A 133,739-nucleotide genomic window follows, 5' to 3' on the forward strand; every position below is an offset into this window, starting at 1 on the left:
CTGTCTTTTTCCAATGTGTCATTGATGGGCATTTAGGCTGATTCCATGTCTTTGCTATTGTGAATAATGCTGCAGTAAACATTCTCATGCCTGTGTCTTCATGGTACAATTATTTATGTTCCTCCGGGGATATACCCAGTAATGGGATTGCTGGGTCCAGTGGTAGTTCTGCTCTTAGCTCTTTGAGGAATCGCCATGCTGCTTTCCACAATGGCTGAACTAATTTACACCCCCACCGAGGGAGTACGTGTTCCCCTTTCTCCACAACCTCACCAGCATCTGTTATTTTTTGACTTTTTAGTAATAGCCATTCTGACTGGTGAGATAGTATCTCATTGTAGTTTTGATTTACATTTCTCTAATGCTCAGTGATACTGAGCTTTTCTTTTTTTATATGAATAAACCCATTCTTTTATTTTTTCCTATTGGAGAGTCATGCTTTAAAATAAGCCCATTTTTGATGCTATGCTTCTAGAACAGTGTCGTCTGTCTGTGGGAGTGGGAAGGACAGGCGATAAAGGAAGTTCTGTGCATGTGGTCTGGAGACTGGTATTTCAGCTGAATGCCAAGCCCCTTATATCAACCTCTACTTATCTCCCTGATGGAGAATGGACTTTAGCCAAATCCAGTAGCCCAACATCCTGCCAGTCAAAATCAGGGGTAGAGGTAGGGAGGGGAAAGAAGAGGGGCTTAGACCCCTCCAGACTGAAGCTTACTTGAGGCAGGCCAGGGTAGACAAGATGTCCCTCAAATCTTCAGCATGATCTAGCATTAGGCCTCAACGTCAACTCTTATATTTTCATTCCTTTGGCTGATTAAGGCCTTCCAGTCTTGAATAACCCCTGATTAAAAAGGAAATACTCTTGAGAGAAGAAATTCCCCAGAATGTTATCTATTCATACCCCTGGAAGGCTGATTGGCAGCTTGCTGAGAACAAGATTTTGTGAGAAGGAACACAGAAGGAAAGGATGTGTGGAACTATCAGTGGAAATGGTGGGAGTGGGGTGGGAGGGGGAGAAGAGAAGCTATTAAAATGGAGATAACGAAGCAGAGCCAGGGCTGTGCTCACTATTTTCTCTTCCTAGAAACCCAAGAGAACTAGGACTTTCCCAGTATCCTTGCAGTAAAGCTGGGCTCTGCAGCACGCTGCTGAATCCTGCCAATAAAAAGTGGCTGGAGATGAAGTAAACCCACTCCAGGCCTGGTCTTCGGATTATCCCCTGTGATCCTCCAGTTTTCACTTTCCCTGCAACAGTGACCTGGGAGTCCATGTGTCTGAGATGGCACAGCTACCAGATGGAGGGGGCTGTCTGACCTACTTTGCTGTATTAAACCTTGCAATTTTACTTGTTACTGCAGCAAAACCTGTATTACCTGCATGAGCACACATAGAAAAAAAAGGTACTAACAAGTTTCTGGATTTTCCCCAGACAGATAGAGCATAGAAGTCAGGATCTCAGACTCTAGAGTCATACAGTTCTAGGTTCAAATCCTAGTTCTCCTATTTCAGTTTCTTTATTTTAGTAGGCATCAGTTTCTTCTTCTGTAAAGTGGGGGGTGACTTAGACAATCCCTGTCACTCATTTGGTCCATTGCCTGCCAATGGTAAGTAATCAATGTTGGCTTTTATGCTGAATGATTAAAGAGGCAATTTAGTGTTAGGAATGGGCATGGGTTCCAGATCTCATTTCCATGTACTTTAAATTTCTTTTTCTATCAAATAGGATTAATAACAAACCATAGCAGACTCACCAGGGTTGGTGTGAGGATCCATGTGATTATGTTGGTGATTGTGCTGAGTAAACCATAATGCAACAGAGACAAGGTAGCTGTTTTTATCACAACTGATATTAACCCTACATCTAGCACACAGAAGCGGTAACTTAGTTCAGATATGGGGAGGACAACCTCAGGCTCACACACTTGCTGGCCGGCTCCAGAGGGGCTGAGGCACCTGCAGGAGGACCACCTCCATCTGGGTAAAGGGGAGGGGTTGGGGGGAAGGTCCCTTCAGGACACCGCTGTCTCCATCTCCCCATTAGAGAGCATCCCCATGACCCCAGCCTCCCAAGAACTGGATTCCCCAGGAATGCCTGGGGACTCCCAGGTGGAGAATGTAGTGCTGGCTTCACTGATGTCTCTGCTGGAGAAGCATAGCCTGGTCAGATCTCCAGGCACTGCCCAATTCCCAAGGCTGACCCTGGGGAGATATGCCCTACCATCCTGGGCATGAGGCTGTGGGTTAGGGCAGAGTGAGGGAAGTCGTGCTGAGCCTTATGTGGAGACAGTCTTCTTACCCCTTCTCCCCCTGGGGTGGGGGGTCATTGGGCAAGGCCTTTGCAAGTACCCACCGTTTGAGCCTCCTGAACTACTCCTGAAGCTGTCCCCTTCCCCACTTCCTGTGCCTTGTGTTGAGGGGCCGCCCTCCATCTACAGTTGAGCTGGTGCTGCTAAGACCTCATGATCATGCCTACTCTGACTGCCAGATGCAGATTTATCGTGAAGCTATCAAAACATTCTTTAGGCTCATTCACTAGCATGAGCCCCTTCTAACACCTAATTTTGTATTCTTTCTAAAGAGATGCCCCCAAATTGTATATGCTTAGGATTCACAAAACCTAGGTTTGCCCCAGAGCCCTGCCCTGGGGCAATTTCTGGGCCTCTCACTGTAAGAGAGGCCAGAAAAGGGGATAGAGGATGTCTGGGTCAATGGACCCAGCTTCCTGTTCTTGCCTCCTTCCCTGAAGGGCAGGACATGTGGGTTCCTTTTTGGCCATGAACTGTGGCACTGAACCAGTCATTTTCCCTTTCTGGCCTCAGTTGCCTCATCTGTAAGCAAGAGGGTTAGATAAGATGGTTTCTAAGGCCCCTTTAGCTTCTAACCTTAGAAAACGGGACACCTTATTAAGACCCTATGGGGACAGGCCTGGCCGACCCAGCTGAGTAGCTCACAAGGCACCAGGCCTCACTGGAGCCTTTTCACCGATGTTGTAAATGAGGACTGCTGAACTCCTGGAACAGGGTCCCAGCCTACGACAGGACCCCAGGCCTGGGAATCAAATCCCCAGAGTGAGGGGCCAGATGTGTGTGGGTGCGGGGTCCCGGAGAAGAACAAGAATGACCCCTTCCCTGGTTTGGAGAGAGAGCTGTGGCGTGTGATAAGGAAAAATTCACCGACAGCCCATGCCTTCGGTTTCCTTCTAAATCTGGGACCCACCCAAGTCAGAGACGGGGTCCCTCACCACTGTCTAACCAGTCTCCCTGAAATGCAGCCTTTGTTGCTGGGAAAGGCATGGGGCTTACTCTTTACTAACCGAGTCATGGTCAGGGCAGAGGCGGCTGAAGCAGCAGGGCTGAGGCCCCCGGGAGTTCATTCTTCTCTCATGGGGTGTAGGTGATGGAGTTAGTCAGACGGAGGTTCACATCCCAGCTCTCTCCCATCCTGACTGTCTGGCCTGGGGCAAATGACTCAGTCTCTCTGAGCCCTGGTTTATCTTCAAAACAAGGGAAACTAGTATGTACCTCACAGGATTACTCTAAGGATTAAATGAGATAACGTGTGTGAAAGTGCCTGGCACCTGGTAGGCCCTTGTGGCCATCTGTTCTACATCATCATCTCTACTCTTTGGGAAAGGGACGGCTCAGGTGCTCCTGCCCCAGAGGTCCTAGGAAGCAGATGGGGTCAGGCAAGGAGTGAAGGTGAGATTGGGGTCTCAGCAGGGGGCACTGCCTGTCCGCTGGAGCAGTGGGAGGCCCAGACACCCGGGTCCCAGCTGTGCTCATGGAGTGAGCAGCAGCAATGAGAGCCCCTCTTCCCTCCCATGCCCCCTTGCTCAGGCAGGGTCCCCTGTGGGGAGGCCTGGAGCCTTTGTGAGTGTGGGTCCCTGGACAGAGGCCTAGTGGCCTATGGAGAAGGCCCCCGAGTCAGTGGACTGCTTCTCCGCCGTGGTCTGGTCGCTGGGGTACACTGGGTTGGTCAAAGCGGCGATTTTCAGCGTAGTCTCATTCACCTGCAGGCAGAAGAACTGGTGTTGCTGAGTTCTGACTACGGGCAATGTCCTCCCATGTGACCCCATTTGCCAGACTCAGCAGTGGGTGCCCATGACCCGGTCATGAGGGGAGCCAGGATGTCTGTGTGATCCCAAGGCCCCTCCTATGTACCCCAAGGGCAAACAGAGCCCCCATTCATCCCATGGCCTCCCCTAGTCCTGCCCCAGAAATGGAGAGGGGAGGTGACAGGGTGGGGACCTTGACAGAGATGACCCACAGAACCCCTAAGATTCTCTGCAGAGCCCAGTCTTGGCCAAGTCTTCCCTTGTCTGGACCCCAAATATTCATCGAGGCCTGGTGAACTCCCCTTCAGAAGGCCTCAGAAGGGGAGCCACTGAGAGTCCCTGCCCCACCTGCCCTGCCCCCTCTCCCTTTCATCCAAGGGTGTCCCTCCCCCAACTCACCTCCTCAAACTTCTTGGCCTTGTATTGATCGGCCCCCTTGAGGAAGTTGAGCAGGATGATGTCACAGAGAACAGTCCCCTGGAGGAGGAGAGGCAGGGCGGGCTCCAAGGGATGCCCTGGGGTGGCTGGGATGAGGGTGGCAGGAAGTGGTGGGCTCGGGCAGCACCCCCAATCTGCCTAAACAGTGGGCAGGACATTTCACCCTTGCAGCACACTTTTGGGATAGTGCTATGGTTTGAACGTCCTCATCCAAACTCATGCTGAAACTTAATCCCCAATGTGGCAGTATTGACAGGTGGGGCCTTTAAGAGGCGATCGGACCCTGTGGGCTCTGCCCTCATGGATGGATTAATCCGTTCATGGATTCATGGATCAATGGGCTCTCATGGGAGGGGAGCTGGTGGCTTCATAAGAAGAGGAAGAGAGATCCGAGCTAGCACATCTGCAGAATGAAGGCCAGGGTGGGGACCAGTCCTCCAGGGAGGCCTGACTGATGTTCCCTCTTAGAAAAATGCCCAGGGACTTTGCAGGATGTTTCAGGGATGCCTTCCCAGCTCCTAGGGGGTGACCCAGACCACAGCTGCACAGAGAGAGGACTGCGTGGGGTGGAAGGGTGGAAGTCCCTGAAGGCAGGCTATGTGCCCACCCTGCCACGTGGGCTCTGTTCCTCATTAAGGCATCCCAGGTCTGCAGAAACCCAGAGCCTCCTCCCCCAGCTACACGGTGAGAAACAGGAACTCTGTAACAGGTGGAGCCTCCTGAAAACGGGAAGGCTGCTTCCGGAGGTAATGAGCTCTCCATGACTGGAGACGTTCCAGCCAGTGCCGACGCAGCAGGGTGGTGGCCAAGGAGACTGAAGCACCTGGCAAGTGCGGGGGGTGGGGACTTTACATTCCAGGCAGAGGCAGAGCTGCCCCCGTCACTCCCCTGCCTGCTGGTGCCAGTCTGGGCCCCACTCTGGCTGGCCCATCAGAGCCTGGAGGGGCTGAACTCACCACTCCCACAGAAGTAAAGGCCGCCACAGAGCTGATGATGGTGGGGATGATGTTGAACTTGCCAGCCTGTGTGCACAAAGACCAAGGCGAGTGGGCAGAGGGCCCACGGGAGGGGGGTAAGGGTGTCAAAGCTGGCCAGCAGCAGATCCCTGCCCCCCAGAGGAGCTTCTTCAGAACCCGAGAGGTGGTCTGGGCTGCCTCCCCTGTCCACCCCATCTGCCTGGCCCATGGACTCACATTCCCGTACACCAGCACGTCGAAGCGGATGCCGAAAGCCTTCAGGAGGGTGCGGTACTCACTGCCGTTCTCCATTTTGTAGTACTTGGCAAACCTGGAGGTCAGAGGCAGAGATGGGTCCCTCTGTGGGCTCCTTTCTCTCCCGCCTGAACCTTCTGGGTCCTCCAGAGCCCTGTGTCTTCGCTCACTGAGCAACCCTTACCTACGGTTTCTGAGACACCTGCCACGCCCCTCCCTGTGTGGTTAGCTGACCCCTCGCACAAGCATCATCTTGGGGGCTTCTTATAAAAGCAGATTCCTGAGCTCCACCCTGAACCCACAGAATCACCATCTCTGTGGGTGCAGCCCAAGAACTTGCCTTTTATTTATTTTTATATTTTTGAGACAGAGTCTCACTCTGTCGCCCAGGCTGCAGTGCGGTAGTGCGATCTCAGCTCACTGAAACCTCTGCCTTCTGGGTTTAAGCGATTCTCCTGCCTCAGCTTCCCGAGTAGCTGGGATTACAGGCACGTGCCACCATCCCTGGCTAATTATTGTATTTTTAGTAGAGATGGGGTTTCACCGTGTTGGCCAGTCTGGTCTTGAACTCCTGACCTCAAATGATCCACCTGCCTCGGCCTGTGCTGGGATTACAGGCTGAGCCACCATGCCCGGCCAGAACTTGCCTTTTAAATAATTTCCATCAGTGATTCTGATGTGTTAGAAAGTTTGAGCCACTGCTAGACTCCAAGCTTCTTCAGTTCCATTTGTCTGGGTCTCCCAGAGCCCAGCTCACTCTGCTTATTTGGGCTCAAAGCCTGGCTCTGCCGCTTACTGACTGTGCAACGTTGGGCCAGTTACTTAACATCTCTGACACTCAATTTCCTCATTTGCAGGTGGGAATAATACACAAAAGTCCTGCTTCATAAGGCTGCCATGAGAACTGAGTGAAACCACACACGTCAGGAGTGTAGACAGTGCGCGGAACACAGTAAGCGCTCAGGAAACACTCGCTGATGTTGGCCATTGTTATTGTTAACATTTATAGAGCAGTTTTAAAAGGCGCTTTCAGACTCCTTGTCTCATTTCACCCTTGCAACAAACCTTTGGGACAGTGCTATGGTTTGAATGTTCTCATCCAAAACTCACGTTGAAACTTAATCCCCAACGTGGCAGTATTGACAGGTGGGGCCTTTAAGAGGCGATTGGACCCTGTGGGCTTTGCCCTCGTGGATGGATTAATCCATTCATGGATTAATGGATTAATGCGCTATCACGGGAGGGGAACTGGTGGGTGTGTAAGAAGAGGAAGAGAGATCTGAGCTATCACATTAGTACACTCAGCTCTGCTCCACGTGACACCCTGCGCCCGAGACTGCAGTCCCCACCAGTAGGAAGACTCACCAGATGCGGCTGGCTCCACAGCCTTGGATTTCTCAGCCTCTATACATGAAGAAATAAATTCCTTTTCTTTATAAATTACCCAGATTCAGGTATTTCGTTAGAAGCAACGGAAAGCGGATGATTATAGATAGGCACGTGATTGCTCTGTTTTTCAAACGAGGCTCTGAGGGGGTGAGGTGACTTGTCTGGGGTCACCCAGAGCTGGTGCTGAGTTCACCAGCTGGTGAGCTCAGCACTAGATTTGCCCAAGTCCAAGACTTTGACCCCTGCACCTTCTCTGCCTTGGCTTCCGGGTGCCATGAACTGTGCTGCGGACTTCGGAAAATGATCCCATTTCATTCTCACCACAAACAGGGGTTAGTGTTCACCACACAGAGGTGAGTGTTCAGACCCCCATTTTGCAGATGCCTATGGTAGGGAGGAGATTTGCCTGTAGTTTCGCAGTTAGTGAAGTGCTGGATTTGGGATTCAAATCGCATCAGTCTTTGGCTTCTAAAGCCAGTGCACTTTCTGCTGTGTGGCTCTGCCCATCACGGGCCAAACTCTCACATTAGGAAAGTGTCATCTCTTTGGGCTACTGTCCCACAGCTGTAAAATGGGTTTCTGATGCCAGCAACCTTGGAAAGTGGTGAGGATTAAGTGAAATCAAGGGAACGAAAGGGCCCAGAAGCTCCTTAGCCTTGTGGGGTCGACATTGTTCCCTCTCAGTGTCTCCAGTCCCCACAGATTCCCAGGCCTCTCCCACCAGGGGTCTGAGAAACTGATTCCCTGAAAGTGTTCAGTGATTGACGTGATGCTCCTGACAGGGATGTTTGCATTTGAATCTGTACAACAGAGAAGGAAATGCTCAACCCAAGTGAATCAATCATGGCGGGATTACAAGCACGGGAGGAAGATAACTTGTGATGGGGAAGGAAAACGCCGGCCACTATCTACTCTGGCCGCCATCTGGCAGTGGGGCGCTCTGGAGTCAGGCAGAAATGAATCTAAATCCTGGCTCCACCACTTGTTAATGTGCCTCTGGGGTTCCTTAGCCTTCAGGGTGTCTGTTTCCATGTCTATAAGCACAGGTGTGCTCATGCCCCACTAGAAGGTCTGTTGGTGAGACAGGGTAAATGCGGACATCATTGAGATTCTTGTGTTGGAGACTCTGTCTGCTCCTCCACACTCATTCTCTGTCCCTTCTGTGCCCAGTTCCGGGCCCTGAGAGCCTGGTCTGCAAAGACTGCTTTGGCCTCCATTTTCAGGTGGGTTCAGCCAATGGAAGGCACTGACAGGAGATCAGAGGGCAGGGAAAAAGAAAGACCAGGGCACTGAGCTGGCTGGGCAGCCTGGGCATTTTTTCAGGTTCTGGGAATTGCTCCTCTCCTCGCTCCCGCCAGCTTAGGTGGTAGCAGCTTGGCCTCATTGCCAGCACAGAGGCCCTTCACTGGCCTGGTTAGTTCCCCTCCCTTTACCTCGAATGCACCTTTGTGTACAGTCTCTTTATTCAATCACCCCTGTGAGGCCGCCCACTGTTTCCCCTCAGGACACCTACCCTGACCACTCCCCTTTACAGAGGAGCAAGTTCAGTCCTAGAGAGCTTTATCTGGGTCAGGAGGGAGCACAGGAGAATGGGTGACACATTTTCTCTCTGCCTGTGCGTGGGCGTGAGCAGAGCTGGTGTGCCTGAGTGATGCACCTGTTGCTCCAGTAAGGCTGAGAACGACTCAGTGAAAAAATGGTTTCCAGGGGAGCCTGACCTGGGAAGGTGTTTCCTTTTGGGCTGTGCAGCTGAGGGAGAGGCAGGGGAGGCAAGAGGATCCCAAGAAAGAGTAAGACCCAGAGTAAGAATGAGAGTGACCCTGAGAAGGCAGCAGAAAGAAGTACAACCACTTAGCTGGAAGAGGGCTTAGAGGTCAGGGAAAGAGGGGAGGGGCTAAACCAGCTTTTAAATGATGCTAAGTTCAAGTCTAGGTGGTAGAGGAAGATAGCTTCACAACCAAGGCAAAACAGAACGAATTCAAGGTGCGGCAAAAGGAGAATAATAGGATGGACACAAGAGAGGACGTCATTTCCACAAAGACGACAGGGTCTAAGAACATAAATTCTTCAAGGAGGACTCTCAGGATATTTTAAAGAAGTTTGCAAAAGAATTATCTGGAATGGGCAGAAGGCTCCAGGAAGTCCTTACTGTGGCTTTCAGATTGTTCTGAAGGTAAGTACAGACCATCACTGTCTCCATGCCCACTGTTTTTAGAGCACCAGCAATATAGGTGGTTCCTTAATATAAGCATCTCCACTAATCTCATGAAGACTACACTGTTGTTGACCCATCGTACAGATGAGGAAACAGGTGAGAAGGTAACTTGCCAGAGCTGGGATTCTAATCCATACTGATGCCTCCAAAGTTCATGCTCATGTCCCTTGAGCCGTCCTGCCTCTGAGCTCTTGGAGGCTGTTAAGGATAACACAGCTCTTGTGCGAGATCTCAAAGCCTTCTAAATACTGTGTTCTGTCTCACATCACTGGAGAATTCAAGGCCCTTGTCTCAGAGATTTGGCTTCTCATGCCCATGGGAAGTGGGCAGGGGCGAGAGGGTAGGTCACAGATGTTTGGCTAGGGCAGAGGCTGGGCCTGCGATCCTGAAATCTTCACTGCTGGCCAAAAGCTGCAACCATGAAAACGGCTCTGACAGTGACATCAACTTGGAGAACAAAAAGTCGTATCCTGGGCACTGCCGTTCAAAGTGAGGGCTGGCTAAATTTATCCTGGGAAGGAATGTGAAGGGAACAGGGAGAAAAATCAAAGCGGACTTGGTTTTTCTCCAGCACCTGCCTTCCAAGAGGCAATAAGCATGGTAAGATCATTATCTCACCAACCACCCACCCTCTGAGGAGGGTTGGCAGGGACTGGTTCTCTTCCCGGGTGGAGGGAGGAGGAACAGAGCTCAGGGAGTGTGGGCCCAGGCTGCAGACAGGAGGGGTAACCCAGGAGTCCCAGCTTCTGCACTCTTCTGTGGCTGATGGGGATCACAGAATCTGCCCACCCCTGGGGCAGAGACGGCTCATTGGTCACCAGGATCTGGTTATCTCCTCTCTTTGCAGATGATTAGACCACATTTCCCAGTCCCCTGCATTTAGCTGCGGCCCCATGACTAGTTTTTGCCAGTGAAATGTGAATGGCAGTGAGGTCTGTTCCCTCTGGACTGAGGTGGTTTAGAGCAGTGTACCTTCTACATCTTCCCTTTCCTCACCGGACGGCCAGTTGCTCAGGAGTCAGGAGAGGACTCTGAGACTCTAGAGAGGCTGAGTCAAGATGGTAGGAACCTAGAGCCCTGAATGACTGCACGGAGCTCCCTACCCCCACTGGCCCACAGTGCACTGTGCCATAGGCAAGAAATCGACCTTCACATTAAGTCACTGAAATGAGGGGTTTGTTTGTTATAACAACTAGCAATACTAACCCTGACTGTTACAAACTCCCAGAATTTCATGGGCAAGAGATGTAATTTGCCAAGGGACAAAGAAAGAGCTGAAGTTGGGGAGTTACTCGGGATTAGACAGAGGGCACAGTCCCTTGATGCTACATCCCAGGAGTAAACCCTCTAAGGAGGCCCTAGGGGATCTGGGTGTGGTGCTATGGCTGTTGTGAATTAGCTTCTTGATCTTGGGAAAGTCAATCGACTTCTCTGAGTTTTTTACTTCAACTGAAAAATGGGAGGAAAAAGAGCTCTGAGGAGGATGAGTTGAGAGAGTGTCCATATATAGCCAGTGCTTAAAACGCATCCCTTTCTTATCCTAGCATTAAGATAAAATGAAACAATATCTACATTGACTTTGATCATTACACTCTCCTGGCTCCTGTAGATAATGATATTAGTAATAATGACAGCCAGCATCTACTGAGTGCTCCTCTGTGACCAGACACTGTGCTACGTGCTTTATGCTTATTAGCTCATTTAATGCTCATAACCACCCCACTGCATTTAAGTACTGTTGCTACTCCCATATCACAGCTGAGGAATCAGATCAGAGAGGTGAAGCAACTTGTCTTAAGGTCACAAAACCAACAGTGAGTGAAGCTGGGATTCGAACTCAGGCAGTCCAGTTGTTGGACCCACACTCTTAGCCAGCATTCTACACTGTTCTTTTGTTGCCTGATTTCTGTGAGGTCATAACTAATTTTGTTCTCCAGCTGGGGCATCTTTTTGCATTTGCTAGGTGGGTCTCCATGCCCAGAATCCCTGGCTGGGAGCAGAACAGGAAGCCTGGGGGGCCGTGCAGTGTCAGGACAGAAGGACCCTGCAGCCTCCTCATCCAAAAAGGGGAATGGCTCAGCTACATATACCATGCCCAAGGCTTGATTTCCCCCAAGTCCTCTGGTTCTTACCAGATCACTTTTTTTTTTTCTTGGTTAGGATTGGGGTTGGTGAGAATGACAGCACCATTTGATACCTTGGCCCTCCCGACCTGGCCCAGTCCACCTGCCTTATCTGCAGGCTCTTCTTCCTGCCACACACTCAAGTTCCAGCCACACCAGACTACCTGCCTTCCTGCATTTCCTGAACACATCCCACAGACACAGACGTCTATGCTTTTCCCCATGCTGTTCCTCTCGCCTCCCTTTTCCACCGTGCAGACTCCAATTCATCCATTAGGGTCCAGCTCAGATGGCCTCTCATTCTTTTAGCATTCAACAAATATTTGGAGCACACCTACTCTGTGCCAGATACTGTTTCAGGTACTGCTGATACCTTGCCAAGCTCTGCTGTCATGAGAAGGAGAGAAATACTAATTAACCACACAAACCCATAAGTAGCTAAAATCAGATATAAGGAAGGGCTGGGAAGGAGAGGAGTGCCATTCTATGAGCATGGTTAGATGTCTGACCTAGGCTGGGGGTTAGGCAAGGCTTCATGTGAAAAGGACCCTGAAACCAGAAATACCATTTAATCCAGCAATCCCATCACTGGGTATATAATGAAAGGAATATAAATCCTTCTATTATAAAGATACATGCATGCATGTTTATTGCAGAACTGTTCACAATAGCAAAGACATGGAATCAACCCAAATGCCCATCAATGATAGACTGGATAAAGAAAATGTGGTATGTATACACCATGGAATACTATGCAGCCATGAAAAGGAATGAGATCATGACCTTTGCAGGGAGATGGATGAAGCTGGAAGCCATCATCCTCAGCAAACTAACACAAGAACAGAAAACCGAATACCGTATGTTATCATTCATAAGTGGGGGCTGAACAATGAGAACACATGGACACAGGGAGGGGAACAACACACACTGGGGCCTGTTGGAAGTGTGAGGGGAGGGAGAGCATCAGGATAAATAGCTAATGCACGCGGGACTTAATACCTAGGTGACGGGTTGACAGATGCAACAAGCCACCATGGCACACGTTTACCTATGTAACAAACCTGCACATCCTGCACATGTATCTCAGAACCTAAAATTAAAAAAAAAAAAAAAAAAAAAAAAGAAAGTGACCCTCGAGCTGGGGCTTGAAGGATGGAGAGTTAAAAGGGCAAGAAGGCCAGAGGTAGGGGCCGCTTTCCTGGCTGAGGGAACTGCAGGCCCTCTCATGGGAAAGAACGTGGTGTTTCTGAAGCAGCTGGAAGAGGGTTGGTGGGCTGGGGGGTAGAGGCAGATGGAAGTGGCAGCGGCTGGGTCCACACGCCCCAGTTGGCAGCCAGTTGTGTGCATCTCTTCCCAATTCCACGTTTAGTGACTTCACCCTGGTAGCTTGAAATTGACCATCCTGGAGTATTTACCTCACAGAAATCCAGCAAATGCTACAAACCAGGGCCATGAGCTGAGACTGGGACATCCCCTGGGGCTGCCTTTTCTGTCTCTATTAGGATTCAGGCCTCTACTACAGTATCTGCCACACCAGACTATAGCTGATAATTTGGACTATGGACTGTGGACTATTAGCCATATCTCACTGTTTCTTTCTTTCTTTCTTTCTTTTTTTTTTTTTTGAGACAGAGTCTCGCTCTATCGCCAGGCTGGAGTGTGCAGTGGCACGATCTCGGCTCACTGCAACTGCCACCTGCCAGGTTCAAGTGTTTCTCCTGCCTCAGCCTCCTGAGTAACTGAGATTGCAGGTGTGCACCACCATGCCCAGCTAATTTTTTGTACTTTTTTAATTTTATTTTTTAGCAGAGACAGGGTTTCACCATGTTGGCCAGGATGATCTCCATCTCCTGACTTCATGATCCGCTCACCTTGGCCTCCCAAAGTGCTGGGATTACAGGCATGCGCCACCGCACCTGACCTCATATCTCACTGTTTCTGTCTGCCCAAAGGCCTCATGCCCACAGTAGGGGGTTGAGTAAATGCTTGCCAGAAGAATAAATGAACTTCTGGGATTCTTGACATCTCAAAGATTGAGTTTAGCTAGGTTGTCCTCAGGGCTCCCTCCTGCTGTCGCTGGTTTCTCCAAATGCTCCCAATTCTGCACGTGGAGCTAGTATAAGGTGGTAACAACAGGCTATTTCTCTCCCCAGCAGAAGACGGTTAGGTTCGGCAGCGAGCTAGGTGGGAAAGTGGGTGCCACTGGTGGGAGCCAGCCTCTCGATAGGGGCAATGGGGGAAAGAGTAGGAAAATACAGGCAGGACAGTTACTCCTGCTAGGCACTAGGCTAGAGGCTTCCATACCTGTTGTTTCATTCAGGACTCACAGCAACTGAACAAGGTAGCTGGCAGCTTAGGGACTTTGAAATGAGATGGTCCTGGGCCTGAATCCTGGCTATGCCACCTAGTTTATACGACCTTGGGCGAATTACCTCTCTGAGTCTGTTTTTCCATCTGTAAAATGGAGATGAGAGCAGTAGCTGTAGGGTTGCCTAGAGGATAAAATGATTCTGGAATGTGAAGGTTGAGCACAGTACCTAGCACACAGCTTTCTATTAATATTGTGTACTGGTCATCAGGCAACATTCCTGATTTTACAGGCTGGGGAAAGGCACAGACATGCTCCATAGGCTACTCTGCCCGCAAAGGGCACAGCTAGGATCTGAAATCTGGCTGCTTGACTCCAAAACCCTCGCCTACCCCTACGGCCTCCCTAAGAGAGGAGCCAAAAGGTGTTCATTGCAGCCTCAGCGGGCAGGGAGCTTGTTAAGCTGGTGTCTGTGAGAACACTCAGCTGTGGAGAAAGCACAGCACGGCTGTGACTGTGATGATGCCATAGGCATCAGAGGAAAGAACAGAGCCCGAACAGCTGCCAGCGCCGAGCTGGAAAAGGGGAAAGCAGCCCCAGAGGCACAGGCAGGGCCGGAGTTGTCAGGGCCGGGGGCTCCTCTGACAGGCGCGGCTGGAAGGGCCGCTGGAGCCCAGACACTTGAAGGGAAGCGGGAATGGTTGCCTGGTGGGCGGAAAACTCTGCGCTTGCCCCAGGAGCCAGTCTCTGGTCTGGGGAGCCCTGCAGGTGGACCTCTGCAGCCCACATTTCCTGGCTTCCTCCCCCTGGTTTCTGGGGAATTTGGTCAATGGGCGGCACTGGCAGGGGACCCAAGGGTGGGAAGAAGGGGATGGGGTATGTATCCGCTTGCTGCTTCCCCGCTCTGCCTTGATTTTGCCTGTGGCTATGTCACTTTGACCGTTGCTCCTGTCAGGTACCCCAGCTCAAAAACAGGCTCCCATTCCCGGCCGCAGGGGCGGCAGGTCTACAGTAGTGACGGCTTCCCTGAGTGCCTCGACTCCCATGCTGGTCCCTGTTGCGTAAATTTCTTCACAAACCCCAGCTGAATGTGCTTTCCCTCTGGGCCCTTCACTGAGACACCCCTAGCTGTGACCAAACAGGACACCTCTAACGCAGGACTCAATCGAATGATTTTGAGGCCTAATAGTGCTGGGATGTTGTGCGTGCATGTGTGTGTGCGTGTGCTCCCTTGTGGCATTACCAGCAATAGATAAAGAATGAGTAAGTACAAACGTCAATTACCATAATAAATCATTTGTCAGATGCGCTTCTGCAGGGCAGGGCTGGAGCTCCATTCCAATGTGATTGTGATAGGTCTATAAATAATAGTGCATGCTTCAGCAGCCCAAATTTCCACAGCCCTTCCTCACACACCCACACACGTTTGATTCAGACTTTCAGAGCTTGAAGGAGCCTAAAAGATCATCATCTTTAACCAGCCCATTTTACAGAGGCAGAAACTGAGGCCCACAGAGGCGATGAGATGTGCTTTACATCACATCCAGGATTCACAGCAAGGCCTGAACTGTAGCCCACAGCCTGGGCTCCTTCTGCTTTACCTCTGCTTCATCTTGACTATCCTCAGCTTGCCCCAGCACAAAATATATATATTTTTTATAAGCATTTTTGTTATTTGGATTCAAGTTTATCATCACTATATTAAAACTTGCTTGATTCTAGGAACTGGTCTGGTTCATCTCTGTGTTCACCACAAAGCCCAGCATGTGATATAATCTGGAAGTTGAAAGAGACCTTCAAAGTTCTCCCTACATTATCTACAAAGGGTTTCCCTGCCGATGCCTGAATACATTCAGTGCAAGGAAACTTACTACCTGTAGAAGCAGCCCAAATTTAGCTTTGGATAGCTCTAACTGTTAGAAGTACTTCCCCATGCTGAGCTGACATTTGCAGTAGTCAGCAGTCAATAAACGTTTGCTGAATGGAGAAGGGTTTTTTTATCACGATGTACAAATCCCTTGGAAGCTCTCAGACATCTGTTTAGAAATGATCCATCCTCTCATGGAGTGGTGGAAATTCCTTCTTAAAGCAGGGACACGTAACTGTTACAGCAGCAGGAAAAACAGCAACAAACTTGCGGGAGCCGGGTTTGACTTGCAAGGGAAAACTTGGGCCTGGAATTTGGGTTTCTAAGTGAAAGTGGTGGTGTTCTCAGCAAAGCTTTGCCTGGTGGGAAGTAATTTTGCCAGCTGAAATACACTTTTACAGTTGATTTCATACTGATAGGAAAATATCTCCTGGCAGACTCTTTGCTTCAGGGTGGGGCAACATCCTTAGAACACGCTGGAACTCTTCTCCTTAGAGAAGGGCCCAAAGCCATCCTTATTTATTCATATTCCAGGCACTAAATCCACCTCAAAGGCAGACATTAAAATGAATGCTTCTTGTTGATCTTTAAAAAATGCATTACTATTAATTTATCTTTAATTAATAAGGTAGGGAAAGATCAATGGACCTGGAGCCAGAAGATGTACCTGAGAGCCAGGTTACTCGATGTCTGCCCCTGAGAGGGATCTTTTGGGCCTCAGTTTCCTCATCTGTAGAATGGGAGTTACCACACTGGTCCTACTTGTGGTTGCAAGCACAGGCTCTGGAGCCAGGCTGCTAGGGTTTGAATTATGGCACCAGCAGTAGGAGCTGTGTGGCCTTGGGCAGGTAGATGAAACCCCTGAGCTCAGGTATCCAGTTCTAAAATGTTCTCTTGAGCTGTTACTTCTTTTTTGACTTTTTTATTTTTGACAGAGTCTCACTCTGTCGCCCAGGCTGGAGTGCAGTGGTGACATCTCAGCGCACTGCAACCTCTGTCTCTGGGTTCAAGAGATTCTCCTGCCTCAGCCTCCTGAGTAGCTGGGATTACAGGTGTGTGCCACCACGCCTGGCTAATTTTTTTTTTTTTTTTTTAAAGTATAGACGGAGTTTCACTATGTTGGCCAGGGTGGTCTCAAACTCCTGAACTCGTGATCCGCCCACCTTGGCCTGCCAAAGTGCTGGGATTATTACAAGTGTGAGCCACCACTCCTGGCTTTAAAATGTTCCTTCTTCAGGGTCAACAAGATAATCCACACAGAGCATCTGCTAATTCTCTGGCTCACTGGTAAGTGTTCAATGAGTGTTAGCTAGTATTTTCTATGAATAATACTGGTTGCTGTGAGAATAGGGTAGGCATGAACATGATAAAGGGCTGTCTAAATCCAGGATCACTCTAATTGCATCACTTCCACTGAAACCTAAAAAAGATGTAGAAGCAAATGGATTACGGAGAATTCAAGCAAGTACACTTCCCATGGAAGAGGGCCTTCAAGTGTTTCTGTGGAAATGATGGTGCTGGCTGCTTTTAACACATATTCTATGGCTTTTGGAAAGAGAAAAATCCAGATTGTAGAGAGAATGATCAAAGCCAAGGGTGCACTTTGATTCTGTCTCTGTCAATTGGCCTAAGATCTTGCTGATCCACACGTTTTTGCCTGGAAGCAGGACAGGCGCCAAATCTCCGAGCTTCATGAAAGCTGCTGTGGGTACATTTCCAACATGAAACGATCACTAGAAACACCTACCGCACCAGGAACATCTAGCAGCTGAACAAGTGTTTTTTTGTCCCAGACACCAAGAGAGGAAATCCAAAACTGCGTTGCCTTTTAGTAGCAAAGCTGTCTTAGGAACTCTCAGAGGAGAAACAAGAAATCAGGCATTTTGAAATGCACCGTTTCGATTCTCTCCCATCAATCACACCAGCCATCGCCACCGGGTATATCTCTTACGGCTATTTTTTTTTTTTCCTTTTTTGCAAGCCATGTGATGGCGCAAGGTATGCTGGAAGCAATGGATATAGATCAAATCCCTGGATTTGAGTCCTGATGTGCCTCTTAATTAGGCTGTATAATCTCAGGCAAGTTTCAAAATCTTTCTGAGCCTACCTTGTGGGGTGGGGAAAGATGGCGAGCTGTGAATCCTGTCAAAAATAGGTGTGACAGGGCTTTGCAAACTTAACTCTAGGGCTCTTAATCTGAGGTGCAGGGATAGGCTTTCATTTATTATTTATTTTTTAGAATTTTTAATCTTATTTTTATAGAGAAGGAGTCTTGCTATTGCTGCCGAGGCTGGTCTCGAACTCCTGGCTTCAAGGGATCCTCCCGCCTCAGCCGCCCAAAGTGCTGGGATTACAGGCGGGAGCCTCCACACCTGGCTATGGGATAGGCTTTTAGAGGGCCTCAAAGTCTTGGAATTTTATGCTGTATAAATATCAATGCATAGAATAAGAACTGGAAGGAAACTCATTAAACTGTCCCAGATGTTAACTCCCTGCAAAGGGTGCAGGCCTAGGGAATGAAGGGGACTTCCCATGTCATTACTCTGTATACAACAGAATTGCTCGGATTTATTTCTCCGAGAATGTATTTATATCTTATTTGTAGAAATGAAAAAACTTGGCTAGGTGTGGTAGCTCACGCCTATAATCCCAGCACTTTGGGAAGCCAAGGTGGGTGGATTACTTGAGGTCAGGAGACCAGCCTGGCCAACATGGTGAAATCCTGTCTCTACTAAAAATACAAAAATAGCTGGGCGTGGTGGCGGGTGCCTGTAATCCCAGCTACTGGGGAGGCTGAGGCAGGGGAATTGCATCAACCTGGGAGGTGGAAGTTGCAGTGAGCAGAGACTGAGCTACTGCACACGCCAGCCTGGGCAACAGAAGAAGACTCTGTCTCAAAAAAAAAAAAGAAAAAAGAAAAAGAAAGAAAGAAAGAAAAAAGAAAGAAAATATCCTTTAAGAAGATAACTTGCCTGCGAATTTTCTCATGTCTGTGAATATGTGCATCTTCCTTGGATGCATCTTCCCCACTTCTCATCGGGGGCATAAAGCAGTTAGACACCTCTGAAAGTTAAGGAAGGGCTGTGATTTCACAGATGAAAGTCGTCAGGACTTGTCCTGGACATCTCTGCAGTTGTCCCTCTGGTCCACGCTCCTCCCTTCCTCACCCTGCCCTCGGCTGCCTCAGTGGGCCGCTTTGCCTCAGCTCTGGCTTCCCGTGAGGCTCTCCCGAGTCACAGCCACATGTCCGGCTGTCCTCTGCTCACAGCTCTGTCCGTCTCCATGTTCCTGTCACTGCTTCCTCTCCTCGCCTCTTCAGACCTGGGTGGTAACCGGTGTCCTGTTTCTGGCCCTGGTACTGCACTATCCTGTGTGGTTTCCGTCCACCCTGCCCACACCTTTGAAACAGTCTCTTTATTAAACTCTCCTCAGATTACCCAGTTAGAATGTGCCATCTGTTTCCTGCGGGGACCCTGACGGATACAGTATTTTTAATCTGTCATTGCACCATCAATGCCTATACACTCACGCATACACACACACACAGACACACTCACTCTCAGCCTCTCACATTCACCCACTAACAAATACACCTACTCTCACGAACTCACATGTGCACACACACACACACACACACACACACACACACACACCATCACCTGCTCCCAGGACTTTGGGAAACATAGTACTCTGGTTAAAGTCCCGTTCCTGTGAATCGAGGGTCTACCCGGGCCTCAGAAATCTCGCCAACAGAGAAGAGAGCCTCCTGAAGAGCTGCAGGGCTCTGCTGAGAGCGCCTTTCGCTTGTGCACCACTGAACTGGCGACTCCCAACGGTTCTTATTTTTAGAAATTGCTGCACTTTGTCTGCTAGAAATCCAGATGACCCCACCGACTGCAATCTCAACATGCTTGGAAAGAGGCTTCATGAAAATACTAAGTTAAAGCAGCCCGCAGAGTCTTTTAGCCACGCAGAACAGACCAAGGAGTAAAAATAAAATCTCTTCACTAAATTTCAGGTAGGGGAAGAACAGAATCTTCAGGGGATCACGGAAATAAAGATTAATTTGCATGGACAGCACCAAGTACGCTGGGGAGGAGTTGAAGGGAGAACATTTTGGCTCAATTTGAGGTCACCTTTCCAATGACTGGAGCAGGCCCCTTTGCTTGCCACGGATATCAGAGATCCCCCAATGTCAGGGTGATTACATGGGCCCTCTATAAACTCTTTTAAATCACAGGGGTCAAATTAGGAGTTGAGATCCAATGACCTCTGAGGCTACTCTAAGATGCCCCCTTTGGAACTTCCGCTTTCTCATCTGTAAAGTGACCACCTGACTTTGGGTGACTGCAAGGGAACTTCAACAGCTATAAATTCTCAAAATCTCTGATTCTGCAGGCAAAAAGCTACAAAAAGTAGGGGCTGGGGGAGTGACATTTGGAAGGGAGCTGCGAATGTAATTAGTGATGGAAATGTGAATCTCTAGCTGCCTCTGGATGTCTTAGTTAGCAGATTCAAACAAGGCCGAATCTTGGCTGAATAATTCCACTCCTTCCAGAGCAAACGGCAACAGTAGGGGTGTTGAAAATTCTGCCTCTGTTGGAGGGAGCGGCAAATGAATTTGTTTGGGAGACAAAGGCCAGGCTATGAATTGCACCGCCAGCATCTGCTAGTCTTTAAATCTCCCTGGAACTTGGATTCTTTGTTTTTAAGCAGGGATGAAAGTGTCAACCACATAGGCAGGCTTTTCTTTCTGAGGATTAACAAGTACAAATGTCCCTAGTCTTCCTGGCTGGGGTGGAGATCATCCAAAGAAATATGTTTTGAATCCAGGCTCCCCCTCTTGCTTGCTTTGTGACTTTGAGAACCTTATCTAACAGTGAGGCTCCATCTTCTCCTCGGTAAAGTTGCAGGGGATATTGTAGCACCTACTTTGTAGGGCGGGCAAGGAACGCTGAGCTGAAGCACACAAAGCGTTTTGCATACAGGGTGACTAGTATGGTTTCTACCGGTAAGTAGCTTGGTGAGATTCTAAAAAACAGTGTAAATTTTACCATATCATAGAAAGTGCACTGTGAGCCACACTGAACCTGGCTTTGTGACCCTCTCTCCTATTCGAGGATTCAGAAAGACGGCTTTGCAGCCTCCCACACGTGGGCTCTTAGCTTAGCCTTGGGTGCCAGCAGTTTGAGGGTCACAGGAGGGTGGTGGGTGGGCACCCAGGTGAAGGGACTGGAAGGGGCTTGGGCAGAGCCCTCTGCTTGCCACGGATATCAGATTATCTCCCAATGTCAGGGCAATTACTTTGGCCCTCTGGAAACTTTTAAATCACAAGGGTCAAACTAAGCAGCTTTGCCTCCTTCTCTGGCCTGGAGGGCATTGTTGGAGGAGTCAATTATTTGAGGTCCTAAGAAGGGGTGGTTTCTCTTAGGCCTCTGGGTATTATGCAGGCAGGGTCTTTGGAGATACTCTGTCCTGCCTCCCCAAATACCCTCCAAGCTTATTTAGGACCAGGTCTAGCTCACATCCTTCTGTGCTCAGGTGGGGAGGGAGGGAAGGCAGCTGCAGTGCAAGAAATTGGAGATGAAGAACTCCAGACCAATTTTTCTTTAGATGAGAGATGCTGTTCTAAAACTGTATGATATCAGTAGTTGGGGGTCTTTATAATATTCACATTCTTCATAAGCTTTCCTGCCAAATGAGTTATTTGGAGGATTAAAGAATTCCCAAAGGCCAAAGGGAAGTTATGTAGATGAAAACTTGCACTTTAGATCAAGAGAATTTTATTAATATGTTACTATTTTAAGCCACCATACAAATATCCTTTGTATTGATCTCAGTGTGATATACCAACTGAATAAATATGCCAATTTCTGCCAGTGAGCCGAACAGTATTTTTAACCTACTTTAAAATATGTGTTGTTTCCTATGGTTTTTTTAAAGTTTGGAGTTGATTATGAAAGTACTTTCAATTTTTAAAGATTCTTCTTTCCAGAGAATATACATGTATATTTTAAACTATTAAATATAAAGCTTAATGGGGTGGGCGATTATTTTTTAAGTGATAAATTAACATTTTAAAAAGGTGAAATGATTATTTTTGGCTTATGTATGCCATTGTATCAGAGAATACCACCTCAACAAAGGAAATTTGAGTAACAATTATTTGAATATATTCAAATGTATATTCTTATGTTCAAATGTAACTGAAATATATTCTTATGTATTTTTCCCCCTGGTCACAGCCTATTTAGTCTATTTAAGCTGTTTAGTGTATAATGTTGTGTACTTAAACAGGGCTCCGCCAGAAACTTCAGGATCTTCAAAAATTGGGGGGAATCTACAATGTATACATGTATCAAAACATCACATTGTATCCCATATATCTACACAATTGTTATTTATCAATTAAAAAGAAAATAAAACTTTTAATAAGTAGTGTTGACCTTGTAGTCTACACTTTTGAGAACTGCTAACCTAAGATAACTGAGTACGGTCCTTAGCATGTTGTAGACAATTGGTACATGTTTAATGGATTAATCGATAAACGAATGATTCAGAAAAAAAGTAGGAGAGAAACAAAACAGAAAGCTGAAGCTTTTCACACATTGGTTAATTGAATCCTGAAGATCACAGCAGTACTATCACCATTTCAGAGATGGGGAAATTAGGATGGGAGAAGACCAATGGCTTGTTCAAGCGCTTTCAGTTGCTTCCAAACAGTTTATTCTCTGATTCCTCTCTCCCTTTCTTCAAAATGGAGAAACAAAACAAAACAAAACCTGAAAGGATCCCTGAAGTCTCAAAGCCATTGGGATGATATTTAAAGACTGGTCTGAGTTCTCGTTTGGAGAGGCATTGAAGAAGAGCCAATGACAATTATAATTTGCTATTGGTGACACATGTTTGTGGACAGACACACAAAAGTGCCATCTTGTAAAATGTAAAATGATACCAGTTATCACCCTTACTTTGTAGAACGAGAAACCTTAGAAAATTCAGGCCCAGGGCAGGGAATGCACCTATCTGGAAGTCACTTAAGCACGTTACAGTTTCAGGCCAGTGTTAGGAACAGGCAAAGAATCGCAAAACCCCAGTATTTCAAGAGACCTTGGCCTTCTCTTCTAACTACTGACCTGCAGCAGGAATCCCTGGTGTGGTCCCCTCCAGTGATAAGGAGACACTGTCTCCCAGGACACCCAGCTAGACCCTAATGGCTGTTCCAGAGTCCTTCCTGATTTGAAATGAAACCTGAGGTGGGACTTGGCGCCGGGGGTGAGTGGATGGTTGTGGGACCTTGTCTCCCCGATAAACATTGCTGCTTGAAATAAAGTTCTTTAGAACAGCCCGCAACTTCTTCTCCTGATGTCCCAGGAGATAGGGGATTACCTGAAGTTGTAGCCTGGGGACACGCTGCTCTTCTCAGAAACGCTGTCCAGCCGGGTGAAGGAGTACTTGGGGATGCACTGGTCCCAGGCCTTGTCCAAGTCGCACACCCAGCCAATCTTAATGCCCAGAACGCCACCCTGAAGAAAGGAGCCGGGTATGAGCTTTCCTCTCGCCCTCCGACTCCCTGCGCTGGGCCAGGGTGGGGGTGGGGTGGAGGTCGTGACAATTGATTTCCTCCCATCCTCCAGGTGGGAGACGGAGGCAGGGAGAAAGGAAAGTGATGTGTCACATGCTGCTCAGTAAAGAAATGCTGTGGTGGCCGGGCGCGGTAGCTCAGGCCTGTAATCCCAGCACTTTGGGAGGCCGAGGAGGGCGGATCACGAGGTTAGGAGATCGAGACCATCCTGACTAACACCGTGAAACCCCGTCCCTACTAAAAATACCAAAAACTAGCCGGGCGAGGTGGCGGGCGCCTGTAGTCCCAGCTACTCAGGAGGCTGAGGCAGGAGAATGGCGTGAACCCGGGAGGCGGAGCTTGCAGTGAGCTGAGATCCGGCCACTGCACTCCAGCCTGGGCGACAGAGCGAGACTCCGTCTCAAAAAAAAAAAAAAAAAAAAAAAAAGGCTGTGGCTCGGCTGCGGACACTGGAGCCTCTGAGTCCTATTTTTGGGATCTTCAGTCCTTTAGCTACAAAGTGGCCACAGGTCTACTTTCCCATCGTTTAGGGATTACCACAGATCTAAGGCCTTTCCCTGAGGTGAAGTGTGAACATAGGAGTGGGAAACTGAGGCTTGAGGAAGGTGGGCTCAGCGGGAGCGGGGGCGGGCAAGACAGCTCCGCGTGGGGAGAGGAGAAGGGATTCAGGCACAAAGCCAGTGGCAGGCCCGGGATGCTTCCACCAGGTGGCGCTGTCTCGCGGCGGCTCCTGGCCAGTGCTGGCCAAAGGGCCCTGAAATCTGGGAAAGGGCTGAAGTTGGGGAGTTTGGGGTCGCGGAAGAATGGCTAGGTCCTCACCGTGCGCGCCAGTTTGGCAAAATCCTGCCCCGCAAACTTGACCACGTCTCCTACCCGCAAGATGGGGCAGAAAGGGTCCTTGTCCGGGTGGAAGCGGCAGGTCTTCATGTCCCTGGCTGTCAGGTTGGGAAGGAGGTTTCCCCTGGGGAGGAGCGGAGAGAGAGGTCGGCCCAGGGTTCATGGGAAGATCGTCTTATGCAATCTCCCCGCCCCCGACCCCCGCCTTCCGGAGCCTCAGGGCCCTCCACGCCTAGCGGGGATCTGAGCCCTCCACGCCTAGGGGGGATCTGAACCCTCAGCCTTCATCTGGACCTCGCCATCTCTCTCCCCTCTTTCCTTTCCCTGCATCTTTCTGGTGCCCCATCACCCCCTTCCCTGTAGCAGGGTGATGTACATCGGTGACTAATCTCCAGTTGCCAGACTGGGAGTTCGGGAGGGCAGGAATCATTCCTGGTTACTTTGCGCAATTTTTTTTTTTTTTTTTTTTTTTTTTTGAGATGGAGTCTGTCTGTTGCCCAGGCTGGAGTGCAGTGGCGTAATCTAAGCTCACTGCAACCTCCGCCTCCCACGTTCAAGCGATTCTCTTGCCTCAGTCTCCCAAGTAGCTGGGATTACAGGTGTGCGCCACCGTGCCTGGCTAATTTTTTTTTTGTATTTTCAGTAGAGATGAGGTTTCACCATGTTGGCCAGGCTGGTCTCAAACTCCTGACCTCGTGATCCACCCATCTCGGCCTCCCAAAGTGCAGGGATTATAGGCGTTTACCACTGAGCCTGGCCTAGTGCACTTCTGTAGTGCCTGGCATTGCCCTCTGCACATGGCCAATGCCCACCGAGTAGCTGTGGAATTAACGAGTCAATGAAGGGGGACTGAACTGACTAAGAGAAAAGGGATTTCCACACATGGGCTAGATGTGGGGAAAAAGAAATGGGACGAGACCAAAGGGTTTCAACCGTTGAAGGCATCCTTGACCCAGGACTAGGCCTAAGTTGTCCCTCTCCTACCCCAAGCAAAACTCCCATTTGGATCTGAGCCCCAAGGCAGGGAGGCTGGCAGAGAAACTGACCCCAAAGTTCCCCTGATCCTCAGTGGCCAAGGCCCGCTGGGAGATTGGGAATGGAGGCCCTGGGAGATGGGTCAGTGGAAGTGGGAAGAACTGTGGCGAGGGGGCATCTCCACTTCCCTGAAAACAAGGTGGCAGGGCTGGGGGCGCCTGCATCTTGGCTTTAGAGAAGAAGTGGGCACTCACTTCTCAAAGTTGAAGAGGGGGAAACGGATGCTGTTCTTGATGAAAATAGTGAAGTTCTCAGCTTCCATCATGATGGGCCTGTGGGTGAGCACAGGAGGCCTTAGCTTTCCAGGAGGAAGAGGGGGAAATGAAGGCTTTCACCCCCGGGCGACCTTTCCTGGTGGACGCCTCCAAAGGCAGAGCTCTTATAGATAAAGGGCACCTTGAGAGCAGGCTATAGGAAGGGACTGTCTGTGCCTGAGGGTCAGAGCAGGAGGAGGAGGCAGGTGAGTGGGCTGGGGAAGATGATACCCTGGACCTGAGTCCACCCCCCCACACCAGGAAGGGACAATACTGGGGAGAGTCACAGACTCTCCTCAAGTTCAGAGATGCACAGCTCCCACATGGGCAGAGGGGAGCTGAGGTGGGGGCCTGTCTCCTTCCATCTGTCTTGGAGCCTTACATTTCCACCGTGTCCACCTCCGTGGGGCACCAGCCCTGGATCTCACAGGTCCGGAACACGGAGCTGTAGTTCACGCAGCGGCCAGTGAGGATCCCTAAAGTGGAAGCCACAGCTGCTGGATGGCTGCCTGCCCTTTGCTCCTCTCCCTTCCCTTCCTCCCCTGTCCCTTCCTTCCCCCCATCAGGGACCCTGGCAATGGGGGGAAAAGAATGGGCAGGGAAAAGGGAGCTGACTTCTTTCCTGCTTCTTCTCCTGAGCCCCAGACCCAGACAAAAGGAGGTGACAGCTTTCCTTTCATGTGCTTCCAGGCTCAGCAACCCTGAGGACCTCCCTTCTTCTTGCTCTTCCTTCCTTGCCTCTGAGTCTGTGCTGCAGCTCTTCCTTCTGTCTGGAATGCACTTTTTGAAGCCCCCTCTATCCTGCCAAATCCTATTCATCTTCAGGGACCTTCCCAAATGTCACCACCTCAAGGAAGCCTTTTGATACCACCCACCCAGAAGCACTCTCTCCCCCGCCCCCAGGCTCCACAGTCCTTTGTACCTCCTGGACAACACATGCCACTTCAAGCACCCCTGTCTGTCACCACCATCCTAGACTAGCAGCTCCTCTGGGCAAGGGCCATGCCAACCTTATAGCACCTGCTGGGTGTGGCACCCAGGGAACATCATGTAAATGCCAGCAGAATAACATGGAACAGGCTGGTTCCCACTCCCTCTCCGACGACAGGCTCTCCCCCATGGGTCCTGCTAACACTTGGGATTGTGGGGTCGGGAAGGGGCTGGACTCACCCCCGCCTGGGAAGCGCTCAGGCCCGCACTGGCTATCTGATACACAGCGGTATTTCTCCTCACTCTGTGGGCAGACAGGTCACAGGTTGGTGAAGGACCCTGTCCTGGCCTGGTGAGCCCCTCAGCTCCCATGGCCTCCCCACAGCCAGCAGCCGCAGGAGGGTGGAGGTCCCAGGTCCCAGCTGCAAGGCCAGACTTAGGGCCTCTGCTTATACCCCACCCCTCCCTGCCACCAGTCCTACTCCCACCAACATTTTCAGCCTTAACCTGCTTCACCCAACCTCTCTGTCTCCTCCCCTCACCTCTGGGCAGAATCCTTGCATCTGGTTTTCAGTAACAATCATCTTGGTGATGATGACAAAGACCGAGGTGCCCTTGGGAGGAGAAGAAGGGAGAGAAAAACATGCAACAGTCCCAGTCTGTGAGACAGGGACTAGAACTGATATCCCCTCTCTGCAGACGAGGAAAGCGAGGCTTGTGTTTAGTGACTTGGCCAAGGTCACAGGGCTAGTAAGGGGCAGAGCTGGCTCTTTGCAACCACCCACATGGCCGCCTTCCCCCGTGTGTGTTGTCCTTGATTGCACTACAAGTTGTGGCAGAGCCTGGAGAGGAACCCAGCTTTCCTGGTGCCTAGCACCGCAGGCCCAAGCTCCCGCACAGCTCTCAGCTGCTGGATGAGAGGTCCTCTGGATCAGTGACATCACGGATTCTGCTGTGGGAATCCCACTGGCGCTCTTTGCTCTGCTTTCTCCCCTCCAACCTGCCCAGCGCCTGGGCATCCGCATGCCTCTCTGGGTAGGGGACCATACCTGAGGTGGCGTCACATAATCAGACACATCCATGACTCTGTTGGCGTAGAGTCCGAAGCCCTTCACCTTGGTTACCACCGAGGACTCAATGGCTGTGTCCCGTACCTGGTATGCCTTCTCGTGCAAGAAAACCCACCTGGGGCAGGAGAGCAGAAATGAAGAGATAGAGAGGAGTCCACAGACCCAGCAGACAGAAACTGGGAGAGGTCACCTTCCTGCCAACACTTGGCCATGCCTGGCAGGGTGTGCGGATGGTTCCTTCTGGAGGCGTGAGACCTAGGGTGAGCCCTTGGTTGACTTAGAATAGCGTTTCTCCACCTTTGGTCCCATTACCGCCCCTCAGGTGCCTTTCTAGACATTTCCCCCACAGTGGTCCCCCCTCCATGAAACTTCCATATCACAGATATCTGTTTATGTACTGTATGCAAATTTGTGCTTTATGCATAAAAAGAGTGAGAACCAATTTTCACCTCCTTGGGGGCCATATGGCCCCATTGAGAATGCATGGCTCAAAGTCATTCCGTGCTGCTGATGGGGGCCACTTCTCTGGCAGGTACCCAGGAGACAGGAGGACAGAGGATCCCGGGCCTCTGCTCCCGTGAGTTCCAGCCTTGGCCCAAGGCTGTACCCTAAGTGCCCAACACAAAGTAGCTCAGTAAACAAATCAATGAAGGTCCTTGGGAGCTGGGTGCTTGGAAGAATCCATCTGCGCAGATGTCAGATGAGAACGGAGAAGGAAGCAGGGGCAGCGGCTGAGCTTTCACCTGGCAGATAAAGGAGTTGGGTAGAAGGTGGGAGGCTGGGGGAGGAGGGAGGGGAGACGCTTCTGATCTTATTCCTTGGATTGTGCTGCCACCCAGTGGTCATTTACCTGTACTGGCTCCTTCCTGCAGCTTTAAGTCATTATGGGACCATGTGGATGAGGCCTTCCCTTCTTCCTTCCCTACCTTCCTTCTCAGACTTTCCCCGCCTTCAGCAAGTAGGGCTTGCAGATACTTGCTGTCAACTCGTGCCTCTGCTTTCCTATAAAGTGCCTGCCTTTCCATTTGAAATCGCCAATCACAGCCCTCAAGGCTCAAGTCCCCGCTCAGCCTCACTTAATCCCACACTTCCAGCCTTTGGCAAGATTGTATTTGTTCCTGATGGCACACTGGGAGGTAGATGCTGCCACCGTCCCCATTTGACAGATGAGAAAACTTCATCAAATACGTTTAGAAAATGCTATGCAACCCTCCTCCCTCCCTGAGAAACACAATGTAGACAAACAAACACGTCTGTTACATTTTGTTAACCTCACTGTCTCCCAATCTTATTTGACCACAGAAGCCAGTCTTGGAGGAATATTGGTGACCTCTCGTGCAACTGAGGAGCACACTTTTGGAAATGCTGGGTCAGGGCATTTTCTGCATCTAACCAGGGTGGCACGAGGTTGGAAAACCACACCAGATGAAGGTGAGTGGAAGGAAGTTGAGACTGTGTAGCCCAGAGAAGACAAAGCTGTAGGAGTTAGAGGCTGGGAAGCTGCAGGGGCAGGAGCTGGGTTGACCTGAGGATTCTATAAGGAGGTGGGTGAAGACTTCAATCCCAGAACGGGCTGCTGCGGGAAGTCACCCCATGTGTGCCACACGTCTGGGAAGACTCCAGGACAGCGTGATGCTCACCTGGCAGGTGTGCTGAGAGGAGGCCCCTTCCTCAGGTGGAGGTTGGACTGAATGATCTCTGGGGTCACTTACTGTTGGAACATGCAAAGAGCAGTAACTCCCAGAGCGTACCGGGGGTCCCAGTCACTTGTAGTTTGGACACCACAATCCTATTTACTGCAAACACCAACGGGTATTTGCAAGTGGCTCTTTGTTCAGTTTTCAGTGAGAGGGTTTGGTATTATCTCCATCATGGGGCTTCCTTTGCTCACTTGAATCTTTTTTTTTCTTTTTATTCTAATTTAAGTTTAAATTTTTGATAAATAAATACTATTTATTATTATTATTTGAGTCAGAGTGTCACTCTATTACCCAGGTACTGGCGCGATCTTGGCTCACTGCAACCTCTGCCTCCCGGGCTCAAGCGATTCTCATGCCTCAGCCTCCTGAGTAGCTGGGACTACAGGCGTGCACCACCACGCCTGGCTAACTTTTTTGTGTTTAGTAGAGATGGGGTTTTTCCATGTTGGCCAGGCTGGTCTCAAACTCCTGGCCTCAAGTGATCTGCCTGCCTTAGCCTCCCAAAGTGCTGGGATTACATGCGTGATCCACCACGCCCAGCCCTATTTATTATTGATAATAATTGTATGTATTCATGGGGCACAGTGTGAGTGTTTTGATATGCCTGTACCTTGTGGAATGATTATGTCATGCTAGTGATCATATCTACTACCTCACATAGTTATCATTTTTTTGGTAGTATTACTGGCTTGAATTCTGAATGATTTCTTGAGCGGGAGAAAAAGGGTGTAGTCACAGCACCGGCAAATGGCTTCAAACGCGTTACCTGTTTTCCTATTGCTGCTTTATAGCAGGCGGGCGGCATCCTGATTAACGCACCACTTAGAGTGACTTGCGTGCTTGTAAAATGAGCTCATGAACACCGATGGGGCTTTGTGGTGCGGCTTTGTGGTGCTGCTTTATCTCCCAGCACTTTTCTTTTCGTCTTTTTTTGGAAGGGGAGGGGTTTCATTCAGATTTCACAAGGAAGTAAGCCTCACGTAGAAATCCCATCTGCCAAATTACGTACTAGCAGAAGAGAAGGGAGCCTCCCTGTCACAGGAAACCCAAATGTGCATTATTAGCTCACGGCCTGGGGCCCTGCAGAGTGAAGGGAGTGAGGTCTGGGGCCCAGGCTCTCTGCTTCCAGCTAAGATGGCTGCTGGCTGCAGCTGGATATTCGCAGAGTGCAAACTGTGATCTAAACACACCCTTCTGGAACCGAGCCTCAACGTGCCTAGCCACAGAATAGACACATTTCTCCGTGTCAACCTCAGGAAATGGTTTTCTGAGGCCCCTGCCCTGCATCCTTAAAGTCCAGGAACATTTGGAGATGCAGAGTTCAGATTACGATTATATAACCAGTGCGGCACTCGCACTGGATCTTTCACTATGTTCTTACTGAGACAGCTTTGTTATTAACTCCAATGTCATGAATGAGGAAACTGAGGCTCAGAGGGGGTGCTAAGTTGACCAGGATTACACAGCTGGTATGTCGGCTCTAACCAGACAACCTGCTCCAGACCACTCACAGCCCCTTCACTCAAAGGTCTCTAGCTGTGTCCCAGCTCAAGGCCAGGCCATGCTGGCCCCCTGAACTGGACCCTGTGCTTTTCCTACCAGCTCCTGCTCCATCACCAGTGAAAGCATCTCCTGGCTTAGGAAAGTCTCAGGAGGAAAGGGCTGAGGACTCCAAGGAACAATCAACCAATCTCCTACCTCCTCCTCCTCCTCCTCCAAGGCTCCTTCTTGTGCCCGGTGGGGCGGAGAGGCCACATTAGAATTCTCTCTTTGACTTAAATAACAAGTGGAAGAATTTCAATGGCCTCGTGGGGCCTGAGGATGTCGTCAAGGCGGCTAGAAAGAAGGGGATGCTTCATTTCCAGAACAGAGGGGCTGAGTCTGTCTCTGGAGGCCAGGGCTCAGGAGCTAGGGCAGGCCTGAGCCTTCAATTCTTGGCATTTACTCTGCTGCTCTGACTATTTTCTTCTCGCATTCATGGTTTATTATTTATAGAGTGGAAGGCGTGTGGCAGCTCCTTGGCAGGTGGGATGTGCAGGAGAGAGGCCAGAGCCGCGCCCCAGCACCCTCCCATCCGCCCCCAGGGAGTCAAGGAGGAGGCTGAGGAGTGGGTGTGAAGAGTGCACGCTTGTGTGTGTGGGAGGAGGAGAGGGGTCTCTTAGGAAGGTGTGAGCTGGGCAGAGGGAAAGGGGGAGGGGTGATGGGGGGGTCTTTGTGAAGTAGTCACAGTTGCCATCTATTACTGAGTCACCATCTCTGCAAGGCACTTGACATATGTTACCTCCCTTCCCTATAACTCCCAGGGAGGAGGTATTCCTAAATCCATTTTCCAGATATGGGGACTGAGACTTAGAGACGTAAAGTCACTCTTAGGAGGCCCTCTCCTAGTTGGTGTCAGAGCCAGGCTTCTAACCAAGTGCTCTATATTCCATATTGGGGGAGAGGGCAGGCAGGAATTAGAGTCACTCCTCTCTCTGGACCAGGATGACTGGTCCAGATGGGGCATCCGGCCAGGCATGATGGCTCATGCTGTAATCCCTGCACTTTGGGAGGCCGAGGCACGTAGATCACTTGAGGTCAGGAGTTAGAGATCAGCCTGGCCAACATGGTGAAACCCCATCTCTACTAAAAATACAAAAAAGTCGAGCATCATGGCACACGCCTGTAATCCCAGCTACTGGGGAGGCTGAGGCAGGAGAATCGCTTGAACCCAGGAGGTGGAGGTTGCAGTGAGCCGAGATCGCACCACTGCACTCCGGCCTGAGGGACAGAGCAAAGCTCTGTCTCAAAACAAAACAACAACAACAATAAAAAAAACAAGATGGGGCAGCCCAACAGCTCTTCCCACCATAACAGCTCTTCCCACCATATCTGTCACTTAATTGTGCTGACAAGGTACCTCACAGTGCTACCTTGGGCTGAGAGGATGGAGTGGAGAGCTGAGAAGGCGGGATTCCAGACCCTTCTCTTTAAACCAGAGCAGCTCCTTGCTTTATGTATTGAACTCCCACCTAAGATCTGAAGTTGAATAATGAGGCTGAATATTATGAACCACAGCATGCGGCCATACAGATGGTGAGTTTGTGAACTGGGCCTTGTATGGGGGAGGAACAGAGCAGGCAGGGCAGGGCTGTGACGAGGCCAGAGGCTCCAGCGGCCACCAATGACCCTTCAGCGCAATGGGGCATCAAAGGCCTGGGAAGTCCAAGGCCCTGGAAATCAACCTCAGGCCAAGCACAGGTTATTGCTTCCAGGGACTCAGATCCCAGGGATTTCTTTCAGCTTCTCAGGTCCCCACAAGATCCAGAATGGGGATGGGCTCTCAGGAAGTCCCACTCCACAGAGGTGAGTGGGGATTACCACCTGGGCCCAGGAAAGATGTGAGAAACCTCAGGTAAGTCCAGGCCTTTCTGTGTGCCCTGGGGTGGGTAAAGGAAAACAGTGATGAAATGGAGTCAACCACAGACAAGCAGCTGAGGCCAGAGGCGGGGGTGAGAGCGTATGTAAGATGACCAGGTGGTGTGTTTCTGAGAAGTTCTCAGAGAAATGATGGGCTCATGTGAGGCAGAGTCGAGGTTGCCGACCTGGCCGGGATGATGGGGAAGAGATTGAAGTATCAGTGATTAACACTATAGCCTTTAAAATCCCTTCAAATTCAGCTGGGTCCAAGCCACTGTCACACCTCTCCATAAACCGCCTCTTAGTAGGTTTTCCTGCACCCGCTCCAACTCCCTCCACTTCCAGGCGCATCAGCCCCGGTGCTCTTCCCAACTCAGATCTCATCGTGTCTGTCTCTCTCTCTCAAACTCACGTGCGCGCGCACACAAAAGTGCCCACAGACACATGGGTTAAAATGCTTCCATGGCTTCTGTTTATTCATCTCCTGTAAAAACAAAAGCTCTCTAAGGGTGTCTGAGGTCCGGCCTCTGTGTGCGTTCCCATCCACCGTACACGACGCTCACCCACCTCTGCTCCCTCGGCTCCAGCCACAACGACCTTCCTTTCTTTCCCGTTTGCCAGGCTCCTTCCCTTTGCAGAGGCGGGTTTCTCTGCCCTGAACTCTCTTCCCTCTTTCACCTGGGGTGCTCCTACTCATCCTTCGGGTCTTGGCTAAAACGTTACATCTCCAGAAAACCTTCCCTTACTCCCTGACCAGGCCAAACACCTTCACAGAAGCGGCTCTCCTATAACTGTTCACCTCCAAGCCACAGTTGACATTTCACATTTGTGGACATCATCAGATGAATGCCCATCTCTTGCCTTCCGCTGTAAGCCCCACGAGGGCAAGGACCCTGTCTGCTTTTGCCCACCATTCCGTCCTCAGTCCACAGTGCGTGGCATGCAGAGATGCTGGTACATTTTTGCTAAATTAATGATGGTGGACTCATGAAGTCACAACGTGCGTGGGTTCACGTACACGGAGATGGGACTCAGGTCAAGGGACTGGGCTGCAGGGGGCGCTGATGTAACTGGAAGGCAGTGTCTCGTGGGGAGCTGTCAGGCTGGGAGATGGATGGGGTTGGAAATTAAGATGCCAAAGAGCTTCGCATGCTCGCTCCAGCAGGCTGGGCTCCAGCCCTGAGACCTGGAGGATTCGATCTGATCATGATGAGAGAGAGACAAGGGCAGTGGGGGCTGAGAGGGCTGGTCGAGGAGCCCACTCTCTATCCCCCATCAATCTCTGCCTGGAGCCAATGGAGCCAGGCCAGATGGGGAATGTGCTGAGCCAGCTTTTGCACTCACCTGGGCCAACATACCATCTTGTGGCTATAAACAACCACAGCATTGAATATACACGTGAACACAGAACATTTAAGAACCAACTTTGAGCCAAGCTCTGGAGATGCAGACAGCGAACATTTGCAAACCTCGTATCTCACAAAACCTCAACATTGGAAGGGAACTTCATGGCCATTTAATGCTATTCCAAAGCTGGAATCCCTTTTCTAAAATCTCCCAAAGGAGCACTGGATGGTGCAGCCTTTTTACAATACCTGCCCACTGAAGCCTACCAGCACTTGCCCAGCACACAGAGCAAACAATCACCTAAAAAGTCACATCTAGCCACCTTTCCCTCCACACCCTCACATAAACTTCAACTTTTCAGGCAAGCAGGCTTGCATGCAGCTTCAGCCCACAGTCACACAGGATTCTCCTTTGACCCGCTTGAACTAACTCCTAACAGTCAGTGGCTTGCTGCCTCGAATGCACAGACCCATTGTCTCAAAGAACAGCATAAGATTGGAGACCCACACCCCAGGAAAGAAAACCTTCGAGGTTTCTGCCTGTATTTCCTGGTGCCCACCAGTGCGTGGAAATGACCACAAGAAGGATAGGACCTGCATTCTCCCCCAGCCATTGTCTGCTCCACAGCCCTTTGTGTGTGCGTGCGCGCGCGCCTGTGTGTGTGTGTGTGTGTGTGTGTGTAGGTGTGTGCTTCCAGGCGGTGGGGGCTGAGAGGGGATGCTTGCACCTTCCTGGCTCTTAAGCAACTGCTAGGATGGGTTACATGGCACCGGGTCAGGGAGAGGTGGGGAACTTAGGCTTTTTGACAAAGGGGAGCATTTCTGGATTCCTGGAGAGGAAGCTGCACTGTGTTCAGAAAAGCTCCTTTTCTCCTTGGCCACTCTTCCCTTGGGCCTGTGTTTGCTTCCTCATCAAGAGGCAGTTCCCTCCTCGTCCTCCCCTTCAAGAGCACAGCGCTTCTCCCTTGCCTTTCTCTCTCTCACCATCTCACCCATCCATGCCGGAAGGAAATTCCTCACTCTGAAATGGGCCCAGTTCTCTCTTTCCCTCCCGGCCACCAACTTGACCAACCTGCCACCACCCCCTTGTCTCAGTACCTTCCCTTCCCTATTTCTGTGCTGTCTTGTCTTTTTGAGGCCCCGAAGAGTTGACTGAGGGGAATTTGAAGATGTGGGAGGGGGTCTGCCTGTTCTCTGGTTGGAGAGATGAGAGCAGGGAGGGTGGAGATGGAGCTCCTGAGCCCTCCCTCGGTGGAGGGCAGTGCCAGGGCAGGGACCCTACTCCTCCGAGTGTGTGTCTTGAAACCACTCTCAACGCTGGAGGATGAACTGGGAAAAGAATTCATCCAGGTGAATTCAGGTCCTAGGTGGGGGTGGCAGAGGCCAGTCTTTAGGACTCGGCTCCACAGAAGAAAGTGTTTCCCCGGGAGGGGAGGAGCTCAGGAAGCTGGATGCAGGTTTCTGAGGCAGGAGGGTGAAGATGGGACGCCAGGCAGCCCACCCCGCCAGGGACCTGAAGGGCCACAGACTCACCCCACAAAGTAGGAGATGATCAGAAGCTGAACTACTCGGTTGATGATCCCGATGGTCCAGCTCTTCACAACCACCGATTTGGTGGTCTCATAGGTGAAGAAGTCGGATATGCAGTTCATACTGAGAGAGTGCTCAGGGGACACTCAGAAGGGGGCCCAGTGGTGGCCTCAGGAGAGGGAGGTCCCACAGGACAGGGAGACAGGATCACGACCTGGAGGGGGCAGCTTAGAGGGGTCGGAGGAATGGGGAGCCTGTCCCTTTAAGCCAGGCAACCCTAGTCAGGTTCTCTCTTCTCTTGATACTCTGGCTTCCAAGAGACCAGGGCGGGGGACCCCCTTTTTGTTCGTCTCCACCCCACTCCCCTGTGATGTCACAGCAGGGGTGGGGTCTCCAATCCTGGGCTCCTGATTGCCTGGGATGTAGCTGGCTGGAGCCCTCTGGGACTAATGTTTTATCTGCACTCTGTCTACTGTTTCTGTTCTGTTCTCTTCTGCAGCATCCTCATCCCAGCTCACCAGCTGCTCACGCTCTCCCTAAAGCCCTTTGCAATTTCCCGTCCCCTAGTCACCTAACAGCCTGCCTGAACTGAAGACCCCCTTCATTCCTGAGTGCCAGCCAAATTCCACCCAGTTCTGCAGCCATCCCCTCCTTTCCTGAATTGCCCCCAGTGGCATGGGTCAGGGGGAGAGGGTCTCTTGAAAGTTTTTCTGGGTCTTCTGGGGTGTGATGAGTAAAGACTCACATATTTCTAACTCCAGTTGGTAATGAGTTTCACTCTACCTGTAGCATAGCAGTTAGCACTTCTTTTTTTTTTTTCAGTTTATTTATCAAAATCATGTGTTAGATTATGTTTTCCCGAAAGGTTGGGGCTGGGTCTTTCTTTCTTTCTTCCTTCCTTCCTTCTCTTTCTTTTCTTCCTTCCTTCCATTTTTTTTTTCTTTTTCTTTTTCTTTTTTTGGCAGAGACTCGCTCTGTTGCCCAGACTGGAGTGCAGTGGCACGATCTCAGCTCACTGCAACCTCTGTCTCCTGGGTTCAAGCAATTCTTGTGCCTCAGCCTCCCAAGTAGCTGGGATTATAGGCACCCACCACCATGCCTGGCTAATTTTTGTATTTTTAATAGAGACGGGGCTTCCACGTTGGCCAGGCTGGTCTTGAACTCCTGACCTCAAGTGATCTGCCTACCTCGGCCTCCCCAAGTGCTGGGATTACAGGTGTGAGCCACTGCGCCCAGCCAGGGATGTTTACGTCTTGTTCAAGTTCCTCAAATCCGAGAAGTGTGCTAAATTAGTCATAGGCCCTCAATATCTATCTATTAAACCCAGTTGAATTTATATTGCTAGATAATGCTGGAATAGCCACTACTCAGAGGTTAAAGCTATGAATTCAGGGGAGAAGGGTGCATTCCTGTTGTCTCTTACCTCAGGATTGAGTTAGCAAGCTGGTGTACTGATTGTCAGGGAAATCTTGAGTTTACATATTCTGTACTAATGTCTTCATGTAGGACACATATCATCAATCATTCTGAACATACAGTCACTGTGATTCTGACAGAAGATAACTGGACTGGTGGTGGTAAGGAGGTCTGTGTCCTAGCCTTGTTGCCAACGCACTGAGACCCTGGGCAACTCACTCCCCTTTGGGTCTCAGTATTCCCATCAGTAAAAAGAGGTTGGGGTAGAAAAACTAAAATATATTTTCCAGGTCTGGTCTCTGATGTTGCAAAAATGCACTCTGGGACTATATGAGGGAGAGCTGGCTTCCGCAACCCCAGGATGATGTGGTTTCAAATCAGTTCTGGCTCCAAAGTGAATCTGATACCAGGACTTGAACTGGATACGGCCATTTGTCAGCCTCTTGGGGGACCTATACATTTCGGTTAGGGATGTGAAAATTTTGGGTGTAGACGGCGAACTTGACAGGTCAGCCAGAAAGCAGTGCACCCACGGTGACACCAACACCCGCATTCTCTCCGCAGCCAGTGCGAGAGGTCGTTTCTTCCCACAACTGTTCAAATACTTTTCTTCGTGTTCCATCGACTCCTTTCCATGACACAGAAACTATTTTGCAGAGAAACGGGCACGCATCATTTCAACACACACCCCCACCCCATTCCTGTACTAAGCTAAGTCTGATACAATAAAACTACACAATTTCTCTTCAGTATCTAGTCTCCACTGAAGAAGTGTCTGTAGTTTCTAAAGAGCCCTACACAAATTTTCTAGGCAGATTCCACCCGGCTGAGAGAGACTTCACGGCAACCACTCTTCCCTCAGGTCCTCCAGAGTCGCTGACGCTCTATGCGACTGTCTCGCAGGCGGGCCGGGCTCGCGTCTCTCTAGCCAGCTCGTCGTCTCTGTGGCCTGTGCACGGCTTCCGGTGGCGGGACGTGGGGCCGCGCACGCGGGAAAAGCTTCCCCGGTGTCCCCCCCATCCCCCGCCCCCCCGCGTCCCCCCAGCGCGCCCACCTCCTGCGCCGGGGCCCTCGCGAGGCTGCAGCCTGAGGAGGTAGGTGGTGGTCGTCCCCCGGTCCCAGGAAGGCAGGGGCGCCCCTCCCCCAAGGGACGCTCGACATGGACCATTCCGCGTTCGAAACCGCGGGGAGCGGGCGAATCCATCCTGTGGGGCGGGGGTGAACCGGAGGCCCGCGGGGTGGTGGGAGCGCTGCGAGGGAAACCCTGCACTCTGAGCTGGATTGGGGCGCGTGCGAGGTGCGGGCTCCGGGCTGACCCTGGGGTTCCGCTGCTCGTTGCCATGGCTCCCGCCAGAGCGGCTAGAGCGGGCATCGGGTTGGGTGTCAGCGGTATTCCAGGCCCGGTTCTCCACCTGGGCTTAGGCCTGGACCCTCGAGCGCTGCAGCGTCCGTCTGTAGGTTTCCAGGCAGAGGAAATCCTGAGACATCCCAGGCGCAGTTGGGAGTTGCTGCTGTGCTCCATCCGTGAGCACAGCGAGGTGCTGTCTTTCATGCTTATCTGTCTTCCTCTTGAATTTAGATTCCCAACCTGCTGAGCATCCGCCCACCCACTCAGGAGTTGGGGCCCAGCCCCCAGTTTACTCGGTTTCCCTTGTGCAGCCTGGGGCTCTGCCCAGGCCACCACAGGCAGGGGTCGACATGGCAGAGACACTGGAGTTCAACGACATCTATCAGGAGGTGAAAGGCTCCATGGTGAGAATGGCTTGGGCAGTTGATACAAGTAGAGAGAAGGAAGGAGGGTAGAGTTTTTGTCCATTAACGAGAGCTTGCTTTGGTAATGTTATTTTGGAAAAAGAGGACTCAGTATAACGTGTACCTAGTGTCTCCCCCAACACGAGGCAATACTGAGAGATAGTCTCAGAGTTATAGGGACCGTATATGCTCTTCAGTTCCCAATTCCTGTTTTACAAATGAGGAAACTGAGAATCTGTTAAGGATTCTAAATACCAGAGCCTGGTTTGGAATCTAGACTCCTTGCACCTCAGCTGTTGCTCCTGCATTGACAATCTGCCCAGCCCACTCGCAGCTGGAAAGTGTGTTGGGTAGAACTGTACCCAGGACATGCTGTGTACTGTCCCCATGCATCTGGGCCTGCTTTTCTTACAGAATGATGGTCGACTGAGGTTGAGCCGCCAGGGCATCATCTTCAAGAACAGCAAGACGGGGAAAGTGGACAACATCCAGGCTGGGGAGTTAACAGAAGGCATCTGGCGCCGTGTTGCTCTGGGCCATGGACTTAAACTGCTTACAAAGAATGGCCATGTCTACAAGTATGATGGCTTCCGAGAATCGGTGAGCTGTCCCATAGCTATAAACCCCCTTTTTACTGCATCATCTTGTTTTAATCTTCTAGAGACTCGAGGTTCCTTCCTCATGTAACCCTGTGATTGCTAGTTTGGGCTCCTTAGAGCAGGACTGTGAGGCCATGAGGCAATCAGTGTTCGGCTTTGAGTGTTGAAGTCTTGTGAATTTCTGTGTGCCTTGACTCCAGAAGATTTTCTTCTGTCTTGATTTAGATACTAGTTTCTACCTGTGACTTTTATCAAGGTTCAGGATCTTAGCTTGATGTCTTTTTGTGTTTTTTTTTTTTTTTTTTTGAGACAGGGCCTCGCTCTGTCACCCAGGCTGGAGTGCAGTGGCGCAATCTCCGCTCACTGCAGCCTCGGCCTCCTGGGTTCAAGTAATCCTTCCACCTCAGCCTCCTGAATATCTGGTACCACAGGCACATGCCACCATGCCCAGCTGATTTTTCATAATTTTTGGTAGAAACGGGGTTTCGCCACGTTACCCAGTCTGGTCTTGAGCTCTCAGACTCAAGGGATCGCCCACCTTGGCCTCCCAAAGCGTTGAGATTACAGGCATGAGCCATTGCGCCTGGCTAGCTTGATGTCTTAAAGTGTGGGTTTCCATTTTGAACTGCTTGAGTTAAAGGCTTTATTTGATTTTAATTTCCACTTTCATTAAAGTAATACCTATACAAAGTTTATAAAATCAGATGACCCATAATCCAGTGGCTAGAAGCAACCTCTCTAAACCATCTTTTAAACAATGTTAGAGCTGGGTTGCTAAGTCATCATGAGTTTCTTTTTTTTTTTTTTTTTTTTTTGAGACGGAGTCTTGCTCTGTCGCCCAGGCTCGAGTGCAGCGGCGCGATCTCGGCTCACTGCAAGCTCTGCCTCCTGGGTTCACGCCATTCTCCTGCCTCAGCCTCCCGAGTAGCTGGGACTACAGGCGCCCACAACCTCGCCCGGCTAATTTTTTGTATTTTTAATAGAGACGGGGTTTCACCGTGTTAACCAGGATGGTCTCAATCTCCTGACCTCGTGATCCAACCGCCTCGGCCTCCCAAAGTGCTGGGATTACAGGCGTGAGCCACCACGCCCGGCAGCAAGAGTTTCTTATAAAGCCTATTTGGGACAGTTTCTCAGAAATAGATAATCCCAGGACATTCAAGTCGGTGTTAAGGCCACCAGGGTTTACTGGGATTGCGTTTTCTTCCCTCCACCCACAGGAATTTGAGAAACTCTCTGATTTCTTCAAAACTCACTATCGCCTTGAGCTAATGGAGAAGGACCTTTGTGTGAAGGGCTGGAACTGGGGGACAGTGAAATTTGGTGGTGAGTCCTGGGGAAGACTGAGGTTTGGGGAGGAAGATAGGGTGAAGGGCTTCAGCCTTTTACTTGTTTTGCTCTTTTCCTTCTGCCACTGTCTGGTTTCCTATCTGTTTGCATGTTCATCGTGTGTTTATTGAGTACCTACAGTTTACTGGGCACTGTGCCTGGGGTTGGGGTTACAGTGTAAAGAGACTAACCCCAGTATCCTGTCTCTGTGGAACTCAAGTTTGGTGGGAATGTTGCTTATGCAGACTTAAGGGGAGGAGCTTGTGGCTTGACAAGCCCTTTCCTCACAGGGCAGCTGCTTTCCTTTGACATTGGTGACCAGCCAGTCTTTGAGATACCCCTCAGCAATGTGTCCCAGTGCACCACTGGCAAGAATGAGGTGACACTGGAATTCCACCAAAACGATGACGCAGAGGTGTCTCTCATGGAGGTCCGCTTTTATGTCCCTCCCACCCAGGAGGATGGTGTGGACCCTGTTGAGGTGAGGCGTCCCCTGGTTGCCTTGGCAGCAGATGGTGCTGAGCAGGCATTGGCTGGCCTGGGAGCAGGGCCTGCTGCTTGGTTACCAATGTGTGCTTTTTGCAGGCCTTTGCCCAGAATGTGTTGTCGAAGGCGGATGTAATCCAGGCCACGGGAGATGCCATCTGCATCTTCCGGGAGCTGCAGTGTCTGACTCCTCGAGGGCGTTATGACATTCGGATCTACCCCACCTTTCTGCACCTGCATGGCAAGACCTTTGACTACAAGATCCCCTATACCACAGTGCTGCGTCTGTTTTTGTTACCCCACAAGGACCAGCGACAGATGTTCTTTGTGGTAAGCCGAAACCCCTATGGCCGGATAATCGTGGTTTTTGCGTGTTAAGTAGACGGACCTCACTGGTGTGCAGAATTCTATGTTAGTGAATCGCAAGTTGTTGTAGAGTATCAATTGGTGCTCTTCCTTACTAGATCAGCCTGGACCCCCCAATCAAGCAAGGCCAAACTCGCTACCACTTCCTGATCCTCCTCTTCTCCAAGGACGAGGACATTTCGTTGACTCTGAACATGAACGAGTGAGTGTCTCCGTGGACTCGTTTCCTGCCACTGTCCAGGCCGGAGACAGGTGTGCCATTAGAAGGCAGTAGTGTTGTGACCTCACCTTGCTGTCTTTATAGGGAAGAAGTGGAGAAGCGCTTCGAGGGTCGTCTCACCAAGAACATGTCAGGATCCCTCTATGAGATGGTCAGCCGGGTCATGAAAGCGCTGGTGAACCGCAAGATCACAGTGCCAGGCAACTTCCAAGGGTGAGCATGTGGGCCTGGGATCCTGCCCTGCCTGGGTATGGGAAATGCTGTGTCTCCTTGGTAAACCCCTCCTGAGATGGGATTGCAGCCTGTTACAGGTCTGGATGGGACCTTGTGTCACAACAGGTGTCAGCGCCTCTGTCAGAACAGCTCAGTGAGGTTTACTTAGTCGAGGACATGAGCACACATGTCGCTGCTGCTAGATGTGCCCTTTGCTTCTGCTGAGGTTGGCACTAACCAGGCTCCCTGCACCCTCTGTCAGGCACTCAGGGGCCCAGTGCATTACCTGTTCCTACAAGGCGAGCTCAGGACTTCTCTACCCGCTGGAGCGGGGCTTCATCTACGTCCACAAGCCACCTGTACACATCCGCTTTGACGAGATCTCCTTTGTCAACTTTGCTCGTGGTACCACTACAACTCGTTCCTTTGACTTTGAAATTGAGACCAAGCAGGGCACTCAGTATACCTTCAGCAGCATTGAGAGGTGAGAACCTCCACCCGTCACTTTCTGGGCATCCTGGTCCTGAGCCAGCTTTGTCCAGGAAACCCGGCATGGCCTGCGGCACTCTCCAACCCTAGAGCAGAATTTTTCTTCTGCTACATCAGGATTTGGTCATTTTCCCTGGAGTGCTCAGACTTTAGAAATCTCTCCATTGCTTTCTTTCTAATCATTTAAAAAAAAAAACAAAAAACTTTTTCTGTATTCTGAAAGCTATGTCTTCACTACTGACCTTTTTTCTCCTCTACTCCCCACAATGGAAATGCTATTTCTTTCCTGGAATGAGTTTTGTGCCTGAGAACATAGCAGCTAATGCTTATTTAGTGCTCACTGTGAGCTAAATGTTTTATAAGCATTTTCACGTGTAATCCTCATATCAACCTTGTGAAGTATGAAGACATGACCACACCCCCTACCCCACACTTACTCCACCCTGAGCTTATTTGGTAAACAGATGCGCACCCCTCCCTGCCTTTTCTTTCCCAGAGCTCTTCACAGCCATGCAGGTTCCTCTTTCAGGACTAATGTCAGGCTCTGGCTCTGCCTTACTGCTGTCCTCTGGGGGTCTCTAAGCTGTTGGGTTGGGTAGCATGGTCAGGAACTCCAGGCTCCACAGTCTACCCCAGCTCATGGAATCAGAACGTTGTTTAGTCCGCCCCTGTGTCGGCACTACCTCTCTGGTAACATGGTGCATGTCCCCTCACAGGGAGGAGTATGGGAAACTGTTTGATTTTGTCAACGCGAAAAAACTCAACATCAAAAACCGAGGATTGAAAGAGGTACTTCTGTGTGGGGAGCATGAGACCCTCTCCTGGTCTTTCTGTAGGGGAGAAAGGGGTGGAGATTTTTTCCGGCTTCTTTTTCACTCTTTCTTCTCTTCTTACCCTTATAGAAAAAAGAGGTGCGTGTGACCCTTTCCCCCTCCTGGTGCAGGTTTCCTCTGCATGACCTTAGACCAGTCTATGCAGCCCCTCAGGAGCCCCCAGTGGGGCTGGGAGAGGGAGGGGCTTGGGGCTTGGACTAACCCAGTTGGCAGGAAGTACTTGGGCGTAGGCCCTGCACGTTGGCTGTGTGTGGACAATCCAGCCCCAGGTCCTCTGGGAGCTGCTGCTCTGACTTGACAGGCATGGGGGTGTGCTTTTGAGTGTGCAGGGATTCTGGCTCGAGGGTGAGTTGGCCCCACTGTGAACTCTTCCCTGGCTAGGGCATGAACCCAAGCTACGACGAATATGCCGACTCTGATGAGGACCAGCATGATGCCTACTTGGAGAGGATGAAGGAGGAAGGCAAGATCCGGGAGGAGAATGCCAATGACAGCAGCGATGACTCGGGAGAAGAAACCGGTGGGTTAGCCTCCGTGCTGAGCACGAGGATGGTCAGATGTTCCTTGCTGTGGCCCGGGCTGGACTCACCCTTAGGCCAGAGCTGGGTGCCTGGGTGAGGGGGTGGGGATTTCCATTGGGGCAGAAGCTGATGCGTCCTGTGCCCTTTTTCAGATGAGTCATTCAACCCAGGTGAAGAGGAGGAAGATGTGGCAGAGGAGTGAGTTTTGGTGGTACCTTGTGGGGATAAGATGGTGACCCATAAACTTAAAGGACCAGAAGATTTCTGGACATTTCTCATGTCCCAGCATTAGCTACTGACCCGGAATGGGAGAGTGACCTCCAATGAGGTGATACACAAAATGTTTTGGAAATTGTCAAGGGCTTCGTAAGTGCAAGGCACATTTTGAAGTCAGAAAAGTATAGTGGGGTCTATGGCCATACCACCCTGAATATGCCAGTTGGGGCTGGTTCGTAGTTGGATGAGGAGAGAATGGGAATGAGAGCTGGTGCTTGTCACTTATTTCCTGGAGGTCGTCGATTAAGTCATTGAATCTCAATTTCCTCATCGGTAGAAATGCAGTAGTACCGACTTTTTATTAGCAGTGTCAGAAATGTGACTCACTCTCACTTTAAAAGGAAATATATAAAAGGGAATTTCATAAGTTCATGTTACTGCAGAGTCTGGGGATTTAATTGACTTCAGACACTACTGGATTCAGGCACTCAAATCTATTTCATCTGATTTCCGTAATTCAAAATAGGTTTGCCCCATGGAGTGCCCAGTGACTCTCAGAAGCTCAGGGCAGGCTTAATCCTACTGGTTTAAAATAACACCAGAAGCGCCTCTTTTGGTGAACAGCATAGTGAACACAGTGGTTACCTGCCCCTTCCTAGCCTGAGTTGTTAGGATGGGCCAGGGTCTGATGGGCCAGAAATAGGCCAAGTGCCCACCCTTAGAGCCTGTGGTTGGGGTGAGCCCTTCCTGAGTGGGGGCAAGGTGGTTCCCAACAGAAAATTGGGACTCTGCTCTCTTAATCCAGAAGGATTGTAAAAGAATGTCAGGCAGCAAAAAAACAACCAACAGGAGTCCCCTAGTTCAGCCTGCCACACGTTTATGAAGGTGTATGAAAGCTTAATGAGCAAATACTTGTGAAAGTGCCTTGAAAACTGTCCAGCAGCATACAGGTCTAAGGTAGTTCCATTTTTTGAGGAGTTTCACATATATCAGATAAGACTGTCAATTACAGGGGTGGGTACTGGGTTGGATTTAAGTTGGTTTTCTTCTTTTTGTAGTAACTGATTATCTTTTCATCAGAAAAGACTGTAGGGGCCGATCCTTTTGTAGTTCATAAACATGATGGTTGGGTGTTACGTGCGTGTGTGCAATGTGCCGCCCTCCAGCCTTGTTATGATGTTGACACGTTACCCATCTGACATGGAAAAAAAAAAAAGACAAAAAAGACTATAGGGTAGATTAAGGTGATTACTCCGAAGGAAGTGGTGAAGTGGATTTGGGCCATGTTCCAGGCATGAATGAGGCAGTGTTTCTGCCCGTGGTGTCCTGGGAATGGACTAGGACCTGGTTTGGCCATGTCCGGGGAGATCAGCTGAAGCTCATTGATTGATTTTCATTCATTAATTCTGATCAAGTAACCCATTGCTGTGGCTGGGTCTGGAGAGGGCATGGGTGAAGCCACCTCAGTGAATGGGAGGAAGCAGTGTTGGGGATTGGTGGTGGATCCTGTCCTCTGGTCTTCCTCCCTTGACCCTTTTGGGTGGGTATCTTTGGATTTGTTTTCCTCCTGCCTTGAGGCCATGAGGTCCTGTCTTCCCTCCTCAAGTCTAAGCCTGGCTTGCTCTCTGGCAGGTTTGACAGCAATGCCTCTGCCAGCTCCTCCAGTAATGAGGGTGACAGTGACCGGGATGAGAAGAAGCGGAAACAGCTCAAAAAGGCCAAGATGGCCAAGGACCGCAAGAGCCGCAAGAAGCCTGTGGAGGTGCAGACTAGATGGGAGGGGCTGTGTGTGGTGCAGTGGGCGGGGGTGGGGGAGGGTGGGAGGCATTCTCTTTACCTTCTCCTGTCCACCACCAGTAGGACCTGTTCATTGGTCTTCCTTGGGGCTGTTTTTTGTAGCCAATGATTATAGCCTTGAGGGGTATCTTCTTGGAAATTGTTCTCACTAGCCCTGAGATTAATAAGCTTCTGGAAGGTCTGAATTAGGAGATGGGCTTCTGTCCTGGTAAGCTAGGCTCTGAATTGCAGAGGGGAAGGAGATACTATCCTTGCCCTTAGGGAGCGCGTGTCTCGCCTGATGCTATTTAGTCCTCTACTTTTTCTCCAAGTTAAGTGATCTAAATAATTTATTTGGGAAAATGTATGGGTTCTATGGGAAATAGCTGAAGGCGTTTGGGTTCTTATGCAGGTGAAGAAGGGCAAAGACCCCAATGCCCCCAAGAGGCCCATGTCTGCGTACATGCTGTGGCTCAATGCCAGCCGAGAGAAGATCAAGTCAGACCATCCTGGCATCAGCATCACAGATCTTTCCAAGAAGGCAGGCGAGATCTGGAAGGGAATGTCCAAAGAGAAGAAAGAGGTGAGTAGCAGCAGAGGAGGGGTGATGCCTCTCATGGGCTGGTGAGAGGTGCTCTCTTGGCATGGTGAGTCCGATGACTGATAGGGGAGCAGTATGAGCCATTGGTGGGACTTTCTGTATCGATTTTGCCTGCATCAGGGGAGAGGGGGGAAACGGGAGAGGTCTTATTCTTCACTGTTTTTTTCTGTGTGTGTGAGACAGGAGTGGGATCGCAAGGCTGAGGATGCCAGGAGGGAATATGAAAAAGCCATGAAAGAATATGAAGGGGGCCGAGGCGAGTCTTCTAAGAGGTGAGTGTCGAGAACGTGGCCCAGTCACTGATTTTTGTGGCAGGTTTTGTTTGTTTTTTTGTTTTTTATACAGGCCGAAGTTGAGCATTGGAAAGTTAAAGACAGCAGATATGCTTCTGACTGCAGTAGGGTAGTGCTTCTCAAACCTGGGTAGGCCGTTGCCCAAGTATGGGTGATACGATAGGGCATTCAAGTCACTGGGGAAATATGACCCATTTTCGTGGACTATTTTATTTGAAGGTATGGGGGAACGAAAAAACTATTATGGAGTGCAGTGCACAATTCACATGAACTCTAAAAGATACAGCAAGAAATGTCAAGTAGGTTTTGCATATGGGGCTGCTTTAGCCTATGCCCTCTGATTCTTCTGGTGTACTCATGATACTCTCCCTTGGTGCCCTTCAGGCTGACATGGCTATTTACGTTCAGAGTGAAATGGGCTGTGTGGCTGGGATTGAGAAAGGCCTTGTTAAAGCTGGGAGAGGTTTGGTCATGGTGATAGGGGACCTGAAGGCCTAGCTCCTCTTCCCTCTTGCCAATACAGGGACAAGTCAAAGAAGAAGAAGAAAGTAAAGGTAAAGATGGAAAAGAAATCCACGCCCTCTAGGGGCTCATCATCCAAGTCATCCTCAAGGCAGCTAAGCGAGAGCTTCAAGAGCAAAGAGTTTGTGTCTAGTGATGAGAGCTCTTCGGGAGAGAACAAGAGCAAAAAGAAGAGGAGGAGGAGCGAGGTGCGGCAGGAATGTGGGGGCTGTGGGCTGGGCAGCGTGAGGGGCATGTGTGTCTGTGTGGGGTTGGTCTGTAAGAGTAATGAGTTGGAGTGGATGGTGGAATTCTGAGGTTCTGAAGGTGGGTGCTGTAGTTGGGAGGCGGTAGGAAATTGCGGGCCCTTCACTGAAGACTGGGTGGGGCACCCAGGACTCCACCTTTTCCCTGAAGACAGCTTTGGTTTTCAGGACTCTGAAGAAGAAGAACTAGCCAGTACTCCCCCCAGCTCAGAAGACTCAGCGTCAGGATCCGATGAGTAAAAATGGAGGAAGGTTCTCTTTGCGCTTGCCTTCTCACACCCCCAGACTCCCCACATTTTGGTACCAGTTTCTCCTCATGAAATGTAGTCCCTGGATTCTGTGCCATCTGAACATGCTCTCCTGCTGGTGTGTATGTCACTAGGGCCGTGGGGAGACTTCTTAACTCTGTTGCTTCCCAAGGATGGCTGTTTATAATTTGGGGAGAGAGAGGGTGGGAGGCAGGGCAATGCAGGATCAAAATCCTCATCTTACTTTCCCGACCTTAATTAAGGATGTAGCTGCTGCTGGTCCTGTTCAAGTTGCTGGAGCAGGGGTCATGTGAGGCCAGGCCTGTAGCTCCTACCTGGGGCCTATTTCTACTTTTATTTTGTATTTCTGGTCTGTGAAAATGATTTAATAAAGGGAACTAACTTTGGAAACCATGTCTTTATGCTTTCTTTGTAGCCCTGGTTTGTTGCTCCTACTTTTACTGGTGGTGGTTACTGCCCTGGTCAGACTAGGCAGAGCCTGGCCAGCCGGGAAGCAAGTCTCGAGGCACATCCTGTTCTGTTCCCGGCTGGAGAAGCATTGGTTTTCACCCGCCTCTGCCCGGATGGGCCACCTGAGAATCTAGAAATGAGAGCTGATGTGATTAGGAAGTCTCTCCCGGTTACACTCCATTAGCCAACCAAGCTAGGGGGAGGCAGCTCTTGGCCCCATCCTTACCTATGAGTCAAGGGTCTTCCAAGGCTTTAGATAATGAAATCAGGATTGACTGTCCTTCCCGCAGCCGGGGGAGTGGAAACGTGAGCCTGGAGAGTCGGGGAGGATGAGCGTGTGTGTAGGGTGGTGGTGGTTGCAGCCGGGTGGGGGATGCAAGAAAAGTACGGAGTATATGTGAAGCTTTTGTTCTTACGGGAAGAAGGGGGGATACAAACTTCAGTGTAGGGAGGAACCCACGTCTGAGACGGGGCCTGAAAGGAGATAAAGGTCACTACTGAGGAAAGCAGAGCTGCCAGACTTCCTCACCGTGGCTCTAAATCTGAATTGACACAGGAGGGGTGGCCACGTTGCGCGCGTTCTCAGCACTCAGGTGGCTGTACCAGGAAGCCGCTCCAGTCCGCCGGCTGCTACCTTCTTGCCGGCGTAGCTCGATGGTACTGCACTCCGTGCAGGCGGCGGGGCCCGGGAGGGGCCGCCAAGGCAGTCTCTCTAGGCAGTCGTCTCGGTGTCCATTTTACCCGAGCGCCCCCGGCTGAATTGCGTCAGTTTCGCCCCGGTCTGAGCCTGGGGCGGGCCCCTCATCTGCAAGCCTCATGAATAATTGAGTACTGGGCCGCGCCTGTTTGCCTACGGTGGGACGAATTCTGCACGGGCTTCCAACTCCCGGGTTCCACCGGCTCATGCATATTCATGAAGCGCCCTGGGGGCGTGGGCCTGGGCGGAGCTAGGGGCGGGGCCCCGCCGGGGCTCACAGTGGCTTCGTCCCGCGGTGACGGCGGCGGCGGCGGTAGCAGCGGCGGCGGCGGCGGGGACTGGCGTCGGGGCGCCGAGCCGAGCGGAGCCGGATCCCGGGCGAGCGCGTGAGTGCGCGGGGGCGGGCGGGCGAAGGAGGGGGCGGGGTCCGGGATGGGGCGGGGGAGGGGCATGGAAGGAGTGGGCGCTTTCCAGCCGAGACCTCGGGTTGAGGTGGTGGTGGTGAGGGGGTCACCAGGAAAGTTTGCAGGGGCCGGGGGCGCTGGGGACGCTGGAGGCCCGGGGGAAGCTGGCGCGTGTGCGCGGGGGCGGAGGGCGCATGGTCTGGAGCTCGTGCTGGCGGAGCCAGAAGAAAGGGGGGAGGGGGCGAGGGCTTGGGGCGGGGCCGGGGGCGGGCAGAGCCGCTGGAGGGACCCCTGCCTCCCCTTCCCCTGGGCCGCGCTAGCCCCCTCCCCCGGCTCCTTCGGCACGCCCCCAGCCACCCCAGTCCGCCCCCACCTGATCGACGTCTGCAGCCCACCGTCTGTTCGCCGGCTGCTTCACAGCCCGCTCACAGGTCCTCCGCTTCTGCCGCCACCGCCGTCCCCTCCTCCTCCTCCATCCTCTTCTCCTCCTCCTCCTCGGCTGCCGCTGTCCCTTCTGTGTCCAGAGCTCCCCACTGGGCCCCTCCAGACAGCCCATTGCCCGGGGCTGTTCCATCTTCCCGTTGGCCCTCCCTCTTTCCACCAGTTTGCGTGCTGTCCCTGCCGACCTCTCTAGCCTTCGATCCGGCTGGAGATCTTGCGGTCCATAGGGGCGACCCCGCCTGCGCCGAGTCCCCTCCGGGGCTGGAGCTGCCCAGCCCTTCTGGAGGCCTTATCTGCCAGGGGTCAGTTCGTCTCTACCCCGCTACCCTCTACCTCCTGGTCTTTTGGGGGTGGGGAGTGCTCAGATCCGCTGCGATTTTGCAGCTTCTGGCCACAGCCTTGGTGGCCTTGCTCACCTGGGGCTCCTGGCTGGGGTCTCTGAGTTGCTGTGGCCACCTCCGCACCTGGGGACTCTGAGCCCGCCTTCATTGCTGCAGCCCCTCATACCGCAGAGGGGCCCATCAGAACCTCAGGTGAAAGGATTTTTTTGATTCTGAGCCAATTCATTTCCATGTCCAACCACCCACACTATGTCCCTAGTAATAATGTTCAAGGACAAGGAAACAATCTTGTGTTTTAATTTTATTTTTTCTATCATGTGCCCCTCCCCCCACCACACTTGGCCTGGCTCTGCACAGTTATTCACACACCCACAGTGGGCAGTCTTCCGTGGTGGTTGACTGACCAGTGGGTTGACAGTACTGGGTTTCTCTACTGTCTTCATACCCTTTCCCATCTTTGAAATCCCTGGGGCAGGGTTAGCGTTAGGGGAGAGGAGTTGGATTTTGCAGAGGTTGAGCACTGGAATTTGGTGCTGTCTTCCCAGACCAGCTGGAGTGGGTGGTTTTAAGTGAGGCAATGCCCCTTGCAGGTTGGAGAGGGTTGGGTTGTCCTCAGGGCTCTGCACACCGGGTGAGGGAAACTTCCCCCTTGCATGAGAGGTGCAGGGCCCTATTCCCTAGGGTCTCCATGTTTTTGTGGGTGGGAGAGTGCTTCAGGAGCCAGGATGGGAACTGAGGAGGTGGTGGAGTATCTGAAGAACAGGTGACAGGACTAGGGCCTGGGAGAGTGAAGGAATGGTCTGGGAATGCTGGTAGCCTGGGGTCACGGAAGAGGAGGAGGTGGTTATCAGGATATTAGCTCATTGGTGACACTGAATGGAATCACAGTAATCATAGGCAACATTTATTGAATCCTTATTATGTACTAGTCATTGTGCTAAGCAGTTTTCATGTACTATATCACGTAAGCCCCCTCAGGGTCTCAATAATCCCATTTTTCAGTTGGAGACACTGAGGCTTAGAGAAGTCGCACGGCTAGAAAGTGGTAGACCCATCCAGCCTTGAATCTTGGTATATCAGACCCTGAAGCTCCTGTGGCAGGCTTCTACCACAGGGCTGTGCCACTTGGTTTAATTTCTTCTGTTCCCCTCAGAACTCCTTAAAGCCAACCCAAGGCTGGTGAGTGAAGCCCACATAGCCCCTTTTCATAGGCTGTGGCTGTTCCGCCCTGACTCTCTTGGAAGGTGGAGCCCCAGGGAATTTTCCCCCAAGTCACTCCACCCCCCGGATATTCTCAAGCCCTGTCCCGTTCTCCCAGCCCAGGCCTGGGCCGGCTCCTCCTTCCTCTTGGCTAGGCTCTGGAAATCCAGTGGGAGGCCATTGCTATGGCAACAGGACTAGGCCCTGGCTTTACCTCATCAAATTCCAAGCTGAAGCCAAGCGATTGAGAAATTAAAGAAAAAAATATATTCCAGATGTTTACTTTTTATTCCTTATTTTTCCGTGTTTGGATGAGACAGCTCTGAGGGAGGGGAGAGTGGGGCAGGGATGTGGAGGGAGAACAGGGAGAGGGGGGAGAAGGAACCACTCCCAGCTTTGGGAGGGAGGGAGAGAGGGAAGGAGGGTGAGCGGGAAGGGGGAGGCAGGCAATGGGGCGGAGCCCAGGTTGGGGAGGAGCGGGTTTTTCCCGTCTCCCGTGAGGTGATTCACAGACTTCATACTTTGCAACTCTCTAGCTCTGCTTTGAGTAGACACCTCCAGCGGGGCCGTCCTACCCAGGGGGCACTCTGGGGACTGTAAGTGGGGTGTCTTGGAGAGTTTGTCAGAGGAGGGAGCAGTGAGTGACTCCCTGAAGCGCTAGGACTTTGGGGTTAGAAGATAAGAATGGGGAGGATCTGGGAAGAGTTGAGGATATGGCTGCTGGGAACCTCCCTTGACCTCCTCCACCCTCCCCACCCCCCCACCCCCTGCCCCAAGTTCTCTCTTCCTGTCCCACACTCTGCCTCTGCTAGAAATAGGAGACTTCTCTCTGCTAAACCTACTGGCAACGCCCAACTCTTTTTTTCCTTCTCTTCTCTCTCTTTTCCTAGGTCTGCAGCCACCCCGGCTCATACCTTCTCTGCCTCCCAACTCTCAAGGAGGGTCTGCCGCATGTAATGAAAGTGTCTACTCTCAGGGAAAGCTCAGCCATGGCTTCCCCACTGCCCCGGGAGATGGAGGAGGAGCTGGTGCCTGCTGGCTCTGAGCCAGGTACCAATGGGTGCAGGGTGGAGCTGGGTGGCTGGGAGGGGGTGGGAAGGGCAGAGGCTGCCCCCTCTTTCTGTCTTGGGGGGTGGTTGAGTGATGATTCTGTTGAGATAGAGAAGGAGTACCAAGGCAGTGCAGGATGAGTGTGAAAGGTTCTCAGCTTCTCTTGAGACTCTTCAGAACTGTTTGGGATCATAACTTTCTAACAGGTGTAAGAGTAGACAGGGACCTTTGAGATGATACAGATCAAGCTGCATGCTTTGCAGAGGGGGAAACTGAGGCCCACAGGGACAAATGGAGTGTACAAGTGGGAGTTTGAACCCAGACCTCCTGGCTCCTTGCATAGACTCTTTTCTTATATTTAGCCAAATGTGTAGGAGGTAAAGGATTCCATCAGGAGGGTAGTGGATGAGGTTACTTCCAAGGTCATTTAGCTTTATATAGAAGGTAGGTTTCTGGTCCTGTTTTTTTTTCCTCCCTGTAGCAGATTTACTTTTGTTTGACTTAGGTCAATAGTAAGTTTGCATTCCCAGTCACACACCAGATGACAGTGGGGAGGTGGCCTGGGAGTGTGCTATGACTGGGGGAGGAGGCAGCCTGGAGGCAGGATAGAGAAGCTCGGCTGAGATTGAGAGTTTACTATGGTTGATAGAGAAGAGTGTCACATAAGGTGAACAAACTAGATTGGGAATATGGGGACTGACTGCTTGATAGGGGCAGGCAGGCGTTTGTCTGTTGTCTCTTTTGTTCATTCATTCTTTTGTTTGATTATAACTTATAATTAAACTTATGTTAGCTGCAAAATACAGTACAGGAAGAAATAAGTTGCCAGGTGGGTCCTTACATAGCTTCAGCTTAAAAGGGGAATTGGCTAAAACATTTTGGGAGTTTGAAGAAGGAAGAAGATGCTTCTGGGATGTGTGTAGAAAATCAAGGAAGGCTTCACGGAAGAGGTGGCATATGACTTGTGTCTAGAAAGATGTGAATATTCTTAAATTGGAGGGTGGGAGATGAGGTGGAACAGGAAACAAAGGAGTTCTGCTTCCTGGTTCTTCTGACAGCTCCCCTGCCAACCCTTTCCTTTTGGTAGGTGACACTCGGGCCAAACCCCCTGTCAAGCCCAAACCCCGGGCTCTGCCTGCCAAGCCAGCCCTGCCTGCCAAACCCAGCCTGCTGGTGCCTGTTGGGCCTCGGCCTCCCCGGGGTCCCCTGGCTGAGTTGCCTTCTGCCAGGAAGATGAACATGCTGGCAGGACCCCAACCCTATGGTGGCAGCAAGCGCCCGCTTCCCTTTGCACCAAGGCCTGTGGTTGAGGCCTCCACTGGAGGAGAAGCCATCCAAGAGACTGGGAAAGAGGAGGCTGGGAAAGAGGAGCCACCCCCGTTGACACCCCCAGCTCGATGTGCCGCCCCAGCGGGCGTACGGAAGGCCCCTGCCCCTTTCCGCCCAGCCTCAGAGCGCTTCGCGGCCACCACGGTGGAAGAGATCCTGGCCAAGATGGAGCAGCCTCGGAAGGAGGTCCCTGCCAGCCCTGACCGCCTGTGGGGTTCCCGCCTCACCTTTAACCACGATGGCAGCTCGCGGTATGGCCCCAGGACCTATGGCACGACCACTGCTCCCAGGGATGAGGATGGCAGCACCCTCTCCAAGGGACGGTCCCAGGAGGAGCCAGTAAAGCCTGCAGCCGAGTGCCAGGAAGAGCACAGCAGGACCCCTGAGGAGAGGTGAAGGGTGGGAGGTTGTATGTTTTGTGGCAGCCTGGAGGTCAGGTGGGGTGGGATTGGGTGGGGGCTGGGGACCAAGTGCATGACCCCGTATAGGGTTGTGACTTTTACCCGTAGATTGCTCGTGTGCCGTGAATACAGGCAGATCCCGATCTAAGTCACAAGTCATTCCCCAGCAGATGGTGTTATCATTACTGTATGCTTTTAAAGTTGTAGTTTTCGTTACAGAATTGATGTAGGTTTATGTTAGAGAGTTCAAGTGTATAGTACAGAAATTTAATAGACAATAGATTTTTTTTTTTTTTTTTTTTTGAGATGGTGTTTTGCTCTTGTCGCCCAGGCAGGAATACAGTGGTGCAATCTTGGCTCACTGCAACCTCTGCCTCCCAGGTTCAAGTGATTCTCCTTCCTCAGCCTCCCAAGTAGCTGGGATTACAGGCGTGTGCCACCACACCTAGCTAATAGTTTTTTTGTATGTTTAGGAGAGATGGGGTTTCATCCTGTCGGCCAGGCTGGTCTTGAACTCCTGACCTCAGGTGATCCGCCTGCCTCGGCCTCCCAAAGTGCTGGGATTACAGGCGTGAGCCACCACGCCCGGCCAAGAAGTTTAGTTTCCATATACTGAGAGCTGGCCACCAAACTTTGCCTCATTGGCATCCGGTTTGTTCAAGGGAGTATTAGATCCATTGTAGAGATGAGGAAACTGAGGCTCAAAAATGACTTCCATAGTCTCGGCAAGTTAAGAGGCAGAGACGGACATCTTGTTTGATTCCAAAGCCTCTGTTCTTAACTGCTAGCTCTTACAGTGGGCAGAGCAGTGTGCCTGTCCTGGGGTGGGCTGCGTGTGTCAGGAGGAGCAGGGCACAGTCTCTCCCTGTGAGGCGGAATCTGATGGGAGAGATAAGACAAGAACACATCTTGATTCCAGGCCAGCTAGTGTCTGCATAGAGATTTTGGCTGGTTGGAGACATTTGCATATGATAACGCTTCTCCAGAGTTGCCACTAGTGGAAAGCAAGGCTGGCCAGGAGGTGCTTCTTGGGGTTGTGGGCACGGGACATTGGAGGAAGAGGCTGAGGCATCTCAGGAGCCATCAGCTGCACAGAGGCTGTCCTCAGTGCTGGGAGAGCCAGCTTGAGGCATGGCTGGCTCCTTGGGCCTTTGACCGCTCTGCTGGGCTCAGAGGCTCCCTTTCTCTTCCTACTGCTATGAGAAGCAAAGGCTGGTGTGGTCTGGGCCGAGCGGGAAACTGAGAGTCCGTGCCCTGCCCTGCCCTGCCCTCTGGCCTTGCCCTTCTCTACCTTCAAGTGTCTGGAGCCTTGGCCCCAGAGCCAGTCCTTTGCCTGTCCCAGACCAGGGTGCTGTGAGGTCACACTCTTGCCCAGGCTGGGTTCCACCCGCCATCTTCCTTGCCTCCCTCACTCCAAGGAGGGCTTAAGAACAACTTCAACCCTGGAAAATCACTCTTTCCTCTTCCCCTCCCCCACTGCAGTTCTTCAAGAAGTATTGGCAAGGCAGCAGGACCAGCTGCACTCTTCCTGGCTAGAGGAGAACTTTAACTCCTTATGGGTTAAGGGAAAGAAGAGTTATGTTTTTAGGAACCATTGAGAGGTCTGGGCATCCAGGATGCTTTTCCTAAAGGAGCTGGGGAATTTAACCCTTCACGCTCAGGTAGGGAATAAGCACTGTCTCCCGGGGCACTTGCCAAATGGAAAATGGACAGATTCTGTGTCCCTAATGGTTCCAGGCAGGGCTCAAGAGTAAATGGCTAGGAGGGTTTAACCTTTGGGTGCTGTTAAAGTTGCATTGGGAGACTCTCTCACATTCTCATTCTGTGACAGACTCTAACATTCCGTGCTTCCATTTCCTGTCCTCGTCCCTCACAGGAGCCTTCCTTCCAACCTGGCCTTCAACGGGGACCTGGCTAAGGCAGCCAGCTCGGAGCTACCTGCTGATGTGAGTTATCCTCCGGTTATGAATCAGAATCACGTATTTTAGAGCTGGGAGGGTCATCTGAGATCATCTTTTCTACTGTCCTTGTAGTTCAGATGGGGAAACTGAGGCCCATGGAGAGAGTGACTCACTGGAGGACTGACTGGGATTTTTCGACTCCCAGGCCAGTGCTCTTGATCACCAAAGTGGCTAAGTGTGGTTCTGGCCATAAGGCCATTCATCATAAACAGTAATGAGAGTATCCACAGCAACTGCCATTGATTAAGTCCCTACTATGTGCTGGGCCTGTCCCAGGAACGTTAACTGGCTCAATCCTTGTGATAGCTTTGGCTAGTAGACCCGGTTAGTCCCATGTGAGAGATGAGGGCGCCTGTGCTCACAAAGGGTAAGTAACTTAGGCTGAGGCAGGAGCTGCCGTGTCTGCCTCCCGTGCTCTCCCTGGCTGGGCTGCCTTTTCTGGGGTCAGAAGAGGGCTGAGTCTCTTTGCTGAGATTTTCTCATTATACTCCTGTTCTTGAAGATGGTCAGCCTGCTTTCTTGAGTAAACAAGGTACAGGATGGCCCTTTTTGCTCATACAGCCCTTGCTAGCTGGAGACCTGACTTGATTATTTATCCATCCAGCAAGCAGTGACTGTTAGGAACTGCCTGTTAGGAACTGGGTGCTGGGGATAGCTGTGAAGGTAGAGAGCACAGGGCCGAGTGTGGTCAGGGAAGGTGTCACTGTGAAGGGCAGAGGCTGAGCTGTGTGCATGTCTGGGGAGCAGCATTCTTGGTAGAGGGCACAGCAAGTACAAAGGCATTGATGCCTTGCTGGCAAGGAGGCCAGGATGTCTGCCTCGCAGTGAGAGAGGAATTGGGTGGTAGTGAGGACCGACGGAGGGTGGGTTTGGATTGTGTCAAGTCTTGAAGGCCTCTGGAAAGACTTTGGCTTGAGTGAGGGCAGCAGGCCATTTGAAGGGTTTGCAGGAGAGGCTTGGGATGCTGCTGTCTTAGTTGTAGAGAGTCACCTGGCCCACTGGATTAAGAATCAGTTGCAGGGAGGTAAGATCAGCAGCATGGACCAGTCAGGGGGCTGTTGGAATCGTCCAGGTGAGAGATGATGATGGCTTGGACCCTGGAGATAGCTTACAGTGAAGATGGGGAGAAGTGGTTGGTTCTGGATAGAATTTGAAGGCATGGTGGAAAGGACTTTCAGAGAGATTGAGAGCACAGAATCAAAGGTGACCCCAAGGCTTTTGGCGTGAGCAACCGGAAGGATGAGTTTATGGTTGCCGAGATGGGGACTTCTAAGGGTGAAGGAAGATCGGGGGAGATGGGAGGAGTTTGCTTGTGGATTTGCTGAATTTAAGATGGCTTTCAGACCTCCATGTGGAAACGTCAAGTGGATGGTTGGGTAGTTGAGTCTGGCCTTCGTGGGAAGCGAGCAAATTTGAAAGGAACACTTGGGAATTGTCAGAGTAGGGATGCTTGTGACGACTGGTTGAGATTACCGAGAGAGGGGATGGTGCAGGAGGGGAGGGCCCAGAGACACAGCCAAGGAGACTGGGAGGATAGTGAGAGAGTCCACCAAATAGAGACAGCCTCCAGGACTAGGGGAGGGCGCCATCAGCTGTCTGATGCCGCTGACAGGTCAAGCAAGGTGAGTGCAGAGAATTGGATTGAGCTTCAGGGAGGTCATCCGTGACCTTGACGAGAGTAGTTAGGTGGTTTGGAGTGGGTTCAAGAGAGAAGGGGACAAGAAGAACTGTGGATATTAATAGTGAATGTAGACAGGGCTTTCAAGAAAATGGTGGTAGCTAGTGAGTGATGTGGGGTCAAGAGTGGTTTTTTGGTTTGCTTTTTTGGTTTTTCAAGACAGAAGAAATTAGAGCAGTTTGTGTACTGATGGAAATGATCCAGTAGAGAGGGAGAAAAAATCAATGATGCAGGAGAGAGGAAGGATTGGCCTCAGCCCCAAGCGAGGACAGTGCCTGATAGCAGAAGGGGAGGCAGAGTGCTTGGGCTCCCATGCAGGAAGTGGGTGGTGTGCCAGTGGGGGGTTGTCGGGGTGGGAAGGGGTTCTCTGCTGGTGGCCTCTGTGTTCTCAGGGAACAGGAAGCAAGGCCATCAGCTGAGAGAGGATTGGGGGAGGTGCGGAGGTCTGACGGGAGAAGATGCTAAAACATTGCCTGGGAGAGTCATGGAGTGAATGGGAGGGGGGAGTGCCGTGGGATTCTGGGCAGCTCTGGGGCCGGCTCGAGGTCAGTGGTGAATCTGGAGTGAGACCAGCTGTCACAATTGTGTGTTTTTCTCCAGCCACATGCAGCTACTCAGGTGCTGGGCTAGGATTGGCCCAGCTGTATTGGAGAGCTGTATTTAAACAGGTTAAACAGTGTGATGAAGCAGATGAAGGAGTTGAGCGTTGGGTAAAAAGTGACGTTAATGGTGATAAGAAGAGAGGTAAGGGTATGAGGGGAGTGGGGGACAGTGAGAAAGAATGAGGGTTAAGGGGCTGTGCCACCAGAGGAGCTGAAAATGAGGGTGTTGGGGTAATAGAGTGAGCCTTCAGATAAACGGTGGGGGTGGGCGAGCGGGATACTTGGGACTGAGGTGATGCAGAGGGTGCAGCCACTGGTAAGGCTGAGGTCTAGGGTGTGACCTTGAGAGGATGGGTCGCACCGTCACTGGGGCAGAGGAGGCCAGCGAACCAGAGGCTGGAAGGGTCGCATCTGGCTATGGAGATCACTGTAAGCTATCACAGCAGTGCTGGAGAGGGTTGCAGTGATCCAGCGGTTACGGTTTTCAAGAAATGATGGGTGTGTAAGGGTTGATAACAAGAAGGAATTGTGGGTGCTGTAGTTTAAGGGCACGAGCTTTGAAATTAGAACGTTGTAGAGGGAAGTAAGCATGGAGGGAACAGAAGGGACCTTGAGAAGCAAGCAGGACCCTTTATTTTGCCCGGTCCTAGTAGGTGATGATGTGGGAGAAATAACTGCATGGGAGAAGGTGGCCAGGGAAGCGTGACCTATGTAGAGGGCAAAGGTCAGATGGAGCCAGACTTGCTTCATTGTCTGGGGACAGGTGGAGTGCCAGGTGCTTGGTGCCTCGTTTGTCCCCCTGTTCTCTCCACGTCCTCCCCACTCTGCCCCCATCATTCCATGAGTCCTATGCCGAGGGGCCAGTGTACACATTTCCCTTCACCCTCACCTAACTGGGAGTTGGGCATTGTGGCCACCGGCCCTAATGTACAGATGAGGAAGCTGAGACTCAGAGATACCAAGTGTCTGCCATACGTGAGGGAGGGCACATACTGGTAAGAGGCAGTGCTGGGACGGCTCAAGCTAGGCACTGTCACGTCCCCCAGTGCCTTTTGCCTGGGTCCCATGGCCTTCCTGCTTCCTTGGCACCTCTGGAGTGGCAGGAGGAGCACCCCGTGCGTGCTGTAGCCACTCCTGCGACTGCTCTGTAGCTGCACTGCACCTCAAGTCCTGCTTTGAGGCGAAACCCTCTCTCCCCTCCCGACTCCCACATGCCGAGATGCCTCAATAGCCAGATTCTCAATGTTCCTTTTCCCTTTATAAAGCAGGTGTTCTGGACCCCGAACTGTGGCCTCTGAGGAGATCCTCAGATGAGCTTCGGGTTGAGTGGGTGAGGGGTTCCAACCACCTGAAATGGTAGGAATAAGGCTAGGTACATTCTGGGGGAGGTCTAAAGGGGGCTCTGTGAGAAGTCCTGCCTTGAGTCGTCTATGGGGCCTCTCCCGTCTGTCCTGAGAGGACCCCCTTAGGTTCCAGTTTCCTCCTCCCAGCCTGGGAGAAGTTGACCTGGGGTCTGTGTGGGGTTGGAGGGGACCCTGCCCGCCCCACTGAGAGGTGAGTGACGGCTCTTGACCTTTCTCTTGCAGATTTCCAAGCCCTGGATTCCCTCAAGTCCAGCCCCTTCCTCAGAGAATGGAGGCCCTGCCAGCCCAGGCCTCCCCGCAGAAGCCTCAGGCTCAGGCCCTGGCTCTCCCCATCTTCACTCACCCGATAAGAGTTCTCCCTGCCACTTGCAGCTTCTGGAAGCCCAGAGTCCTGATGCTTCCCAGGCTTCTCCTTGCCCCGCTGTGACTCCATCAGCTCCAAGTGCAGCCCTGCCTGAGGAGGGCTCCCGCCACACCCCCAGCCCCGGGCTCCCTGCTGAGGGGGCTCCAGAGGCCCCCAGACCCAGCAGCCCTCCCCCTGAGGTCTCGGAGCCCCACAGCCTGGATCAGCCCCCTGCCACCTCGCCCCGGCCCCTGATCGAGGTGGGTGAGTTGCTTGATCTCACTCGGACGTTTCCATCTGGCGGGGAGGAGGAGGCCAAGGGTGACGCACACCTCCGCCCCACCAGCCTGGTTCAGCGCCGATTCTCTGAAGGTGTGCTCCAGTCACCCAGCCAGGACCAGGAGAAGCTGGGGGGCTCGCTGGCTGCCCTGCCCCAAGGCCAGGGGAGCCAGTTGGCCCTGGATCGTCCCTTTGGAGCAGAGTCCAACTGGAGCTTATCACAGTCCTTCGAATGGACCTTCCCCACGCGGCCCTCGGGTCTGGGCGTGTGGCGGCTGGACTCCCCGCCTCCCTCCCCCATCACTGAAGCCAGTGAGGCTGCCGAGGCTGCTGAGGCTGGCAACTTGGCTGTTTCCAGCAGGGAAGAAGGAGTGTCTCAGCAGGGGCAAGGGGCCGGGTCAGCTCCAAGTGGGTCAGGAAGGCCTAGTTCCTGGGTGCAAGGGGATGATCCAAGCATGTCCCTCCCCGAGAAGGGCGATGGGGAGAGTCAACCTCAATTCCCAGCTGTTCCCCTTGAGCCCCTACCTACAACTGAGGGCTCACCTGGGTTACCTTTGCAGCAGGCAGAGGAGAGATACGAGTCGCAGGAGCCCTTGGCTGGACAGGAGTCCCCTCTCCCCCTGGCTACCAGGGAGGCAGCCCTGCCCATCCTGGAGCCGGTCCTGGGGCAGGAGCAGCCAGCACCCCCTGACCAGCCCTGTGTTCTCTTTGCTGATACCCCTGAGCCTGGGCAGGCACTGCCTATCGAGGAGGAGGCCGTGACCCTAGCCCGGGCCGAGACCACCCAACCCAGGACAGAGGCTCAAGACTTGTGTAGGGCGTCCCCCGAGCCTCCGGGCCCTGAAAGCAGCTCCCGCTGGCTGGACGACCTCCTGGCTTCACCACCACCTAGTGGTGGCGGTGCAAGACGGGGAGCTGGATCTGAGCTGAAGGACGCACAGTCCCCAAGTACCTGCTCTGAGGTGAGAAGGGGCATAGGGAGAGTGGGACTTCTGGGGACAGAGGCCAGGGCTTGGGTGGGCTTCATTCTTTGAACATGGGTTTTACGTGTTGAGAGCTTGGGCTGTGGTAGCGAGCAAGGCAGCTGTGGACCTGCAGATCGTAGCTCTGCAGAACCGCACAGGACGGTGTGTGGGGTTTCGTGTGAGGCTGTATCCCAGCTTCAGCATTCGCTAGCTGATTGGTCTTGGGAAGAATGTGCCTTAACTGCTAAGCTTCAGAGTGCTTTCATGATAGTAGCGCCGGCCTCTTAGAGTTATATTGTGGGTAAACAAGAGGGGGAAAGCTCTCAGTACAGTGTGTGGCAGGTGCTGAGTATTCAGTCTCTCATTATGGGAATATTGTTCAAGGCAAAATAGTGTAGCCATTTAGAGTGTGGGCTCCTGGGTTGGTCTCCTGGCTCTGCTTTCCTTTGCCCAGGTGTGACCTTGAAAGAGTGACGTTTCTGCCCTCTGCCTCAGTTTCCACATCTGTAAAATGCGGATAAGATGAGCTCTACCTCCAAGGGTGTTGGCAAGGGTTCAATGAGCTGTAATGTCTAAAGTGCTAAGAATAGTGCCTGGTTCATCCTAAGTGCTTAATACGTGTTGGCTTTTACAAACGTTATTAACATTGAGCTCCAGACCTGCTTTGTAGACAGGCAGCTGGGCCTCAGAGGAGGCGAGCCTTGTGCAGTTACCCAGCAAGTTGGTGGCTGGGCCCGGGCCAGCGCCGTTTCCCGGCCCAGTGCCCTTTCTCCTACCAGGCTGCCTCTGAATTTAAGGGCCGGGGGCCAGGTGGCTTTTGAAATTTATTTCTCAAGCCGGGCCTGGGCTGTAAGGGGCGGGGCTGCAGGAAAGGAGGAGCCAGGGGGCCTCTGGAGGCTAGGGGGCGGGGAGGAGGAGGAGCAGGAAGGGGTTAAGCTGACTCCTGCAGTAGGTGTGTCTGTCCCGGGATGTGGGTGACTCAACTGGCTCCTGGGCGGGGCTGCCCAAGCTGCAGCTGCTCCGAAGGGAGCAGGGCCAGGGTGAGGGAGAGCCAGCGCTGCCAGAGCCGTCGGACAGGTCCCAGCGTGGGGAGCAGCCCAGCCCTATCCCTGCGCCCGGCTGGCCGCACCCAGCAGCCCCGAGGCGGGCGGGGGGCGGAGGGCCATGGCCCAGCCTGGGGACGGGGAGGCCAGCATGTCTGTCCTGGAGCGGCTGCTGGCCAACGCTGCGCTGAGGGATGAGGCTGGCCGGCTCCGAAGCCCTGAGCCCAGGGCTCTCCCGCCCACGAGGGTGAGTCAGGGAGCGTGAGGTGGGGGTTGGGGTGCAAGAAGCCCTGGCTGGGATTTTCCCCTGTGCTAGAAGCTGCCCCTCCTGTCTTTCCTGGGCCGAGGTGAGGGCTGAGAGGTCTTCCTGGGGAGGATTGAGCAGACGGCACTTTGGTTGGGGACGAAGGGGCTGGGTACTTACAGGAGGATGGGGGTCAGGTGGGGCGTGGGGGAGGACGGGCTGGAAAAGCTCTCACTGGTGTTGGAACCTTGCCTTGCAAGGGAGGTTGCAGAGAGGCTTTGAATCTTGACCTCTCCTAATCAAAAGGAAAGTACGTTGCCCGCCATTTCTGTGTGAAGACCACTCCTCTCCTGGCTGTTAGCCGAGTATTGCCCAAGGGTTGTAAACATGACCATGGGACCATCGATTGAGTGCCCACTGCATGCCAGGCATTATGCCGAGTGCTTGGTCTGAATGATTTCGTTTAATCCTCTCACACCGGCCCCACGCAGTAGGAATTATCTTCATTTAAGGATGAGGACGCTGAGGCCCCGAGTGGTTAAGTTATTTGCTCAAGGTCACACAGCTTTCTGTGGCCAAAGTGGGGCTTTCAGGCACTAGGCAGTGCTGACTCTGCTGGATTGACTCCCACCCCGATTGAATCTAATCGTTGTTTCTTTGTCTGTTTTTTTTCTTATTCCCAGGGACTCCTTGGCTGGTCCCAGAAAGATCTGCAGAGTGAATTTGGGATCACAGGAGACCCACAGCCCAGCAGTTTCAGTCCTTCCAACTGGTGTCAAGGTGCTTCTCAGGACTATGGCCTTGGGGGTGCAAGCCCTAGAGGAGACCCAGGTCTCGGAGAGAGGGACTGGACCAGCAAGTATGGGCAAGGAGCTGGGGAAGGGAGCACCAGGGAGTGGGCCAGCAGGTGTGGCATCGGCCAGGAGGAGATGGAGGCCAGCAGCAGCCAAGACCAGAGTGAAGTGTCTGCCCCAGGGGTGCTCACAGCCCAGGACCGGGTAGTTGGAAAGCCAGCCCAGCTTGGCACTCAGCGGAGCCAGGAGGCAGATGTTCAGGACTGGGAGTTCAGAAAGAGGGATTCCCAGGGCACTTACTCCAGCCGGGATGCGGAACTCCAGGACCAGGAATTTGGGAAGAGAGATTCACTGGGTACTTATAGTAGTCGAGATGTAAGCCTTGGGGACTGGGAATTTGGGAAAAGAGATTCTCTGGGTGCTTATGCCAGCCAAGATGCCAACGAGCAGGGTCAAAATTTGGGGAAGAGGGACCACCATGGCAGGTACAGCAGCCAGGATGCCGATGAGCAGGACTGGGAGTTTCAGAAGAGAGATGTGTCACTTGGCACCTATGGCAGCCGGGATGCAGAGCCGCAGGAACAGGAGTTTGGGAAGAGCGCTTGGATAAGGGACTACAGCAGTGGTGGCAGCTCCAGGACCCTTGACGCCCAGGAAAGAGGCTTTGGAACAAGACCCTTGAGCTCTGGGTTCAGCCCCGAGGAAGCCCAGCAACAGGATGAGGAATTTGAGAAGAAGATTCCAAGTGTGGAAGACAACCTTGGAGAGGGCAGCAGGGATGCTGGCCGGCCAGGACAGAGAGAATCAGGGGGCTTGTTCAGTCCTAGCACTGCCCACGTGCCGGATGGGGCACTCGGGCAGAGAGACCAGAGCAGCTGGCAAAACAGTGATGCTAGCCGGGAGGTGGGAGGGCATCAGGAGAGACAGCAGGCAGGGGCTCAGGGCCCTGGCAGTGCTGGCCTGGAAGATGGGGAGATGGGGAAGCGAGGCTGGGTCGGTGAGTTTAGCCTCAGTGTTGGCCCCCGGAGAGAGGCAGCATTTAGCCCAGGGCAGCAGGACTGGAGCCCGGACTTCTGCCTCGAGGCCAGTGAGAGGAGCTATCAGTTTGGCATCATTGGCAACGACAGAGTGAGTGGTGCTGGCTTTAGCCCTTCTAGCAAGATGGGAGGTGGTCACTTTGTGCCTCCTGGGAAGACCACAGCTGGCTCGGTGGACTGGACTGACCAGCTGGGTCTCAGGAACTTGGAAGTGTCCAGCTGTGTGGGTTCCGGGGGCTCGAGTGAGGCCAGGGAGGATGCCGTGGGACAGATGGGCTGGTCAGGCGGCCTGAGCTTGAGAGACATGAACCTGGCCGGCTGTTTGGAAAGTGGAGGGTCTGAAGAGCCCGGGGGAATTGGAGCTGGGGAGAAGGACTGGACTTCTGATGTGAATGTGAAGAGCAAAGATTTGACTGAGGTCGGGAAAGGAGGAGGCCACAGCCAGGCCAGAGAGAGTGGCGTGGGGCAGACCGACTGGTCAGGTGTGGAGGCCGGAGAGTTCCTTAAATCAAGGGAGCGTGGAGTTGGACAGGCAGACTGGACACCTGACCTCGGGCTGAGAAACATGGCCCCAGGGGCAGTCTGCAGTCCTGGAGAGCACAAAGAGCTTGGGGTGGGCCAGATGGACTGGGGTAACAATCTGGGCCTGAGGGATTTGGAGGTGTCCTGTGACCCAGAGTCTGGAGGTTCTCAGGGGCTACGGGGATGTGGGGTGGGGCAGATGGACTGGACCCGGGACTTGGCCCCCCGGAATGTGGAGCTCTTTGGGACTCCGAGTGAAGCCAGGGAGCATGGGGTGGGCGGGGTCAGCCAGTGCCCAGAGCCCAGCCTGAGGCACAATGGCAGCTTGTCCCCTGGCCTGGAGGCCAGAGACCCCTTGGAGGCCAGGGAGCTGGGGGTTGGTGAGACAAGTGGGCCAGAGACCCAGGGTGAAGATGACTCCTCGTGTTCCTTGGAGCCACACCCTGCAGACCGTGGAATGGAGACAGGAGAAGCCCTCAGCTTCGGAGCCAGGTAACGAACGGAGCCCTCTCCCAAGTGTGGGAGGGAACATGTGAGGGTTATCCAAGAAATTGGAACCTTTCTGAGGAGGGAAGAAACAGTTTTTCCTGAGGACTTTTAGTGTTTGGAAGATTGAGACATTTTAGACTAAGAATTTTTAATTCTACTTAAAAAATTGAAATGCGATACACATACAGGTGAGTTCTTTTTGGGAAGGATGACTAATGTGTTACTTTTGCAACCCATGTTTGAGCTTTCTTGGTGATTTAGAATTGTGACTGTGATGGGGGAAATGGTGCGTGTCATAGCTTGGATGGTTTCTGGTGGGTTCTACTCTTGTACACAGTAGCCGTTCCGCAGGCCTCTCAGCCCTGAAGCCACAGGTGGTTTCATAGGTGTAGGGCAGAGAATTCTGTCTCTTCTTGGCTGGGGCCACCACAGCCAGGAGTGGAGTGGACAGTGGCACCCACGGGTTCTCAAAGAGGTTAGGGACTTTGTGCTTCTTGCCTGTCATGAAGCCTGGAATAGCACGTTCAAGAACCTGAAGGGTATGGGGACCTGGCCCCATGACTTTGGCCTCTATGTGCAAAGTTGCTGAAGGAACTTTCCAAAGGCTTTGCAAGCCAACCACAATCTGTTTCGTGGCTGTTTTAAAACCAGCTGAGATGATTTTGCAGCTGAGAAAGGTGCTAAAAAGGCATTGCATCCGTTTTGTTAACATTTGCATCCATTGAGATTCGCTTTTATTCCCTTTAGTGAGTAGCACATGTTTCCTTTTCCAGCCCACAGTGGGAGCGTCTCACTGGGTATGTGGGGAAGGCAAGGGAAGTGTGTGGGGGGGAGTTTTATAAGTGGAAGGGGTTGGTGATGGGAGGAGAGGAGCAGGAAGGGGCTAGAGAGCATCATGGTGGTCTTGGGGAGTCAGAGAGGCATTTGGGATGGAGGAGAAGGAGGGAGAGAGGAAGGTGGGCCCAGGGAGATGCCCAGGGGGGTTTGAGGAAGGGGAGCTTCCTGACGACTCAGGCTGTTGAGGGGGTGGTGATGGAGCACAGGGAACCACTGAGGCTGCATTGAGGACTGCAAGGAAGAGGGGAGGGTGCAGGACTAGGAGTCGGGAGGCCCTTGTGGTCCTGGGCAGGTTGCTGGGCTCTGAGCCTCAGTTTCTCAGGGTTTGACTCAGAAAGTGCAGAGTTCCAACTTTAATGTTCCTGGTGCAGGGGAGAGTCCAGGCTTGGCGTGGTTATTCCTGATTTCTCTTCCTGGGACTCATAGACCTTTGCACGCCCCATGCTTAACCACACATCTTACCTCATTGATCTTCCCAGCTGCTCTGTGAGGCCGGAAAGGGATTTTTATCCTCTCCGCTGGCAGGTGGAAAGGTGGTGTGACACCTTAAGGGCAAAGAGTCGGGAGTACCTCTTTCTCACTTGCTTATGTTAACTGCTTTCAGGTGTGGCCGCTGTGGGACCCCCCCCACAGCTCTCTGCCTTTCCCTTCTGTGTGGGGTGGCTCTTGAGAAGTGGAAAGTGATCATCTTGTTCCCTTAGTTTAGGATAGAGGGAGGTGGGGCCGGGATTGTGGTGGAACTAGGTTAGGGGAAGAGGAGGGTAGCGTTGGAGAAGCAGGGAAGCACTCAGCTCTCCGAGCTTTGGTCTCATTGTGCCTTTAAAGCACCCAGGCTTTTGTGGTTGTGTTACCATAATCTGGTCAGTGTTGACTTTAACCCGAGTTCAGGGGTTAGCCGTGGTGCCATACAGGTGAGCCTCATTGTATGCAACAGAAAGCGCGGCTCCTCAAAAGCCGAATGGAAACAGTTGCTTTAGAGAGGAGTTCCAGGGGCTTGTTTGAATTTTATGCTTTCGGGCAGCCTTTTCTGAAATGTGTCCTAAAGAATACCAGTCTGTGAATATGTTTGGAAAATGCTGGGTACTCTATGGCCATACAGAAGACTTAGTCTGTATATTAGCATATATTAGTACTTTAAAGACAAGTAATGCACTATTTTCCAAACTAATTTGGCTAATATCCAAGAGCCTAGTGTTCTGAGCAGGGAAATTCTGATGTAGGGAAATTCTACACTATGGGCACTTTCTCTTTTTTTTTTTTTTTTTGATGGAGTCTCGGTCTGTCGTCGCCCAGGCTCCCAGCCTGAAGTGCAGTGGTGCGATCTTGGCTCACTGCAACCTCTGCCATCTGGGTTTAAGTGATTCTCCTGCCTCAGCCTCCTGAGTAGCTGGGATTACAGGCATACATCACCACGCCTGGCTAATTTTTGTATTTTTAGCAGAGACAGGGTTTCACCATGTTGGCCAGGCTGGTCTTGAACTCTAGACCTCATGTGATCTGCCCACCTCGGCCTCCCAAAGTGCTGGGATTACAGGAATGAGCCACCGTGCCTGGCCCACTATGGGCACTTTGTCTTTAAAGAAAATTTTGGAGGTTCCCTTTGTAACGAGAAGTCCTTGAGAATAGCTCAGAGGGGCCTGGCTTTAGGTCCATCTGCCAGGCTTGCGCTCTGATTCTGTCACCACCTCTGTGACCTTGGGCAAGTTTGTTCTCTTCTGCAGGCCTCCGATTCCTCATATGTAAGTTGGGAGTCACTTACACCCAGTACTCACGGGGCTTTGTTGATTAGTCCTCACAAAAACTAGGGAAACTGAGACGCAGAGAGGCAGTGTGGCTGGCACCAGTTCCCGCGGCTGGTGGCTGTGGGTTTTTCTTGTCCCCCTGGGCCCAAGCCTTGCAGTCCTCTGTGGCCATCCTCCCTGTCTCTTTGGGGTCAAGGTCAGCTGCTGTTTCTCTAGACAAATCTTTCCAGCTTCACTCCTCCCTCATTTCAGGCTTCAAAACACTGGGATATTCACGTTTTGTAGTTCCAGCACCATGTTTGCCTCTGGAACGGTGGTGGAGGGTGGGGTGGGATACGGTCTTGGTCCTCAGGGTACTCTAAAGTTTAGATCAGGTGAAGGGTGTAGATGCGACAAGATGAGGCACATCCTCTCTGGCCAGGGACCTGTGTTGATGATGATGACTATCCTAATTGTTGTATTTATCAAGTGCTAACTATGTGTTAGGCACGTATTTCTGCCAACAAACTGGAACAGTTCATGTACTTTTATTACCCCCATTTTACAGATAAAGAAACTGAGGTTCAGAGTGGGACAAGTAACTTGTGGTCAAAGCCACAGGCATAGGAGGAGACAGAGCCTAGCTGTGTCCTGGAGGGGCAGGACTCAGCCCCTGTGTTCCTAACTACCCCTCTTTCCTGCTCCCATGCCGGGAGGGGCTCAGCTTGTACGTGATCTGGGCGCTTAGGGGTAGAAAAGCTGCTTCTAAGATGAGGTGAAGGGCGAGTGGGGTTTAGTCCGGCTGGGTGGACGTAGCTGTACTTCCTTGGGCTCTCCCCACTCGCCACTCTCCACTCCTCAGGGCTACCTCCAGAGCCCACTGACCTCTGCCTGAATGGCTTGGGCCAGCTCTCGGTTTAGAAGTGGATTTTTTTTTGTTGTTTTTGAGATGGAGTTTTGCTCTTATTGCCCAGGCTGGAGTGCAATGGCATGGTCTTGGCTCACTGCAACCTCCACCTCCTGGGTTCAAGCGATTCTCCTGCCTCGGCCTCCTAAGTAGCTGGGATTACAGGTGCCTGCCACCACGCCGGCTAATTTTTGTATTTTTAGTAGAAATGGGGTTTTACCGTGTTGGCCAGGCTGGTCTGGAACTCCTGACCTTAGGTGATCCGCCTGTCTTGGCCTCTCAAAGTGCTGGGATTACAGGCGTGAGCCACTGCGCCTGGCTGGAATAGATCTTTTTAGCTACCTGGGCGTTTTACCTCTCTTTAGCTCCTGGGGCCTGCCCTCAGCCTTCTTTTGCCCCACCCCAGGGAGAGGCTTTGGGCCTGGCCTCTGTAGGCTGGGTGGGGTGCTGTTGCCGCCCCCTCCCTCCAAATCCTCCCTGATTTTAAGCTGGCTGTCAGGGTGAGCTGGCTTTGGTCCCCAGCCAGGACTGCTCCCAATTCTGCTGCCTTGCTGTACTTCTGCTGCCGCCACTGCCTCTTCCCCCAGTCTCTCCCCAGACCGCTTTAATTTCCATCTGTCAGCAGCTTGTGGAAGGACAGACTGCCACTCGGCCTGTCTCTCCCTGCCCCCTCTTCCTGCTTGGTATTGACTCACCTGCCCCACTCTCCTGCTTTCATCCCAGTGGGAACCTGGGGCCTGGCTTCCAGGCTCTGCCGTGCCAGCCATTCCCATACCTCTGTGCATGGTATGAGCGTGTGTGGGGGCGGGGGCGGGGGCGCGGGGATGCGCATGTTTGTGTCAGGTGTGGCTCTGTGCCGTGCCTGTAGACGTGGTGGGTGCGAGGTGCATCTTGAGTGACAAACAGTGTACAAGCTATCTGCCTGAGTGTGTGTGATGAGTGTGAATATGTCTGTCATTTTGGGGAGTGGCCGCTGGACAGGGTGGGTAATATGAGTTAGAGAGTGTGTGGTGTGCTTGTGCCATATTTGTTTTTTGTTTTTAGATGGGGTCTTGCTATGTTGCCCAGGCTGGTCTTGAACTCCTGGGCTCCCAAGATCCTCCTGCCCTGGCCTCCCAAGTAGCTGGGATTACAGGTGTGAGCCGTGCATCCCGTGCCCGGCTGTATTGTGTTTTGAGGAAGCAGCAGACAGAAGATGCATATGCTGCATGGAGGTCCAAGGTGACCCAGCCCCTCATTTGCTTGGCAAACATTTGCTTAGTGTGGTGCATAGCCAGGCTCTGGGTCAGGTGCCAGGTGCATAAAGGCAGAAAGGGCCCCGTTTTTGCCCTTGAGGAGCTCACAGTCTATGGGGACAAAGAACCATAAGACAGAAGCAGGAACTACACGGGTTGGAGCCCAGGGCTGGTAGGGCTGAGGCAGCCATGGTGGCTGGGAGGGCGCAGGGCAGCTTCGGAAGCGGAATTGAACCAAGGGGACAATACCACAAGGGACAGTGTGGTGTGGGGAGCTTTCCAGAATAGGGAGCAGCTCATTCAAAGCCACCAGCATGTGAGGGCCGGTGTGTTCTGATGGTCCCCAGTTGCTCTGTGAGCTTGGGGAATGAAGAGGCATGACATGGGGACTGAAGACAACAGGAGTCCAGAGAGGCAGGTAGGCCAGTACCCGGCTCACCCCAAGGAGTGTGACTGCCCGAGCAGATGGCCCTGGGAGGGAACACATTGCCAGCATCCAACAGCAACAGCAGCAGGAATAATGGCTGCTCCTTCTGGGGTGCGTACTGACCAGGACTGCGCCAAGTGCTTTAGATTCTTCTTCCATCCCTGCGGTGACTCCGTGCAGTTAGAGGAGCCTGAGCTGTTTCCAGGGGAGGGGGCTCACCCAAGGTCTCAGGGATTTGAACCCGCCAGACTGGCTCAGCTCTACCCCTCTGTGCTGTGTTGCTCAAGGCTCTGACCACGTCCTTCTTGAAGGAGTCTGGAAAAAGCATGGGAAGGAGGGCAAGGGAGAGTTTGGGGGCTGGGGGAAAGAGCTTGTGAAGGGGGGCTTCAGGGCAGGGAGATGGGGCCTCACGGTGATCTTGTTCTCTCTGTGTCCCCTTTACAGCCCTGGCAGGTGCCCAGCCCGCCCCCGGCCCTCCGGCTCCCAGGGCCTGCTGGAGGAGATGCTGGTAGCCAGCAGCTCCAAGGCGGTGGCTCGGAGGGAGTCAGCGGCCTTGGGCCTTGGGGGCCTGTTGGAGGAGGAAGGAGCCGGGGCAGGTGCTGCCCAGGAGGAGGTGCTGGAGCCTGGCAGGGACTCTCCACCCTCCTGGAGGCCCCAGCCTGATGGTGAGGCCAGCCAGACAGAAGACGTGGATGGCACGTGGGGCTCTTCAGCAGCCAGGCGGAGCGATCAGGGGCCAGCACAGACTTCTCGGCGGCCCTCCCAAGGCCCTCCCATCAGATCCCCCAGTCAGGACTTCTCCTTCATTGAGGTCAGTGGAGGGTGAGCCCAAGACAGTGGTTAGGTGAGGGCGATGCAGCCAGAGCCCCGTTCCTGGAGCTTCCCTGAGCAGTCCCAGTCCAGGAGGCAGAAAGCGGGTGTAGGTGCGTCACGTGAACGTGAAGCTCCGGCTGCAGGAGGGGTCCAGCTCCTCCTGGTCAGTTGCTGTTGAGGGGCTTCCGTGGGATGAGGCAGCAATGGCAGTGGTGTCGCCGTTGTCCCAAGCAGGACACCGAGATCCTCGACAGTGCCATGTATCGGAGCCGTGCCAACTTGGGGCGCAAGCGTGGGCACCGGGCCCCAGCCATTCGGCCTGGGGGTACCTTGGGCCTGTCGGAGGCAGCAGACTCGGATGCACGCCTGTTCCAGGACTCTACGGGTAGGGCTGATGTATTATTTGGTGGTGTCTCTTGATCTCTGGGGCATTAGGCCAGGCTTGTGCAGGGACTGGGGGTTGGGGAAGTCTGGATGTGCTGCCTTTTCTGAGCCCGTTCCCTGGGCCTTTGCAGAGCCACGGGCATCTCGGGTGCCATCTTCAGATGAAGAGGTAGTGGAGGAACCTCAGAGCCGCCGGACGCGGATGTCCTTGGGCACCAAGGGGCTGAAAGTCAACCTTTTTCCTGGCCTGAGCCCTTCAGCCCTGAAGGTACCATCTGATCATAGCAAACATGTCCAGCCATCTGGCCAGGTGGCCACCTTGCATGCTGTCTTTCTTCTTTCCATCCATCAATTAATTCCCCTGTCCCCCTCTCCCATTCCTCCTCTCATTCTCGTCTCCATTGAGGGCTCCAGAAGATCCCTTTGTGCCCCGCTGGGCCCTGTGCTGTGTGCCTAATGGGATGGAAAGAAGAACAAGACGTGTTCTTGTCCTGGAAGCTCAGGGGCAGTGGGAGACATGACGCCCGTGATTAGCCTGGATGCGGGAAGTTCAGGTGTCCCTGAGGAGAGGCACAGATAAGGGCTGGGCCTGTTCAGAGAGAGGAGTTATTTCCTAACAACAGAGTGGAGGGGAAGGGGAAGGGAGGGTGGATTGGAGAAGGCCTCCTGTAAGTATTTGATCTTAGCCAGAGGCAGGCACAGGAGTTGGCTCCTGGAGCCAGGGTGGTGGGGTGGCATTGCAGGCAGAGGGAACAGGGGTGGGAAGTCACCACTGGCTTTGTCCCACCCAGTTTGTCTGAATTCAATCCTGCCGTATCTTTCCGAGGACAGAAAGGTGTGCAAGGCGTAGCTCAGTTCTGCGGGAAGTGCATCTCTCAGTGACTTCCCATCCTTTGGGGTGAAAGGACTGCAGAGGGGTCTCTGCTTGATTCTGGGGACTGCACACTCTTGAGATAAGGTCTCCCCACCTGAGAATCCTACTGCCTGTCCCACTACTGTGTGTCTGCATCTGGACTTGTTTCTCAGGCCAAGCTGCGCCCCCGGAATCGCTCAGCTGAGGAGGGGGAGCCGGCCGAGAGCAAGTCGAGCCAGAAGGAGTCTGCGGTCCAGCGATCGAAGTCCTGCAAGGTCCCAGGGCTGGGGAAGCCCCTCACGTTACCTCCCAAGCCAGAGAAGTCCTCAGGGTAGGTGACCTAAGTTCTGGGCATCCACTGACCTCACTGTATTACCCCGATGAAAAGGGAAACTCCCACTTCACAGAAGAGGCAAACGAGACTCAAAGAGGCACCTCAGTTGGACGTGCCCCAGATGAACGGTATGGAGATGGTGTCAGAATTGGGGTCCCTGCAGCCAGGCCCCAGACTGCCTCTTCTGGTTGGAGGGTGGTTTCTGTCCCTATCGCGTCTCCTTGTTTTGTTCAGTTTCCTCAAAGTTTGCATTCTGAACCTTTCCCCTCTGCCTGCTAGGTCAGAAGGATCATCGCCCAACTGGCTTCAAGCCCTGAAACTGAAGAAGAAGAAGGTCTGAGAAGTCACTGAGGTGAGGACGGGTTCCTGGGCTTGGATCCAGTCTGAGGAGGGCCTGCCCTGGAGGCTTGGGAGGCCTTGTGCCCCTTCTGTCCCTTAGTTCCCACCCCTTTCTGTGGGAGGTTAGAAACAGCAGGTGCAGCCAAGTTCCAGAGACTCGGTGGGCCCTTGGATCCTCTAGATTTTGTCCACAGGGAGGTCAGGGTGTTGTCTGGCCTGGTATGGAAGAGGAGGAGGGCCACCATCCTAGCCTGCCTCTCTTTGCTCAGGGACGGTCCCCCCATGCTCCCTGGCTGGACGGAGAGTGGTCAGCCAGCCCTTCTGGTCTGGGGCCCTGCAGGCACTTACCAGGCTCTATGACCAGGCTTAGCAGGGGGAACCAAGATGGGTGTGGGGGAGAGGAAACTGAAGCCTCCACAGTGTCCTTCCCTGACGTCTTTTCCTCCCTTCCCATTGCAGGTTCTTCCCACCTGGCAGTCTCAGGCAGTGCCCATTCCTGTGGGGTCCCTGGGTGAGGAGATGGCTGGAGCCCCACCATGCCCCAGGCTGCAGCCTCTGTCCCCCTCCACCTCTGAGGAGCATCTGGGGAGGCACATTTATGCACTTTGTATCACCTTCCCAACACCCCCCACACCTTCCCTTCCCTGGATTTCGTCACTAGTGGTTGAAGGTTTTATCCCTTCCTCTCCTTCCCTCTCCCTCTCTGCTTCCTTCTCCAGCCTCCCTTGGGTTTTCTTTTGATACCAATTTATAGCATTTTTTATAAAAGCCTTTGATTTTTATAATGGGTGGGACTGTACCCCTGCCTCACCCCAGGTCTCCCTCTGCCCCGCCAGGTACCCCACAGAGACCAATGACATTTTGCCACTTGAAACAATAAATAAAGTTTTTTGGGAATTGGTGCTGTCCAGGTGGTGGTGCGTGGTCATGGCTACCCATCTCCTCTTCCAAGGCTGCAGTTCGAAAGTGCTGATTCCCACTGTGCCCCACCAGGGGCTTACTCTGACATTGAATGTGTCACTTCCCTTTTACTTACCTCACTGAGAAGGGTATATTGTTTACGATAGGCTGGTCAAGAATTCAGACACCCCCTAAATCTTAGTAGTTGAACACAAAAAGGTTTATATTTCATCCATGACACAGTCCAGGGTGGGCTGGTGATAGGGGCACTCTGCACCTTGAAGTCATTCAGAGCCCAGGCTCTTTCCCTGTTGTGGCTCGGCCATCTTCAGGGCTTGGAGTCTTCTGCCACATCTAATGGAGAAAGGGTGAATCTTTTGTGGGAGACACTCTGAGTCCATTCAGGCTGCTGTAACAAAACACTGTATACTTGGATGGCTTATAAACAACAGACACTTGTTTCTCACAGTTTTGGAGGCCAGGAAGCTGAAGAACAAAGCACTGACAGATTCAGTGTCTGGTGAGTACCTGTTTTCTGGTGCATAGAGAGTGCCTTCTTGCTGCATCTTCACATGGTAGAAGGGACAAGGGAGCTCTCTGGGGCCTCTCTTATAAGGGCACTAATCCTATTTGTGAGACCTCCAACCTCATGAACGAAACATCTCCCTTTGTTGTTGTTGTTGTTGTTGTTGTTGTTTTTTGAGAGAGTCTTGCTCTGTCACCAAGGCCGAAGTGCGGTGGTGCGATCTCGGCTCAGTGCAACCTCCACTTCCCAGGTTCAAGTGATTTTCCTGCCTCAGCCTCCCCAGTAGCTGGGATGACAGCCACCCACCACCACACCTGGCTAATTTTTTTTTTTGAGATGGAGTCTTGCTGTGTTGCCCAGGCTGGAGTGCAGTAGCGCAATCTCTGCTCACTGCAACCTCCACCTCCTGGGTTCATGCCATTCTTCTGCCTCAGCCTCCTGAGCAGCTGGGACTACAGGCACCTGCCACCATGCCCAGCTAATTTTTTTTGTATTTTTAGTAGAGACGAGGTTTCACTGTGTTAGCCAGGATGGTCTCAATCTCCTGACCTTGTTATCTGCCTGCCTCAGCCTCCCAAAGTGCTGGGATTACAGGCGTGAGCCACTGTGCCCGGCCACACCTAGTTTTTGTATTTTTAGTAGAGACGGGGTTTCACTATCTTGGCCAGGTTCATCTTGAACTCCTGACCTCAAGTCATCTGCCCACCTTGGCCTCCCAAACTGCTGGGATTATAGGCCTGAGCCACTGTGCTGGGAAAAGGCCTCTCTTCCTAATAGTACCGTAGAGGTTAGGAATTCAACAACATTTAACAAATGTTGGGCACATTCAGACCTTGGCTTTCTACCCATCTGAAGTCTCATCTTAATATTATTTAATGCCGGGCGTGGTGGCTCACACCTGTAATCCTAGCACTTTTGGGAAGGTGGGTGCATCACTTGAGGTCAGTAGTTCAAGGCCAGCCTGGCCAACATGGTAAGACCCCATGTCTACTAAAAATACAAAAAAAAAAAAAAAAAAGGTATGGTGGTGTGTGCCTGTAGTCCCAGCTACTCAGAAGGCTGAGGCACAAGAATCACTTGAACCTTGGAGGTGGAGGTTGTAGTGAGCTGAGATTGTGCCACTGCACTATAGCCTGGGTGACAGACTCTGTCTCAAAAAAAAGAAAGGCAGATACGGATGAGACTCAAAGTGCAATTCATCCTGAGACAAAATGTTCTCCAGCTGTGAACATGTGAAATATGTGCTTCCAAAATACACTGGTGGGGTAGGTAGGCAGAGGATAGACATTCTCATTCCAAAAGGGAGAAATGGGCAAGAAGGAAGGGGTAACAGATCCCTAGCAAGTACAAAACTTTAAGGCTGGAGAATAGTCATCTTTGACTTGAGGTTCTGCCCTCAAAGTCCACAGGGGTAGAGAGGTCCTGTCTTCTGGTCCCACTGGGGTGGTGGTCCTGCCTCCATGGCAGTTCTGTCTTGTGGTCCCATTTTCTGTGGAGGCTCTGTGCCTGGGTTGTGCAGCTGTAGCTATCTTGGGCTGGGATCATGCACTGGTGGCCCCACTGGTCTGGGTTGTAAGGTAGCCCTACCTCTGTGGCTCCGATGGGCATTGCCCTCATCGAAGCTTTCTGCAGTGGCCCTGCCCCTGCGGTGGTTCTTTGCCTGGCCCCTTAGTCTCTCTGGGGCATTCTTTGAAATCTAGGTGAAGGTAACCATGTCCCCACAGCATGTATACTCTGTATACTGGCTGAGATGGCACCATGCGGATGCCACCAAAATTTACCACCTATGTCCTTCACAGGTGGGAGGAGGGTGGCCACTGGAGCTGAACTTGGGATGGTGAGGAGGGCTACACTGGAATGCAGGGAGCAGAGCCTTGAGGTGATGCTGGACAGTGAGCACTGAGGGCCTATGGAGGCCTGTGGCTCCTCCTTTGAAATCATTCTCCCTTAGGCCCTGGCACTCTAGGCCTGTGATGAAAGGGGCAGCCCCTCTAATCTCTGAAATGCCTTTGGATCCATTTTTCTATTGTCTTGGTGAATAGCACATGTCTGATTCATCCTAGTATCTGTAGCAAATGCCTGAACACACTTTCTCATTTTTTACAATATGAATAGGCTGAGACATTTCCTAATCTTTAAGTTCTGCTTCTCTTTTGACGAAAAATTCCATCTTTAGAGTTTGTTTTCTTGTGTTTTACTACAAGCATTTAAGAAGAGCCAAGTTGCACCTTCAACACTTTGCTTAGAAATTTTTTCAGCCAAATATCCTATTTCATTGCTCACAAGTTCTACCTTCCACAAAACGGTAGGACATGAACAAAAGCCAGATGTCTTTGCCGCTTTTTAACAAGGGTCATCTCTCCTCCAGTTTTCAATAAGATGTTCCTCATTTTCATCTAAGACCTCATCAGAACAGCCTTTGCCATCTGTATTTCTAGCAACATTCTGACCATAACCACTTGAGTGATCTCTAAGAAGATTGAGGCTCTCTCTGTAGCACCCCTTTTCTGAGCCCTTACCAGAATCACCTTTAATAGTCTGTTTATGGCAATGTAGATTTTGTTTTCCTAGCATTCATCTCAGAATTCTTCTAGCTTCTGCTCATTACCCAATTCCAAAGCCTCTTCCACATTTTAGGTATTTGTTATAGCAGCACCCTACTTCTTGGTACACATTTTCTGTTGTTAGTCCATTTGGGCTGCCGTAACAAAATACCTTAAGCTGGTTGGCTTACAGACAACAAACATTTATTTCCCATAGTTCTAGAGGCTTGGAGGTCCAAAATCAAGGCACTGGCAGATCTGATGTCTGGTGAGGGCCTTTTCATATGAACCCATTGTGTTAGTCCGTTTTCACACTGCTGATAAAGACATACCTGAGACTGGGCAATTTACAAAAGAAAGGTTTATTGGACTTATAGTTCCGTGTGGCCGGGGAGACTTCACAATCATGGCAGAAGGTGAAAGGCACATCTCACATGGTGGCAGACAAGAGAAGAGAATGAGAATCAAGCAAAACGGGTTTCTCCTTATCAAACCATCAGATCTCGTGAGACGTATTCACTACCATGAGAACAGTATGGGAGAAACTGCCCCCGTGATGCAGTTACTTCCCACTGAGTCCCGTTCACAACACGTGGGAATTACGGGAGTACAATTCAAGATGAGATTTGGGTGGGGACACAGAGCCAAACCATATGACCCATCCTGGTTCATAGATAGTGCCTTCTCACTGTCCTCATATGGTGGAAAGGGCAAAGGAGCTCTCTGGGGTCTCTTGGAAGGAGAGAGGGTTCCCATTCATGAGGGTTCTACCTTCATGAGCTAATTACCTCCCAAAAGGCTCCATTTCCTACATCTGTCACCTTAGGGGCTAGGACTTCAATATATGAATTTTGGGGAGATACAAACATCCAGACCATAGCAGAGATCCACATTCCATTGGGCAGAATTCAACTCATTACCTCTGCCAACTGCAGGGGAGTGAGAAATGTAGTTTAGCTCTGTGGCCAGAGAGTGAGGACCTGATACTGGTACTGTGGCCAGAGAGCGAGAACCTGATATTGGTAAAAGTTTACCCCTCTTGCCAGGGGTTTGCCTTCATTGATACCTAAGGGTCCTTTCAGCCCAGGTATTCTAGAATTTCCCCTAAGCTGTGTCATTTCTTACCCAAGCCCATGGCCATTGCCATCCTGTTATCCCTCAGCCTAGTTCTATGTCATCCTGGTCTCCCCAGACTTGCCAGCCTTTTTCAAGGCCAGCCTCGTCTTTCCCTGAGGTTTGGTAAAAGGAGAGTGTCCTGGGGGCTTGCCCTGATGGGGGGCCTGAACAGGGTCACCAAGTTGTAGCAGGTCATAGCTACAACTGAACTTAGGAATCATCTCATTTACTAGTGCTTCTTAGCCTTTTGTTTTAATTTTTAATTTTTTTAGAGATGGCATCTTGCTCTGTCACCCAGGCTGGAGTACTGTGGCATGATCATGGCTCACTGCAGCCTCAAGCTCCTAGGTTCAAGTGATCCTTGAGCCTCAGCCTCTTGAGTAGCTGGGACTACAGGTGTGTGTTACCATGCCTAGCTAAGTTATTGTTATTTTTAAAAATTATCTGTATAGGGGGGTCTTGCTATGTTGCCCAAGCTGGTCTTGAACTTCTGACTTCAAGCTATCCTTCTGCTTCTACCTCCCAAAGTGCTGGGATTATAGGCTGTGAGCTACCACATCGGGCTTGTTTTTAAAAAACTTTTAAAGGGTTATGGGGACTATTGACCTGATTTGAGAATTTGACAACTGTGGACTGTAGAAAAATGTGCATATACACAATTTTACAAACCAGGACGAATCCCTGTCATTGACTTTCTGGAACAATGGTTTTTAATCTTCATTATGCATCACAATCTCCTGAGGTGCTTATTAAAAATGCACATTCCTGAGCCCCACCCCAGGATTCCAACCCAGGAAGTATGCCCAGGATTCTGCATTGTGGGAAGCCTCTGAAGTGGAAGGTAAAGAAAGGCTGTGGGCCTCAAATGGGTGCCTGGCTGCACCCCTGGGTGGGTTTGGGCTGGGCAACCCCTGTGCCAGTCCACCCAGGGCCCAGCAGAACTGAGCTGGCACGAGCTTTGTCCCATTCTTCCCACTCCCTCCTCTCTGTAGGAGTAGGACTGGCAGGAGCCCAAGCCAAACACTTAAGACTCATTAGAGGAACAAATGGAGCCTGGGCTGATCCCAGCACAGGGGATCTGTGCTGGGAGGGAGAAGAGGCAGGGGGCCATGCTTCTGGGGAAGTCAGAGGAGGATGTCCCACACTCTGCCACCATCTGGGGAATGGTTCAGAGCCTTTGTTGGGAGTCAGGGAGAGAGGAAGCCAACACACACAAGCTTTGGCCCTAAAGGCAGGTGTCCGACAAATAACACAACTAAGAAAGTAGTGATATGTCTGCCATGCAGCCCTTTCTCAGACTCTGCCCAGAGTTCTCGGGAGCGGCCTCAGAGGGGCAGGTCTTGATCTTTTGAACCTGGATTTGGATTTTGGAAATAGCTGAAAGTTCTTTGGCTACCCGTATTGGGGAATACTTTGGACAGTCAAGCAGGCTGACCAATTTTGGTCAAAGGTCACCCTGAAGGCAATTTCTGAAGAGTTGAATGAGCTCTGGAGAAGTCACTAGAATAAGGTCCGCCTTTCAGGGGACCACTTTGAAGCCAACATCTCAGTGTTTGTATTTAAAAAAAAAAAAAAAAGCCTTTTAGAGAGGCTACCTGTGGCCGGGCACAGTGACTCACGCCTGTAATCCCAGCACTTTGGGAGGCCAAGGTGGGTGGATCACTTGAGGTCAGGAGTTCGAGACCAGCCTGCCCAACGTGATGAAACCCCATGTCTACCAAAAATACAAAAATTAGCTGGGCATGGTAATGTGCGCCTGTAATCCCAGCTACTCCAGAGGCTGAGGTGAGAGAATCGCTTGAGGCAGAGGTTGCAGTGAGCCAAGATCACACCATTGAGCTCCAGGTTGGGTGACAGAGCGAGACTCCATCTCAAAAAAAAAAAAAAAAAAAAAAAAAAAGAAGGCTACCTGTTAGAAAGCTGAGTTGTTGTTCCTCCCGGGGTTCTTATTGCTTACTCTCAGAGAAAGAGTCTGGTCCCAATGCAATTACGGTGAGAAATGTCTCAGCACCATCTTTCTCCTGGCCCCTGCTTCAGAGGTCCTCAGCAAGGGGAGGGGCTGTCCGCCTAGGAATTGGATACCAGGACAATGGAGGATGCCCTTGGGAATGGAACAGCAGTGGAGCCCAGGGAGCAGTCGCTGGTCCTTTCCCACTTTTCCCAGGATCCAGGAGCTGCAACTGGTGTTTGGGCCCAAGAACGAGCTGGCCTTTGTCCATGGAGCCCTCAGTATTGGGGTGGTAGCGGTTGGTGTCAGGGGAGGTCTGAAGGGTGCTGCCCACTGCTTGACACTTCCTTTCTCCAGCATCCTGTCTCCTAAACGTAGTCTAGCCATCTGCTGTGGTCATGGCACATTCCCGAGATGGGCAGAGACAGGTGTCCTTCTCGTGGGCAGCTCTGGAGTGACTAGATCAGAGTTTATATCCTGCTTCTGACTCTTGTGAGATGGGAACTCTCTGAGCCTGAGCTTTAAAAGAAGTGCAAAAATAATCAGCTTTATGGGACTGCTTGAGGTCTGGATGCAGGACAAAGTGCCTGGGACAAACCACACATTCCCGGCAAGTCTCGTCTTGTCTTCTGTTCGTATGGTGAGCACTGAGGACCCTTTGCAGTCCTCCTGCCTCCCAGACTGATGACCCAGAGCAGGCTGAGGCTTGGCCTAGAAGCTGATGGACGAGATTTTCCTGGGGCTGATTTGCCTTGGGCCTCTCGAGCCAGCAGTGTAGGCTCACCCAGGATAGCCCTTTGACCTCTGCCAGCAAGTGCATCATAGACAGAAAAAATGCTGGCAGGTTCAGAAGCACACCACCCTCCCCCGGGGAGAGTGCCAGGCCCTGGTGGCCAGAACTGCCTGGGCACAGAGTGATAAAGTGGTTTTGTTTGTTTGTTTGTTTTTGAGACGGAGTCTCCCTCTGTCACCCAGTGCAGTGGTGGAGTGCAGTGGTGCGATCTCTGCTCACTGCAAGCTCCGCCTCTCGGGTTCGCACCATTCTCCTGCCTCAGCCTCCCGAGTAGCTGGGACCACAGGCACCCGCCATCACGCCCAGCTATTTTTTTTTTGTATTTCTAGTAGAGATGGGGTTTCACTGCATTAGCCAACATGGTCTCGATCTCCTGACCTTGTGATCCTCCCACCTCGCCCTCCCAAAGTGCTGGGATTACAGGCATGAACCACCGTGCCCAGCCTTTTTTTTTTTTTTTTTTGAGACATGGTTTCACTCCTTTTGCCCAGGCTGGAGTGCCATGGCACGATCTCGGCTCACTGTAACCTCCGCCTCCCGGGGTTCAAGAGACTCTCCTGCCTCAGCCTCCTGAGTAGCTGGGATTACAGGCGCCTGCCACCATGCCCAGCTAATTTTTGTATTTTTAGTAGAGATGGGGTTTCACCATGTTGGCCAGGCTGGTCTTGAACTTCTGACCTCAAGTGATCCACCTGCCTCAGCCTCCCAAAGTGCTGGGAATACAGGTGTGAGCCACTTCGCCCGGCCAATAAAATGGGTTTTAGTCGCTGTCGAAGGATGACTCTAGTTATACTTTTATGTATATAGTACTGTCTCCAAAGAGCCCAACATCCATTCACTTTTTTAAAAAAGTAATGATTTTTTTTTTTTTTCTGATGTCAAAAGCGGTACGTATTCCTCATAGAACATTTGAAAAATACAGACCCAGCTACAGACTCAGTTTACTTGCTTGAGCCCAGGGGTTGGAGGCTGTAGTATGCTATGATCGAGCCTGTGCATAGCCACTGCACTCCAGCCTTGGCAACACAGACAGACTCTGTCTCAAAAAGAAGAAAAATTAAAAATATACAGACAAATAAAACTAAGAAAAGAAATTGCCTGTAATCTCACCACCAGATCGACCGCTAGCATTTTGAAAGCGAATACGCTTTTTTAGAATAGATTTAGATGTACAGAAAAGAAATGATGGTACAGAGAGTTCTCCTGTACTTCACCCCCAGTTTCCCCTAATGTTAACAGCTAACATTAGTATGATACATTTGTCACAACGAATGAAGCAATGTCGATACAGTATTGTTGACCACAGTCCATGCTTTATCCACATTTCCTTACTTTCTACCTAATGTCCTATTTCTGCTCCAGGATCCTCTTCAGGATACTGCAATACATTTACTCATCATATCTCCTTAGGTCCCTTTAGATTGGGACAGTTTCTCAGGCTTGTTTTTTGAAGACCTTGATAGTTTTTGAGACATTTTGGTCAGGTATTTTGTAGCATGTCCTTCCATTTGAGTCCGTCTGATACTTTTCTCATGATTAGACTGGGTATATGAGTTTTTGGAAGTTAGAGGTAAAGTACCATCTATCTATGATACATCTATCATATCAAAGGTACATGCTATCAACGTGATTTATCACTGGTAACTTTAACCTTGGCCAGCTGGCTGGGGTAGCGCTTGTTGAATTTCTCCACTGCAAAGTTATTCTTTCCCTCCCTTTCCATACCATACTCTTCGGAAGGAATCACTAATTACTAGAATTTTCATATATTTACTTCAATCTAAATCCATCCCTTTGTCTGAGTCTGATCCTGGAGAGTGCTGGGGGTGAGGAGAGGGACCCTGTGCTCTGAGGATATTGACCCCAGGACAGGCCTACCTAAGGGCCTTTCAAGCCTCAACCTTGCTTTCCTGGATGGCTCTATTCTAGAGTTTCAGAGAAACTGGCTGGCCACTCCCCGCGGAAGCCTTTGCCCTCACTGATCAATGGCTGCCGCGGGAGATTTATTGACCCAGCCCTTTGTTTTCGGGAACCAGCTGCCTTTCTCTTGTTAACCCCAGCCAACCCGGCCGGAAGAGGATGCCTTCTGTGCTTTGGGCTCAGCACTAGGGGAAGATGGACATCAGGAGAAGAGTAGCATCCTATGGATAAAGGACGTGCTCCAAAGGCCAGGAGCTAGGCTGGGCCCTTTCATCTGGCTCCTTTATCAGCTGACAGCAAAGGAGTGTGGCTTCTAACCAGGACTATCTGAAAGTCAAAGGCTGTGCCCTCCCTAGGGTTCTAGAAACCTCCAGCCCTGCTTCACCACACAAGTGAGTTTAGGGATTTTTCCACCTCAAGATGCACATATACATCCCTCCCCCGGGTCCTCTCCAACACACACACACACACACTTCCTCTGATTCACAGACAGCTCAGAGCTGATTTCACCTAGTGTGGGAAGGAGCTATTAATTCAAACTTTGGGGTGCTGGATAGGTGAGAAGGGACCTCCCCTCCCCTCAAGTTTGCTATGTTCAGCCCCTGGCATCCTACATTGTTGTCATGAGCAATCCATGTCTCCAGGTTAAACATTGCCCTCCCCCAGTCTTTGTTTTATAATACAGTTGCTCCTTGACTTACGATGTGGGGTTAGTGCCCAATAAACCAACCCATTGTAAGTTGAAAATATCATAAGTTGAAAATGCATTTAATACACCTAACCTACTTAACATCATAACTTAGCCTAGCCTACTTTCAACGTGCTCAGACACTGGCATTAGCCTACAGTTGGGCAAACTCATCTGGCAACACACTATACTGTACAGTACCAGTTGTTTGCTCTTGTGATAGCGTGGCTCAGTGGCAGCTGCAGCTCATTCCTGCTGCCCAGCATCACAGGAGAGCATATTTCCACTTATTGCTAGCCTGGGCAAAGATCAAAATTCAAAATTTGAAGAATGGTTTCTAATGAATGTGTATTGCTTTTACACCATCTTAAAGTCAGAAAATTGTACGCTGAACCATTGTAAGTTGGGGACCATCTGGACCACCTCTATACAATTTCTAAGACAGTGCTAATTATTTTGACCTTAAAGCCTTTTTTGGCATTTGTGCAGGGTACAGGGTGGATGCAGTGAAGGGGAAATGTGGGATCTGAGGGCCAGAGACCCTGCGAGGGGATGCTGAAACACAGCAAATTCTCCAGTCAGTTCAATCCAGCAGACATTTTATCAAACCATTTGTTATTCAGGTTGGGGATGCGGAGATGAGTAAGGAATAGCCCCTGTCTCCAGGGTCAAGATCTGGCAAGAAGATAAAGTATGGTGTCATAGAGATGATAATGGTTACATGTGTACAATGCGAGACCATGTAGCACAATTCACTGACTCATGTCATGGAGCAATTGGCAGGGAAGGACTGGAAGCTGGTGTTTTTCAGAGGGTCAGGGGAGGAGGGAGAGAAAGGCACCCCAGGCAGGTGTAAAAATGTGTAACATTTAGGAAATGGGAGTTGCATAGTTTGCTAGGGCTGCTGTAACAAAATGCCACAGACATAAACAACAGAAATTAATTTTCTTATGGTTCTGGAAGCTGGACGTCCAAGAGCAAGGTATCGGCAGGTCTGGTTTCTTCTGAGGTCTCTTTCCTTGGCTTACAGATGGCTGACTTTTTGACCTGCCCTCCTCTGCACATTCCTGGTGTGTATGTGTGTCCAAATTTCCTCTTCTTATAAGGACACCAATCATACTGGATTAGGGATTGTCATAAGGGCTTAATATATATATATATATTTTTCTTTTTTTGAGACGGAGTCTCGCTCTGTCACCTAGGCTGGAGTGCAGTGGTGCGATCTTGGTTCACTGCAAGCTCTGCCTCCTGGGTTCACGCCATTCTCCTGCCTCAGCCTCCCGAGTAGCTGGGACTACAGGTGCCTGCCACCACGCCCGGCTAATTTTTTGTAATTTTAGTAGAGACGGGGTTTTACCGTCTCTATCATCCTATAGCCAGGATGGTCTCGATCTCCTGACCTTGTGATCTGCCCACTTCGGCCTTCCAAAGTGTTGGGATTACAGGTGTGAGCCACTGCGCCTGGCCTATAAGGGCCTCACTTTAACTTAACTTCTTTAATGACCCTATCTCCAAATATAGTTCACATTCTGAGGCACTGGGGGTCAGGACTTCAACATATGAATTTTGGGGGAACACCATTCAGTCCATAATAGAAGCTGACTGCGAAAGATGGGGTGGTAGGGGGATGGACAAAGCCAGATCGGGATAAGCCTTGATTGTTAGGGCTTCACATTTTAGGATTTAAAATGCTGGCTTCTGGTTCGAGCCTTGGGAGGTTCATTGGAAAGCAAAAGCATCTCAGCTTCCCATCCCGTTTCTGGTAATTCTGGGAGGGGTGAAATCTTTCAGGCCCACAGCCACGCCCCAAGGAGTGGCTAGCATTATCCCTCTGCCTGGGCCCTGTGGAAAATCCCCACCCAGCTGGGTGGGTCCAGGAAGCTTATCAAGTGAGAAACCTTCCTGCCTTCCAGAAACTCCCGTTTGGATAGACATGGATGCACAGAGCCCACGCTAAGCAGTCTTACGGGCAGTGGAAGGCTCTGCCTCACTGAGAGGAAGAGAAAGACCCTAAGACTGTAGTTCTGCCTTGGCTGTCAGAGGAGTCTGGGCCTCACCTGCCTCTCTGGCTGCACATTCAGTTCCCTCCACCACTCCCCTTCCTGCTTTCCTCCTCCATAAAATGAGGGTATGAAATGAAACCGCGATAGTTCTGGCACCTTCCAGCACTTTTGGATTCTAAAACAGAGAAGGAAGTTGGAGCAGAAGGGCAGAGGAGGGACTGAAAACACTTCCCCAAAGAGCTGCATCCACACTCCATCGACTAGCCAGAGCTGGGAGGCCTGGGAATCTGCTTTTCTAGGGCATGTAAATCTGGCTAGAGGAAGGGATGGAGAGTGAGGTGCTCTGACTGGACAGGATAATTCTTTTGTTCTCCCTCTCCTCTCCTCCTGAGGATAATTCCTTTACAAAATTTTTATTGAAGTAGAGAATGCGTAGTGTGGTCAATGCATGACTTTTAAGTGTATAAGTTGATTAATTTTTTACATATGAATAAATTTGTTACACAAATGTATTAATATAAAGAACATGCCAGAAGCCTAGAAGGCTCCCTCCCTTGTGCCCCTTTGCACCCCCCCTGCAGGTAACTGCTATTCTGAACTTCGTTTTTTCTTTCCTTGAATGCTGCATAAATGGAACCACATAGTTAGCACTCTTTTGCACCTGTCTTCTTTTACTTATCATTATGCCTGGGAGATTCTGCCATTGGATTCTGCAGGAAATTCCCTGATAGGGGAAGATCCTCTGCAGTCTCTTTTGCATATGCCCTTGAGCTTAGCTCCTTCCTGGAAGACAGGGTGTGAAGGCTTTAAAACATGGCCTCCAAATTCCTTGACGTTCCTCTGCCTTAGTAGCTGGAATACTGGTGCTTGGAGCACTGGGCCACTATGTAGGAAGTCTCAGTACTCCAAGGCCACCATGCGTTGAGGAAGCCAAGCTGCAGGGAGAGACCACATGTAGGTGCTCTGTTGTTAATCCCAGCCTTTGAGTCTCCCATCATATGAGAAAAATGGTCCCAGATAACTACAGCCCTAGCCACCAAATCATTCCTTGCCTTCAGGTCTTTCTGGTTGAGGTCCCAGATTATGGAACAGAGACAAGTCATCCCTCTGGTCATACTGTTCACCCCATACCCTGCCCAAGTTCCTGACTCACAGAATAAAGGTGTTTAATAAAAATGGTTATTTTAAGATGCTAAATTGTGAGGTAATTTGTTATGTAGCAATAGTAACTGGAACACAGGGTAAGAGGTGGCTGGACTTGGGGAGGGTAAATTTAGCCTTCTCACTGGGTGACTTTTCCACAGTAAGTCCACTGGCTGATGTACAGCCCTGCCTTGGCCTCATCCTCTGGTCCTGTCTTCAGAGCTTCTCTTACTCACTTTAGGCCAGTTGTAAATTGTCTGCCCCATTTCCCTCTAAAGCAAAAGGCATCTTCTGGTAAGGGCATGATTTTTCCTGTAGACTTTTGCCTTCCTATCAGAGTCTCCTGAAGAGGGGGGCACATGGAATATTTGGGCAGGACAGATAGTTTCTGGCATGTGCAAGTAAATTGCTTAACACAGTCGCAAGCACATAGTGCTCAAGAGATGTGCCTACCAAAGGCATTATCCTTCCCTTCCATATAGTCTGTTCTTTCATCACTAAAAAGAAATGTTTGAGGCTAGGTAATTTATGAAGAAAAGAGGTTTAGTTGGCTCATGGTTCTGTAGGCTGCAGAGGAAGCACAGCACTGGCATCTGCTCCTGGTGGGGGCCTCAGGAAGCTTACAGTCATGGAGGAAAGCAAAGGGGGAGCAGGTGCGTCACTGAGCGAAAGCAAGAGCAAGAGTGAGAGTAGAGGGAGGTCTCAGACTCTTTTAAACAATAAACAATCAGATCTGGCAGGGCATGGTGGCTCACGCCTGTAATCCCAGCACTTTGGGAGGCTGAGATGGGTGGGTCATGAGGTCAGGAGCTCAAGACCAGCCTGGCCAAGATGGTGAAATTCTGTCTCTACTAAAAATACAAAAATTAGCTGAGTGTGGTGGTGGGCACCTGTAATCCCAGCTACTCGGGAGGCTGAGGCGGAGAATTGCTTGAACCCAGAAGGCGGAGGTTGCGGTGAGCTGAGATTGTGCCATTGTACTCCAGTCTGGGCAACAGAGCAAGACTCTGTCTCAAAAAAAAAAAAAAAATCAGATCTCACAAGAACTAATGGAGAGAGAACTCACTTATTGCCAAGGGGATAATGCTAAATCATTCATGAGGAATTCGCCCCCATAATCCAACTGCCTCCCACCAGGCACCATCTCCAACACTGGAGGTCACATTTCAACATGAGATTTGGAAGGGACAAACATCCAAACCATATCATTCCGCCCCGGCCCTCTAAATCTCATGTTCTTCTCACATTGCAGGATACAATCATTCCTTCGCAACAGTCTTCCAAAGTGTTAACTCGTTACAGCATCAAGTCCAAAGGTTTAAGTTTTATCTGAGACTCACTCCTTCTACCTATCAGCCTGTAAAATCAAAACAAGTTATTTACTTTCAAGATACAATGGTGCTACCAGCATTGGGTAAATATTCTCATTCCAAAAGGGAGAAATCAGCCAGAAGAAAGGGGCAGTAGGCCCCACACAAGTCTGAAACCCAGCAGGTTAGTTATGAAATCTTAAAGCTCCAAAATCGTCTCCTTTGATACCATGTCCCACATCCAGAGCACACTTATGGAAGAGTGGGACTCTAAGGCCTTTGGAAGTTCTGCCCTTGTGCCTTTGCAAACTCTGCCCTTGTGACTTTGCAGGATGCAGCCCCCATGGCCGCTCTCTTGGATTGGAGTTGAGTGCCTGAGGCTTTTCCAGGCTCAGGATACAAGCTGCTGTTGGCTGTACCATTGTGGGGGTCTGAAGAGTGGTGGCCCCCTTCTTACAGCTCCACTAGGTAGTACTCTAGTGGGGACTTTGTGTGGACGCTCCAACCCCACACTTTCCTTTCACACTGTCCTAGTAAAACATCTCTGTCGGTGGGGGACGGGGTCCACCCCTGCAGGAGGCTTCTGCCTGGGCTCCTAAGCCTTTCCATGCGTTCTCTGAAATATAGGTGGAAGCTACCAAGCCTCCTTCATTTTTGCATTCTGCACACCTACAGGCTTAACATTATGTGGAAGTCACTAAGGCTTACAGCTTGAACCCTCTAGAGTGGCAGGTTGAGCTGTACCTGCGCCCCTTTGAGCCAAGGCTGTAGCCAGAGTAGGCCTGAATCAGGAAACAGTGTCCTCAGGCTGTGCAGGGCAGCGGGTGCCCTAGGAGTGGCTCCTGAAACTGTTCTTTCCTCCTAGGCTTCTGGGCCTGTGATGGGAGGGGCTACCTAGAAGATTTCTAAAATGCCTTCAAGGCCCTTTTTCCCATTGTCTTGGTTATTAGCACTTGGCTCCTTTGTTAGTCACACTAATCTCTTTAGCAAGTGAAGTGGTTGCTTTGCAGCCTGCTGGTATTCCTCTCCTGAAAATGCTTTTTCTTTCTTTACCACATGGCTAGTCTGCAAATTTTCCAATTTTTTATGCTCTGCTTCCCTTTTAATTACAAGTTCCAATCTTAAGTCATTTCTTTGTCTCCGTATTTGATTGTGGGTTGTTAGAAGCAGCCATACCACATCTTGAATGTTTTGCTGCTTAGAAATTTCTTCTGCCAGATACCCTAAGTCATCACTCTGAAGTTCAAACTCCCACAGATCCCTAGGGCCTGAACATAAAGCAGCCAAACTCTTTGCTATGGTGTAACATGGGTGACCTTTGTTGACCTCCACTCTCCAATAAGTTCCTCATTTTTATCTGAGACCTCATCAGCCTGGACTTCATTGTCCATATTTCTATTAGCATTTTGGTCACAACCCTTTAACCAGTTTCTAAGAAATTTCAAACTTTCCCTCATCTTCCTGTCTTCTTCTGAACTCTCCAAACTCTTCTAACCTCTGTTACCCAGTTCAAAATCCACTTCCACATCTTTAGGTAACTTTATAGCAATGCCCCACTCCTTGGTACCAATTTTTTTGTATTAGTCTGTTTTTGCATTGCTATCAAAGAGTAAGTATTCCTTAGGCTGGGTAATTTATAAAGACAAGAGATTTAGTTGGCTCACAGTTCTGCAGACTGTACAGGAAGTGTGGCACTGGCATCTGCAGCTGGTGAGGGCCTCAGGAAGCTTACAATCATGGAGGAAGGCAAAGGGGGTGCAGATGTGTCACATGGTGAGAGTGGGAGAGAGAAGAGGGAGGTCTCAGACTCTTAATCATATCTCACACGAACTAACAGAGAGAATTCACTCATCACCAAGGGATGGCACTAAGCCATTCATGAGGGATTCATCCCCATGTTCCAATGCCTCCCATTAGGCTCTACCTCCAACATGGAGGTCACATTTTTTTTTGTTTGTTTCGGTTTGTTTTATTCTTATTACTTGTATAATTGCAGAATGGAGGTCACATTTCAACATGAGATTTGGAGGGAATAAACATCCAAACTATGTCACCTTCTCATGCCACGTGTCCTGTCTGTGGCCTCTGGATAGGAACATCACTCAGGGGGAATGATTTTGGTACCCTGGTGATATGGTTTGGCTATGCCTCCACCAAAATCTCATCTTGAATTGTAATCCGCATGTGTCTAGGGAGAGAGCTGGTGGGAGGTGATTGCATCATGGGGGTGGTTTCACCCATACTATTCTTGTGATAGTGAGTTCTCACGAGATCTGATAGTTTTATAAGGGGTTCTTCCCCCTTTGCTCACACTGTCTCCTGCCTGCATGTGAAGAAGTTCCTTGCTTTCCCTTCACCTTCTGCTTTCCCTTCTGATTGTAAGTTTCCTGAGGTCTCCCCAGTCATGCAGAATTGTGAGTGAATTAAACCTCTTTCCTTTATAAATTACCCAGTCTCGGGTATTTCTTTATAGCAGTGTGGGGACAGACTGATACACCTGGCTCTCAGGACTCTTTTCTGAGGGCCCAACTCTGTGTCAAGCTCTTTATTGACTTATGAAATGTCACTCTTGCTATATGGATAGAGTATAGTATGACACTTAAAATGATGACTTGGGCATAGTGGCTTTGCCACTTGCTAGCTTTGTGACAATGGAGAAGTTGTCTGACTTCTCTGAACCTCAGTTCCTTCATATCTAAAAATGGCATAATAAGAAATCATTCTGGATTTGTCCAGGGCTGCAGTGAAGACTAACAGAGATATTAATGCCTGTACAGCATTTGCTTATAACCTAGTAAGCCTTCAATAAATGTTAGCCCAACAAAAGAAAACAAACTGGGGAGGGGGAGAGTGAGGGCAGTTTACTTGATAGGCATTATTATTGAATTTTCTAAAAGATGAGTATAGGCCTGAGGTCATAGAACTGATAGACAGAAGGGACATGGTACCAATTTGGATCTGTCTGTTGCCACAGCTCATGTTGTTTCTGTTCTGTCTCTGTCTTTAGAGCAGGTGTCTGTGGGTCTGGAGCCCATGTGTGACCTGGCAGAGTTTATGCCACACCCGGCCTTACAGCCATACCTGGTGCTAGTAGAGCTGTGTTATTCTCCTTGGTACATGGTGTCAGCCTGTTACAGTGTATCCTCCAGCTTCAATGGGCCTGGCCATGCTGGCCACTGGCAATGAGCTACTGCCAGGACTGAAGAGCCCTCTGGGCACTGAGGGTCACAGTACAACACAACTCTCCTGCCTCCAGCCTCCAGAGGTCCTGATTTTGTTTTCCTTCTGTGATTCATACTGTTGGGAACACAGGGGCTTGGAAACTGCCCTTGCCTCAAGCAGGTGTACAAAGAAGAGCTTGATTTATTTTGTTTTTTAGCAGATTTATTGATAAATAATTTACCTGCCATATAAGTCACCCATTTAAAGTGTACAATTCAATGGCATTTAGTATATTCAGAGTTGTGTAACCATCATCACAAGCAATTTAAGAACAGTTTCATCACCCCATAGAGACACCTTGTACCCCTTAGCCATAATCATCTACCCCCACCCTCAGCCTCATACCTGCACCAGCCCTAGGCAACTGCAAATCTACTTTCTGTCTCTATAGATTTGCCTATTCTGAACATTTCATTTCATATAAGAAACTTATGCAGTATGCGCTTCTTTGTGACTGTTTCTTTCATTTAGCATAATGTTTTCAAGGTTCCTCCATGTTATAGCATGTGTTGGTTCTTCATTCCTTTTTATTGCCAAATAACATTCCATTGTATGACTATAGACATTCTTCTTTTTTTTTGTTGAAACAGGCCAGGCTGGAGTGCAATGGCGCAATGTCAGCTCACGGCAACCTCCGCATCATGGGTTCAATTGATTCTCCTGCCTCAGCCTCCTGAGTAGCTGGGATTACAGGCTTGCGCCACCACGCCTGGTTAATTTTTTGTATTTTTAGTGGAGACCAGTTTCACCATGTTGGCCAGGCTGGTCTTGAAATCCTGACCTCAAGTGACTTGCCCGCCTCCGCTTCCCAAAGTGCTGGGATTACAGGCATGAGCCACTGCACCCTGCTGACTATACACATCTTATTTGGTGCATATTTGGGTTGTTTTCACCTCTTGGCTGTTACGAATAATGCTTTTGTGGGAACTTGTGTGCATGTTTTTGTGTGGATATATGTTTTCATCTCTTGGATATATATAACTAGGAGTGGAATTGTTGAGTCATACTGTAACTCTATAACCTTTTGGGAAGCCTCCAGGCTATTTTTCAAGAAGTTGCATCCATTTTCCATTCTCCCAACCACCCCCCGGAAGTGTGTGAGGGTTCTGGTTTCTTCACATTCTCACCAACACCTGTCTTTTTGATTTTAGCTCACCTTGTGGGTGTGAGGTCATGTCTTTGTCATTTTGCTTTGCATGTCCCTGATGGCTGATCATGCTGAACACCTTTCCATGTGCTTATTGGCTTTTAAAAAAAATATCTACTTGGACCTGCTATGGTTTGGATCTGTGCTCCCACCAAATCTCATATCGAATTGTAATCCCCAGTGTTGGAGATGGGGCCTGGTGGGAGGTACTTGAATCATGGGTCCAAATTCTCATGAATGGGTTAGCACCATTCCCTCAGTGCTGTTCTCCTGATAGTGAGTGAGTTATCGTGAGATCTTGTTTAAATGTGTGTAGCATCTCCTTGCTGTCTCTCTTCCTCCTGCTCTGGCCATATGAGTTCTTTGCTCCTCCTTTGCCTTCTGCCATCATTGAAAGCTCCCTGAGGCTTCCCCAGAAGCTGCTATGCTTCCTGTGTAGCCTGGAGAACCATGAGCCAATTAAACCTCTTTTCTTTAGAAATTATCCAGTCTCAGATATTTCTTTATAGCAATGTGAGAACAGACTAATACAAAATCCTTTGCTGATTTTTTTTTTTTTTTTTTTTTTTTTTTTGTGGAGACGAGGTCTCACTATGTTGCCCAGGTGGGTCTTGAATTCCTGGGCTCAAGTGATCCTCCCACCTTGGCCTCCCAAAGTACTGAGGTTACAGGCATGAGCCACCATGCTCTGCCAGGTTGCAAGGGTTCTTTACATATTCTCCATACAAGTCCCTTAGGCTGGTGTATTTTTAAGGATCTTTAGAAAGGTCATGCCATAACTTCCTTGTTCCTGTGTTTACTGGCTGAAGAATTGCATCAGAAACAAATCACTGGCTCTCATTCCACGAGGTGGAGCTGACACCCCTTGGAAGCACCAGCTGACATACATTCCTGGTGCTGGTGAAGACAGACAGGATCCTTTTGGCTCCCTTTCCCCTTTTCTCTCTTTTCAGCTTCACCGAAATCAGACAACCTCAAGTGCACAGAGTGGAGGGCACGCCAGGGTCCCCTGCAAGATTCTTTCAACCCCCACAGTCTCATCTGCCTCCAAGAGCTGGATATGTTTTCCTTTTCCTCCCCCACCCCCACGTCCTACTTTCTTTTGAAAACCACTATCCCAAGGAATACTTTGGAGAGTTACCCTGGCATGGCATGAAATGTCCTCTGGGTGGCAGCAAATCTGAGACAAAGGCCTGGGATTGGCAGCAGTGACCAGTGCCGAATCTCAGACAAAGAAAAGAACATTCTCTTCTCGCGGGCAGTTGCACGTGAAGCCGGGTTAGGTGGTCAGTTTGTTCTCCAGCTGAAGCCAAGAGTATCACGTAGTGAGACACGATCATGCTCTGGGGGAGGAAGGAAGGAATAGTGGCATCTTTTTGTCTCCAAGAAAGATTTTGGCAGCATCATTCAGTGTTTATTAAGTTCTAATGTTGAGCTAGGCATTGTGCTAAGCATTTTATATTCCTTGTCTCATTAATCCTCACCATAATCTTATGGGTTAGGTACAGTGGATCCTTATTTTCCAAATGAGGAAAGCGAGCCCAAGTAGATTAACTTGCCAGCTATCACCCAGCTAGCAGGTGGCAGAACTGGGATTAAAACCCAGGCCATCTGACTTCAACACCTGCACGCTTAAATAACTCCTTGGTGCACAGAGAACCCAAGCTTTTGAATTCAAATCCTATGGATGTTCATTTTCACATTGCCGATTTCCATAGAAATTTGCATGAGATACAGCTGAACTGTGGAAGAAAGAGCCCCTAGCACGTGTTAGAAAACTGGCACTGAGATGTATTCCAGCACGCACAGGTTTTGAGCGACTTCGGTCAATTACATCATCCTTCTCTAAATTTCCTTATCGCACAATAGAGGTACAGATAGCATACCCACGTCATAGGGTTATTGTGAGGGTCAAATGAGATGATTGCTGTATGATTTGGAAACTCTAAAGTCTGAAAAGTCAGGGATTGTTATTCTTATTGCATTGTTCACTTAATTCAGGTCAAATCCTGTAATTAACAGCCATAAACTTAGAAAACAAGAGTTCTGAGTCTTAGCCAAGAAGCTTAGGGTTGGCTCACTGGTGAGCAATATTCAAGACAATAGACATGGGGTACCACCCAAGTGTTGGGTGCTTTGTACCTGGGTAATTCCAGAATCCTAGCCATCTCTCCCTACTCCCCAGCCACCAGCTTGAATCTTGGCTCTTTTGTCCTCTCCTACCCTCCCAATTTGTACTGACTGGGCTGGCTGAGCCTTTATCTTCTGCGTGACCCTTGGCGGGAGTGTATGGCTCTTTGTGGCAGAGATGGGATGTGTTCGCCAAATGTCCACACAGTAATTGGTTGGGTCAGTGAAATGTGAGCAAGAGTGACATGTGTTCCCTTTAGGCTGAGGCAGCAAAGAGCCAGTGCTCCTCTTCCACCTCTCCCTTCCTCTGTTGGAGGCCCCCTATCAGACGCAGGAGGGCCACTTGCCCCAAATTAGTCCATGACATGAGCAGGACATAAATCTTTGTTGTGATAAGCTACTGAAATTTGAGGGTTTATTTGTTCAGAGTGTAGCTTAGTGTTACTTTGATGAATGTATTCCTTGATATGAGTCTACAAAGAGGTGAGGAGGAAGACCTTATTCAAGGCAGTGCACCGTGAATAAAGATATGACATGTTCAAGGGAGAAGGATAAAATTGGTGTAGACAGGACTGAGGTTTGTGTTCATAGGGACCTAGAAGATAGTGGCTAAGGTCACACACTTTGAGTTGTGGCTCTGCCATTGACTGGCTGTGTGCCTTGGACAAGTTCCTGTCTCTGAGCCTTGGTTTCCTTCACTGTAAACTGTAGACAATAACAGCACCCAGACCATGGAATTATGAAGATTGAATGAGTACTTAGCTCAGGGTAAGTGCTGGATAATAATTAACCATGTTAAATATCAGTCATTGTTATAATAAGAGAGGGCTAGTAAACTGATTTCAGGACAAGAAAAAGGGCTTTCTATATTTATAGTAATCTGGAGCCTAGGGTGGTAAATATGAGAAGATGAGGAGATAGAGTGTTCTGAGGGCACTCAGAACCAATTCATCCACCTTTCATTGCATTCCTCTATCTGTCCATCCATGCATCCATCCATCCATCCGCCCATCTCTCCATCCATCCATCCATCCATCCATCAAACTAAACAATCAATAAATTGTTAATTTATTAATCTGTCAGGGAGTCTAACCAACAGGGAGACAGAGCCTGAAACACTAGGTTATGAGATAAATCTTTTATAGTCCTGTTGCCTCTTTAACAGGAGCTGGAAAAAAATAGAAAAGTCAGGAAGGGAGCCAACGCCAATGACGTCTCAATAGGAAGGGCAGCGACAGGAAACCAGCATCAAGGCTAAGTGCTTTTTCTTGGTGTGGGTTCTCTCTGTAGGAGGAGCTTGGTCAGGAGGGATGAGGGGATTCTCCATCCCAGGGCACCTTAGTCATGGAGTATCTGGCTTTCACACTACCAGGCTTCTGGGCTGGTGGGAGGAGAGCAGGATGATGGAAAGTCAGGCTCTGCTCCACTCAAGTGAAATCTTAGCGCCACAGTGAGTGGGAAATGTCACTATGTGCAGCCTCTCATGGCCTCTGCAGCAACACCCCTTGCAGACCCTTCGGTGTGTTTGGAGCTCTAGTGAACAGAGCTGTAAAGTCTGGGCAGAGTGAATGTGGTGGACTTTATGTGCTCAGTGTCCATTGCCCTGTCTCCTGATTGCTGAGCCCACTTTAAACCCATAGGTTCGGTGGGACTGATTCTATCTCTAGCTCCAGGAATGGGCAAGTGATGTATGTTTGATAAATTACAGTGTTGATTCTTCTAGGCCATAGTGATTGGCCCAGGGGTGGGCATGTGACCAAATTGGTCCCATGAGATTCTATTGGTAAGCCTTTTTTTCTTTTTTTCTCTGTAATAATTTTGGCATCTATTGGTGAACTTTTGTTTGAACTATTGGGGAACAGAATCTCTCTTTTTAAATAATAGACTTATAGTTAGAAGGATATAACCTAGAGCTTTTGGAAGTTAGTAAGTATAGATAAAGCCTGCTTGAGAGTGAGGCTAACACAGCAAAACATAGTGTTGAGAGAAAGACAGAGGCCACATCCTAAAGCCATTGCATGTGAGACCCTGGGTCCCACCATACCTGAAGGCTGCTGACTTTTTCAGTTATTTGAGAGTCCTGACTGGTACACTGGCATGGTTTTCTAAAGAACATCTTTGGTTTTCTGAACACGATGAGATGGGGAATCTCGCCACTAGCATGCATATCCACCTTCCATCTTTCCTAGCTTCTACATTTTACAATGGGCAAATTAGTCTGCACCAGTTTCAGAGCTGTGCTCCTGGGATAGATAAACAAACAGGACCTGGGCCTTATCATAGTCACAGTTTAGAAGGGGTGACAAACATAACTAGAACAGTTCAGCATAAGATGTACAGAGATAAAAACTAAGTGTCCTGGAAACTAAGAAGAGAAAGAAAGCCTGAATCTCAGAGGGAGAGGAGTGTCAATTAAAGCTATTTAAAGGAGATAATATTTATTTTTTCATTCAATAAGTATTTACTGAGTGCCATAAACTGTTCTAGGCACTGGAGATATAGGGGAGGCCACAGACAGATATGGTCCCTGACCTAAAGGAGCTGATAATCTATGGGAACAGGAGCGTCATATTTCTCAGAATAACCCTGGGGGCAAGGCAGGAACATGGTGCTATGAGAATAAATGAGAATAAATAACAAGGGAGCCAGACTTGACTATGAGAATAAATAACAAGGGAGCCAGACTTGACTTTGGGATCTATGGGAGGCTTCTCTGAAGATGAAATGCTTCAGTTGATAGTTGAAGGAGGAGCAGGAATTAACTAGGCCAAGTGGAATGGAATGAGTGTGGAGGTGGGGAAGCATCCTTAGCAGAGGAAACAGCACCTCCAAAGATTCTGTAGAGGGAAGGAGAAAAAAGTGCAAGGGAAGGAGCAAAAGGTGCAAAGAACTATTATAATAAGACCCATGTGTTTGGAGCACAGAGAGAGGAGAGGGTAAGAGATGAAGATGGAGAAACAGACAGGAGTCAGACTCTAAGGGCCTTAAAACCCATTGCCTTCCTATGGGTTTTTGTTCTGTCTTTGAACTGGATCTGGAAGGATAAGTGGGCAAATGGCACACCAAGAGGAAGAAATGGCATGTGCAAAGGCAAAGCTGTATGAGACTTAGAGATCATCCCATAGTTATGTGTGCCTGAAGTGCCAGGGAGCATCATGGGGCCAGACTGTAGAAGACCTTGTCTGCCCAGCTAAGGCTCATGACATTCTCTTGCTGGTTCTTGTCTTGACCTGCCCACCCCACTCCCTGCCTGTTGATGACATATCTTTTTTCTAACACACCTCCATAACTCCTCCCCCTCTGAGTAGTATTTCAACTAACTCTTGATGCAAAATAAGCTATCCCTAAACTTAATGGCTTAAAACAACAATGATATATGCTTTCTCATTATTCTATGGGTCAGGAATTTGGGCAGGGTTCAGCTGGGTGGTTCTTCTGCTCTAGTCACTCACTCAGTTGCAAGCTGGGGCTGGGATGGAAAGCCTAAGAAAGCTTCATGCATGTATCTGTCACCTTGGTACTCTTCCACTTGGCTGTCCTATCTCTCTATGTGTCCCTGTCCATAGCTACCTTGGGCTTCCTTGCAGCATGGTGGACCCAAGGTAACTAGACTTTTACTTGGTGGCTAGCTTTCAAGAAAGAGGTAGCATTGCTGCTAGTCCTCTTTGGTCTGGGTTCAGAATGGGCACAGTGTCATTTCTGTCATATTTCAGTCACTAGGGAAAATCACAAGGCCAATGCAAGTTGAAGGGGAGAAAAAAAAGACCTAACTTCTGGATGTGAGGAGTTGTGAGCAAGAGCAGGGAGGGAAGGAATCTATGGCACCATTTTTATATACTACTGACCACACCCAGAACCTTTCAAACTCCATCTCTACACCCACCAAGCAGGGTGACTACTGAGCCTACTCATTCCAGAACTCTGCTCTGAGATCTCTAGGTTAGTGAGATCTTTTTCCAGTTACCCCTCCTGCATGCTAATGTTGAGAAAACATGGATGAATCAGCGCCAGCTTTGCCATATGCTAGGTGGTGACTTTTGATGAGTTACTTAATTTAACTTTGCATAGGTTCAGCATGAATGAAATACCCTTTTGTGTGTGTGGGTGTATGTGTCAGAGACTTTTTTGGGTATAGCAATCGTTTTTGTGTATTTTCATACTCAGAGTAAAGCTTTGTTATTAATTTTACATAATCATCAAACAAGTAGAATGAATTATCTGGCTTGTTTTTTTTTTTTTTGAGATGTGACCTTGCTCTGTCACCCAGGCTGGAGTGCAGTGGCACTATCTGGGCTCACTGCAACCTCTGCCTCTTGGGTTCAAGCAATTATCCTGCCTCAGCCTCCCTAGAAGCTGGGACTACAGTTGTGCACCACCACACCCAGCTAACTTTTTGTATTTTTAGTAGAGACAGGGTTTCATCATGTTGGCCAGGCTGGTCTCAAACTCCTCACATCAAATGATCTATCCACCTTGGCCTCCCAAAGTGCTGGAATTACAGGCGTAAGCCACTGTGCCCGGCCTGATCTGGCTCTTAACCTGAGAAGTTAGGACTCATGATCCTTAGCTCCATGGCTTCCTCAACCCATATGTTTTAAAAATCACTCTGAGTATCATTTTTCTTAACTATAAATGGGATAATAACACCAACTTGGTATCACAGGCCTGTTGTGGGGATGAAATGAGAAGGTAGTCAGTACATTTCAGTGAATTTAAAAAAATCTTTAGAGACAGGGTCTAGTTCTGTTGCCCAGGCTGGAGTGCAGTGGCACAATCATAGATCACTGTAAACTCAAATTCCTGGGCTCAAGGTATCCTCCTGCCTCAGCCTTCTGACTAGCTAGGACTGCAGGCACATGCCACCACACCCGGCAATTTTTATTTTTATTTTTATAGAGACAAGATCTTGCTATGTTGCCCAGGCTAATTGCAATGATTAATAATGCTTTCCTTCCCCACAGGCCCATCCCCATCATCTCAGTGGACAGTGGTTTAGGTTGTCATTTGGTCTCCAGAATTTCCATTTCCATCAACACTCCTTTCCACTCATCAGCTCCTCACAGTTCTGCCCCCAGAACCTCGCTCGCACTAACATCTCCAGGTGGCCAAGAAATGACTTGAGCAAGAGGGATGGAGGCAGACAGAGGGTGTTATGGGATGAACTGTTCCCTATGCTCCCCAATTCACATATTGAGGTTCTAACTCCCAGTACCTCACACTGAGACTATATTTAGAGATAGAGTCTTTAAAGAGGTCATTGAATTAAAATGATATTATTAGGGTGGGCCCTGATCCAGTACTATTGGGGTCTTCCTAAGACGAGATTTGGGTATAGACCTGTACAGAGGGAAGAGGATGTGAAGACATGGAAAGACTGAGGCCTTCTACAAGCCAGAAAAAGGGGTCTGGGACAGATCTTTCCCTTATGGCCCTCAGAAAGAACCAATTTTGCTGACACCTTGATCTGGGACTTCTGGCCTCCAGAACTGTGAGAAAATAAATTTTTGTTGTTTAAGCCCTCTGTTCTGTGTTGCTTTGTTACGGCAGCACTAGCGAAGGAATACAGGGTGATAGCAAGAGGCACAGAAAGGCACCTGTGTCCCCCAGCAGTTCCCTGAGGCTGGGAGAGGGGCCTGTACTCTCCTGTCCTTGGACACAGGTGAGAGAGGGAGAGAAATAGGCCCTGGGAACAAAGAGCTCAGTCCTCCTGCTTCCTGCACCTGTCCTGGGATGTGGGCAGGTGAATGGTGACATCTCTCAAGCCAGGCTGGAGTCAAGACTTCCTGGGCTCTGATGTCCTGACCCTACCACCTCCTGGCTGTGTGAGTCTGGGAAAGTTACTTACCCTCTGTGTGTTTTACCTTTGTCATCACTACAATGGGAATCGTACATGTACCTACCCTACTGAGTTGTGGAGATTACAGGACAGTGCCTGGCATACAGGTAAGACCAAAGAGGACTAGCAGCTTCACCACCTCTTTCTTGGAAGCCAGCCACCATGTAAAAGTCTACTTACGCTGGGCCCACCATGCTGTAAGGAAGCCCAAGGTAGCAATGGACAAGGAACATGGAGAGGGAGGGAGGCCAACTGGAAGAGCATCAAGGGCCGTGCTGTGTAAGGGCTAGTGAGTGTTGGGATTAATCCCATCCCAGAACCTCACTCTTAACATGGGAGGCACATTCCTGGCCTCCTGAGATTATGCTAAAGCTGGAATAGGACATGAGGTGTAAAGGAGTCTATAAATGTTAGTTCTTAAATTATTCACTTAGTTCAAGTCCTAGTTCTGCCACCCTTTTGAGCAGTCAGGGAACCTCTGGATTTTAGTTTGCCTTCTTGTATTTATTAAGGGCTCAGCCGACTCCTTGTGCCCCTGCCAGCCTCATGGAGTCCTTGTGAAATGCAAATGAGATAGTGATTTTGAAATTGCTTCATAGAACTGTAAAGCCCTGTAATAGAATGAATTTATACATACTCCCCAAAATACATTACTAAGAGCTAATATTTATAGTGTGCTTACCATTATTTGGCATTCTTCTAAGTGTCTTACACACATTTCTCATTTAGTGTTTACAACAACTCTGGGCTGGATCCTATTATTTCCCATTTTATAGATGAGAAAACTGAGGATGAGGAGGTTCAGTAACTTGCCCAGGGTAACCAGTAAGCAGGGGAGCTGGGATTGCATCCTTGAGTCGAATCAGGGTTCACACCCTCAATCACACGGCCAGTGCTGTCCCGTGGAACGTACTGTGATGATGGAGATGCTCTGTAGCTGCCCTGTCCAATACAGTAGCCTTGCTGAGCACTTGAAATTGCCTAGTGTGACAGAGAAATGGAATTTTAAATCTAATTTAATTTTAATTGATTGAAATTGAAATTTAAACTGCTCCGTGTGGCTTGTAGCTACTGTATCAGATAAGCACAGCTTTAGGTACCCTGCCTCCATATTTATGTGCAAAAGCTAAATTTCAGAGAGCATGCAGGTGAGAAAACAGAAAATTGTCCAGGTCCTCACAGCTACCAGCCACAAAGCTGGGACCCCAACTTTGCTCTTGGCATTGATTCCAGGCTTCAAGCCAGACCTGACTCTTCCTTGATGAACCAGTAAAGAATAGGCTATAACTCCCCATACCCGAGAAGCCACAAAAGTCAGGGGATTTTTCCCATGGCAAGGATCAGAATCTCTGGGTTCCCGAGGGGAAGTGGCCACAGTGGTTGAGGGTCCCTCCCTTGTTCTGCTGCTCTCCTCGCTCCCTCCATCGCCAGGCCCTGAGCTCTGCTTCCCCTGCAAGGCAGAGAGAGGATGGAAGGGAAGCTGAGGCCACGCATGCCTGCATTTCCTCTCTGAGCTGGAAGCTGAGCTGGCAGGCATTCAAGGTTTAATTAGCTGAAATAACTGCACATAATAATCTTTAAAATGATAGTGGTTAGAGCTCAGGCCTCACTGCTTCTGATTATTCAGCTGCCCTGCGTGAGTGTCCTGTTGCCAGCTCAGCCGTGCCAATGAAGCTGCCAGGCTGAGTGGGATGATTCTGGCGTGCCCTGTTGAAGCAGTCCTCCTGCCATTCATTTGTTGTGTGATGGGAGAGGTGAGGCTCAGTGTCTTCGGGGCTCAGCTCTGCATCTGTGTGGTGGAGATTGTACCCATCAAGCAGAAGGGTACAAGAGGAGTCAGCTAGAGACTTCACAAGCCATCAAATACTCCCAAATAACAACCAGCTGTGTGAATGTCACAGATAAGGGGACACTGGCTTTTGCTGCTCAGTGACCATGAGCATGACACGTCGTGTCTGTAAGCCTGTTTCCTTCTCTGGAAAATGGGAAGCGCTCACTTTTCAAGGTTGTCCTGGAGGATATATATATATATATATATATATATATATATATATATATACACACACACACACACACACATACATACACAACACTTAGTCTAAGGGCCTGGCATATAGTAAATGCTCAACAATTAGTACCTTCTTCTCTTTTGGTTTTCTCTGCTCTTTCTGCTGTATCTTTGTAAACTTTCCTACTGCAGAATGAGAGGGAAGGACTTTGTCAGCAGGTTGAAAGGGGCTGATGCCCCAGAAACAGTTCTTTCCCCAATGCCTGCCAACACTTTCTCTAAGGGACACAGATTTTAGCAAGTGTTGGGGCCTGTGGGGTAGAGGCAGTGGGTGGGACCCCTGTGAGGACAAGTTGTGTGTGTTCTTCCCTCCTAGAAACCCCTAGCAAGGGAGAGGCCTCCAAAGCTAACAGATTACTTTTTGTAGTAAAATTATTAGGTTGAACCATAGGAAATTACCTTTTTTTCCACCATTTTATTTATTTATTTTTTAACATTTATTTTACGTTCAGGGGAACGTGTGTAGGATGTGCAGGTTTGTGACATAGGCAAATTTGTGTCATGGGGGTTGTTGTACAGATTATTTCATCACCCAGGTATTAAGCCTAGTGTCCATTAGTTATTTTTCCTAGTCCTCTCCCTCCTCTTACCCTCCATCCTCTGAAAGGTCACAGTGTGCATTGTTCCCCTCTATGTGTCTACGTGTTCTCATCATCTAGTTCCCACTTACAAGTGAGAGCATGCGATATTTGGTTTTCTGTTCCTGCATTAGTTTGCTAAGGATAATGGCTGCCAGCTCCATCCATGTTCCTGCAAAGAACATGATCTCATTCTTTTTTATGGCTGCATAGTATTCCATGATGTATATGTGCCACATTTTCTTTATCCAGTCTATCATTGATGGGCAGGTAGGTTGATTCCATGTCTTTGCTATTGTGAATAGTGCTACAATGAACATACACATGCATGTCTCTTTATAATAGAACCATTTATATTTCTTTGAGTATATACCCAGTAATTGGATTGCTGGGTCGAATTGTTGGTGGTGGAATTTGGGAGCAGGCCCAAGCACGTGGCTCAAGGGCCCCGGTTACAGAATTTTCTGGGGTTTCAATACCCTCTAGAGGTTTCCCATTGGTTACTGGGTGCAAGCCCTATGTAAATGAAGAGGATGAAGTTAAATTACAAAGTCATTTACTGGGTGTATGCCCTATATAAATGAAGACAATATTTCTTGTCATAGCTCAGGTGTTTCCATTTGATTTAGTGCTAGGAAGTCCTTAGGTTCCCTGCCTCCAGGCCCTATTCTATTACCTCATTTCCCCTCTGAAAGATGTGATGCCCATAAATCTTTATGGGAGGTGGAGGGATTGATGGTCTTTCTTCTGTAACTGCTTCGTGTTGGCTTGGGGTGTAGTCCCTACCTATTGGGAATCACAGAACTCTCGCCCTACTCTGTCTAGTGGAAACAGGGTACATTCTTGATGGCGGGGGGTAACGTCTTCACTTGGAACTTGCTGGAAACCTTGTCGCATGACTGTCTGTAGCTTGATGGTCTCTAGGGAAGAGGATGTGAATTTGGTTAAAAGATTGAATGGGAATATTGGGGGTGGATACTGATGCAGTCAAGAATATTTGTTACAGAGATGAAACATTCTGCTTAATTACTACAAAGGAAGTAATTCCATCTGTTTGGAAGGGGGCAATATAAAAATGGCCACTATTATCCAGAGCAGGTGATCTCTCCTTCCATGTTTTAACAAGTGCCTTATCTCCTGGCCTGATTTTGGGTTGCTGGGATTGGGCAAGACTCAGCTGTTGTTTCATGTGCATATTCCTAAGTTAGGTTACAGTTTGTTCACAAGTTCTCAAATATAGAAGTACAGAGTCCTTCTCAGGCCATGGAATGCAGAGCTTTTAATCACAAAAGCTTTTAGGACTCAGGAAGGACAAGGCAGCCATTCTGGTTCTCCATGAGTCCATGCTTAACACTGAATTTACGTCCTCTTGAATACCAATTGTTTCTCCAGTTTAGGTGCATAGCATTGATAACTAATGGGTTATTATAGGTAATTTGACTTAGCCCATGGAGTTCATTCAAATTGTGTATCTAAACAATTTCAGTATCAGCTGATTTTGCATGCAAATCTGGCAATGTATTTTCTCGGTATTCATTTAATTTTGGGTTAGTAGTTTTATCCAAGGAAATTTGATTATGTCTGTGGTCTACAGTAACTTAACATAATAAGCATTATAACTGATAATTAGAATTTTAGAAGTCCCATACAATTTTGTAACGTATATTAATATTCACTAAAATATAACTTGAAAAAGATTAAACTTTTTTTTAAAATTTTGACAATGCTTCCCATGTAACTAAACATGTCAAATAATCCTGTTTACCTCTCTTTCAGATGCTTCAGGGGCCCTCTGTAGCATCCCAAAGTTAGATTTCAGAAATGACAATTTTAAAGCTGAAGTTTGATTTTGGAAAGTCTATTAAATATGTTCAAGGTTTACAAAATTTACATTCCTATTTCTTCTTATAATCTTTTACCATTCATTCAACCAGTTTGCAGAGAGATGGGGCAGAAGTCTGACTGGTAAGAAATTCTTACCTTATTGGTGGCATGTCAGGTTCTGGGTTCTCTTTCCCTGAGTGGCCCTAGCAACCCTGCTCAACTGTATGCAAACAAATTCATTGCCATGAATTTAGAATATTCACAAATAATTTACAAATTTTGGAGAAATCAGGCAGAGAGAGAAATATGACTCAAATGCTCTTTACAAATGTATGCTCAACACACTTAAAGTATCAGGAAGCCTAATATCCAAAAAGTTAGTTTAAGGTTTAAGAAAAAGCTACTATGCTCCATCAGTTCTTGGAGGCCAGACAAAGATAGCTTAGGAATTCCAGATAAATGAAACAAATGATTACTTGCTAGAAATGCATGGGAAACAAAGTAACTATTCACATAACCAAATAAAATCCTTCCGCTAGAAACTAAAAAAGCATCATGGCTAGCTGGGCACAGTAGCTCATGCCTGTAATCCCAGCACTTTGGGAGGCTGAGGTGGGCGGGTCACCTGAGGTCAGGAGTTCGAGATCAGCCTGGGCAACATAGTGAAACGCCGTCTCTACTAAAAGTACAAAAAATTAGCTGGGCGTGATGGCAGATGCCTGTAATCCCAGCTACTAGGGAGGCTGAGGCAGGAGAATCACTTGAACCTGGGAGGCAGAGGTTGTAGTGAGCTAAGATTGTGCTATTGCACTCCAGCCTGGGCAATAAGAGCAAAACTCTGTCTTAAAAAAAAAAAAAAAAAAAAAAAAAAAAAAAAAAAGGGCATCATGGCTTTATATATCTCCATACATAAGCAAAGCCCAGAGGAGGATAAATAGCAAACAAAAGAAAATTAGCAGCAAAAACAAATACACAGAAAACCAACCATAAATTTTTCCTACTCAATCTACCCTGGAAGTTACATTGTTACCCAGATCCCCTAAAAACCCACATAATGCATATTTTATTCCTGATACACAATTTAATATCCTTAAGTCCACTAATATCAACATACATCCTGTGCAATCAAGAAATTCACTCTAGGCACATGACCAGTAAGTACTCCAGTGCCAGCACTATCCATGAAAAACAGTAAACATAGTGTGAAGCAAGCAGGTATGTGAAATTTGACTCCATGCTAAATCCAGCTCCATGCTTAATTATATCAAAAAAAGAATTGCCAAACAGCTGATTTATTTCTTTACAATATTTCTTATTTTTCTTTAATCAAGACTAAGAGTTTAAACTATGAAAATGTTGATTAGTCAAATATCTCCAATTCTTTATGAGGTTTTAAGGAATATTTTATTATCTAAACTTTTCCCCCAAGTTTAGAAACATATTGCCTCATATCACAACCCCTTCTTAACTGGAAATAACCCAGATATTCCATGAGCATCAAAAATAATTTTAAGATTTTAATTTACACAAAAATTTACCTAAAATATCTTATTTACTGTACTCAATTCTTTCATTTTTAACAGTTCATCTAGATTACTTCTGTAAGCTGAGCTATTAGACAGTATTACTGTTTTGAATAGCCAGGGAACATCAGGTGCTCCCCTAAACCTAAATTAAGAGCCTCAAAGTTAAATACATAGGTATTTTTGCCAATAACTCAGAAGATTTAGCTACCAACATTAAATTACTCTCATTTGTCAGAAAAAGACATGCAAACCAAGAACATTTTGTCTTGGCTGGGTTATAGCTTTATAACCTTCTATGCCAAATCCTGACACCTCAATATATCTAGCAGAGACAAATATAAAATCCAGACAAAAATGTATGCTGACAATTCTTTTTTTTTTTTTTTTAAAGATGAAATTTCACTCTTGTTGCCTAGGCTAGAGTGCAATGGCGCGATTTGGCTCACTGCAACCTCCACCTCCTGAGTTCAAGTGATTCTCCTGCCTCAGCCTCCCATGTAGTTGGGATTACAGGCATGTGCCACCACAGCTGGCTAATTTTGTATTTTTAGTAGAGATGGGGTTTCTCCATTTTGGTCAGGCTAGTCTTGAACTCCTGACCTCAGGTGATCTGCCTGCCTTGGCCTCCCAAAGTGCTGGGATTACAGGTATGAGCCACTGCACGTGGCCATGTGCTGACAATTCTGAAGGCATTTCTATTTTTATTTTACCAATAATTTTAAAACCATCTTGTTTAGTAAAGTTATACTTAAGTCATGTGCACTCAAAAATTGCTTAGACTTAATTTATAAGCGCTTTTTTACTTGTAAGCCAATTTAGTAGACACAATATACAACAATAAGTGTACATACAAATAAACACATCTAGACATATGTACACACACATAAATGAAGATCCAATAGCTTTTATTTTGGAACCCTAGCCATGAGATAGCAATACAAACTCATCAGTTATACTTTATTTGCCCCAGTAGGTAATCCAATGAAGGCTGTGAAGCAAAATTTTGGGTACAGCAGTTTCCATGGCCATTTGATTTTTAAAGGCCAAACGTCCCCAGACTCCAAAGAATACTGGGGTCAAATAGCACCACAGGAGAGCATCACGTACTAACCAGGCCTGACCCTGCTTAGAACAGCAGCACAAGAGCCTAGCTATTGCAACGCCAACCTACTTTCCCCATTCAACAGCAAACTACAGATTCCAAACAATATTGGGGGCAATACTGCGAGAGAAAATTCTAGGGGGGGCTCAGTACTAGGCCTCAGAACCTCTGCTAGGGGCATCCCCTTTGCAGAGTTTGAGGTCCAGGGGATCCCCTGGGGTGTCCCCTGTTTGGTGTCCAATCTTAGAGTTTCAGACATCTCTGACCTTAGGTGGGCACTGGTGCCGCTTTGCATATTTTCCCTCCAGAGGCGATGACCTACTGTGAACTTTCCTTTTGTCCCTGGATGAAGACCTTGACTTCCAGCATCCTTATAATTTGATACGGCCACATTTTCCCATGCTTCCTGTTCCATGAACTTTCATGTCCGTGAAACCCACCCACTGGACGCTGGGTAGGTTTCTTTTGTCCTTAGTGAGATGAGTAGAGGAAGGGAAGAATTTAGCATAAGAAAAGGTTTAAGTCGCCTGAAACATATGTGAATTTGCCTGAATGAGCGGAGCCACGCGTAGGGATCAGGGACCACAACCAAAAAAGATAGAAAATAGTCCTTCCTTCTCCAATCAGGGCAACTATCCCCATTTACTCCTTGGTCTTCAGGCAACACCGGAGAGTGGCCCTGGCCAGTCACCCTCAATTGCCGAGGAGCTGCTAGGAAGTGACCACTGAAAGACTGAAAGAGAAAGAGAAAAAAAAGGGAAAAAGACGCAGGCCTCTTACCTGAACCAAGTGGTGGCAGTTAGGCGCCTCCACACGGAAACTCCTCGGTTTCACCGGAGAGTGGCCACGGCCAGAAACCTGCAGTTGCCTCTGTGTTTAGGAACTGTCCACCAAGGGTCCCAAGTTGGAAAGAAAAAGAGAGAGAGAAAGAGAGAGAGAGAAAAAAAAAAAAAAAAAAAAAAAAAAAAAGAGAGATTCCCCTGTATGGAGTAGAAAGGAAAAGGGAAAGGAGAAAAATAAATCCCAGACTTTGGGCTTACTTCCTGGCTGGCTGGCCAAAATATGTTACCGGTGGATGGTGTCCAGATTCTTGGCATTTTGAACAAAGAATTGGACAAAACCCACAAACAAAGCAAGGAAAGAATGAAGTAACAAAGGCTGAGATTTATTACAAATGAAAGCACACTCCACAGGGTGGGAGCGGGCCTGAGCAAGTGGCTCAAGGGTCCCAGTTACAAAATTTTCTGGGGTTTCAATACCCTGTAGAGGTTTCCCATTGGTTACTTGGTGTATACCTGATGTAAATAAAAAGGATGAAGTAGGCTGGGCACGGCAGTTCACGCCTGTAATCCCAGCACTTTGGGAGGCTGAGGCGGGTGGATCACAACGTCAAGAGATCGAGACCATCCTGGCCAATATGGTGAAACCCTGTCTCTACTAAAAATACAAAAATTAGCTGGGCATGGTGGCATGTACCTGTAGTAGTCCCAGCTACTCGGGAGGCTGAGGCAGGAGAATTGCTTGAACCTGGGAGGCAGAGGTTTCAATGAGCAGAGATCATGCCACTGCACTCTAGCCTGACGAAAGAGCAAGACTTCATCTCAAAAACAAAACAAAACAAAACCAAAAGAGGATGAAGTGAAGTTACAAAGTCATGTGTACACCTTATGTAAATGAAAAGCATAAAGTTACAAAGTCATTTACTGGGTGTATGCCCTACGTAAATGAAGAGAATGTTTTCTGTCATAGCCGAATGGGTCTCTGATTTAGTTCTACGAAGCTCTTAGGTTTCCTGGCTGCAGGTCCTATGCTCCTGCCTCAGAGTGGCATGTGTCTCTTTAGGTCTTTGAGGAATCACCTCACTGTCTTCCACAATGGCCGAACTAATTTACACTCCCACCAACAGCATGAAAGAGTTCCTTTTCTCTGCAACCTTGCCAGCATCTGTTATTTTTGACTTTTTAATCATCACCATTCTGACTGGTGTGACATGGCATTTCATTGTGGTTTTGATTTGCATTTCTCTATTGAGGAGTGATGTTGAGCTTTTATTCATATGATTGTTGGGAAAGTGCCATTTTTCTAGGTCAAAGTTGGATGAATGTAGACAAGTCTTCTAATGTAAATATGTGTACTACACTTGGTTTTAATTAATTAGTTCAGTCTGCATTAGGGGATGTGCTGCTTCTATGGACCTATTTAACAACATGAGAAAAAGGTATACATATTTTAATAATGAGATTTCAATAGCCATTCAAAACACAATAGGAGAGAGACTATCAGGCAGGATGTAACTAATTGCCATGTAATCAATAAGAAAATGATTGGTGTAGGAGTTGAGAGGAAGGAGAGGGTGTGCCAGAGTAAGTGGGGTGATGGGTTAGTGGATGGAGGTGCGGTTTGAGTTGTGTGTAGAAGGAAGGTTAGCAGCTTAGACAGGCAGAGAGGGGTCAGAACAATGCTCTTGGCAGAGAGAAACAGCAAGACCAAGGTCTGGGGACTAAATCACCAGGTCAGGGAGACCACGTCTGTGTAAACATTTCTGCATCACGCACACTTCCTGTCACAGAGCAGGCACCAGTACATATTGGATAAAAGAGTACATGAATGAATGAATGAACACATGAAAAGGGTGTGGAGGTGAGTGAGCAAATTGGTCATTTGTGGGGTAATGGGAGGCAAGGCTGAAATGACTGGCCATGGAGGGTTGTGAGTGCAGATGAAGGAGTTTGGATCTGACTCAGAGGGAATAGGAGTTCCCCTCTATGAATTCAAGAAATACATATTCTGTGTAAAGCCAGATTCTAGAGGTTAGAGAAGGGCCATCTAGGATTTCATAATTTGCTGATTTTAAGTTGACGTGATCCTGGAAAATGAGGCCATTCTGTATAAGTTGGGATAAGTTAGATTATGTTGCAATCACAAATAACTCTTGAATTCCAGCGGCTTAAAGCAACCAAATGTATCTCTTGCTCCCTCTACATCTCCACCCAGGTCAGCTGTAGCACTACCCCATGACATCTTGGCTGATCGGTAGCCTGTATGTGGGGCATTACTGGGTTTTGTTTTGTTTTGAGACAATATCTTGCTCTGTTGTCTAAGCTGGAGAGCAGTGGCACCATCATGGCACTGCAACCTTATCCTCCAGGCTCAAGTGATCCTCCCACCTCAGCCTCCCAACTAGCTGGGGCTACAGGTGCACACCACCATGCCTAGATAATTTTGTATTTTTTATAAAGACAGGGTCTCACTATATTGCCTAGGCTGGTCTTGAATTCCTGGGCTCAAGCAATCCTAGCTTTGGCCTCCCAAAGTGCTGGGATTACAGGCATGAGCCACCGCACCCGGCCTATTTTTTAACTTTTATTTTAGGCTCAGGGATACAGGTGCAGGTTTGTTATACAGATAAACTGCATGTCATGAGGGTTTGGTGTAAAGATAATTTCATCACCTGGGTAATAAGCATAGTACCTGACAGGTGTTTTTTTCTGATCCTCTCCCTCCTCCCACCCAGTGTCTGTCATTCTCCCCCTAGTGTCCATGTGTTCTCTCTGTTTAGCTCCCACTTACAAGTGAGAACATGTGGTATTTGGTTTTCTGTTCCTGTGGTAGTTTGCTTAGGAATAGTGACCTTCAGCTCCATCCATCTTGCTGCAAAGGACATGATCTCGTTCTTATTTATGGTTGCATAGTATTCCATGGTATAGATGTACCACATTTTCTTTTGCCAGCCTACTGTTGAGGGGCATTTGGGTTTATTCCATGTCTTTGCTATTGTGAGTAGCTCCAATGAATATATGCATCTATGTGTTTTTATAGTAGAATGATTTATATTCCTTTGGGTACATACCCAATAATTCTGTTTTAAATTTTTTGAGAAGTCATCACACTGCTTTTCACAATGGCTGAAAAAATGCTCAGCATCACTAGTCATTAAAGAAATGCAAATCAAAACCACATTGAGATATCATCTCATACCAGTCAGAATTAAAAAGTAAAAAACTGGCAGATGCTGGGAAGATTGCTGAGAAAAGGGAATGCTTATACACTGTTGGTGGGAGTGTAAAGTGTACAATTCAATTTTTTTTTAAAGAATACTCAGAGGTGGCCGGACGTGGTAGCTCACACCTGTAATCCTAGCATTTCAGGAGGCCAAGGTGGGTGGATCACAAGGTCAGGAAATCGGGACCATCCTGGCTAACACGGTGAAACCCCGTCTCTATTAAAAACACAAAAAATTAGCTGGACGCAGTGGTGGGCGTCTGTAGTCCCAGCTACTCGGGAGACTGAGGCAGGAGAATGGCGTGAACCTGGGAGGTGGAGCTTGCAGTGAGCCGAGATTGCACCATTGCAGTCTGCCCTGGGCAAAAGAGTGAGACTCCATCAAAAAAAAAAAAAAAAGAAAAAAGAAAAAAGAAAAAAAGGACTACTCAGAGGTATGTACTCATCACTATAATAAATTTTAGAGCATTTTTATCACCCTGCAAAAATAACCCCATGCCCATTAGCAGTAACTGCCCTTTTCACCTCCCCTTCTTCCTGCCCAGCCCTAGGCAACCACTAATATGCTTTTTAAAAATAGATTTGTCTATTTTGGACATTTCCTATAAATTGAATCATACAGCATGTGGTTCTTTGTGACTGGCTTATTTCACCTAGCACAATGTTTTCAAGGATCATCCATGTTGTAGCAGGTATTAGTACTTCATTCCTTGTTATTGTCAAATAATATTTCATTGTGTGGATATGTCACATTTCTGTTGGTAGGCCTTTGAGTTGTTTCCCCCTTTTGGCTACTATGAATAATGCTTCTATGAACATATATGTATACATTTTTGTCTGAACACATGTTTTCATTTTTCTTGGTGTTGTAGTCTGTTGGGCTGCTATAACAAAAATACTATAGGCTAGGTGGCTTATAAGCAGAAAATATTTATTTACCACAGTTCTGGTGGCTTGAAAGTCGAGGATCAAGGGCACTGACAGATTTGGTGTCTGCTGAGGGCTTGTTCCTCATAGATGGTGTCACTTGCTGTGTCCTTTCACAGTGGAAGGGGCAAGACAGCTCTCTGGGGCTTATTTTGTAACAGTACTAATCCCATTAACAGGAGCTCCTACCTCATGATCTAATCACCTCCCAAAGGCCCCACCTCCTAATACTATCATCTCGGGGGTTAGGATTTCAACATATGAATTTTGAGGGGACATAAACATCCAGATAATAGAAACTGGGTATACACCTAGGAGTGGAATTGCTGGGTCATACGGTAACTCATTTGGGGGAACTGCCAGATAGTTTTCCATAGCAGCTGTACCATTTTATGTTTCCACTAGCAGTGTTATGAGGGTTCCTTTTTCTCCATCTTCACCAACACTTCTTATTGTCTGTAGTTCTGATTATAGTCATCCTACCGGGTATGAAATAGTATCTCACTGTGGTTTTGCTTTGCATTTTCCTGATAGCTAATGATGTTGAGCCTCTTTTCACATGCTTATTGGCCATTTGTATATCTTCTTTGGATAAAAGTCTTTTCAGATTCTTTGCCCATTTAAAAGTTGGCTTGTTAGTCTTTTTTTACTGTTTTTGCTGGATATAGGATTCTTAGTTGACCATTTTTTTTTTTTCCTTTTAGCACTTTGTATGTAATCCTACTGCATTCTGGTACCTATTGTGTCTGATAGTTGACTGTTAATGTTATCAGGGTTGTCTTCTAGCTGACTGTTTCATGTGTCTATGTGAAGAGATCACCAACAGGCTTTGTGTGATCAACATGGCTGTTTATTTCAGCTGGGTGCCGGAGGGCTGAGTCTGAAAAAGGAGTCAGCAAAGGTGGTGGATTATCATGAGTTCTTACAGGTTTTGGGATAGGCGGTGGAGTTAAGAGCAATGTTTTGGGGGCAGGGGGTGGATCTCACAAAGTACATTCTCAAGGGTGGGGAGAATTACAAATAAACTTCTTAAGGGTGGGGGAGATTATAAAGCACATTGATCAGTTAGGGTGGAGCAGGAACAGATCACAACGGTGGAATGTCATCAGTTAAGCTATTTTCACTTCTGTGGATCTTCAGTTGCTTCAGGCCATCTGGATGTATACGTGCAGGTCACTGGGGATATGATGGCTTAGCTTGGGCTCAGAGGCCTGACGCTGACAAGTCATTTTTCTTTTGCTGCTTTCAAATTTTATCTTTATCTCTGGCTTTCAGCATTTTTACCATGATGTGTTTGGATGTGGATTGTTGTATATTTATCTTCCTTGGAGTTAATTAAGCTTCTTGGATGGTATTTTTTCATTAAATTTAAAAACATTTTGCTGGGAGTGGTGGCTCATGTCTGTAATTCCAGTGACCCAAGAGGCTGAAACAGGAGGATAGCCTGAGGCCACACATTCAAGACCAGTCTGGGCAGGATAGTGAGACCTCATCTTGAAAAAAATTAAAAAAATTAGTTGGGCATGGTGGTGCACGTCTACTCGGGAGGCTGAGGGGGGAAAATCACTTGAATCCAGAAGTTCAAGGCTTTCTCAAAAATAAATAAATAAATAAATAAATAAGAACTTTCCTACCATTTTTTGAGTATTTTTTCTGCTCATTTCTTTTTGTCATTTCTTTCTAGTAATCTCATTATGCATATTGTCGTGTGTTTAATGGTATCCCCCGTTTCTGTGCTCTATTTTGTTCATTTTATCAATTTTTTTTCCATATCTTTGTCCTCTGTATTGCATAACCATTACTGACCCATCTTCAAGCTCATTGATTTTTTTGTTCTGTCAGGTAAAATCTATTTTTGAGTTCCTTCAGTGAGTTTTTCATATCAGCTGTATATTCTTAACTTCAGGATTTCCATTCGGTTCTTTTTAAAATAATCACCATCTCTTTATTTTTATTCTCATTTTGATAAGACATGGTCATCATACCTTCTTTTACTTCTTTAAATATGATTCCCTTTAGTTTCTTGAAAGCATGTATCATGGCTGCTTTGACAGCTTTAAAGTCTACATCTGTGCCATCTCACAGGCATTTTCTGTTGTCTACTACCCCTCCATGTATGGGGCACATTTTCCCATTTCTTTGCATGTCTTTGCATTTTTTTGTTGTTGAAACCCAGACATTTTAGGTGATATATTTTAGGAATGCTGGAGACTGAGTCTCTCTTCCCTCCATGGTTTGTTCTTGCTGTTCTTTGTGTGTTTATTTGTCTAGGGACTTGGCTGAACTATTTTAGTGAAGCCTATTTCCCCTTTAATATGAAGCCTCTAATGTCACGCCTCAGAGCGTGTAGCCATGGGCATGCATGTGGTCATCCTGGATGACTAGTCTCATCAGGACTGTCTCGGTCTGTCTCTTTCTTGGATCTCTTTGTTAAACTGTCTGACTCTGCGAGTATAACATTGAGATTTTACCCTTCACTAATTTTCATCTGATTTCTCTATTGTTTTTAACAATGCACTGTAACATAAATTGCTTTGCAGTCTGATCAAATTAAATGTGGGACTTTTGCTGAGGCAGTTTTAAAGGCAAAACTTTGAGGTTTGTTCTGACTCTAGGAAGGCTCTTCTTAGTTGACTCTTACCATGATTATCTCCGGTAAATGATCTGGACTTTTGTTTATCTTGCTGCCCTAATGGAGCTACCAGCCTCCACTTATTGCTTACTACCAGAATCTCCACTGTTGTTGAGAGCACCCTTAGGCTTGAACTTCCCTGCACTCTGTTTCAAATAAAGTCAGTTCATCTTGGGAGAGCTTTGGAGCTCTTTGTTCTTATTAACTACGTCTCCTACTGGCCAAAATCTTTGAACCTCTTCTCTGGATCTGGGAACAGGGATAGTGACCCACTTCTCTTAGAGTGATACGTAGATACCAGAGCAGAGCACTGAGTGATAATGGTTAACTCGTTCTCTTCTCAGCTTGCCTCCTCCAGCATGGAACCTCTGGCCTAAAACTAAAGGTAATCAAGACCCCCATATTCTCAGTCTGCTGTGCCTGGGGTGAGTCTCTGCTCCATGAGTGAGGACTAGCTGGAGAAAGTGAGCTCCTGATATTTTGCCCACAATTCCCAGGAATTTATCCTCTGCATTTTGGAGTTTGGGGAAATGAGAAATGCTAGTGGTCTGTCTTTCCCGGTGAAATATTACATCCCTTGTCTGGGAACTTAAGGAAGAAGGAGTCACATTTTTTTGACCACACCCATTCAGATTGAGGCCGCTGTTGTCTGTCTGGAGCAAGAATGTGGGATTGGGGGAAAAGAAAGAGAGAAAGAGAGAGAGTGAGCGAGAGAGTGAGCATACATGTCATCGCTCAAGTTCCACAGACTCTTGCTGTTGTATTGAACTTTAGTTTTCAAATAAATATTTCACGGGCTATATACCCTTAGGATATTTTCTAGAGACTTTAAAAGGTGGGGTCTTCCAGGGCTATCAGTTCTGAGATATTGACTTATGTCCTAAGGTCACCAGAGATTTCTGCATCTCAATGTCCATCAAGTATTCTTCTCTCATCTTATTTGATCTGTCAGCAGCATCTCAGCAGTGTTGGCTATTCCCTCCTTATCGACCAGTCCTCTTTTCTTGGATTCTGTGACTTGGTGCTATGACTTGGATGCTTGTCCCCTCCAACACTCATGTTGAAGTTTGATCTCCAGTGTTGGAGGTGGGGCCTAATGGATGTGTTTTTGTCATGAGGGAAGATTTCTCATGAATACATTAATGCCCTTTCTCAGAGGTGAGTGACTTCTCTGTCAATTAATTACCATAAGAGCTGGTTGCTAAAAAGAGCCTGGTATCCTACCCCTTTCTCTTTTGCTTCCTCTCTCTTTTTTTTTTTTTTTTTTTTGAGACGAAGTCTCGCTCTGTCGCCCAGGCTGGAGTGCAGTGGCCAGATCTCAGCTCACTGCAAGCTTCGCCTCTCAGGTTTATGCCATTCTCCTGCCTCAGCCTCCCGAGTAGCTGGGACTACAGGTGCCCATCACCTCGCCCGGCTAGTTTTTTTGTATTTTTTTTTTTTTTTTAGTAGAGACGGGGTTTCACCGTCTTAGCCAGGATGGTCTCGATCTCCTGACCTCGCCCGTCTCGGCCTCCCAAAGTGCTGGGATTACAGGCTTGAGCCACCGCGCCTGGCCTGCTTCGTCTCTTGCCAAGTGAACTCTGTACAGGCTGGCTCCCCTTCACCTTCTGCCATGAGTGGAAGCAGCCTGAGGCCCTCACCAGATGCAGATGCCAAATCTTAAACTTACCAGCCTTTAAATCATGAGTCAAATAACACTTTTTTTTAAATAAAGTATCCAGCCTCAGGCATTCCTTTATAGCAGCGCAAAATGGATAAAGACATTTGGCACTCACGTGGATTGCCCTGATGTAGAAGGTTCTAGGCTCATTCTCCTCTACCAGCTACTAAAGGATGGGGTCCTCCAGGCTCTTGCATGGGCTCTGTCTTAGTTATTAACTGCTGAGAAGCACATCCTCCTCAAACTTAGTAGCTTGGAACAATAGGCACTTTTTATCTTGCAGTTTCTCTGGGTCAGGAGCCTGACTGTGGATTAGCTAGATATTTCTGACTTAGAGTCTCATATGGCTGCAGTCAAGGTGTTGCAAGGTATTGGCTGGGGCTCAGTCATCTGAAGAGTTGAGAGGGATTGTAGAATCTGATTCCAAGCTCTTTCACAAGTAGTTGGCAGAATTCCTTTCTTCACAAGATGTTGGACTAAGGGCCTCAATCCCTCACTGACTGTTGGGTGGAAGCCTCCCTCAGGCCCTTGCCATACAGATCTGTCCACAGGGCAGCTAACACCATGAAAGCTGACTTCTCTCAAAACAAGTGACTGACAGACGGGGCACTCAAGATGGAAGCCAGTGTTTTTGTTATCTAGTCTTGGATATGATATCCCACTACTTTTGCCATATTATACATTTTTGAAGTGAGTCACAAGGTTCAGCCCACATTCAAGTGGAGAAGATTGCAAATGGACAAAAATACCAGGAGGTGCAGATAATTGGAGTTACCTTAGAAGCTGCCTACCACAGGCATCCTCTTCTCACTCTCTTCCTTCTCCTTAGACCATCTCACACACACAGAGGTTTTAATTAGCAGCCACAGGTGAAAGGGAGACTATTCACAAACTTGTATTTTCAGTACAGACCTTCCCTCTGACATCTGGGCTCATAGCTAACCGATCAATTGCTATTTCACTTAGATTTCTCAAAATCTTCTCAAATGCAACATGCCCCAAACTGCACTCAAGCCTGTCTTGTTCCACTGCTCCCTAAGCGTGAGTTATGGTACAGGTTAAGATATGAGACAGAGAGACAGGGCTTTAAAGAGAGTCATTTTTTAAGGTCAGGAGGGGTGGCTCACGCCTGTAATCCCAGCACTTTGGGAGGCTGAGGCGGGTGAAACACGAGGTCAGGAGTTTGAGAGCAGCCTGACCAACATGGAGAAACCCTGTCTCTGCTAAAAATACAAAAAATTAGCTGGGCATGGTGACACATGCCTGTAATCCCAGTTACTTGGGAGGCTGAGGCAGGAGAATCACTTGAACCTGGAAGGTGGAGGTTGCAGTGAGCCAAGATCACGCCATTGCACTCCAGCCTGGGCAACAAGAGCGAAACTCCGTCTCAAAAAAAAAAGTCATTTTTCTTTCTATTAATAAGCCAGAGGTAGACGGGTGGCTCAGCTCTCCTGCACGCAGTGTCTTGTTGCTCTGTTGCTCTGCTTCCCTTTGGATGTTGTCTTCATCTGCACGGTCAAAGCTGGCTTGCCAGCCCACATCCATGTTCCACCATATGAGAAAGAAGAAAGAAAGGATATAAAGAGTAAGCAATTTCCTTTTTTAAAGAATGTGACCCAGAAGAAGCACACATCACTTTGTTCATATCACATTGATAAGGCTGCAGAAGTTGTAAGGGGAGCTGGAACGTGTAGTCTATAGCTGGGTAGTGTGTTTCCAACTAAAAATTGGATATTATGTTACTACCTTAGCCTAGTGTCCTAGTTTGTTTTGTGTTGCTATAACAGAATGGCATGGACTGCGTATTTTATATGAATGGAAATGTATTGGCTCATGGCTCTGGAGACTGGGAAGTCCAGTGTCAAAGTGGTAGCATCTGGCCAGGAACATCTTGCTGTGTCATCCCATGGCAGAAGGTGGAAGGGCAAGAGAACACAAGAGAGCAAGAGAAAGGAAGGGGGCTGAACTTACTCTTTTACTGGAAACCCACTCCCATGATGACTAACCCACTTTGAGGTCGTGGAATTAATCCATTTATGAGCATTGATCTATCCAACGGCATTAATCCATCCATTAATCCATTCACGAGCCCTAACGATCTAATCACTTCCTGAAGTTCCCACTTCTCAACACTGTGGCATTGGGGATTAAGTTTCCAACACATAAATTTTACGGGACACATTTAAACCATCCCACTGGGTTCCCTGGAAAGCGAGTCTGGAGCTGCAGGTTTACAAATAGGAGTAACTAAAAAGGAGAGTGAAGTTGCAGGTTTACAGATAGGAGTAACTAACAAGGAGAGTGAAGAAAAAAAGAGAGACAACTAATATGAGGGTCCATATTAATTGACCAATCTATAGAAACAAGACACCAAGCACTTGTATCAACTGTTCCTGAGGACCAAACCTGTGGGAGAGAATGCAGGAAGACTATCTCCAGTAACTTCTCTCATTGGTTAAAACATTTTTCCATGGGCTGCCAACTCTCTTGCTTTTCTAAGTTTCCATGCAAAACATGGGCACCATGCCAGGTCCAGTGATATCAGCAGAAGCCCACGTGGGAGGTGAGAAGGGCACAGCAGGGGCCAGAGGGGAGGGAGCCACCAGACTGTGCCTGCTTTGGGTCCATCAGAGCCCTCCCAGAGCTGAAAAAAAAGGTAAGTGAGCTCGAGAAGATCGAAAGTTGGCATGTAAGAGGACTCTGGTGCAATCACTAAAGGAAAAAGGAGAAAGTAGATACTGGGGCTTGCTCACCAGTTCCGTCACACCATTTTCATTTAGTTCCAGCAAGCAAGTGAGGAAACCTGAGACGTCCTGGCAGCTCCCTTTTCCTTACACCCATACCCAATCCAACATATTGCTCAAATCTTCTTACTTCTCTCCATTTTGTCTACCACACTCATAATCCAGGCTCCTATTATCTCTCCTGGGGATTCACGTCTCCTTATTGGACTCCTGTCCTCTTGCTCTCTTTCTCTTGTTCTCTTGTGTCCTCTTGCCCTCGTTTAATTAGACAAATCTCTTAAAATATGTGTGTATATTTTCCTTTCCTTCTTTCTCTTTCTGGAAATACATTTTCCTGTGTCTCAGGCAGCAGCCACTCTGGTAAGACACGGGAACTTCAGCACAGACAGGTTGTGGGGGACACAGTTAATGACTGAGCCAGAGCTGGGGCTTCAGGACTCTGTGACTCACTCAGAAAATGTTCACTGAGTCCTTCCTCTGTAGGGGGCCCTATGCTAAGCTCAATGGTAAATAAAAACCCCACCCAGGACTCTGCCCTTGAAAGACAGAGCCTTGTCAGGGAGAGAGGCATTATAGCAACACAAAACAAACTAGGACACTAGGCTAAGGTGCTTGTCCTCTTGCCTATCCACTTTCGGCATACAGTCAGTGTGGCTTTTCTGTAACACCAACTGGATCATGTCACCATGCCCTGCCAATTAAAACCCTTCAACAGCTTTCCATTGCTTGGAGCATAAAGGCAAAACTCCTCAAGGTGTCCCACAAAGCCCAATGTGGTTTGGCTCCTTGTCTTCTCTTACAACACAGTTCTCATTGTCCTCTGTTCCAGCCTCTCCCCACTTCTTTCAGCCTCTGTTCTCTCAAGCTCCCAGCTTCCGCAGGACCATTGTATACACTCTGCCCAGTGCTTGCTGTAATTATTTGTCATGGTTTTCACCTTTCTGCCTTCTTATCCTGTAGCTCTCAGCACTGTTACCATTTTCTTAGGCAAGTTTTTCCAAATTTTCCTGACTAGGTCAAACTCCTATTATATATGTATCCATTCCTGGATTCCCCAACAGGCTGGCTAAACATCTATTTCTGGCACTAGAGAAACAGGGTCACTCCCGATTTTTCATAACATGCTATTTGATTCCTTTTAACATAAAACACTTTCAAAGACGTCATTATGGGAAAAATAAGGCTTTTGGGGAATTTCTTTACACCTATCTTTAAATTGTTTGTTTTCATTTAAAATAGATTATGGAGGGGGCCATGATATTTTCAGTCCTTTAACGTCTCTAAAAGTCAGACTCTAAAAATCCTGTCTGTGGACATAGCTCTCCTTGTAATACTTTGCACCGTTACAGCTTTACTTTTTTACATCATTCTTTAGTAGATGCCTCTCCCTGACAAGGCTCTATCTTTCGAGGGCAGAGTCCTGGGTGGGGTTTTGACTTACCATAGGGCCCCCTACAGAGGAAGGACTCAGTGGACATTTTTTGAGTGAGTCACAGAGCCCTGAAGCCCCAGCTCTGGCTCGGTCGTTAATTAGCTGTGTCCCCCACAACCTGTCTGTGCTGAAGTTCCCCCGTCTTACCAGAGTGACTGCTGCCTGAGAAACAGGAAAATGTATTTCCAGAAAGAGAAAGAAGGAAAGGAAAATATACACACATATTTTAAGAGGTTTGTCTAATTGAATCTGTGTGTGGCCTTCAGGGCCCCAAGGCTGACACTGGAATAACTGGAAGGGCTCATGGATAAAGAATATCTCCATAGACACCTTCTTACTTGGGCCAACTCAACTGTGTGGCCACGCTTTTTCCCATGCTAAAATTAGTGAGTGTATCGAAAGAGATTTCAGTGCAAAATCCATTGAGATAAAAGATTCAGATAAGGGGCTCCGCAAAGAAACAGATGAAAGGGCACCTAAGAAATGCTCAATGAATGTGGTGGGTAGAGAAATGAGTGGAAGCTGGGATCGCTGTCCTGCGAGCAACCACAAGGTGGCGCTGGGTGCTCAGCAATGAGATTCCTGCCTCCAGGGACTTGACTCAACTTTTTTCTTATCAATGTTAGCTTATTAAAAAAACAAAACAAAACAAAACAAAAAAACAGTCTCTTTCTAGTCCATAATTTTCCTTAATAAAACAGGGTAACATTTTCCCTTTCGTATGTTGTCTTTACAGGGTGACATGCTTGAGGAAGAGTGATGAATAATACTGAGGATGATTCAACGTCTCTTGGTTTTACTTCTGCACCACCCAAAGAGAAAATAGTAAGACAAGAACATTTCTTTTTCTATATCAGTGTCATAATATGTATTATTACAGTGCGGTGTAACCACATGTCAGAAGATAATGCGTAGCTGAAAACACTGAACTAGGTGGAGGGGCTGAGGCCTTAATTCTCCGAGACTGGGACCTATGCTGGGTTCTAGGGCCTGTTCAACATCAGAATCATCAGCTGGGCAAGTTCCTTTTGCTAAGGGTTCTTCTAGCTCCTGAGCCATAAGGTTCTGGGGTAGACAATTCCAGATGCCACAGGGCCCTGGAAGAAGGAGAGAGGTTGGGCTTAGGTGGGCTCTCTGGGATCTCAGGCTGCTGGGTCTGCATCCCGGTGGCAGGGCTGGCAGCCAGCGCTGGGACTCCTGGTGCTCAGGGGGAGGTGAAAGCTGAGTAGCAGCTCATCTCCACCAGAGGTCAGCATCACCGAGCCGTCAGAGGCACAGCAGCCAAACAGCCAGGCTCAGGAGGCAGCTCCGTGCTTGAGCTGGCCCACCCATGTCCAGTTCTTCTTTCCACCTTGCCAACCATCCTTAGGCCCCGAGCAGTCCTAAGAGTGGGAGATGCTGTAACACTAGTGTTGTGCCTTTTTGGCAAGGGTAGATTGCCGCTGGACCCTGGGACTGGTGGGTCATTCATCAGCAGAGCCCCGCATCAGCAGAGCATCTGGGGCAGCCACCTCTCTGTGCTCACGCAAAGTTGTTGACTAACCCACTGGCTTCTGTCAAAACCTCGGGCAGGCAGGGCAGCGCGTTCCACACTTCAAGGAACTAAGATGGAAAATATCATTAAAGAAGAGGCATAAGAAAAAAATATGACTTTACAAACTGTTTAAGATTTGGAACTGTCTACCGTGGTAGTGAAGACTGCAGATGCTCTCTCTAATCAGCTCTCCTAGGTCTGAATCCCATCTCCAATACTGAGAAATGGAGAGACTTAGACTAGTTTCTTATTGTTTCGCCTCTCAGTTTCTACATCTGTAAACTGTGAATATTATCATTCCCATTTGTCACTATTGATCCTCTCTACCTATTGGGTTATTGTGGGGATTAAATGAGATGACTGTAATAGGCAATGTTAACTGAGCATTCGCCCTGTGCCAGGCACGGACCTAAGTCTGGTATCTAAGCCTAGTATCTCATAATTCTGACAATGTTGTGTACGGTTACCCCTATTTTATAGTTGATGAAACTGAGGCTTCATATACTAGCAGAACTAGTGTTTGAAACTAGTCATTTTTGCTTCCAGGGTTTACTTTTTAAATCGTGGCCCTTCACTAGAATGGTGCCTGCTGGTGTGGAGTAAGCACTTAATAAATAAGAGCCATTATTATTATTGTTATTATTATTATTAATTTTGTTTTAAGTTCTGGGATACATGTATAGAACATGCAGGTTTGTTACATAAGCATACATGTGACACGGTGGTTTGCTGCACCTATCAACCCGTCGTCAAGGTTTTAAGCTCTGCATGCATTAGGTATTTGACCTAATGCTCTCCCACTCCTTGTCCCCCAACCCCCACCAGGCCCCAGTGTGTGATGTTCCCCTCCCTATGTCCATGTGTCCTCATTGTTCAACTCCCACTTATGAGTGAGAACATGCTGTGTTTGGTTTTCTGTTCCTGAGTTAGTTTGCTGAGAATGATGGTTTCCAGCTTCATTCGTGTCCCTGCAAAGGACATGAACTCATTCTTTTTTATGGCTGCATAGTATTCCATGGTGCATATGTGCCACATTTTCTTTATCCAGTCTATCATTGAGGGGCATTTGGGTTGGTTACAAGTCTTTGCTATCGTAAATAGTTACTAGTGTTATTCATTACTATTGTTATTGCCGTTATTATGGAGTCATTCATGGCTTGATCTTTATGTCTACAGGTTGATGAGTAATTAGAAACATGCTGGTTTTACAAATTATCTTTTTATCATCATAGCTGTGAACCCCTGTGAATTTTTCTCCACTCAGTCTCACTGTCCTTCAGACAGGTGGAGAGAGCAGGATCCATCTACGAGATTTCTGTGCCGTCCCCCTTCACTGAAGCAACAGCAGGTCATATCTGAATGCAGAAGCAAGACCTTGTGCTGGGAAAACACAACCTGGCTGTAGAGCTCTCAGGCTTCTAGAGTCAAAGCCAAGGGTTCAAATCCTCTCTCTGTTACTCAGAAGCCAGATGGTCCTGAGCCAGTGAAGTAACTCTCCGAACCTCAGTTTACAAATCTACAAGATGGCGATCATAATGTAAAAGATGGCATTAAAACTTCCATTGGGAAAAAGCATTTGAGTGTGCTTACACAGTGCCTGGTAGTAAACTTTACCTATTAGGATGCAATACACTACCTATTACTATGGGAGTAATAGTAAGAGACTACTACCTGCGTTGGGTATCTAAGCCTAGTATCTCATAGTTCTGACAATGCTATATTCAGTTACCCCTGTTTTATAGCTGATGAAACTGAAGCTTCATATACTAGCAGAACCAGGATTTCAAACCAGGCCTTTTTGCTTCCAGAGTTTACTTTTTAAAATCATGGTCCTTCGCTAGAACAGTGCCTGCTGACACGGAGTAAACACTTAATAAATAAGAGTCATTCCTATTATTATTATTTTGTTTGTTTGTTTGTTTGTTTGTTGGTGACAAACTACCTGTGATTGGAAAATTGGAATTGGAGTCCTCTCCTTAATATGGGCCTTTGGTCTGAAAAACTGCACCTGTTTCCTAATGAACCTACCCATTCTAACCCGTCCTCAAAGATGCCTCCAGAGTGAGCATCCTAAGGCTTAGATATGATCCTTCAGCTCAGCACTATCCAATAGGGATATAACAGAAGTTATATATGTGATTTTAATTTTCCTAGTAGACACATTAAAAAAGTAAACGAGGCTGGGCACGGAGGCTCACTCCTGTAATCCCAGCACTTTGGGAGGCCGATGTGGGCAGATCACTTGAGGTCAGGATTTTTAGCCCAGCCTGGTCAATATGGCAAATATGTCTATGTCTCTACCAAAAATTCAAAAATTTTCCAGGTATGATGGCACATATCTGTAATCCTAGCTACTCGGGAGGCTGAGGCAGGAGAATCTCTTGAACCCGGGGGGCGGAGGTTGCAATGAGCTGAAATCACACCACTGCACTCCAGCCTGGGTGACAGAGCAAGACTCTGTCTCAAAAAAAATTAAAAAATAAGTAAAGGAAACAAAAAAAGTAGACTTCATTTTAACAATGTACTTACTTTAATATATCCAAAATGTTATCATTTTGACATGCAATCAATAGAAAAGATTACTCTTTTTTTTTTTTTTTTGAGACGGAGTCTCACTCTGTGGCCCAGGCTGGAGTGCAGTGGCCGGATCTCAGCTCACTGCAAGCTCCGCCTCCCAGGTTCACGCCATTCTCCTGCCTCAGCCTCTCAAGTAGCTGGGACCACAGGCGCCCACCACCTCGCCCGGCTAGTTTTTTGTATTTTTTAGTAGAGACAGGGTTTCACTGTGTTAGCCAGGATGGTATCGATCTCCTGACCTCGTGATCCACCTGTTTCGGCCTCCCAAAGTGCTGGGATTACAGGCTTGAGCCATTGCGCCCGGCCCCGAAAAAATTACTAATGAGATATATTACATTCTGTTTTCATACTAAGTCTTTGACACCCAGTGTGTGTTCTACACCTGCAGTGCCCCTCCATCTGCCTCGCCACGTTTCTGGCCCTCCATAGCCACACGTGGTGAGTGGCTCGCCCACTGCACAGTGCAGGGTTAGCTCTTCAGCAGCCCCTTATCAGCAGCAAAACGGCATGTGCTGATTTTCCTAGCCTTATGTCACTTTAGTCCTAGGACATTTTAAATTTTTTCTTTCTTTTCTTTTCTTTTTTTTTTTTGAGATGGAGTCTTGCTCTGTTGCACAGGTTGGCTTGAAGTGGCACAATCTCGGCTCACTGCAACCTCCGCCTCCCAGGTTTAAGCAATTCTCTGCCTCAGCCTCCCAAGTAGCTGGGATTACAGGCGCCCACCACCACACCGAGCTAATTTTTGTATTTTTAGTAGAGATGGGGTTTCACCATCTTGGCCAGGCTAGTCTTGAACTCCTGACCTTGTGATCTACCCGCCTTGGCCTCCCAAATGCTGGGATTACAGGCGTGAGCCACCACACCCGGCCTTAAATTCTTCCTTTTGCATCTTTGCATCTTGGCCTGCATCTTTCTGTCCACACGGCATTCTTTGCATGCTCTCTCCTTTACCTTGCTGAATCCTTATACCAGTCCTGGGGCAGTAGATATTCTAGTGACTCCCATTTTACAGATGAGAAAACCGAGACTTGAAATGATCACACTCCTTGGTGCTCCATGGCAAAGTGACTTGTAAGTGGCTACCTGACTCCAGCATCTTTGTTCTGAACCACTCTTCTCTGCTGAAGGTTGAATGGGCAGGGATGCCAAGACTGGAATGGGAATGCGCTGCTGGGGGCAGAATTAAGTGTCTGGTCAACAGAGGTATTCAGGAGACACCTGGATGGTCGTCAGAGTGGGTGTGGCAGAGGAGATTTCTGCACTCAATTGGGGTCAGGGATACAGGTTGAAGATGCTCGTTGCAGGTCCAGGAATCTAGGATGTTTTCCGTTCCTGGGGGAGGTTTCTGGGGCATTGTGGTCTCCAGTGCCTGTTTAGGCCCCAGGGTGGAAGGCTTGATTTTTTCTTTAGCTGTGCAAGGCTGGCCTTCCCCAAGCTCCCTTTGCTTTTGTGCAGCCTCTGGGCTAATTGCGTTGGTCTTCTCCCCTGGAGGGCCTGGCCCAGCATCCTCCCATTGTCAGCGCTGATATATATCTCATTCATGTAGACTCACTGTCAATATTTTTAGAAACACCGTGTTGCTCTCCTGAAGGCTGGCAGGGCTGGGTGTGAGCCAGCCTGGTCCTGTCAGCCTCTTCCTTACCTCCTTCCTGCCTCTGCTGTACTTCCTGTCCTCACAGCCTCCTGCCCAGGTCCCTCCTCTCAGCCAAACAAAGACTTCCTCTGCACCCAACCTTTGGGGGTGGGAGGAGAAGAGAGGGTGGCATAGGGACACCTGGACAAAACCCTTTTGCTCTCCCTCCCTCGCTTTCCCCATCGGTAAGGTCAAGGGTGTGGAGTAGATCGCAGCCACAACCTTTCAGCATCAAAGGCTGTCTCGCTTGCTTTCCTGTCCTCCCCACAGTGAATCCTTTTTAAGGAAGGAGTCTGTTGATCTAACCCACCTTGTTTATAAAATCGTAATGAATTCATCTGCTCAGTTTTTATTCATCAAAGGCACACTGAGCAGCATGGCGTAGCCAGAGTCCCCACACTGACTTGTTAAAGTCCAAGCTCGCGGTGGTGGAGGGTTGTCTTATGATAGGGTAAGAAGAATGTGCCGTTTCCACAAGATTTCATGAAATGCTGATGCTGGCCCAAGCTACTGCCTCTTTCCCCACTTCTATCATTGAGGGCCTCTGATGTCAGCGTGGGAATCAATGGGCTAATAAAATTTTAGGCATCTTTTCTGTTCTAAGTCATGGGAATCCAGTGCCCTATCCAGATAGTCCTAAGAAAGTTCTTTCTTTCTTTCTTTTTTTTTTTTTTTTGAGACACAGTTTCACTCTTGTTGCCTGGGCTAGAGTGCAATGGTGTGATCTTGGCTCACAGCAAACTCCTGGGTTCAAGCAATTCTCCCTCCTCAGCCTCCTGAGTAGCTGGGATTACAGGTGCCCACCATCACGCCCAGCTAATTTTTTGTATTTTTAGTAGAGACGGGGTTTCACCATGTTGGCCAGACTGGTCTCAAACTCCTGACCTCAGGTGATCCACCTGCCTCGGTCTCCCAAAGTGCTGGGTTACAGGGGTGAGCCACTGAGACCGGCCCCTAAGGAAGTTCTGATTACTCCTGAGGTTATAGAAATGGGGGTCCTACAATCCCAGTGCATTTATTAGAGTTCACTATGTATGGGGTGCTGTGCCAAGTAATGGGGGGATGGGTGGGTAATGATCGGTAAAAGGGTGACAGGAGGTGGGTGGGAGATAAGGAAAGGCTTCTAGACTCCTGATTCTCACAGTCTAACAAATAGCCCACCACACGGGGCTTGGTGCTGTAGTGGGGAGAATGGATTCTCATGTGATCCTGCCATTCATCAGCAAGAGGGTCAGTTTGTCTCCCACTTTTGATCTTTTTGGCAAGAAACCCACTTTTCCAACCACATCTGGAAGCCATAGCCCTAATTCCCAGAATCACAGGAAGCTAGACCTGGCTGACCCAATGTCCTCATGTACAGATAGGGAAACTGAGGCTCAGAGAAGGGCAAAAGCCTTCCCCAGAGTACGAAACAAGCTAGTTATTGGGGTTCAGGTAAGATATCAGTGACTCCTAAGAGACCTCCCCGATTTACACTATCTGAAAATGCCAATTTCCATTTATTCACTGCATCATTCTCCAGTTCATCTTTCTTTGTAGTGCTTATCATTACCTGAGTTCACTGCATTTATTTAATGTTTGTTGTTTTGTTTCTGTTCCACCTCTAGAATGAAAGGGCAGGAAACCGAGGGCATAGCTTGAATCGTTCACACTGTATGGCAAGTGCCTCAAATAGAGCCTGGCACATAGTAGTTGCTCAATATTTTCTGAGCGAATGAATTAGGATGGGATTAGAACAAGAGGGTCAGTTTGTCTCCCACTTTTGGCCTTTTTGGCAAGAAACCCACTGCTCCACCCGCATTTGGATGCCATAGCCATAATTCCCAGAATCACAGAAAGCTAGAACCAGGCCAGTGAGTGAGTTTTCTTGCTGTCCCCAGAGACCAGGGAGATCTGGGAGTTTGCAGTATGGCCTTAGGGTTTGAAATAGCACCAAATGGTGGGGTTGGGGGTGGAGAGAGTTGCTTGAGGGGGTTTCTGTTTTAATTATCAGAAAGCAGCTGACCATTTGTTTTTGGTCAGATAAGCTGCTAAAGGAGGGTGTGTGTGTGTGTGTGTGTGTGTGTGTGTGTGTGTGTGTGTGTGTGTAAATTCCTAAGTGTGGGCTGGGCAGCCAAGTTCTATCCCGCCTGTGTCCCTGCCTTCCCTTCCCCTTTCCCTCAGATAACACCACCAGCTGTTAGGGACACAGCTGTGGCTGCCTCTCGGGAGGGAGAGAAAAAGGCGCTGTTGCCCTGGGTGAGTTCCCCAGCTGTGGAGTTCAAAGCAGACCTGTGAAGTGAGGGGGCTGGAGCGGAGAGCTAGGAGGGAGGAGGTGAGAAGTCCGGAAGGGCACAGAAAGGTACTACTTCCACTCTGGTGTCCCCAGCCCACAGCTTTGGGTAGCGTCTGGGTGAGGTCCCAGCAGAGGGGTTCAGCTTTTCCCCCCTCATCTCAAACTCTTAGAGAGATCCAATGAAGCACCCCTTCCTGTACGCCAAGCAGGATGTTTATTCAGATCTCCGATCCCACTACATACAAGCAAGCACACTCTTCTACACACCCAATGTGCATTCCTTGGGTGAATGTGTGCATTCATGGCACACTCGTGCCTACAATACACAAACATGTACACTCTTCTATACACGTGAATGCATGAACCCAGTGCACATGATAGCCCATTATGCACAAGCAAGCACACTGTTCTACATGCATGAATGCATGCACCCAATGCACATCATACCTCATTATTCACAAGCAAGCACACGTTCTACCTGCATGAATGCGTGCACCCAATGCATATCATACCCCGCTATGCACAAGCAAGCACACGTTCTACCTGCATGAATGCGTGCACCCAATGCATATCATACCCCGCTATGCACAAGCAAGCACACGTTCTACCTGCATGAATGTGTGCACCCAATGCACACTCATATCCCCACGCACACACAAGTTCAGCCTGCTCACAAGCACCTACAGAATTCACATCCAAGTGGCCTCGTGGCACACAGAAAACTTGCATTCACAAAGCACACACAGCCAGCATGTCCCTGGGCACAGGCCAAGTCAGGCTCTGCTTTTTACACCAGGCATGAACCTGGGGGTAGGGTGGGTGAGGGATATTGAACCACTGACTCCAGAGGTCTCCCAGAAGTCTGGGCTGTCCTCAAAGGGCACTAGCAGGTCTGGAGTGCTCTTCTGCCAGGTGTCATTCATCTCGGTCTCATCACAATGCTCTGAAGAAATCACCCAGGAGAGAGAGGGCAGTTCCCCAGGAAACCTGTTCAGGCCTCTCCGGGGCAGGCCAGCTCTGGGCACCCTGGCCAACAGACTTGCCTTAGCTATTGGTTTGCCCGATAGCTCAGAGTAGATTTTCCTGGATCACTTTAGCAAAAGTCACCTTGTTAATGCAGTAGAGCGGCTCTGGGGTGAAGACCCAAGTCTTTACACCCTTCTCCTGAGTGTGTTTCTATTGCTTTAATTCAACAGACTTTTACCAGGTGCCAAGTAGGGTGGGGGGCAGAAATGAAAAGAAGGTATCTGTCCTAGGTCTTGTATATGTCTAGTCTGTGAGGCCCAGGAACCACACACTTTTGAGCCCCAGGACACACACGGTTCATCTTCAGCTACTGGTCTCATTTTCCAGTCTTTCTTCTGTGTGGAATGATGCAATGTGGAACAGGGACAGATTAGATCAGGCGGGATGAGGAGTGAGCTGGCTAATTCTGCTCACTTCAGGCTGTCATTGCAGGGGGCACTCAGGTCATCTGGCTACAGCTGGTTCCTGGTTGGAGGCCGGATCTTATCAGCACTCTACCCTCTCTGGTCCCAAACGGTGGCCTCTTCCCAGCCCTGGCCCCCAATTCCCTCCCCTCTCAATGAGTCTGGTAACTAGTGAGATTAACCGCTCTTTATCCCCTCCAAGGCACAGATCCTGGAGGTCGGCAGATGAAAGTGATGGATCCATATCCTTTCCCACGGGGGGCTCCAGGCTCCTGTCTGGCTCAGCATTCCAGTGGGAACAGCTGAGGGGAGGGAGATGGGGACCTGATTTCAGGGACACGCCAAGCTCATTAGCTCCCCTCTCTCTGTATTTCTGGCTGCAAAGGGCACAGACATCTGCGTCTTTCTGGGAGAATCGTGGCAGAACTGGGATCACTAGGTGTCTCAAACTTGGTCTTTATCCTGGAATGTCCCAAGCAGTAATGTTTACTCTTAAAAGGGACATCTGTTATGACCTGACCTGAGCCAAACTGGTCCCTGCACAACTCCTAGGTCCCCTTTGATAGGTAAAGATAGCTTACCGCTGAAGAAGTCTGATGTGGCCAATGGTTAACTATTTCTACCCAGGATATAATGTCAGGATATAATGAAACTATTATATCAGGATATGATGAATGAATCATGATACGATGAATGAATGTTGGGATATAATGAAAACCATTCTGCCATCTGCGCAGAACTTCATTAGCCAAAAATGCAGGGGCAAGAGGCCTCAAGCAATTCCTACCCTGTGTACTGTGAGGTGGAGGGAGCCCCAGTTCTGGATCCTATTGGGTGTCCCAGCCCCCACTCTGCAGAATGCCAAGATTCCAGAGGCAGAGTCCTGTTAGCTTCCTAGCTGGCACCAGGCACCCAGGAATTCTCTTTGGCAATGGCTAGATCCAGGGTGGCTTCTGGATCAAGTCTATGGTGCTAACCCTAAGTGTACAGATTATTATCTGCAGGATTCTTATGCCCTGTCTAATCAATGTGAGACGTGGCTCTAAATAGTCAATCTATTTAAAATCTCACCCGGGAGAACTTATTTTAAGGTAAATTACAGGTATCCTAGCATCACCCTACATTTCTGTAATGCTTAACAGATGACACACCCCTCAGTTTCAAAAGGATTGGGCGTTTTTCTTTGGGAGCATGGTGGTTTAGTCCATGGGCTCAAGACAGCTTTGGTTCAAATTCTGGCTCATTACTGCTGGGTGATCTTGGCTAAGTTGCTTCACCTCTGCGTGCCTCAGTTTCCTCATCTGTAAATTGAGGCTAATGAGAGCACCTGCCTCCTAATGTTGTTTTGATGATAAAAAGAGATTCTAATACATATATGTAGAATGTATAAAATGTTTAGAAGAATGACTGGGACACAGTGAGTGGGCAACATGTAGTCCTCATGAGAAACACCAAGATATTCATCACTTCACATTGCATTTAGGTGAAGGTCACGGGATCTTTCTAATCTCTCTCTGCAGCCTTCTCTCCTCTATCTCCCCACTGCACTCTAAGGCTTTTTCAATCTTTGCATTTTATGTCTCCTCCTCCTGGCCCATCCTCTCAGTTCTTCTGCTGCCTTCTATTCTTGGCAAGCTCCTGTATAAAGAACACAAACTCGGGGGCCAAAAACATGTTTTACTTACCATGGTCTGTGCTTTTTTTTGAAATGATAATTGATTTCCAAAATTTACAAGTATGAAAATTTCTTACAAAAATCCATCATTTGAAATTGTCTTGGAAAAATCCTAAGACACAGTCATGCTGGGGTCCAGCTTTCTGCATGGCAACCAGAGACTAGAGCTGAAGAGGCCTCCCTATGATGGAATGGGCACCCTCCAGTTTGCCACAGTCTTTACCATTCTCTGTTGTCTCAAACTGCACTCTTGGCCTGTTTTTTTTTTTTTTTTTGCAGGTATTTGAGTTTGAGTTCCCTGATCTCTGCAGATGATTTTCTGATCCACTTTCCCTCCAGACAATGGATTCCAGCTTTCGTAGTAACTTAAGAAAAATATATATCGTGAGACAGGGTCTTGGCTATGTTGTTCAGGCTAGTCTTGAACTCCTGGGCTCAAGCGATCTTCCTGCCTTGGCCTCCCAAAGTGCTGGGATTATAGGCATGCGCCACCTTGCCTGGCCAATTCCAGCTTTTGTAAGTCTTTTGCCTTGGATATGGTTAAGGCTCAGCTCCTGCTTTTGTTCCATCTCACTATTACCCAACTTTAGGTGGTGGAAATGGTGCGTATTTTTAAAAAATCTTACGTCGTGCATCTTCCTTCCTTCCTTCCTTCCTTCCTTCCTTCCTTCCTTCCTTCCTTCCTTCCTTCCTTCCTTCCTTCCCTCCCTCCCTCCCTCCCTCCCTCCCTCCCTCCCTCCCTCCCTCCCTCCCTCCCTCCCTCCCTCCCTCCCTCCCTCCCTCCTTCCTTCCTTCCTTCCTTCCTTCCTTCCTTCCTTCCTTCCTTCCTTCCTTCCTTCCTTCCTTCCTTCCTAGAGGTCCTGGAGAGGTGATGAGATGGGGCAAAGTGAGCTTCTACAGAACTTTCCCCACAGCATCCTCCAGTGACTGCGTCTCTTTCTAGAGACCCCCCTCCTCTAGCTCAACTTCCTGACCCCCTGTGGTCTTATACAAACCTCTTGGTCCACGGAGGATAGTAAAAACCTGAGAACTGAAATGTATCCAAGTTCTCGCCACGTAGTAATTCATACACTCCTTCTTCCACCTATGGATTCCCCTTTTCCCTCACACGTTACGTCATCCATCCACTTACTCACTCATCAGCCATTCACTGGGCCGGCAAGGCAAGATGGCTCATGCCTATAATTCCAGCACTTTGGGTCATCTGAGGTCAGGAGTTTGAGACTAGCCTGGCCAATATGGTGAAACCCTGTCTCTACTAAAAAAACAAAAAAAAATTAGCCTGTAATCCCAGCTACTGGGGAGACTGAGGCGGGAGAATCGCTTGAACCCGGGAGGCGGAGGTTGCAGTGAGCCGAGATTGCAGCATTGCACTCCAGCCTGGGCAACAAGAGTGAAACTCTGTCTCAACAAACAAACAAACAAACAAACAAACAAACAAACAAGCAAACAAACAGCCTTTCACCTACGACATGCCAGGTACTGTGTTATGTTCGTGCTTGGAGAAGAAGAAAAGCAAACAATCAACTGTAGCAGAATTCACTTTATTTCCTTGGGCAAAACATTGACCTTGTTGGGCCTTTGTTTCCTACAGATTTAATGACTTGTTTAGAGATAATTTTGTCCTGGATTTCTTCCATCCTGTGACTACCTTCAACCTTCAAAAGCATCTTGTGCCATCTGCAAACTGCAAACTGCAGTCTACACTAGTGTAGGGGGATTTCTCTAGAAACCACAGAAGTTCTCAAGGGAGGGTCAAAGCCAAGGGGTAGCGAAAGATGAAGCCAGAGGCAAAGTAGGAGAAGACCCTCCTGTGACACCTGGTCTGGGTGAGGGCTGGGGGTGCAGGAAGGGAGCCAGGGGGCCAGACCTGCCTGCCAGGAGGGCCTGCCAGATGCCCTGACGATCCTGCGAAATCTTACACCCTCTTTGCTCCCTACCAGCCCTGGCTCCAGCTCAGGCTGGATTGCAAT

The 133,739-nt window shown here is 49.1% G+C and overlaps 3 protein-coding genes, 1 long non-coding RNA gene and 1 other non-coding gene across 12 annotated transcripts; 3 read left to right on the top strand and 2 right to left on the bottom strand.

Annotated features, from left to right (window-relative positions):
* Positions 1-1,006: 1,006 nt before the first annotated feature.
* LOC105496052 (purinergic receptor P2X 3) lies at positions 1,007-35,617 on the bottom strand. Of its 5 annotated transcripts, XR_011610558.1 has the most exons (13): positions 35,296-35,613; positions 27,297-27,432; positions 26,790-26,861; positions 26,488-26,551; positions 25,700-25,793; positions 25,258-25,335; positions 24,011-24,152; positions 22,996-23,132; positions 5,687-5,780; positions 5,450-5,515; positions 4,455-4,532; positions 3,315-3,494; positions 1,007-1,975 (listed from the first exon to the last, which is right to left on the bottom strand). XR_011610558.1 is itself a non-coding variant. In XM_071074594.1 (12 exons), the coding sequence occupies exons 1-12, from the start codon at positions 35,412-35,414 to the stop codon at positions 3,420-3,422; spliced, it is 1,155 nt and encodes a 384-aa protein (XP_070930695.1). In that variant the 5' UTR covers positions 35,415-35,613; the 3' UTR covers positions 1,012-3,419. The 5 variants fall into 5 exon arrangements, 4 of the variants coding, with proteins under 4 accessions (XP_070930695.1, XP_011764385.1, XP_070930696.1 ...); XM_071074594.1 differs by having other exon boundaries at positions 1,012-3,494; XM_011766083.2 differs by lacking the exons at positions 1,007-1,975; positions 3,315-3,494 and adding an exon at positions 3,742-4,010 and having other exon boundaries at positions 35,296-35,616.
* A 2,029-nt stretch (positions 35,618-37,646) lies between these two features.
* On the top strand, positions 37,647-47,828 carry LOC105496050 (structure specific recognition protein 1). 2 transcript variants are annotated; one of them, XM_011766081.3, is made up of 17 exons: positions 37,647-37,802; positions 38,288-38,460; positions 38,875-39,060; positions 40,280-40,385; positions 40,679-40,869; positions 40,974-41,204; positions 41,339-41,442; positions 41,545-41,673; positions 41,936-42,157; positions 42,879-42,951; positions 43,377-43,515; positions 43,669-43,714; positions 45,365-45,494; positions 45,921-46,091; positions 46,293-46,381; positions 46,926-47,112; positions 47,338-47,828. In XM_011766081.3, the coding sequence occupies exons 2-17, from the start codon at positions 38,407-38,409 to the stop codon at positions 47,407-47,409; spliced, it is 2,130 nt and encodes a 709-aa protein (XP_011764383.1). In that variant the 5' UTR covers positions 37,647-37,802; positions 38,288-38,406; the 3' UTR covers positions 47,410-47,828. The 2 variants fall into 2 exon arrangements, with proteins under 2 accessions (XP_011764383.1, XP_070930694.1); XM_071074593.1 differs by lacking the exon at positions 37,647-37,802 and adding an exon at positions 37,991-38,005.
* LOC112429302 (small nucleolar RNA U13) lies at positions 44,831-44,933 on the top strand. The gene has a single exon (XR_003021493.1). It is a non-coding gene; the product is annotated as a small nucleolar RNA U13 (small nucleolar RNA).
* Positions 47,829-47,838: 10 nt separating the features above from the next.
* LOC105496051 (uncharacterized) lies at positions 47,839-48,766 on the bottom strand. The gene is made up of 3 exons (XR_011610559.1): positions 48,418-48,766; positions 48,115-48,200; positions 47,839-48,018 (listed from the first exon to the last, which is right to left on the bottom strand). It is a non-coding gene; the product is annotated as an uncharacterized lncRNA (long non-coding RNA).
* Positions 48,767-48,861: 95 nt separating this feature from the next.
* LOC105496049 (tankyrase 1 binding protein 1) lies at positions 48,862-73,824 on the top strand. 3 transcript variants are annotated; one of them, XM_071074591.1, is made up of 12 exons: positions 48,862-48,971; positions 51,862-52,021; positions 53,109-53,742; positions 55,628-55,697; positions 59,579-60,940; positions 62,914-65,075; positions 70,644-71,010; positions 71,247-71,397; positions 71,528-71,664; positions 72,423-72,580; positions 72,863-72,935; positions 73,382-73,824. In XM_071074591.1, exons 2-11 carry the CDS (start codon positions 51,928-51,930, stop codon positions 72,921-72,923), a joined length of 5,196 nt encoding a protein of 1,731 aa, XP_070930692.1. In that variant the 5' UTR covers positions 48,862-48,971; positions 51,862-51,927; the 3' UTR covers positions 72,924-72,935; positions 73,382-73,824. The 3 variants fall into 3 exon arrangements, with proteins under 3 accessions (XP_070930692.1, XP_070930693.1, XP_011764380.2); XM_011766078.3 differs by lacking the exon at positions 48,862-48,971 and adding an exon at positions 51,426-51,567 and having other exon boundaries at positions 73,382-73,517; XM_071074592.1 differs by lacking the exons at positions 72,863-72,935; positions 73,382-73,824 and having other exon boundaries at positions 48,879-48,971; positions 71,811-72,564.
* The last annotated feature ends 59,915 nt before the right edge of the window (positions 73,825-133,739 follow it).

Source organism: Macaca nemestrina, chromosome 12 (assembly GCF_043159975.1).
Source record: "Macaca nemestrina isolate mMacNem1 chromosome 12, mMacNem.hap1, whole genome shotgun sequence".
In the NCBI taxonomy this organism is placed as follows: Eukaryota; Metazoa; Chordata; class Mammalia; order Primates; family Cercopithecidae; genus Macaca; species Macaca nemestrina.

Bases quoted from the DNA above. Each gene is read 5' to 3' on its own strand.
- LOC105496052 (XM_011766083.2), bottom strand. From the start codon at position 35,414: ATGAACTGCATATCCGACTTCTTCACCTATGAGACCACCAAATCGGTG. The intron at 26,862-27,296 runs GTATGGTCCCCT...TCTCCTCCCAAG, and splicing joins ATTATGTGACGCCACCTCAG to GGCACCTCGGTCTTTGTCAT. The intron at 5,516-5,686 runs GTGAGTCCATGG...TTGTGCACACAG, and splicing joins ACGTGCTGGTGTACGGGAAT to GCTGGCAAGTTCAACATCAT.
- LOC105496050 (XM_011766081.3), top strand. From the start codon at position 38,407: ATGGCAGAGACACTGGAGTTCAACGACATCTATCAGGAGGTGAAAGGC. The intron at 39,061-40,279 runs GTGAGCTGTCCC...CTCCACCCACAG, and splicing joins ATGATGGCTTCCGAGAATCG to GAATTTGAGAAACTCTCTGA. The intron at 45,495-45,920 runs GTGCAGACTAGA...GTTCTTATGCAG, and splicing joins GCCGCAAGAAGCCTGTGGAG to GTGAAGAAGGGCAAAGACCC.
- LOC105496049 (XM_071074591.1), top strand. From the start codon at position 51,928: ATGAAAGTGTCTACTCTCAGGGAAAGCTCAGCCATGGCTTCCCCACTG. The intron at 60,941-62,913 runs GTGAGAAGGGGC...TCTTATTCCCAG, and splicing joins CCCCAAGTACCTGCTCTGAG to GGACTCCTTGGCTGGTCCCA. The intron at 71,011-71,246 runs GTCAGTGGAGGG...TGTCCCAAGCAG, and splicing joins AGGACTTCTCCTTCATTGAG to GACACCGAGATCCTCGACAG.